Source organism: Halichoeres trimaculatus, unplaced genomic scaffold, assembly GCF_033239565.1.
Source record: "Halichoeres trimaculatus isolate MK-OKI-2021-1 unplaced genomic scaffold, fHalTri1.1 fHalTri1_scaffold_15, whole genome shotgun sequence".
NCBI lineage: Eukaryota > Metazoa > Chordata > Actinopteri > Labriformes > Labridae > Halichoeres > Halichoeres trimaculatus.
The window spans coordinates 2,995,534-3,103,191 of NW_027437193.1; the positions used below are offsets into that span (position 1 = coordinate 2,995,534).

Genomic DNA, 107,658 nt, shown 5'->3' on the forward strand with positions numbered 1-107,658 from the left:
CTCGTGTCTCAGGTCCTCAGTCCTCCAGAGTAGGAGTGTACCTGGATCATGGAGCAGGTATTCTGTCCTTCTACAGGGTCTCTGAAACCATGACTGTCCTCCACAGAGTCCAGACCACATTCACTCAGCCTCTACATGCTGGACTCAGGTTTGGTTATTCTGGAGCTTCAGCTGAGTTTATCAAAGTGAAATAGTCTGAAGTGGTTTCAGGGACAGTGGGTTAACTTCTGTGTTTGAATTCTTCAACTTTGATTTTATTCCTGTTTGTTGCTGAGAGCTGATTGTCAGCTGTCAATCAAACTTAGTGGATGGGATGCTCAGTATAAATGAAATGTTGTAAATAGTTTAGCTTGAATTTGACCTTATAAAACCAGCTCGTTGTGTTTAGTTAGTCTTGATTTGGGGTGTAATGAAATAATTAACTCACTGGCATCATTATCTTTAGAATTAAGAGTAATTAGGATTCATAATACAATCATTATATTACAGCAAAATAAATAGTGCGTAGTTGTCCTGGAAAATTGTTGTCCTAACCAAGTACAGTAGATGTAGCTCAAGCAAGAGTTGGCTGATGAGAAGAAGGATGATTGACAGTTCACACTTTCTCCAACAGTGATACAGAGACATCCTGTATAGGTAGGGAAAACTGATGAAACAGGTGATTTGACACTGCTTTTTTGTATTTGATCAACTCCATGAACGTTAAATAAAGTTTGTTACCTTGAGACAGTTGTATGTCTAAGTTATTCCCTCCAAACAAAAGTGGCCTCCTGTGTAACGATCCACACAGAAGAGAGCGTATGAGGAGAAGCGCTGATCCAGACTGATGCATCTTTGGCTGAAATGTTACTTCACATAACCTTGGAAAACCTGGCTGTGAGTTAAGACAGAACTATTGGATGAATGTATATCCAACATTGGTTTGTTACCTCCTTCATGATGGCGCCCTCTAGTGGAGCTCAGACTACAAACACAGCTGAAAGCTCATCGGTGATCTACTTCCTCTTGGTGATCTTTTCAACTGTCATTTTCACTTTCTTCTTTACCAAACCAGACATTAATTGTCTACAACATCTTGATGAGATTCACTAAAGATGAAAGAAATAAGCAGACAACAACTATGATCTCTCATCCATCTTTGGCTTCTTGTCTGCTGAGTTGCTGTGTTAGAAGAATATTTCCCTCTGATTGTCATGAATCTGTGTGTGGTGTGTGTGTGTGTGTGTGTGTGTGTGTGTGTGTGTGTGTGTGTGTGTGTGTGTGTGTGTGTGTGTGTGTGTGTGTGTGTGTGTGTTCCTCCTCCCTCTGTCAGTGTTTGAGGAGCAGCTGTAACCACAGTGACTCTGATCAATCCTTCTGATATGAAGCTGTGCTTTGAATACCACTTCCCTCCTCTTTGAAGAGCTCTCAGATATCTGTGTTCAGCTTTTTGTACAGCCTCTTGTTCACTTTGTATCACTGTGTGTCTAAAGCACAGTAGTAGAGAGCTGTGTCTGCCAGGGTTAGCTTTGTTATTCTCAATTCAGTTGATTTACTTGTTGTTTCAGATTCAAATCGTTTGTCTGGAATATATTCGCTATCACTCCATGATCTGGCTCCTTTCCAGAGTATAAACTGAGGAGCCTCAAGGTCAGATGGATGTTTGTACCAGTGGAGAGCAACATAGTCTTCTGTACTCTCATATTCACATTTGAGAGTCACAGTTCCTCCTTCTGTTCCTCTGACTTCATCTTCTACAGGAGAGATTGTGTTTCCATCTGTTTGTCCTGGAAAAGGAAGAGAAAATGAAGTCATTTCAGTTCCAGACAATTCAACTGTGAACTCCAGTTTGTAGAAATGTGAGTAAAATAATAAAGCATGTCCATTGTATCTGACCAAAGCAAAGAGCGCTCAGAATAATCCACGGCCAACGCCCCATCTCTAGCAGGTTTGAATCTCCAGGAGAAACAGGCTGATGTTGATCATTCAGAGTGAGAATTGTTGTCTTCACAGCAGCTTTTTGATTGTCAGGATGGTTGAACACAGGCCAGAGGAAGAGCAGCAGCTGCTGGATGATGGCTCCCTCTAGTGGATGTTGAGGAATATTGTGTTGTGTTTGCTCCAAAGGTTTTTGTAGAGAGTTTTGGTGTTTCCTGTCACTGTGGGCTCCAGAGCACAGTAGTACACAGCAGAGTCAGTCACCAAAGCAGAGGAGATCTCCAGGTGAAACTCTTTGGGGCCCTTCTCGTGTCTTGCAGTCATCCTCTCTGGCCCCTGTGAATATTCTCCTATCAGGAAATGTGGATATGAGCTGGACTTGTGCTGATACCAGAAGAGGTTTTGGGTAGATCCAGAATATCTGCAGGACAGAGTCAGACTGTCTCCCTCAGGAACCAGCTCTGTATCTTTGAGGGGTCGTATTAAATCCTCAGAGGATCCTAGAAATATCAAAGAAAGATTCATCTGACTGAAATGCTGAACAGGAAGTGAATTTCTTGGTTTGTGTTTGAAGAAGGTCTGAGAATCAAAAGAGGTCAAAGTGATCCAGGGTCCTTCTCAATCAGACTCCATCTTTCCAGAACTTACCAGGATGAAAGGAGACCATCATCATCATCCAAATGAGATGAAGCTACATTGTTGTCCCTTGTAGCTGATGAAGAGTAGAGACAGCAGGAGAGGAAAGACAGCTGCTCTTCACTTCAGTCCAACATGAAACTCTTCATCTTCTTTAGTGAAGCTCCTCCTCTGACTCTGTCGTCACAGGAAGTGAAGCACAAACCTCTACAGGAAACCTGACTGACTCTGGAGACAATCAGCTCTAAACATCATGTCCCAGGACAAGAAACAAGTTCCAACCTCAGCAGGAGCAGCTGGTTGATGGCTCCCTCTAGTGGATGTTGAGGAGTGTTGTGTTGTGTTTGCTCCAAAGGTTTTTGTAGAGAGTTTTGGTGTTTCCTGTCACTGTGGGCTGCAGAGCACAGTAGTACACAGCAGAGTCAGTCACCAAAGCAGAGGAGATCTGCAGAGCTACACGTTTCTTCTCTTTGTCAATGTCAGCTGAGAAACCAGAACCAGTTTGATAAATGGATCCGTCCTCTGTGATGTAGAGCAGGAACTCTGGTCTGGATGTCTGGTTTTGTCTGTACCACTGGATGTTGTAGATAGCACCTTCATATGTACAGGTCAGGTTGATGTTTGTTCCCTCTTCAACATTTTCTTCAGTTGTTTCTGGTTTGATGCTGATCATGGAGGCCAGGGCTGTAAAATGAGGATTCTTCATGTCAGTTTGAGAGTTACATCAAGAGATTTCAGAAAGACTTTCTTCCTTCATGTCTTCTCTTCCTTCACTGTGATTTTCTTTCAAATCAAAGTCTTTTCCTTAGCTCTCTTGAAAACGTCCCTCTGACAGAAATCTCTGCACTGACACGTTGTGGAGCAGATGTGTGTTTGAAACAGCAGCTGAAAGGACAGAAAGGTTCAGGAACACTCACCTATGAAGTGATAGAAAAGGATGGAGGAGTAAAGGAGCATGTCTTCAGAGTTGTTCCAGTCCAACAGATGATGATGATCTTCCACTGCTCGAGAAGGAACAAACCAACACACCTCCTGGCTGCTCAGGCCTTCCCCTCAACATGAAGCTGGTTGTGATGTCACATCCTCCATCATTTCTGCTCATGGACATCATCTTTTCTTCCTATCACTTTATTCTCCAGCTGCTGGTTTGTGCTAACCAATGATAACATTTTCATGCATGAATAACAGTTTATGAGAAAAAGCTGCTGAACTGAGACACCAATGCTTACTCCCTGCTGGGTTAAAAAAAAGATATTCTGATGTTCAAGGTTAAAAGAGGATTAGGTGATGGACAAAAGTTTAATTAATACATAAATGTGGAATCAGTTAAATTCATGAATCTCTTCTTTAGACATGACTCATTAAAGGAGAGAAGAGAATCTACTGTATTGTGAGTTACCATTGACATACAAAGAGTCTGTCTCCCTCTAGTGGATGTTGAGGAGTATTGTGTTGTGTTTGCTCCAAAGGTTTTTGTAGAGAGTTTTGGTGTTTCCTGTCACTGTGGGCTGCAGAGCACAGTAGTACACAGCAGAGTCAGTCAGCTCAAGATCCTGGATCTGCAGAGGAACTGATCCTGAATCAGAGGAGGGTTCAAGTGTGGAGGAAAACCTCTCCTCAAATTCTTCGCTTGTTTTTCCTGTTCCAACTTTAAAGCGGCTCAGGATGAACTTTGGGCTGTTGTTTCCATTCTGTTTGTACCAAAACAGATAAACATTTGACGACAGGCTGCTGGTATATTTACAGTTCAGTGTGACTGTGTCTCCTTCAGCAGCAGTCTGATCTCCTGTGGTCTGGGTCACTTTGTCTTCTCCTTTACACTCTGGAGAGGAAAAGAAGAAAAGAAAGAGTTCAGCTGAATGAGGAAACATGAGGAAGCGTTGAGTTTTTCTCCTTAAAGCCTGATTGTTGTGCTGATATTATTAGTTTGTAGCTTGGTCCAACATACCTGATAGAAAGTGAAGAGAAAGCAGAGCTTGGACACAAAGATGCAGCGTGTGCATGTTGAATCAGACAGTCTTTCTGTTTTTAGGATTGCTCTGTGCTGAATGTTGAAGTTCCTCTCTCAGCTGGAGTTCAGGAACAGTTTAGCTCCTCCTTGGATCAGTCTGTCTGCTCTTAGATCTGTGATTCTCTCTCCTTCAGTCACACTCACTTTCACAAAGATAGCTACACTGATGGAGAGTCAGCCTCCTCCCCTTTCTTTCACACACAACAAGGGCTGGAGCTGATCATCGAGAGGACTTGGGTCCTGCCCACTTGAACTCCTGGATTGGGCATGGAAGGCTTAACAATAGAAATTATCAAACTAAGGTCCATTTTAACCTTTTGAAACAGAATGAGGAGAATAGATAAGAAGTTGAGTTTCATCAGGACTCAACTGAAGGCCATGGTCTCTAATCCAGTTTCTTTTTAGACGAACAAAATCCAGCAGGATGGACCACTGACAGATGTCATTAGGTTTAAAAGACACGTAGAGCTGAGTGTCATCTGCTTAGAAGTGGACTCATACGACTTTAAAGCTCTTATAAGAAATCTTAGGTAGAGAAAATTAAAGGGAAACAACAAGGGGCCCAATACAGAACCTTGAGGATTACAACAGGACAGGTCATCAGCTGATGTAACATGATTATCAATATGACCACAGGAGTTCATCCAGAAAAACAAGAGGAAAACCCTTTAAAGACTGTTCCACCAATTGTCTGAGCCTCTGAGCCCAAACACTGGACTCCGCAGACTCCATAGACTCAAGTCACATAGTGGAGCCCAAAATCCAAAGCAGACATTTAACTTTGAATGTTTGGATTGTTTATTCAAATGATTGTTTGTTTTTATGTTTAGTATATTAAGGTGTCTGACAGAGTGTGTCTCCCTCTAGTGGATGTTGAGGAGTATTGTGTTGTGTTTGCTCCAAAGGTTTTTGTACAGAGTTTTGGTGTTTCCTGTCACTGTGGGCCTCAGAGCACAGTAGTACACAGCAGAGTCAGTCAGCTCAAGATCCTGGATCACCAGAGGAACTTGTTTTCCGTTAATTGAAGCTTTAAATCTTTTTTGGTAGATTACAGGAGTTCCTGGGAAACTCTTCAGCATGTACTCTGGAAAACCACCAACTTCTTGTTTGTACCAGAACAAACGGGGGAATACATCAGTGGTCTCAAACTTGCAGTCCAGTGTGATTGTTTCTCCTTCAGCAACAATGAGCTCTGGTGGTGTCTGGGTCACACTCTCTTCTCCTTTACACTCTGGGGAGACAAGAACATCAGCAGAAGAAGAGATGAAGGAGGAAATCTAGAAGCATTGATGGGGATCATTAACAATCAATGAGAGGCTGAAAGAAAAACACTTCAGACAGATGATTTGAAAGCTCAACATGTTCCTTTAGCTCAAACAGAAGCTGACACGTCATGTTTTGTATCTCACCAAAGCAAAGAGCAGCCAGAATGATCCACAGCCAACGCTCCATCTCTACAACAAGGATTAAAGCAACAGGAGGAAGTAGCTGAAGTCTGTCAGTCTGTCAGTGTGACAGGACTTCTTTTCCCAGCAGCTCTTCATATTGAGCCAACGCATCAAGTCACTGTTGATGTGGACTGTTACCTCCTTCATGATGGCGCCCTCTGCTGGAGCTCAAACTACAAACACAGCTCAAAGCTGTCAGCAGCATGTCAGCATGCAGACTGTGCCTGTTTTTGTAGAGAGTTTTGGTGTTTCCTGTCACTGTGGGCCTCACAGCACAGTAGTACACAGCAGAGTCAGTCACCAAAGCAGAGGAGATCTGCAGATCCACACCTTTCTTTCCTTCAGACAGCTTTGTAGAGAACTGAGAGTCTGATTTTAGAGATTCTGCAGGTCTTGAATCATTTAGTCCTGAGATAAAGTAAAGATACTCTGGAGCTTCTCCTGGATATTGTCTGTACCAGAAGAAATAATCCCCTGTGGACAGTTTGGGGTATGAGTAGGACAGAGTAACAGAGCTGCCGTCTAAACTGTTCACCTCTTTCTTGACTGGAGTCAGATCTTCACAGCTCACACCTGAACAAAAGAAGAATCAATCAGTGGTTCTGCTTCTTCAAACACTCATTAATGAGCAACAATGAGGTTACTCTGATATCAAAGTTTTTCCTGCAGCTTCAAATCAAATGTGTTATTAATCCTGGACAGAAAGCAGTTAGAGACAGAGCTCTGTTCTTCAAGGAGGTCTGATTAGAAAAGCATCACACACTGATCATTAGATACGTGCTCATGACAGCAGACAAAAGCAGAAGAGGAATGAGTTTGTCCTCCATGCCTCAACAGGAAGATCCTGAAAGTGAATGATGAGAAGAAAGTTTGATGACTTGAGTTGAGATGGTCTGAGCCCAAAGCAAAGCGTTCTCTGTCAGCAAGCTGCTCTGAAGTCAGGAGGAGGAGATTCAGACTGAACCAGACCACCAACACTTTAACAGAGAGAGACGCCCTCTAGTGGATGTTGAAGAGTACTGTGTTGGTACCCTGGTAAAAATCAGCAACCACCTCCTGATGGCAGCTGACTCCGGCCTGTGAACCATTGTCATCCTCCTTGACCTGAGTGAGGCCTTTGACTCTATTTCCTTCAACATCCTTCTTGGCAGACGGGCCTCCATCAGAGACACACCCTCAGATCTGTAATAATAATAATAATTTTAATCAGATTAACATAGCGCATTTGAGATATTTAAAGATGCTTCTCAGAAAAGGAAAAAAATAAAAGGTAAATATAGAAAAGAGAGATTATATCAATGGGGGACCGGTCTTGAATGCTGCCTTCAAGAGGTGGGTTTTGAGATGGGTTTCGAAGGAGGGGTGTGAGTCTGAGTTTCAATTGTTCAGAGGAAGGGAGTTCCAGAGGGTGGGGCAGCAGCTGGCTCTGTTGCCAACAGTGTGGTGCATGGTCTTGGAGATGGGAGTCAGGATGTTTGTGTCTGGTGATCTGAGATGGCGGCTGGGGGAGTGCAGTGTAGGAGATCTGCAAGGCATAAGGGAGCAAGGTTTTTGTTCCTGTTGCAATGGTCCAGTCTTGAGGTTATAAAAGCATGAATGAGTGTTTTGGCGGCGACGAAGGAGAGGGTAGGGCGGAGGCCTCCAATGTTGTGAAGGTGGAAGAAGGATGTTTTGGTCATGGTCCTGATGTGTGATTTGAAGGAGGGAGTGGTATCCAGAGTAACGCCAAGGTTGTGGACCGAGGAGGAGGGGTTGACTGTGTGACCATCAATGATGACAGAAAACTCCTGAGCAGAGGGGAGGCGGGATAATGGACCATTGATAATGAGTTTGGATTTATTGCAGTTGAGTTAAAGGAAATTGCTGTTCATCCATTTCTTTCTGCCTGTGATGCAGTTTTTGATGTTGGACAGACCGGGGGGAGTGATGGTTTTTGTGTGAATATAGATTTGAGTGTCATCTGCATAACAGTGGAATTGTAGTCAGTGGGAGCGAATGAATTGACCGAGGGGAAGCATGTAGAGGATAAACAGGAGACGGCCAAGCACTGAGCCCTGGGGGACACCATGTGTGACTGGGTTGGTATGGGATTTACAGTTGTTGATGAATATGAAGCGAAATCTGTCACAAAGGTAGGATTTAAACCAGGAGAGCGCTCATCCAGTGATACCAATGCATGATTGCAGGTGACTGAGGCTCTTTAAGCAGAGCAGTTTCTGTACTTTGGTGAGTTCAGAAACCAGATTGGAACATGTCATATAGTTGATTGGAGTGGAGGTGGAGCTTGAGTTGAGTAGCAGTGGAGTGTTCAAGTATTTTGGAGAGGAATGGGAGGTTTGAAATAGGTCTGAAATTGTTGGGGTTTAAATGATCCAGGCCGGGCTTCTTGAGGATGGGTGTGACGACAGCAAGCTTGAGGCAGGGGGGAACAGTGCCAGAGGTGAGGGAGGAGTTTATGACATTGGTAATCTTTGGAATGAGACAGGAGAGACAAGCTTTGACCAGGGAAGAGGGAATGGGATTCAAGGAGCAGGTGGGGAGTTTAGTGCTAGTGAACATTTTGGAGAGGTCAGATGCAGAAGAGAAGGAAGAAAAGCTCCAGTATCTCAGTATTGGAGAGGAGGGTAACGGGATGAGGCCAGTGGAGGGGAGAACAAGCTGATGGTGAATAATTTCTATCTTTTAGTGAAAGAATGAAAGGAAGTGGTTACATTTGTGGGTTGTAAAAGAAAGAGAGATCTGATCTAAAGGTTTGAAAAGCTTGTTTGTAATTGAAAAAAAAAAACCTGCGTGGATGATGCTGGAGTAGAATGTGGAGCTTTATCAGCTCAGAACCTCCAAACCCCAGTCCCTCCCAGTCCCTCCCAGTGTCCCCCAGGGTTCTGTATGAGGGTCCCTTTTATTCATCAGTGATCCACCTCCTCTTGGTGATCTTTAATATCTTTAACAACTTTCACTTTGATCCTCATTCACCAAACGAAACATTCATCAGCCACAACATCTTGATGGAGATTCACAAACAATAAAAGAAACATACAGACAACAACTTTGATTCCTCAACCATCTTCAGTTCTTCTCTGCTGAATTATTGTATTGGAGGAAATTTTTCTTCTGATTGCCATGAATATATGTGTGTGTGTGTGTGTGTGTGTGTGTGTGTGTGTGTGTGTGTGTGTGTGTGTGTGTGTGTGTGTGTGTGTGTGTGTGTCAGTGTGTGTTGCTCCTCCCTCTGTCAGTGTTTGAGGAGCAGCTGTAACCACAGTGACTCTGATCAATCCTTCTGATATGAAGCTGTGCTTTGAATACCACTTCCCTCCTCTTTGAAGAGCACTCAGATATCTGTGTTCAGCTTTTTGTACAGCCTCTTGTTCACTTTGTATCACTGTGTGTCTAAAGCACAGTAGTAGAGAGCTGTGTCTGCCAGGGTTAGCTCTGTTATTCTCAATTTAGTTGATTTACTTGTTGTTTCAGATTCATATCGTTTGTCTGGAATAAATTCTTTATCCCTCTGTGATCTGGCTCCTTTCCAGAGTATAAACTGAGGAGCCTGAAAGTCAGATTGATGTTTGTACCAGTTGAGGTAAACATCCTCATAGTCTGTCTCATAGTCACATCTGAGTGTCACAGTTCCTCCTTCTGTTCCTCTGACTTCATCTCCAACAGGAGAGATTGTGTTTCCATCTGTTTGTCCTGGAAAAGGAAGAAAAAATGAAGTCATTTCAGTTCCAGACAATTCAACTGTAAACTCCAGTTTTTAGAAATGTGAGTAAAATAATAAAGCATGTCCTTTGTATCTGACCAAAGCAAAGAGCGCTCAGAATAATCCACGGCCAACGCCCCATCTCTAGCAGGTTTGAATCTCCAGGAGAAACAGGCTGATGTTGATCATTCAGAGTGAGAATTGTTGTCTTCACAGCAGCTTTTTGATTGTCAGGATGGTTGAACACAGGCCAGAGGAAGTGCAGCAGCTGCTGGATGATGGCTCCCTCTAGTGGATGTTGAGGAGTATTGCATTGTGTTTGCTCCAAAGGTTTTTGTAGAGAGTTTTGGTGTTTCCTGTCACTGTGGGCTCCAGAGCACAGTAGTACACAGCAGAGTCAGTCAGCAAAGCAGAGGAGATCTCCAGGTGAAACTCTTTGGGGCCCTTCTCGTGTCTTGCAGTCATCCTCTCTGTCCCCTGTGAATATTCTCCTATCAGGAAATGTGGATATGAGCTGGACTTGTGCTGATACCAGAAGAGGTTTTGGGTAGATCCAGAATATCTGCAGGGCAGAGTCAGACTGTCTCCCTCAGAAACCAGCTCTGTATCTTTGAGGGGTCGTATTAAATCCTCAGAGGATCCTAGAAATATCAAAGAAAGATTCATCTGACTGAAATGCTGAACAGGAAGTGAATTTCTTGGTTTGTGTTTGAAGGAGGTCTGAGAATCAAAGTAGGTCAGAGTGATCCAGGGTCCTCCTCTATCAGACTCCATCTTTTCAGAACTTACCAGGATGAAAGGAGACCATCATCATCATCCAAATGAGATGAAGCTGCATTGTTGTCCCTTGTAGCTGATGAAGAGTAGAGACAGCAGGAGAGGAAAGACAGCTGCTCTTCTCTTAAGTCTAACATGAAACTCTTCATCTTCTTTAGTAAAGCTCCTCCTCTGACTCTGTCATCACAGGAAGTGAAGCACAAACCTCTACAGGAAACCTGACTGACTCTGGAGACAATCAGCTCTAAACATCATGTCCCAGGACAAGAAACAAGTTCCTGCCTCAGTGTGTGAGCAGCAGCTGGATGATGGCTCCCTCTAGTGGATGTTGAGGAGTATTGTGTTGTGTTTGCTCCAAAGGTTTTTGTAAAGAGTTTTGGTGTTTCCTGTCACTGTGGGCTGCAGAGCACAGTAGTACACAGCAGAGTCAGTCAGCTCCAGATCCTGGATCTGCAGAGGAACTGATCCTGAGTATGAGGAAGATTCCAGTGTGGAGGAAAATCTCTTCTTAAACTCATCTGGTGTGTTCCCTTCATCTCCTCTAACACGACTCAGGATGAACTCTGGGCTGTTGTTTCCATCCTGTTTGTACCAGAACAGAGTGTAACTTGTAGAGCTGCTGGTATATGTACAGTCCAGTGTGAGTGAGTCTCCTTCAGCAGCAGTCTGACCTCCTTGTGGCTGCAGCACGTTGTCTTTTTGTCCTCTGCATTCTGTCAAACAGCAACAAGTCATATTAGATCAGTGTTAAAGCTTGATGTCAGTGCTGGAATGATATCAAAGAAACAGAGTTGAGTTCATACCAAGACACACAGCAGCCAGCCAGACGGAGATAAACAGAGGCCTCATATCTGCAGTGTTACTAACTCTGAGCTACAGCAAGTAGAAAGAAGGCTGGGATCTCTCTGTTTAGTCCACATCAACACTCAGCTGGAGGATCAGAAGGAGGAGCCTGATCTCAGTGACAGCTCTCACTCACAGCCTTCACTCAGTCCATGTAGTCTGCACCAACACATTTTCCTGCTGGCCTTCTTTCCTCTCATATCCCCTCATCTTTCCATCTTCATCACAGGTTTGGAGCTCAGCTCCTTCTTTAGCTCTGAGACCAGCTCTGAGTGAGAGACCCACCCCACAACTACCTGTACCAGAGAGTCATGTACTACCAGATCCTCAAGTCCTAGGTCAAATAGCATCCAAAGCCTCAAGTTTTTGCTCAACTACAACTAAAGCCTCAAGTCCTGGGTCACCTATTACAAGAACCCTCAATTTCTTGGTCAACTACTTCCAGAGCCTCAAGCCTTGGTTCAACTACTGCCCACATCTGTGTGTATCTTTTAGTCAATTCCACTTTTAGGTGTCCTGGTCTGGTCCTTTTTTAAAACCTGACTCAACCTACATGTCTCTTCCCTATGGGTCCTGAGCTGCATCTCCTGGATTTCATTTCTTGCCTCTGGTTTATTTAGAACCAACCCACCAATGGCTGCATCTTTGTTCCAAGCTAGCATCATCTTTGTTCTGATCTCTGAGACCCGAAAAGTCCTAGTTAGCCCAGTTATTAGTAACTGAAGATTAGAGCTGAAACAATACGTCGAATAATTCGAGGTACTCGAGTACAAAAAATGCTTGAGGGATTTTCTCTGCCTCGAAGAATTGTTAATTTTTAAAAAAAGATCAAAGAGTGGTATTTCAAATAAAGCTGAAGCTATATTTAGAGAGTTTTCATACCCCTCAAGTTACCTCTTTTTCAAAGTAGTGACTGACAACAAATCTAGCTTCTTTTCTGGAGTTTGGAGACTGATATGAAAGCATATATTGATCTGCATCAGCTGCTTGTCAACGAGCTGCACGTGCTGAGCCCCCCCCCACCCAAAATCACTAACTCATCAAAGACGGACGTCTTGCTCACAGCAGTCTCTCATCACGGTCACACTGGCTATCTGAACTGTTTTCATACACTCTTCACAGTCCATTTTATTTGATCAGTGTGACTCACTTCTCTTTGGAACCTTAGGAGAGGTGGGCTTTAGCGCGGTACACTTCATACACGCTCACAAATGCGGACACTCCATGTGATCAATGACATACGATTGCTGCGACCGCTTCCCTCAACAGTCATTTTAAACAATAGCAGGGGTGTCAGAGGGCTGTGTCGCACCTAAACGACTTAATATGAGCCTAAAAGTCACTGAAGTTGTAGCAGTGTTCTCTTCGCCTTATTGTGCAGGCGGGTAGAGTATGGCACGACTTGGATGGCCAGTGTGACTGCGCAGGAGACTGCGTATAAATGAATAGTGCAGGAGGATCGATATTTTAACATCTCATAAAGAGTCGACCAAACAAAGTTTATTTGTAGCTCTAAACACATTAACAGGTTGCAGTGTTTCCCTTACTTTCCGCCTCCCTGAATGTTGAGTTAATTTTTTTTCTATACAGCGCCAGATCACAGCAGAAGTGATTAAGAGTTCCCTCTCTCATGAATCAGGTCCATACCTTGTTTTTTTATCTATCAGATAAAATAACCTTATTTTACTAATCTAATTTCGTGACAGCATGTCGTTTCTACATCCTTGGGTTCATATTTCTCCTCGCGGAACTTCACCGTGCGTGAAAGAGCGCGTGACATTTAGCGCACGGTGAAGTTCTGCTCCAACGGGTTCACAGACACACGAACACATGCGCGCATTTACACACAGACAAGCGCATTCCCTATAAAGGACAAATGAACCACACCACCACAAGAAACATCTCCAATGCTTTCTCTGTGAAGAAGCCACTCTCGTTCTCCTGTGCTCGCACCCCCCACCCCCCACCCCCTGCTGCCGTAAAGTGGCCGCCCTCCCAAACTGTTAACCCAGGGGAAACACTGTTGTGATATTATTCGCTTTCTGTCCATCACACGATGTTATTCCTCTCTCCTTCAGTTTCCACAACCGTTACATACAAATGACTTGTTATGCAAATTAGTTGATTACTGACTTAGTGTTGTAGATAATCTACAAAACACAGCACTGAAGAGTGGAGAAGATTAAAAAACAAAAACATAATAGAGCTAACTGGGCAGGTGTCAGGGGTAGAAGGGTACAAATATCAAGTAGTAATGGAGCCATATGTGCTCCAATACAGCAGGGATCATCATTTTAGTCTGAACACTGCAAAGACTCAAAATCTTTCAAAAATGTCTTATTCCTAGTTAAAATGTCACATATGTAGTCAGAATTTAAAATTAATCACCCAAAGTGACTTGATTTTACACTTGCTTGAAACAAATTTCCATTTGAAAAATAATTGCTATTTAAGTACGCGAAAAAATGCGTTTTTTCCGAGTACTCGATGTAATTTTCAGTAGAGTACTCGAATACTAAAATATTCGATAGTTGCAGCCCTACTGAAGATACTCTTTCCTATGGTGAAACACCACAAAGAAAAAGAGGAGCTCCGAACCATCTCCTCATGAGGGAACAAACCAACCTCTCTTTCCTTTTAACCTGCTGGATGATGGCTCCCTCTAGTGTATGTCGAGGAATATTGCATTGTGTTTGCTCCAAAGGTTTTTGTACAGAGTTTTGTTGTTTCCTGTCACTGTGGGCCTCAGAGCACAGTAGTACACAGCAGAGTCAGTCAGATCGAGATCCTGGATCTGCAGAGGAACTTGTTTCCCATTGATTGAAGCTTTAAATCTTTCTTTGTAGAGCCCAGGAGTTCCTGAGTAACTCTTCAGCATGTACTCTGGGAAACCACCAACTTTTTGTTTGTACCAGAACAGATAGGGGTATGTGTCAGTGGTCTCAAACTTGCAGTCCAGTTTGACTGTCTCTCCTTCAGCAACAATGAGCTCTGGTGGTGTCTGGGTCACACTCTCTTCTCCTTTACACTCTGGGGAGACAAGAACATCAGCAGAAGAAGAGATGAAGGAGAAAATCTTTAAGCATTGAAAAGAAGCATCAACAATCAAAGAGAGGCTGAACGAAAAACACTTCAGACAGATGATTTGAAAGCATTAACAATGTTCCTTTAGCTCAAACAGAAGCTGACACATGTCATGTTTTGTATCTCACCAAAGCAAAGAGCAGCCAGAATGATCCACAGCCAACGCTCCATCTCTACAACAAGGATTAAAGCAACAGGAGGAAGTAGCTGAAGTCTGTCAGTCTGTCAGTGTGACAGGACTTCTTTTCCCAGCAGCTCTTCATATTGAGCCAACGCATCAAGTCACTGTTGATGTGGACTGTTACCTCCTTCATGATGGCGCCCTCTGCTGGAGCTCAAACTACAAACACAGCTCAAAGCTGTCAGCAGCATGTCAGCATGCAGACTGTTCCTGTTTTTGTAGAGAGTTTTGGTGTTTCCTGTCACTGTGGGCCTCACAGCACAGTAGTACACAGCAGAGTCAGTCACCAAAGCAGAGGAGATCTGCAGATCCACACCTTTCTTTCCTTCAGACAGCTTAACCACAAATCTCTTGTCTGCTGTCAGGGAGTCAGCTGTTTTAATGAAGTTTAATCCTGAGATGAAAATTAGGAACTCTGGAGCTTCTCGTGGATGTGTTTGTCGATACCAGAAGAAATAATCATCTCCAGCTGCAGCTTTAGAGTATGAGTAAGACAGAGTAACAGAGCTGCCTTCTAATCTGTTCACCTCATTCTTGACTGGAGTCAGATCTTCACAGCTCACACCTGAACAAAAGAAGAATCAATCAGTGGTTCTGCTTCTTCAAACACTCATTAATGACTAACAATGAGGTTACTTTGATATCAAAGTTTTTCCTGCAGCTTCAAATCAAATGTGTTATTAATCCTGGACAGAAAGCAGTTAGAGACAGAGCTCTGTTCTTCAAGGAGGTCTGATTAGAAAAGCATCACACACTGATCATTAGATACGTACTCATGACAGCAGACAAAAGCAGAAGAGGAATGAGTTTGTCCTCCATGCCTCAACAGGAAGATCCTGAAAGTGAATGATGAGAAGAAAGTTTGATGACTTGAGTTGAGATGGTCTGAGCTCAAAGCAAAGCGTTCTCTGTCAGCAAGCTGCTCTGAAGTCAGGAGGAGGAGATTGAGACTGAACCAGACCACCAACACTTTAACAGAGAGAGACGCCCTCTAGTGGATGTTGAGGAGTACTGTGTTGGTACCCTGGTAAAAATCATCAACCACCTCCTCATGGCAGCTGACTCCAGCCTGTGAACCATCCTCATCCTCCTTGACCTGAGTGAGACCTTTGACTCTATTTCCTTCAACATCCTTCTTGACAGACGAGCCTCCATCAGAGACACACCCTTTAACTGCTCTCAGTCAGATCTCTCACTTCATCACCTCAAAACCTCCAAACCCCAGTCCCTCCCAGTCTCTACTGGTGTCCCCCAGGGTTCTGTTTTAGGGCCCCTTCTATTCACCAGTGATCTACTTCCTCTTGGAAGTATCTCTTCAAGTTGTACGTCAGTGTTCAACGTTACGTTGATGACACCCAGCTCTACCTCTATCAACAAACCATCCTCCACTCTTCCTCCACCTCCAGGAAATTAAACCATGGTTCTGCTCTGATTTTCTCAAACTCAGCAGTGATCAAAGTGAGGTTCTCCTCATTGTTACCAAATCCCCTCTCACAGAACCCAACAGTTTTTCCCTAACCCTTGGTAACTCCTCAGTTTCTTCCTCCCCTCAGGTTCACAGCCTGGGCCTCATCCTCCACAGCACCCTGTCCTTCAAAGCCCACATCAGTCTGTGTACTTCTTCTGTGTAACAGTGGTCCCTCACTTCCAGTCTGAATGGGATTATGTACACTCTCTCTGTTTGTGTTGGAGGTTTATTTCTTTCCGACTGTCATGAACTTCTGTTGTGTGTGTTCCTCCTCCCTCTGTCAGTGTTTGAGGAGCAGCTGTAACCACAGTGACTCTGATCAATCCTTCTGATATGAAGCTGTGCTTTGAATACCACTTCCCTCCTCTTTGAAGAGCACTCAGATATCTGTGTTCAGCTTTTTGTACAGCCTCTTGTTCACTTTGTATCACTGTGTGTCTAAAGCACAGTAGTAGAGAGCTGTGTCTGCCAGGGTTAGCTCTGTGATTCTCAATTCAGTTGATTTACTTGTTGTTTCACATTCATACCGTTTATCTGGAATATATTTCTCATTTTTATAAGATCTGGCTCCTTTCCAGAGTATAAACTGAGGAGCCTGAAGGTCAGAGTGATGTTTGTACCAGTGGAGATAAACGTATTGTGTTGTTGTCTCATAGTCACATCTGAGAGTCACAGATCCTCCTTCTGTTCCTCTGACTTCATCTCCTACAGGAGAAATTGTGTCTCCATCTGTTTGTCCTGGAAAAGGAAGAGAAAATGAAGTCATTTCAGTTCCAGACAATTCAACTGTGAACTCCAGTTTGTAGAAATGTGAGTAAAATAATAAAGCGTGTCCTTTGTATCTGACCAAAGCAAAGAGCGCTCAGAATAATCCACGGCCAATGCCCCATCTCTAGCAGGTTTGAATCTCCAGGAGAAACAGGCTGATGTTGATCATTCAGAGTGAGAATTGTTGTCTTCACAGCAGCTTTTTGATTGTCAGGATGGTTGAACACAGGCCAGAGGAAGATCAGCAGCTGCTGGATGATGTCTCTCTCTAGTGGATGTTGAGGAGTATTGAGTTGTGTTTGCTCCAAAGGTTTTTGTACAGAGTTTTGGTGTTTCCTGTCACTGTGGGCTGCAGAGCACAGTAGTACACAGCAGAGTCAGTCAGCTCAAGATCCTGGATCTCCAGAGGAACTTGTTTCCCATTGATGGATGCTTTAAACCTTTTTTCATACAACCCCTTTGTGTTTGAATAACACTGCAGCATGTACTCTGGGAAACCACCAGCTTTTTGTTTGTACCAGAACAAATATGGAGTTGTTCTGGTGGTTTCAAATGAACATTCCAGTTTGACTGTGTCTCCTTGGTGAGCAATGAGCTGTCTCGGTGTCTGGGTCACACTCTCTTCTCCTTTACACTCTAAAGAAAAAAAAAAGAGAAAAAAAAGTTCAGCTGAAAGTCATGAAAAAAAAAAGATGTTTGAAAGCATAGTCACAGCAACATGCAAAGGTTTTAAGCCCATTAGCTCAAACAGAAGCTGACACACGTCATGTTTTGTATCTCACCAAAGCAAAGAGCAGCCAGAATGATCCACAGCCAACGCTCCATCTCTACAACAAGGATTAAAGCAACAGGAGGAAGTAGCTGAAGTCTGTCAGTCTGTCAGTGTGACAGGACTTCTTTTCCCAGCAGCTCTTCATATTGAGCCAACGCATCAAGTCACTGTTGATGTGGACTGTTACCTCCTTCATGATGGCGCCCTCTGCTGGAGCTCAAACTACAAACACAGCTCAAAGCTGTCAGCAGCATGTCAGCATGCAGACTGTTCCTGTTTTTGTAGAGAGTTTTGGTGTTTCCTGTCACTGTGGGCCTCACAGCACAGTAGTACACAGCAGAGTCAGTCACCAAAGCAGAGGAGATCTGCAGATCCACACCTTTCTGATCCTCACTCTTTAAAAAAACAGTCTTGAATCTGAAGCTGAAAAGTCAAGTTTTCCTTCTGTGTGAGAGATGAGGAAATCTGGAGCCTTTACTGGATTTTGTCTGGACCAGTAGAAATAATTTGGTCATGTTTTTCCTTCTCTGTGCTACGCCCACTATCACAGCTGCTCTGATTAGCTTTCACTGTCATTTTACATTTAAGTCTGGAAAGTTCTCTGTAACTCCAAAACACTCTGAAGTTGTTACCAATACAAAACACAAGAGGGCGCTGACAAACCAAAGATGTGGAGTCTCTGCTTTCTCAGCCCATGTCTCTTATCTGTTCAGAAAAGCACATTTGTTATCAAAAGTACATACTAAATGTTAATGTAGTATTCAGTAGGCACTGCAGACTGCAACTTTCCACATTCTGACTACTACAGACTGAATTTCAGCCAGATCAGTGGGAACTGCTTGTTAGGAAAACAGCCTATGAGTGCATGACTGGTCTACTCCAGCTTTTTCCTCTGCTTCACATCAAATCTGTTCGTTTTTTCATCAAGGGGAATACTCATATCAATAGAAATCCACTCTGTGTTTTTCTGGTTTCTTACACACAGCTGCATTATCATGCAGGCATCCTGGAGCAGTGTGGGCTGATATGTGCAGTTTCCTTTTTTTTTTTTTAATTTTAATTTAACTCTTTTTTTTTTGATAAGTTTTTGGACGACATATAAACAGATGATCAACACTGTTTTGTTTTGTTTTTCTGATGTGGACACGTTGCCACCTTTCGGATCTTCACTGTCTTTAGGACCAAGTGAGATTAAATGAGAGCCTCTAAGACTTGTTTGAAAGAAAGAAGTGAGCCCTATTTGAAACAACAAACTCTCAGAGCGCTCCTCTTCCTGAATCAGAGCTTGATAACTCCTCCCTCCTCTTCCTGCTCTCAAACACAGCCAGCTCCACTCTGACCAGGTATTTCCTGGTTCCCTCCCCCTCAGATCTACAGTTTGAAGATGGGTGTAACCAATGAGAGCTGACAGTCAGCGCACAAACACATGACTTTTCGATCAGAGCTCAGACCAGTTTCATTTATGAGGAAGTAAAACTCAAACAGTTGTTACTGGGAGCAGAGATGGCGCAGAAAGAAGTTCATCTGGACCAAGAAACTTTCTCTTGTTCGATCTGTCTGGATCTCCTGAAGGATCCTGTGACTGTTCCCTGTGGACACAGCTACTGCATGAACTGTATTAAAACCCACTGGGACACAGAGGATGACAAGAGAGTCTACAGCTGTCCTCAGTGTAGGAAGAGCTTCACACCGAGGCCTGTCTTAGGAATACACACTGTGTTAGCAGCTTTAGTGGAGGAACTGAAGAAGACTGGACTCCAAGCTGCTCCTGCTGATCCCTGCTATGCTGGACCTGAAGATGTGGCCTGTGATTTCTGCACTGGGAGGAAACTGAAAGCCTGTAAGTCCTGTCTGCAGTGTTTGGCTTCTTACTGTGACAAACACCTTCAGCCTCATTATGAATCCTCAACCTTTAAGAAACACGCGCTGGTGGAGCCGTCCAAGACGCTCCAGGAGAACCTCTGCTCTCGTCATGATGAGGTGATGAAGATGTTCTGTCGTACTGATCAGCAGTCTATCTGTTATCTCTGCTCTGTGGACCAACACAAAGGCCACGACACAGTCTCAGCTGCAGCAGAAAGGACTGAGAGGCAGAGAGAGCTGGAGGGGAGTCGAGCAAACATCCAGCAGAGAATCCAGGACAGAGAGAAAGATGTGGAGCTGCTTCAACAGGAGCTGGAGGCTATCAATGGCTCTGCTGATAAAGCCGTGGAGCACAGTGAGAAGATGTTCACTGAGCTGATCCGTCTCATGGAGAAAAGACGCTCTGATGTGAAGCAGCAGCTCAGATCCCAGCAGCAAACTGAAGTGAGTGGAGTCAAAGAGCTTCAGGAGAAGCTGGAGCAGGAGATCACTGAGCTGAAGAGGAAAGACGCTGAGCTGCACAAGCTGTCACACACACAGGATCACGTACACTTCCTCCACCACTACCCCTCACTGTCAGCACTCAGTCCATCTACACACTCATCCAGCATCAAGACCCGTCCTCTCACATACTTTGAGGATGTGACCAAAGCTGTGTCACAAGTCAGAGAGAAACTACAGGACGTTCTGACAGAGGGATGGACAAACATCTCACACTCACTGACTGAAGTGGACGCTTTACTGTCACAATTAAGACCAGAACCAGAGACTAGAGCTGAGTTCTTGAAATATTCATGTGACATCACTCTGGATCCAAACACAGCACACACATGGGTGTCATTATCTGATGGGGATAGAAAAGCAATGTACAAACCAACATACACAGCAACATACACTCATCGACAAATGTCTAATCCTAGTCATTCAGACAGATTCACTAAATGTTATCAGGTCCTGAGTAGAGAGAGTCTGACTGGACGTTGTTACTGGGAGGTGGAGTGGAGAGGAGGATTGATTTCTGTTTCTGTCTCATACAAGGATATCAGCAGAGAAGGCGACTGGAATGAATGTGGATTTGGAAGCAATGACAAATCTTGGGCTTTAGATTGTCCCAACAACAGTTATAACTTTAGACACAACAAAGCCAGCACTCCTGTCTCAGGTCCTCAGTCCTCCAGAGTAGGAGTGTACCTGGATCATGGAGCAGGTATTCTGTCCTTCTACAGCGTCTCTGAAACCATGACTCTCCTCCACAGAGTCCAGACCACATTCACTCAGCCTCTACATGCTGGACTCTTGATTAATTATGGATCCTCTGCTGAGTTTATCAAAGTGAAATAGTCTGAAGTGGTTTCAGGGACAGTGGGTTAACTTCTGTGTTTGAATTCTTCAACTTTGATTTTTATTCCTGTTTGTTGCTGAGAGCTGATTGTTGTCAGCTGTCAATCAAACTTGGTGGGCGGGACTTTGTCATCTTAAATGTTTGAGTTTTTTGAAGTAACACTACTTCCTCTGTGAGTTTCTGTTTGATTCCCATCACCTGCGGCAGACTTTGAAGTGTTGTATGTTAGTTTGATTAGTGGTTGACATGACAATTACATACCAATGGATTATTATTAAAATTAGACAGCAGCGTCATTTAGTGGCTTTTAGCGACTTCTGGAACAGCCAATAGTGACTTTCCTTACTGAGGAGTTGGCATGTTCAAACTAGCAATGTTTCACCCAGCTTTAATGATGTTTGAAATGGGAAAAAGCCTCATTCTTTCAGGTTTTCATGACAATACATGACAGAATGGATTCAAAATAATCTGCTAATAGTGGATTATTGGGGTATATGGGAAAAATAAAGGTGTTAAATAAACAGCAATGTACACCAAACCGAACCAAAAACCTTGACTACAAAACCGTAATAGAAACAGGACTGTGGGCTTATAATTTTATATTGTTTCCGGTAAAATATATTAAAAAAAACTGTTAACACAAGTCCATTTTTGTTTTGTTTTTTTCTAAGAAAACACAAAGTGCTCAATAAGCTTCTTGTTTCTGTAAACAGACTGTGAACACAACCCTTCATTTTCTTCTTATTTATAACAAAGGTGCTTTTTCAAAAAAAAAAAAAAATGTAATTGAAACAAATGCATTAAAACAAGGCAATGATACAACAAGGAATAATCTTGAGTTATGGGATTGAACTTTACTTAGTAAACAAACATTGTACACATCAGCTGATTGCCCTAAGACCAAGAGGCAACCTCTGGTCTAAGAATATGAGACAATGCTGAAGTGCTAAAATCTGCTGTTTCTTGAGTGTTCGCTTGAGGCTGGCTCCGGAAGTACCAGAAGCCAAAGAAAGCTGTTTTCAAAGCAGAAATTAACCTATTTACAGCCTGGTTCAAAAAACATCTCCTGTCTGAGTCGCTAATTTTACTATCGGCACACACTGTACAGGGTGTGAAATTTTTTCTAACTTGGCAGTTCAGAGGATATTAAGATCGCGAGCTCCCTCAATCAGAGGCACAGCTCAGGGTCACGTGACTGACAGGCGCCCTATAGCTGTACATGAAGCCCTTGCCACTACCAGTATGGCAGCAATAGTTGCTGTGCTTCATTTTCTGTTTCAGAAACAGACGGGGGACACCGGGAAACTACATCCATGTTTTATACAGTCTATGGTTAGGACGAGTATTGTAATAGTAGAAGAAGCTCGTCCTTGTGAGGTACCATCTCTCTCCATTTGGGTTTCCCACCGCCCAGTGACATCACCACTGAAACACGTGATCCTCAGCCTCACTGTGTTCAGCTCAGTGAGGGCTTCTCGCTTGTCTGTGAGGAGAGTTTGTGTTTGCTGAAGCTCCTCCTCTCACCGTCAGCTGAGCTATCTGGGAGGTCAATGTAGGGCATGGCCACTTCAGCAACTCTTAGGAATCTTGCTCTTAGGGCTCTCCAGGAGTTAGCAAGCTCTGTGTGATCAGTGGTCAGGGGCTTCCTGGACACAGTGCTGATAGACGATCCACTGTCCACTGAACTCTGTTTATGGGTTTCCTGTGAGCATCTAAACTGAGACGCTTCAATCTGCTTTTCTGTTGCTGGAGCCTGTCTGGGATCAGACACCCTGACCAGCCTGTAGACCTCTCTGGCTGGATGTGTGTCCCAGTTCTGTAAGAAGTTTCTGGAAGCCAAATGGAAAGCATCATGGAGATTGTCCAGCAACTTCCTCTTCTCTCAAACCCTCATTTGTCTCAGTGGTTCATCCGTGTTTTACCAAAACCACTCACCAGGTAAGAGCCTAGATCCTCCATGACACTGGATGCAGTCACTGCTGTGGGACTGTGGGTTCCTTCCAGGATGATCAGAGCTGTCATCAGTTTGGAGCAGAACTCTGAGATGAATGTAAGCTTGAGAACAAGGAGCTGTACCTTCTCATCTGTTTCCACCTGGCTGAGGATGTCTGTGACAGCCATGACAGTGAACTCCTCTGCCAACAGGAACTCTCCGTACAGGTGAAGATGTTTCACATGATACTTGACAGCCTAAAACCATCTATTCCATCTGATGCACACTGCTTCAGGAGGAGCCTTGGTCTGCACAAACTCTTTGTTGATCACGGTTATCTCACGATGACCGCATTTCAGTCACATTATGTCTTTTTCTGTGATATTCTGTGATTGGCACTAGATTGTAGTTTTATTGTCCAATTCCATGATTCTGTCTGTGATTACGTTTACATGGAAATCATGGGGCCCTAATGAAGGGGAGCTCTGAAACAGATCAGAAACAACCAGAAGGTTCCTCACAGTTGCTTCTCTCACCAACTCCAGACTGAAGAAGTTTCTTGGTTTGAGTTGACTACCTAAAGATCTGATGTTTACATTTAAAAACAGGATTCAGAAATCTTCCATCAGATCAGAAACTCAGAGTGGATTGATGGTTAATCTTTGGGAGGTGGTTAGGGGATGATTGACCTCCATGAAGGGTTATGATATGGTGTGATTGTTTTATTGTATCTGTGGAGAAATATGGTTTTACGATACTTAAAGCTGGAATCATATTGTACGTGTAAAGTTGCACCTCAGGACAAGAGCTGAAATAAAAGTTCTCCAACAGCTTTGAGGATCTTTCCATGAAAAGATTACAAATCTGAATAATGAGTCTCAAAATGTGAAACACTGATTGTTTTTATTCTGACAATCGTAAAAATATGATTATATCAAACTGCTGAGAGCAAAGCATCATGGGTCAAAGTCCAACTTTTACTTTAAATGACTGATAACACACCCTGAATCTTACTGTTATCAAAGACGGAAGACTTCTGTCCTCGATACAGTGAACTGTGATCCACCACCATAACTCTCTGTTCATCATTCACTGCTGCAGGTCAACAGGAGCAAACAGCTGTCGACCATCAGAGCTCAGCGCTGTTTCTATCCAGAGACAGAGGAACTATTAGACCGTCGCTATCATTGAGCAGAGATGGCTCAAAAAGAAGTTCAGCTGGACCAAGAAACTTTCTCTTGTGCGTTGTGTCTGGATCCACTGAAGGATCCGGTGACTGTTCCCTGTGGACACAGCTACTGTATGAGCTGTATTAAAACCCACTGGGACACAGAGGATGACAAGAGAGTCTACAGCTGTCCTCAGTGTAGGAAGAGCTTCACACCGAGGCCTGAGCTGGAGAAAAACACCATGTTAGCAGATTTAGTGGAGGAACTGAAGAAAACTGGACTCCAAGCTGCTCCTGCTGATCCCTGCTATGCTGGACCTGAAGATGTGGCCTGTGATCTCTGCACTGGGAGGAAACTGAAAGCCTGTAAGTCCTGTCTGCAGTGTTCGATCACTTTCTGTGACAAACACCTTCAGCCTCATTATGAATTCTCAACGTATAAGAAACATGCGCTGGTGGAGCCGTCCAAGACGCTCCAGGAGAACGTTTGCTCGACGTCCCATCCTACTGATCAGCAATTAATGACTGAGAGGCAGAGAGAGCTGGAGGGGAGTCGAGCCAACATCCAGCAGAGAATCCAGGACAGAGAGAAAGATGTGGAGCTGCTCCAACAGGAGCTGGAGGCTATCAATGGCTCTGCTGATAAAGCCGTGGAGCACAGTGAGAAGATGTTCACTGAGCTGATCCGTCTCATGGAGAAAAGACGCTCTGATGTGAAGCAGCAGCTCAGATCCCAGCAGCAAACTGAAGTGAGTGGAGTCAAAGAGCTTCAGGAGAAGCTGGAGCAGGAGATCACTGAGCTGAAGAGGAAAGACGCTGAGCTGCACAAGCTGTCACACACACAGGATCACGTACACTTTCTACGGGACTACCCCTCACTGTCAGCACTCAGTCCATCTACACACTCATCCAGCATCAAGACCCGTCCTCTCACATACTTTGAGGATGTGACCAAAGCTGTGTCACAAGTCAGAGAGAAACTACAGGACGTTCTGACAGAGGGATGGACAAACATCTCACACACACTGACTGAAGTGGACGTTTTACTGTCACAACCAAGACCAGGACCAGAGCCCAAGACCAGAGCTGAGTTCTTAATGTATTCATGTGACATCACTCTGGATCCAAACACAGCACACAAAATGCTGCTATTATCTGATAGAGACAGAAGAGCGACTTTAACAGAACATCAGAGTCATTCTCGTCACCCAGACAGATTCACTAACTGGTTTCAGGTCCTTAGTAGAGAGTGTCTGACCAGACGTTGTTACTGGGAGGTGGAGTGGAGAGGAGGAGGAGTTTCTGTAGCTGTCGTGTACAGGAACATCAAACGAGCAGGGTCGTCAAAAAAATGTAGATTTGGATCCAACGACAAATCTTGGGTTTTGGACTGTGACATGAACAGTTACAACTTTTGGTTCAACAAAGTCAAAACTTTTATCTCAGAATTAGGGTCCTACAGAGTCGGGGTGTACCTGGATCCAAGAGCTGGTATTCTGTCCTTCTACAGCGTCTCTGAAACCATGACTCTCCTCCACAGAGTCCAGACCACATTCACTCAGCCCCTCCATGCTGGACTCATGTTCGCTCATCTCCAATCCTCAGCTGAGTTTGTTAAACTGAAATCGTCTGAAGTTGTAGGGACAGTGTGTTAACTTATGCGTTTGAATTCTTCAACTTTTGTTTTTGTTCCTGTCAATCAAACTTGGTGGGCGGGACTTTGCCATCTTCACAGTCATTAACACTCCTTCCAATGTCTGCTCTGTCAGGGTTTTACTGCTGACATTAACACGTTTATAGTTTTTTTTTTTTTTATAGTTGTGTTTTTTTTCTTGTGTGTTTGTTTGTGTGTAATGTATTTTGTAGTTGATATAAAAATGCTTAAATACGTAATAAAACAGAAACATTTTACTCCAGATTGTTCCAAAGTTTCATCTCTGACACTAAATTTATTCATGGGATGGGTTGTTTTGAAATGTGGTGATATAACAAAAAATTAGGTTCAACATTGAAGTCTAAAAACATTTTTGGAGCTCCAAAACACTCTGAAGTTGTTACCAATTCACAACACAAGGGAGGCGCTGAAACACTAGAGATGTGGATCAAAAACTCCTAAGGTGAGTCTGCTGTCCCAGCCCATGTCTCCCATCTGTTTACGAAGCTCTTATTGACATTGGGCCTTATCTTAAAGAGCTCACATTTGGAATGAATAAATAAATAATTAAATTATCTTAATTATTATTACTGTAATCAGAGGTTTTGGACCATTAGCAAGTGTTAATATTCCCAGAATGCATTGTTTATAGTATTATAGTACTGTACCAAAATACATTACTGGGATTCTGCTGTAAATTCACATCAAAGTCTTCCAGTGTTGTTTACCCTTGAATCTAGAGTGTGAGTCAAACTTTAAAACCTACTTTTTCATCTACTACTACTTTCATGCAAGTGATCGACTAGTATTTAAAAGCTGAGTGAGGCGTTGTTGTGATGCTACATTTAATCCAGAAGATGGCGCTCTAATCTAGCAGCACAGAAACTGCACATTATGGCTCTGGCTGAACGTAGTGAAATTATTACACAAGGAGCAAAAAATGCAAATTGTAATGAAATAAACTGCACAGTTGTTGTTTTTTTCACCCTAAATAATGATTTCCTCTGAGAGCTCCAAAAAACTGACTGCGTCTTATATACAAGATTTTACTGTTAACCTTCTGATCATTTATTAAGTGCTTTGACAAAACTATAGTCACACAGCTTGATTGAAAAAAAATAAATGTGCAAAAATATCAAATGAATTGCACAACTTTACATAAGGTAAGAATATCCCATGAGCTGAAAAAAAAAGAATCATGAACCGCTTAAACAGTTTGCTAAATTTTTCATGAGCTGGGAAAAGTGTAATTTGTTTTTTTTTTTTTTTTTTTTTTTACAAACTACTGAAACAGTTTTCAAAAGAAAAATATTTTATGATAACCATGAACATTGCAAAAAAAGCAAAAATTATTCTAAATAAACATTTATTATTATTATTTTTTTTATCAAAGCATCCAGCCCTTTCATTTATTTATTTATTTATTTATTTATAAAATAATTGTAAAATCTTGAGCTTTATCACTTTTTTGTATTATTATCAAAAAAAAAAAAAGGTATGTTTTATGGGGAGAAATATATGAACCCCCCTAAAAAATAAATAAATGAATAAATAAATAACAATATTTAATTTTTTAAAAATAACTTAAAGAAGAAATAAAAATGAAAATTTAAAAAAACAAAAGATAATAACAAATTATTTGACTTATAAATATATTTGACACGCACGGAAATTAAATAAAAATATTAAACCAAATGCAGAAAAAACATTTTCCTAAAATTGAAATATTCAAGGATTTTTTTTTTATTTTTCATAAAAATTGTACTGTAATAACTGTATGTTTGTGAGTATATCAGGCAATTGTTTGCTTATTTCGTTTCACGAGACTATCTCTTTTGCATGTCATGAAATATTCTTGTGTTTTGGAAAAGGTTTTTGTATTTTGAGACGTTTATTAGTGAAATGTTTGGGCCATTCGGGATATATTTTCTTATTACTGCTAAATGTTTTTGCAGTTACCCTTTAGGGCCACCATACAGCTCCAGTAACATGAAAATGTCTTGTATCATTTAAGTGAATTGATTTTCTCTTTGCTAACCCAGCTCAGTGTTTCTGCTCAGTTGCCTGAGAGGTGGAGAGAGGAAAGTAGTGAGACACCCAGCTCAGCATTGTGGTAATGAGATGAGTAGAGGTGGTGGTGGTGAGGGAGGAGAGGAGAGGAGAGGAAGGGGGGTCTACTGGTAAAGATAAACAGCCGAGGAGCCTCTGAGCCACTGGAACATGGCGGCTCCGGCCCTGGACGCCGCTGACCGACACATCCGGCACTGCACGCACCCAGGGCTCCTCAACTCTCAGGTAAGTTTCCTGTCATTCTCCTGACCCCCGCCCCCAAACACTCAAACCATCCCACCCTTCAGTTGGGCAAAATCGCTGATATTTAATGTGGGAGGTTGTGTGAAGTGTCAGCTCCAGTTAATAACGAGGTTATCGTACTTCATGTGCGCGACTCAGCCGTAATGACATTTGTACGGTGTTTCCCTTTCATACCTCCGTGCGTGACCCAACCGTTATTAACATTTACGTGGATTCGTCAACATTTATCATGATTTTCAGTGTTTGAAACGGAAGACAGGCGAGTGGACGAACCGGCGTTTTCTGTGCAGGTTGTTTCTCGGTGTCCCTGATCCCAGCCTCCTCAACAAACTGTGAGCCAGACTTTCTGGGTCGAACTGACAGCAACATACGCGTTTCAAGCGGAATTCTCGCCGTGAACGCGGCTCGAAAACGCCACTTTTCGCCGGTTATCTGTCAAACCCGCTGTTCAGACTCAAGTCTTTAAGGGGGGAAAGTAGATGGTGGTATCCTGGTGTTTGTTCAACGTGTTCAAACATTATGGGAAAGCTGCACAAATACCCCAAGCGGGACTTTGCTGTTTAACTTTAACAGTTAGCCGTTAAAAGCCCTTCCTGATCAACACAGGCAACCAACGGCAACCGTGAAACGCTGCGTTAGCAACGACACAGATTCGTGTTTTGTCGGTGCTAAAGTGGGATGTTGAGATCCTTAGATTAAAGCTTTGATTAATTATATCAGTGTTGGTGTCACTAATGTAGAAAAACAGGAGTTTCATGTTGAAATATTTGACTTATTCGCGGTTGATATCGCTCGGACTTCCTCAATCATCTGAAATCAAGCGGAAACAGTGCGCTCGCGCTACTTCCGGTTACATCTTTCAGAATAAAATCAAACACACTGTTAATTTGTGACATAAATCACACTGAATTGTTTAATAGTTTGAGTTTCCACAATGTAAAAAATAAAATGGTTGAAATTCTATGCACTTAAAAAATTTACAATTATTTTGTAGTTTCTGTGTTTTGATAATACATCTAGCATTTTTTTGTTAACAGCTGGGACAGTTTTTTGAGGCAGTGTTAGTTTTTTTCTTCTTCTTTAAGAATAAAACTAATTTAGATATTAATGCCAACAGTCAAATTAAATTGATTTAATTGTCTGATAGTGTCAATGTGCTAAATACAACTTTGCTAACTTCAATGCTTAGCAAATTATCTTGTATTAATTAATTATAACAATACTTTAAGGAGAAATTTAACAATTAAGTAATTGAAATTTCTGTTATAATTTCCTGTAATATCATAACTGCAGTAAGCACTATATTTTATGCTCATGGACGTATTTGGGGCACAGCCTTTTTTTAAAATAAATCAACAAACACAAGAAAACAAACATTTATCATTCCAAACCAAAATATTTAAGGTGTCATCAAAAGTTTCTTTTGAATTCAAATGTTTTAGCACGGTAAATGTAACATTAAGCAAACAATATTTCAAAGGTTCCTCCTGCTTTTATTTTGAAGAGATTTGTCTGCACTCTTTTTCCTGTTTATTTTCCACAGTTTGTCAATCAACATTTGGCAGGAATGGAAGGAGACGCACCTCTTCTATTATTGTACTATTTCTTGACAGAAGTTGATCATAGATTAGAGCACACACACGTTGTTTAAATTGATCCAAAAAGATGAAAATATTTTTGTATTTGTCCCTGAACTGAATGTTCTTGGCAACATTCCCAATGGGAATAAAACAGGTGTAAAATAACAGGTTTGAAAAAGATTCTCTGCAATGATAAGGCAGGGTAACAATTGACATTATTACATTTAGAGGTCTCCATGCTAAATACTTTTTTACATAAAAGTACATTCATTTGATTTAAAAGTGCACACACTAATATCTCTGTGTATGCTGCAAAAGTAAGGAAAGAGTGAACAACAGCAATCAGTATGCACCGTACAGTGTGCTCCTCCTTTTGTGTGCAGGATCAGCGTTGCACGGGAAGAGCTGCAGGGCTGTAACATAATGTTCCTCACAAGTTGAAAGTGAATAGACATGAAGTGTGGTTTAAACCCATTGTCTCACAGTCAGGTCGGCCTTTTTCTGGAGCAGGACAGGTTCTGGAATTTGTCCGTATTTGCTGTTGTGCTGGTTTGTCTGTGTTTGCTGTTGTGCTGGTATGTTACTGCAGAGAACCTGTAAGTTTGCCTACGTGACAGGTGCCATCTGACTCCGCGGGATGTGTTATCTTTGAGGGCTGGACTCATGATTTTTGGCTCTTTAAAGCTTATTTGCTCTTTCCCAGCACCCCAAAGTGAACTTTGAAAGTATTGCAACACCACGGTTGCCAGGTTCTGTGTTAACCCCCTTTTGAGAACTATATTCTGCTCTGTTTCTTATAAAGATTGAGGCAATTTTATTGTGTTTATTCCTAAAACTTAACTTCAGCGTGATCACCATCTTTTAATGCACCGGGCCGTTATTTAGCTGGTCAAATGTCCGCCCGGTGCCAAAACTTGTGTCCAGTGCTGCAGCAAGAGTGCAAGGAATGTATTTAAGACCAAGATCTTAACATGAGACTGGCAGTTTGCCCAGTGAGGGATTCTTAGTAGCTTGAATTCACTTGACCACGTGAGAGCTGGAATAATGCTCTAGCCAATGACAGCAGCCGCAGCAGGAGAAACAGAGGGAGGAGGAGGAGGAGGAGGAGGAGGAGGAGGAGGAGGAGGAGGGGAAAGGCTTGACTGTGCAGTTCCTCGGTGCAGGTTTCTACCAGGTATTATCCTCAGTAAGGAAAGAAAGGCAAAGTCCAACTGCAGGAAGCATGCACTTTCATTCCTCGACAGCCTTCATTAGTACTATTTACAAAAAAACAACCAACGAGTGTTTACATCTAATCAGTAATAATAACATGAAACAGTCAGAATGATCATTTCGTGTAGAGATAGACTGATATGGATTTTTGGGGCTGATACTGATTATTTGTAGTCAAGGAGGCCGATAACCGATATTTGGAGTGAATATCAATTTGCAGTCAAAGTGAAAATATTGGTGTGAAAAATGTGAACAATACAAACTCCAACACTTGACTGCAATCAATGCCTTCAAGCATATGTTTATTAAACAGCTCCCAGGCTCAGCAGCATGTTTATAAAGTTAAATAAAACTTAAAAAACAGATAGCTAAAGTTTTCTACAGTAAATAAAGTTTTCAAAATTTCAATGGACAGAATTGAGTTTGTGCTGCATTTTACAGACATGTAATGCAGTTGAATTAATTTTCTGTTTGGTTTTACATAACTGGTTTTTAAATGACCATCTTGGGCTTCCATAGAGTAGACAGGGAGAAACTCTGTGCAGAGAAGCATCAGAGCCAAAACAACACAGTTTTAAATGGGTTTCATAGCTAGGGATGGGAATTGATAAGATTTTTTTCATACCAATGCTGTTAACGATCCTGCTAGTCCATCGAATTCTTTAACGATTCCCTCATCGATTCCAGTAAATTTTGCATGTGGGCAAATGGTCTGATTTTCAGTGGCAACAATGCCAAGCATACAACCCAGTATAGATAACTGCTTCTGCAAGTTGCTGGTGTTTCCACTCACTGAAGGTTGTGCAGTAGGTGTAATTAAAGTTAAGCCTTTAGCCTTTGATGGAACTGCTGACGATTCTCAACTGGAATTGGTTTTCAATTCCCATCCTTATTCATAGGATTAAAAAGAAAAAGGCAGATGCCGATATGCCCCAAAATGCCAAATATTGGCCCTGATAATCAGCCCAGCCAAAAATTGGTCCATCCCTAGTTTTGTGTACACAGTAATGGTTTAAAAACAGCTAAAAACATTACATCAACACTAAATCTTCTGTAGCTCAATTGAAGAAATTACAGAATTTCATACTTTGATTTCAAACGAGGAAAAACTGAAATCTTATCAAGTGTTTTTGTCTTACTTTCAGTAGAAAATGTCTTTTAAGACTTAATATGAGCCACATTCACTGGACCAGTCCAGAAAAAATGTCTTATTTCAAGTTATTTAAAGAGAAAAATGAGACTGGAATTGCGTAACAATTAAAAAAATCTGCCAATGGAACAAGAGAAAAGTTCTTGTATTACAACGTTTTTCTAGTGTTCAGTAAATTTTCGGGAATTTTTTTCTTGTTTCATTGGCCTCATTTTGTCCTTGAATAACTTAAAACAAGACATTTTTCTGGACTGACCAGTTGAATCTTGCTCATAACAAGTATAATAATACAAAAAATACTTGATAAGGTTTCAGTTTTTTGCAGTGCATATGAATCACATCTTAATTTCTGTTTCGCTACTTTGCGCTCATTAGCAAGGCTAGCGCTCTTCATTTAACTACAATGTAACATGACTAATGATTGCTCTCTTTAGCTTACAGTAGTAATAGGCTGAAAATCTGATCACCAATTTTCCTTTTTCTTAACCCCTTCAGACCCTGCGTCCATTTGAATGGACATGACATATTTGTAGCTCTAAACCATTAAAAACACTGTGATTGAGTCATGTCAGTATTTCTGGTTGCTAATTGGATCCCAATTGTCCAATCAGAATCAAATTATGACTTTGAACATGCTCCAAAAAAGTAACAGACATCAGACAAGACAAGCATGGCTGAGCGGCTGAAGAGAGGGAAGAGTAGGTCCCCATTTTCAATTAAAAATACAAATTTATGTTCATGCAAGTGAAACAAAATTGCTCTGAGACTAATCTTAACTGTTAAAAGTGACAGTATTTCAAGTTATTTTGACTGCAACTCTTATAAATATTTAACAGGATTTTTTTAAAGTTTGATGTCCATTGCAATGGACAACAGGACTTAGTTGATGTTCGCTAACAGTTATGTTTAGGGTCAGTATGCAAAGAAACAATACACCTTTTAGCTTTTCAAAGGTAAAGTTTGTTATCACAGTGTTGTTAATCTTGTTTACAAAATGTTAAATGTATATATTTTTGTACATAATGCTCTTGCAGAGTATAAAGTCGAAGAATTCCTTGAACGTCTCTTAAATGGAGTTATCTGAACTCCACTCCTTGAATTCAGGAAATGAGGCAGATGAGACCAGTGAAATAGATGGTGAGTTTAGAAATGAAGTCTTTCTAATTCAAAGTATGAGTGGTAGACCCAGTATGTCTCCAGACCAACTCAACGACAGGTTCAGGATTTAATGCCTCTACCTGAAGTGTAGTACGATATGGTTGACCACATGCCAAATTATGATGACAAGAAAGAGGCCACCAGATGCAAGATGCCAGACTGCACAGGAAAAACACACGTCTTTTGTGACAAGTGCACCATCCACCTGTGCTTTGTACCACACCGAAACTGCTTCAAGGCTGCTCATCAAAAATAAGAATATATGAAAACATCCACAAGCTTGATGTCTTCTCCAGGGCACGTTCCAGTTCCATTTAAAGTAAATGTTTGATCAGTTCATGTAACCTACAAAAAAAAATGGTAATGTATTGGAAGTGATAGTTTACTGAAGGCAGAACTGATTTCTTAGATTATCTTATCTACAATCATACATCATTGAGTTCATGTTCAGATCGGGTTGTGGCATCTACCTCTCTTCCCGCAGGCCCTGGTTTTCCTGGTGGTTAGCTCACAGATGTTCACTACCAATGCTTAAAATACATCTCCCAAGATTATTTGCATGTTCAGAGATGCAGACAGTCTCAAAAATAACAATCAATCAATCTTTTATCATTTTCATAAGTATCAAAATGAAATTGTGTTCAGCGCTTTCATACACTGTATAGCAGGAGGTAGCTATAGCCTTTGAAAGTGCAAAAATGGTGCAGTAAAGTACAAAAATGGTGCAAGACCCTTCTCTAAAATCCTTAAGTAGTAGTATATAGGCAGACATCCAATTTGTAGGTAATACATGATTTATTTCTATGTACTAAGTTTTCATGTCATTATACGCTTATTTAGTCCTGGCGTCCATTGTAGTGGACATCAAAAAAACCCACTAAAAACACGAGTTGTCAAAAAATAAAAAAAATCACTTTGTTTCTATGTTAGAGAGGACTTAAAATCCGTTAGACAAATTTTTTTTTGCCCAGCAGAAAAAATGCGGGTCTGAAGGGGTTAAGTTGCTGTATTTCCAGATACTACCCATGCAAAATAAAATAGTGTTGTTTTAAAACAAGTGTTAAAAGGTATGTAAAAATATTTCTGAGACACTCAAATCCGAGCCTTAAATTGGCATTCTAAAAAACAATCATGACCACATTTTAGATATTTTGGGATGTGCCTCTGAGTGTCCTCTGACTTAACTCTGAAGTGTAAATCTTAAACTCTGCTGCTATAATGTAGCTTCAACAGCATGAAAATCAGGGGACAAAAAGGACAGTTAAGTAGCTTGATATGAGCTAAGAGTCTTTTTTAGTCTCTGACCAACAGAGAAATTATAAAGCAGTAAAATCTCATCATCCTCTCAGTTTACGCTGCTGAATACAAACAGGACGATTGAACAGACACAGGTGAACGTAGAGAAACTACATCTTTACCTTTATTGTTATTTACCAAGGTGTGTGCCTGTGTGTCCAAGTGTTTGTGCCAGTGCTTGTCAGCTGTGTTTGTTTGTGTCTGGATCTTCTCACTGCCACCAACTTATCAGACACACACATACACTTACACACACACTTACACACACGGCCACCTGGCTCTCTGTCACGTAGCAGAGACGGTCGTCTTCCAGGTCTGATCCTCCTGAGACCAAGTGCTCTAATTAACCCACACACATACATACACACTCACTGACACACACACACACACACACATGCACAGCCATGTCACGACTTCCCTGAAAGCCTCTTGTAAAGCCTGAATACCATAATTACTGTAATAGTCTCTCAGCAAAATGTATCCAGAAGAACATGATGCACAAAAATACATGACAGCAGCAGGCTCACTCTGAGCTGAGGTTAACGCGTCGCTGTGTTGTTGTTGTTGTGTTTTTTTCTATTTCTCTGAATGTAATTGACAAAGACCTCTCTCCCGTGTAAGTTTAGAGCATCTCTCAAGGTTTGTTTATTGTTTCCTTTCTTCCTTGGTTGGGACAAGATATTTCAGTTTAGCATAGAGCATTAACATGAGTCATTTATTGCTCTAAAAGTCATATCAATTGTCAAAAGTCGCTTTTATTTACATTTTAGTGAGCTTACACTTTACAACACAGTAGATGGTGGTGGAGCTTGGTGATATTTTAGAGTTCTGGTAACATTCCAGAATTCTTGTAACACCCCTGCATCTGGTATTTTACCAAATATTTAACCAGAAAAAATACTTTTATTTACTTATCAAAAAGCCTAGACTTTCACACATGGTACTTGATAGAATCACATATTGTTAAACCTTTTCGTAATTATTTTGGCCCTTGATGTTCCTTAATTCTTGATAGATTATGCGATTCTTTTGACATTCCAGAATTCTGGAAACATTCAAGAATTCTGGTAAGATGCTAGAATTTGGACCACTTTCCTGAGTTTTGGTGACATCCTAGAATTTTTGTTACATTCCAAAATTCTGATAACACTCTCCAAATCTGTTAAAGTCCCAGGATACTTGTAACATTCCACAATTTTGGAGACATTCCCGAATTCTTTAAATGTTCCGGAATTCAAGTTAGATTCAGTGACTTTTACAACTCAACATAATTCTTGCAAATCTGCAATTTTTATACTTCCAGAATTCTGGTACAATTCCAGAATTTTGATGACATTTTAGAATTCTTTTAACATTCCAGAATTTTGATTTCATTCAGGAACTTTTGTAACTTAACACAGCACTGGAAAATTTGCAGTTTTTAAGATCCCAGATCTCTGGTAACATCCTGGAGTTCTTGTTATATTTCATAGTTCTGGTAGCATTTCAGAGCTCTTGTCATATTTCTTTCCAGAATTCTTTAGATTTACTGAAATTCTGTGACATCCTGGAATTTTTTGTTACAGTCCAAAATCCTGGTAACATCCTCAAATTCTATTAACCTTCCAGAATACTTGTGAAATTCCAGAATTCTGGTGACATTCCAGAATTCTTTAAATATTCTAGAATTCAAAAAGGAACTTTTGTAACTTAACAGAATTCTAGCAAATCTGCAATTTCTAACATTTCAGAGTTCTGGTAACATTTTTCAATTCCATTATAATTCCCGAATACTTATAACATTACAGAATTTTGGTGACATTCTAGAATTCTTTTAATATTCCAGAATTCCAGTCTTACTCAGGAAATGTTGTAACTTCTTGTTACATTTCAGTTTTTCAATTTTGTTAACGTACCAGAGCTCTTGTCACATTTCTTTCCAGATTTCTTGTAACATTTAAGAATTCTGGTAAGATTCTAGAATTTGGGTAGCATTCCTGAAATTCTGTGACATCCTAGAATTTTTGTTACATTCCAAAATCCTGCTAACATTCTCAAATTCTATTAACCTTCCAGAGTACTTGTAAAATTCCAGAATTCTGATGACATTCAGGAACTTTTGTTACTTAACATAATTCCCGCAGATCTGCAGTTTTTAATATTTCAGAGGTCTGGTAACATCCTAGAACTCTTGTTAGATTCCCAAACTCTGGTAACATTCTCAAATTCCATTAAACTTCCAGAATACTTGTAACACTCTAGAATTCTTTTGATATTCTAGAATTTTAGTTTTATTCAGGAACTTTTGTGACTTAACAGAAGTCCAGCAGATCTGCATTTTTTAACATTCCAGAGTTCTGGTAACATCCCAGAATTCTTGCTACATTTCAGAATTCTGGAAACGTAGCCTAAGAACAAGATAACTTTAACTGAGCATCTAAAAAAAGCCATCTTGATCAGCAGCAAAAGTTTCTGTAAGTTAAGAACAAGACAAGACAGAAAAAAGAGTTTGAAAACATATCCAGTGTTTAGTCTCCTACATCCCTGTTGACAGTGATGTGTTCAGAGGAACCTTTACCTTATAGGACTAAGCTCCTCATTGATCTGGAGTCATAAACCAGAGCACAGGTGAGCACAGAGGTTTCATTTAATCTTTGCTTCTTCAAAGATCTCCCTCACTTCAAAAACAGCCTCATCAGCAGCTCTGCAGCTCTGATCACAAAGCAGGCGAGCTGATGCAGCTGAGGCGTCGCTACGACTTGAAAGAGATGTGACTCTCCTTACATATATCAGACACTCTTTGATGAAAGGGAGTTTTTCTTTCTTTCACTCAGGAAGGTTTCGACGATCAGAGATTCAAACTACAGATTAAAGATGAGTGGGAAAATGTGGGCAATTCAACGAGAAACTGAAGTGATGTGAACGTAGCTTTAGCAGCTGCTCTCTGCATTGTTATTGACAAAGTTGACTTCAGTTGATGGAAAAGAGACACTAGAAAGCACCACATTATTCAAAACTTCAACTATTGTAGCTTAGGATGCTAAGACAGCGGGAAACTGATGCCATCTCAGGTAGCGCTATCGGTGTGAAAGATGCTGTTAGTGGACACAGGCCCTAACACTGACAGGGTTTAGCCTCGTGCTGTAAATGCTGTAAATACTGGTCTGTTCAGTCAATCTTTAAATCGTGACATTAATTGAACTCTTGCGACCAAATGGACCTCTCCAATTCTTGAATTCAAAACTCTGAAACATTTTATTTAGCTTCCAAACTTTTTGTAGACTTTTTTTTGTTTAGATGTTTCTGCTTCTGTTGGCCGATCAGCTCAAAGTTCAACACTCCTTCTAGAAAGTTTGAGTTTCTTTTTCATTTTCAAACATGTAGAAAGCAGCATGCTATCAAAACCCTGCTGCGAACCACTTTATCACACAAGAAAAGGTTTTTTAAGGCAAGAAGATAGAAACGTACATCTTGTCAAGGTTGCTTTAAAGTCGAGCCATCCTATACGTTCAAGAAGTGTAATAAAATCCGTACAGGGTTGAAACAGCAGAGCAGGGAGCCAAGTCCAGCAGGTTGCATAACAAGTGCTAATTTGGTTAGCTGGAGTTGACAGTGGCTGTAATTCTCCAGCAGAGCTGAGTTAGGGAGTCCACAGGCCTCCAGCAGGATAATACAAGCTAATAGCATAACAAGCTTTTACCGAGCAAACGCAGGCTGCAGCCAGGGCTAATCGGACGCTTCAGCACCGCCTTTTGGACTCTGCGAGGAGACGCAGAAATCTGACTCGCCGTCAAATTTCATGACCTGATCAAAAACTTTCAAACTGAGCTGAATCACAGACTCTCTGTGTCGCTGTGAGCAGAAGAAGAAAGCATTTGCTCCTGCATGTGTGTGTGTGTGTGATTCACAAAACAGTTGGGTAAAGATCAGCTGTCCATCCCCTCCTACACACACACACACACACACACACTGTCACGCTCTGACACACACTCAAACAAAGACACATGCAGCTATCTGTCGACGGTGGCAGGTGCATTTTGAAGTGTTGCGTCGTTAAAGTCCACTGTGTCCAAATGACTGAGAGGGCGGCTGTTTCATCTGAACACACCCTCACACACACATAGATGATACACACACACACACACGCACACACACACACAGAAGCAGCAGGGGGAAGAGCCAGCAGATGTTTCAGATTTGTCCGCTGACTAGAAAACTCACTTCTCCTTTTAATACTTTTTATTTGGTGTCCTTGATTACAGTTACCCTTCTAAACCCACACACACACAGGAACACACACACACACACACACACACAATGCCGACTTTAGCAATCAAGATTGCAAGATTCAAGCTTTTCGGCCGTGTTGGCTTTAGAGGACGGAGTTTATGGTTCCTCATGACACAAATCTGTGAAATCCTGTCAACAAATGTATTTAAAGTTGAAACAGGACGCCATCCTGTTTCCATCCAGAGTCATGGTCGCTGTCCAACACGTCGCAGAATCCGGTTAAACATCTTAGTTAGACCATCAGTAGGAACCTGTAGAAACATGAGTAGACCCCACTTTTATGTAAATTGCACAAGGCCACTTTCATGTGAGTCAGAATAATGCAGAAGAAACGCAGCATCAGTGTACACACACTTAGGCCCAAATAGAGTAAAAAGTAGAGGTGGAAGTCGTGTAAAAAAAACTTACTCTGAGGGAGGAAGGCGTGATGATTCACTGAGGAGGACATGTGACATGTGATGTGTCCTTAAACGTCGTTTCACCAGATTGCATAAGACAAGGTGGGACGACGCAGAGTGACAGGAAGCCCTGAGCAGGTAGAGTCTGTTCAGCAGCTTTCAGGAAAATAGGACGTTTGTGAACCAAAGCCAGTGGGAACTCGCTGAACCCGGACCAGCACCACACTGGTCTGGGTCGGCCTCACGGTGTGAAAAAGCCTCTGACTGGTCCTCCCAGGCAGGGTCAGTGTCTGGGAAAAGCAGCAGGTTTTCTTGTTTTTGTGGGCCGGAGTGAGACTTCCAGCGATGTGATGAAACACTGTAAAAAAACTCAAGATTCATCAAACACACTCCCACAGCTTAAAGAGGCTGCAGTGATGCTTCCTACACACAGTCACACACAGTTTGCTCTTGTTTTGGGTCTGATGGTGGCGTTAAGCTGTTAGCATCTCCACTCTCTGAATGAAGTTTGTCAACACACAGATGCAAAGCTACAGATTTAACCGTGTATAAGAAGCCGTCATGACTAACAGCTGTGGCCTCATGTGACGGCCGTACAGTTTGTACAAAAATGTGACGTCTTCTTCCTGTTTTGTGTCTTACAGAAATGACTGAATGTGGTCACAAGGAAAGACTTTGTGGATATTTACCCAGAGTGCTTTGCTTATGAGGTGAGTAAGCACATTTTATTCTGAATATTAATCATTCAAAATGTATTTTTTAAGGTGTTTTCTAGACCAGTCTCAGCACCAGTTAGTTTCGAAACCATTATGTTATTACAAATAGAGGATGAAGTGTATAGAATGGTGTCATCTATATAGAAATTAAACTTAAAATATTTGACATTTTTACATAAACTATTGATAAAGTTATTGTGATCAACTTTTTATTTCAAGTTATACAAAAACAAAGCAGAAAATAAAAATTATATACCTGTGTACCAAAAAATAGCATGTGCAGAAGTCCACAGTTGGATCCATTGGAGACAGGATTGAATTGGAAGGCTCTTATTATCCATGACCCCTTGCTCATTAGTGTTCATGATGAAATATACATACATAGGAAGGAAAAAAAACAACTACTTCTTTGATACTTCAGTCATTTGAGCTCCAACTGCCAAGACGCTGCTTGTGTGGAGCACTGTTGCTGTTGGAGTTGCTGAAATTAAGAGATATGTTTATGAAATAAGTAACAAATCAAAAACAAGCTTCAGTAACTATCTGCATGAGTTCACTTGGAGTAATAATATGTGCATCAAGGAGATAATCTCACATAGGATTCAGGTAACGTTCCCTTAAAAAATGATCATTTAAATTAGATTACAAAGGCCAGGTGTCATTAAATTACACAGAACAATTGCAATAAAACAGTCATGGTGAGTTCAGAAAACTATGTACTGTAAAAAAATGAATAAAGAATAACATTTAATCTATAAAATATATCCATTATTATTTACAACCTGTCTAATCTGCTTTAACTGTTGAATAACTAATTCAAAATGTAGCTATTGACAAACTGCAATTATTATAGCATTAATTTTTTACATTAAATATTGTAACATAGTATCAGTATAAGATCGGTGTCGCCAATACCAGCCTGTATTTTACTCGGTATCGGATCAGGAAGGAAATTGGTGGTAACGAACATTAGGCCACAAAGAACAAACTTTGAGAAAATCTATTTGTTCAAGTGTTTTGGAGCTCGTTCATTACCTTAGTCCATGTCTCAACGACAGAGTCTTTCGCAGCATGAATACAGCAAATGGATTTCTCTAAATCAACTATTTCTGAATAAATAAGGAGCCAAGCCCAAACAGATAAACAATGAGGGAGTGTTCAGTGAGTAGCCACTAGTGCTGTGGACATTCAGTACCAGAGCTGCAGGTGAGCAAGGCAGCATCACACCAAGACTATTGATAAAGATGACAAATGAAAAAGGACCCAATATAAATCCTTGTGGCACACCATTTTTCAAGTTCAAAAAGGTAGAAGACAAGCCATCAGCCTTCATGCCAGCACTTCTCAAAAAACTGTTTTGACATCTGCACAGAAACTGCACAATGCTGAATGTCAACCTGTCAAAATCTAACTGAGTTTTGTATCGCAAATTAGGGCTGCAACTAACGATTATTTTACTCTGACGATTGTATTAACGATAAATCGATTAATCGGCAAAAAAAAAAAGGATGAGAATGCGTAATAGTAAAATTTGCAAATTGTTATTTTAGTTGATGATTATTGTTTGCTTAATGGTATATGCAAAGAAACAACATATTTGAACATAATTAAACTAACCAGATGCTACATTTAGCTACATTTATAAAGTATAAAAAGTGATATAAATGTATTGTCACTTAGAGAATCAACAGTTTGGGCAAAATAATAGAAAATGTTTTGTTATATCACCAGATTAAGAACTTAGTGGGCCAAAAATGTGTCCACAGTACACCCCCTCTGTCCTACCACTATCTGTAGCAGCTAACGCTAATGCTAACATTGGTTTCATGAACTCCTCATGGTTTTCGTCATCGATGAACCCAACAAGTTTGTGTTTTAAGAGCTGGATCATTGCAGTCGTACTACCACCACGCTGATCTGTTTACATGTGACGCATACAGCCCAGGTAGTCTACACCCCAGTCCAGTAGGTGGCGGTAATGCACCTTCACCTGGTTTGACAACCGCTAAATAAGACAAATAAACTAATTATATTAGAATGTTGTAGAAGAACGTTGTTGACGCTTTTACTTATCAATTTTTATCGACTTTACCGATTCGTTGTTGCAGCTCTATTGCTAATATTATAAAAACAGTGAATGAGGATATGGCGACCGCTCCCTCTCTGAAAACGCTGACTGATCCAATTAAACTCCCTCCGTTTCTGCATTTCTGCTCAGACAACAATGAGCACAGCTTCAGGATTACTGCTCTGTGAGAATTTCAGGTATTTGCTGGCCTCTTACTTTTCCCCTCTGCACTGTTGGCTCGGTGTAGAGTAACAGAGAAAACAATCACACGTTTGAACTGCACCCCCTCACAGCCAGGAAACAGCAAAGTTTGGGATGAACAGAGCTCATCACACCTCTGGAAACTGGCGCCGGATCACAAACCAACTCCAATGATTTGTCTGAAAGCGTAAAACTCGACAGGTGGGGCAGCGGTCAGGTTGAAACGCTGAGAAATCCTGCTCCAGTTCACACAGCGAACATTAAAAACTGGTTCTCTGTGACAGCAACAGGCCTGAAAAGCAAACAGGGCATGAAAGTGAAAGAAGAGGAAGAAGTTGTGGTGTGTGTGTGAGAGTGTGTGTGAGAAAGAGAGGTGTGTGTTTTGAAATGACACAGCTGACAAATCCTGTGTTTGTGTGTTCCCCTGTGAGTTTGTGCGTATGTGTTAGCTGAGTGTGTGTTAGCGTGAGTGTGTAACCTGTGAGCACAGCTGCTTCCACCAGCGCTCACGGCTTTTGTCATTTTAAAACTACCCCCCTCCCTCCCCGTGTGTGTGTGTGTGTGTGTGTGTGTGTGTGTGTGTGTGTGTGTTTCTCTCACACACTTTCACTTGTGTTTTCTGCTGTCTCACTTTGTGTGCCGGGCTTATTATGGAGACAGGGAGGAGGCTGATTATGTGAGTGCTGAATGCACAGAAACAGGCTTTAACACACTCTCTCTCAGTCTCTCTGTAAACTCTCTGCTCTGCAGCTTTTTGACACCTTCATGTGGTTTCATTTTGAAAGTTTTTACACTTTTTTACAGATTGAAGCCTGTGTGAGAAGTTTTTATCTTGTTATTAGACAGACAGATCAGTATTTTCTCCATTGTATGAGACAATAAAGTATCATCAGCATATAGACTGACTTTTTTTCGTTTCATGTATGTCCCCTGAAATATGCCACCTTCAAGCTCTTATGACGAGCTTTTAGCTGGTTATGAAACAGCCTAAAATTTTTGCTAATGTCTCTTTATGACTAATAAGACCAGGAGCATTCAGAATCCCCCTTTTTTGTTTGTATTGTACGTCGCTTTGGGCAAAAGAGTCTGCCAAATGAAATTGTAGAATTGTAGAATAACTAAAACTTAAAAAAATGACGTTACCAAGAGGTTCAGTCCGTCAGAAGGAAAGTTGCCTCCCCACTCTTTGAGAGGCTGCAAGGAGAAATAGTTTTATGATTTCAGAATAACGTTCCTCAGTATAAAACTGTAAAGAATTAGGAGATTTCAACATTTTCAACACACAACATCATTAAAAGAGAAATATCAGTACAAAAGGTTCAAGACCCAAAAAAACTGCATTAAAAAAAGACGCGACTCTGCAGTGGTAGTCAACACATGGGTGTTTATATTTATATTTTACTTAGGGCTGAACGATTTTTGGTAAATAATCTAATTGCGATTTTTGGGACCAATTTTGTGATTGTGATTTGGCGTGCGATTTTGTTTGGGAGGGACATCTCTTCGAGAAGCACTAAGTCATTCCATAGCACGACCAACATGTCAAAGGATACTGTCAACTTATAAACATGTCTTTCCTGCAATTTTTGATCGAAAAAGAAACACTGTGAAATTTGGCTGACCACCAGTTGTCAGTAAGAGTAACCGTGTATTAAGGAAGAAGATTAAGGCTACTAAGATAAAAAATAAAATAAAATAAAAATATATATTTAAAAAAAAATTAGAATTCTGAGTTTAATTTTGGAACACCAGCTTTTTTTAAAATAAAAAAATAGTGATAAAAGAAAAAAAAAAAGACTTTTTTTGTCAGTAGCCCTAATCCTCTTCCACAGAATTCTGACTGTAACCTTAAATTTCTTACTTTTTTTCTCGAAAAAATAGTAAGAAACAAAAAATTGGACTTTTTTTTTTTTTTTTTTTTAAAGTGCCCTTAATCCTCTTCTGTAGGGTATGGCTCTGCCAGCCACAGTCATTCTATTGGGAATCTCTGAACAAGTTACTGTATTGCCTTCAGGTCTGTGCACATGAAACTTTTTTTTTTAATTGCAGCCTTTGAAAATTGCATCACATCATATTGCGATGTCGGTTTCAAGTCGATTAATATATATAGATAGACAGATATATAAATATATATATATATATATATATATATATATATATATATATATATATACATATATATATATATATATATATATATATTTCAAAACAAACAGCTAAAATAACAGCTTAGTATTTGCTACATCACTTTGTTACAGTGACACTATTGGTTGAATGCCATAAAGCAGAGCAGGATATGTCAGGAGCTTAAAGCTGGTAGCCAGATATATCAGATCCGGACTCAGTATCGGCAAAAACTCAAAATCGGGCTCGGACTCGGGGGCAAAAACAGGGTCATCCCTACCTAACACTGTACCCTGCAAAGAGCAAAATGCAAAAGCATGCTACAAAAACTCTGGAGACTTCTCTGGACAGACTGAGGTGAAGAAGATTGTCCTGTGAAGGTTACACTAACGCTGAACAATATGAAATGTTTTTGAGCAACGTACGCAGCCATCCAACAATGATTTCTTCAGGGAAGACTTTACATAGATCAGCAAGATAACCACAAAACCACATTCGGCACATACACCAACAGCTTGGTTCAGTAGTAGGAGATTCCAGGTGCTAAACTAGCCTACACGCTAAAACATATTCTGAGAAAATACCCGTCTTACTTTGCAGAATCAGGCTCTGGGTCAAAATGTGCCAACAGAGGGAATTTCAAAGCAGCAGTTTGATCTCAAAAAGCTTAACGAACATGCTCTCTCTGTTTTCAAACACAGCACAGAGAAGTGAAACCAAACCAGGGACGAGGGATGACTCAGGCTGCTGGCGATGCGGTGATGTGCTGCGATCTTTTCAGGGCCTGTGTAGGCTGAGTAGGCAAGGTGTTATAGTAAACATGACCAGCAAAAAGTACAGGGATGCTTCAGTCAGTGGCGTGTGACTGCTTTCTCAGGGTAGACCCCCGTTTCCAGTAAAGAGAAACCTTCACTTACGCTCTTATGACATCACGGTGCTTCCAGCCTCACGCGTGACTCTGCAGATGTGCAGAAAGCAAGTCCCAGATGAACGGTTTTCTGTTAGCATGCTGGGACTGCACCTTTGGGATGGACTTGAAGGAGACGTAGAAGTATCTGCTGCTCGGTTCCAGTATGTTGTGGAAATTTCATAGAGTGCTAAAGGAGGTCATGACCCATCATTCTGAGAAACACTTGGTGAAGAATGCAAAGCGATAAAGAAGTCAGTTACAGGGTAGGGAACAACGTGGCTCGCTGAAGTTGTGGGATTTTAGTTTCTGAGCAATGAAAACAACAACTCCCATGATCCCTTACTTCTTGATCAAATAATGTATTTATCAAGAAGGAGTCAGAGAAATTACAAACTCTACCTATGAAAGCTTTAACAAATTGAAAGTGAACTTCAAATAGAAAAAAAATCCACCCCCCGTACAGTGGGAGCTGATAGTAAAGTTAGCGACTCAGACAGGAGACGTTTTTTGAACCAGGCTGTAAATAGGTTAATTTCTGCTTATGAAATAGTTTTTTTTGGCTTGGTGTGTTTGTGACTTCCTGTACTTCCAGAGCCAGCCTCAAGCGAACACTGGAGAAAAAGCAGATTTTAGTCTCATATTCTTAGACCGGGGGTTGCCGCTTGGTTGAAACATCATAAAATGTGTGCCTTACTGAGACAAACCAAACTAAACCACTTGGTGGAAACAGGGCTTAATCATGGACTGTAAGACTTGCTCGGCTTGAAGTAAGGTCACCACAAAAACTGCTCCCCCTGGTGGCTGGCTGCAGTATAGGTCAAAAAATCCATCTCCCCAGTCATTCCAGATGGGCTGTGGTCAAACTTTAAAAAATGAATACACCTGGTAGAAATGTTTCTCACGTCTGATTGTTGTGGTGATTTGAAGATATCATTTGGCTGTCTTGTATCCAGGTTCTCTTTTTTCTGAAAAGTTTTGTTTTCATTAGTTATACAAGGTTGAAAATGAGGCTTTACATCATGTTTAGCGATGGTTGACAGCTGACGTTCTCGTGTTTTTTTTTTCAGGGATTGTAAAATATGTCAGGAGAGTGGAGTCAAGAAGAGATTAGACTCTCGAAAGAAAAAAATATATATATTTTTGTCACCCAGCTCCACTCAGATTCTCCCAGACTATGGTCACTGGGGATGGCAACTTGAGGCTTAAATCTATCTTAAAACCTGCCTGTGTGTTAATTTTCAACAATCAAGGACTTCAACTCCCCAGATCCTTTGCTACTCCATCATTAAAACAAGTATCATAATATTCTGCAAAGACTTGTAGCAGTAAAAATAACGTACTGTGCCTTAAAGAGTTTAAAAAGTAGCAACAAGTTAGCAATCCCAACAGGATCTGAATGAAAATAGAATATACTATTTGATGAGAATAACCAATAAAAATCTACAGTTTGAGACTCAGACTTCTGCATTTCTAAACAACAAATCCCATGATCCCTTGCTCCAGCATTATTAAGGAGTTTTGAAACCTGTTCCTTGATTTGTTCACTTTTTCAAAGATCCACCTGAATCCTGAGGTCATGCTTGATTAAAAGAAACAAAAGTTAGAGTTTGTGTCAGAATAACTACAAAAAGAAAACTACAGCAGTCTGTGAGAGTCTGAAATTTAACTACAACCCGTCATGTAAATCATTCACAGGCCGACTGTGGCAGAGGGAGGGAGTGTTTCAACACACTGCCTAATGGGAGGGAGGAGTGTGAGTGTGTGTTGTGGGAGGAGACAGGGAGGAGTGTGTGTTGACGCGATGGGGGAGGGGACACAGAGAGGGAGAGGATTTGTGGCATGTAGTTAGTCAGCTGTCATTAGGCGCAGATGACACACACACACACACACACACACAGGGAGGTAATCTCACAGAGAGAAAAGAGAGGAAATACAAACCCAGCGCGCGCGTGTGTGTGAGTGTGTGTTTGTTGTGCTGTGTTGATTGTTTGCATGGTGTGAAAAACCTGCGTGTCAGCCCGGCCGGCATGGGATAGTCGGCCGGCGTTGGACTGGTTATGGACTGGTTTTACCAGAGCAGAGGTAAGTCACCACCAGGTTACTCCTCTGTTCTCACATTTAAAGGGCTGATACGCTGCGTTTGAGGGGCTTTAAAGACAACTTCCACTAAAATGTGACGTGTTGAAATGACTTCTCCTGGTATTTTAATCCTCCTCTCTCAGTGACAACAGGAAACACAACCTTTAACTGCTTTAATCGCTTGTTTGATTGTGTTGAAGTACCTGTTAGTCAATATGGGAGTGGTGTAAAGGCATGTGTTTTAAATAGAAGAGCTGCTGTTTTGTTTACTTTCTGTTGAAGATCACAGCCTGACTGTCACATCAAGAGGAAGATGTTGGTTTAGTTTCAGCTACAGTCTTTATCTCTTCGCTGTTTTGTAAAACATCAGTCTCCCAGGAGCAGCATATGTTGAGTTAGACGTCAGAGTTTGTGTCCTGGTGACCACAGACTGATTGATTTGATGCTCACAGTTGCATGACCGTCTTACTCAGACCTGGACTTTGAGCTGTCATGCATTATTGTGGTTTTGACGGTGTTTGTGTGTGTGTGTGTGTGAGTGTGTGTGTTGGGGGGGAGTGGTTATGAATGACTGGTCTCCCTCCCTCCCACACACACACTAACAGAGTGCACAGTCAGCAGGCCTGTAGCTGTTCTGTCACCTGAGGTCCAACCTGCCAACTGTTTACCCAGTTTGCTTTGCAGCAATAACAACTGTTGTTCAGGCTCATTCAGAAGGAAGCAGGTTCTCAACATGGACAGCCCAGGCTGGTGATGATGAGTCTGCTGTTTGAAGACATTCAAATGTTTAATACACTGAAGAAACAACTCTGTTTCCCTCATCAGCATCAGACCTGCTGGGTCCAGACTTCTACCAGAAGCGTGCTCCTCTGTGAAGCTCAGCTGAAACGTGAACAGTGTGATTTTTTACTAGTCACATCCACAGTTATCGTCATCAGTTTATTTGTACCAAGCAGAAACCTCCAGCTATGAGAAGAAATAAACACTGCAGTTCAGCTAGTGTCCACTTGAGGCTGTAGGGCTACGATTCAAATCTCTCATGATTTTTGGGGTATCGATTCAATTGAAATTGCGACTCTTCAATAATAAATTAACAGACTATATCAGGAGCCAGATTTTCCCAGAAAATGCACATCACATGTGTGTTAGTTTTTTGAGATATATTCAGGGGATCTGATCAGTTTCATCTCATCTCATTTTTTTCCAATTCAGCTCATGTTTATGTTACCATCAACCTGCCAGGGGGTCTGCAGATGGAAATTAGACCAAGGCTATAATCTGACATATTTACATTTGTAAAAATGTGCATTAATACGCACTGTCCCCTTTTTAAAATCAATAAATTACATAAAATAAAATATAAAGATTAATAAATAGATAAGTAAATGAAAAATAAAAAAATAAAAATAATTGAATAAATAAATAAATGAATAAATAAAGAATAAATAAAGAATAAAATTAAGGAGTTAAAAATAGAAATAAAAAAAAAAAAAAATTTGAACAAAAAAAAATCATTTAAAATTATTAAACAAAAAATTGAAGATACAAAAATACATCTATTCTTTCTTCCACCCCTTAAGGCTGGCCCCAGAAGTGTTGAAAACCCAAATACACACCAATTCAAAAAAAAGATAATCTGTTAAGTTAAAATAAACGTGCTGTAGCAAGATTCAAAAAGTGTTTACAGGGTTTTTTAAAAAAAATGTAAATCTGTAGTTTTTAAGATCCTGAGGTTATGAGTTTTTGGTAATTGGGACACACTGTAGCTGTTAGCCTCAATTATGGAAAACTCAGAATCAGACTTGGTGTTGGTGCAACATTTAACAAGAAAATAATACAGAATTACTATCTGTTCACTCTGTAAAATAGAATATAGGGAAAGTTAGGATATAGAATATAAAAATATACAAGTATAAAGAATATTTATAGAAAAATGAAATAATAATAATAAGAAGAAACAGAGGATACAAGGCAGGCGAAGTCAGCATTTCAGATATGGCAACTGTTGACGATAGGCTGAAAACTCTGTATCAGAAACAAATGGGTGATGTCACTGGGACTGTGTTCGTATGTTGTACAGTTTACGGTTTGTGCATGGGAAAGATGACGCAATAGGGGACCTGATGGTGCGTTTCATTTGTACTTGTAAGTCAAAATTTCTTTCTGGGAAGTCGTGGGATCAACACCCCCTCAGGTTTACAATCAAAGATGGCTGCCCCAGGTGTAAACAGTAATTAAGCTCCAGTTATATTCTGCTTTTTTAGAGTTTCTGACAAGTGTTGGTCACAACAAATCAGCCATTAACATAGCATCATTCAATGTTGATACACAGAAATTTTGCTTTTATGGAAAGATTTTTGGACTTGGCAACTAGATGACGGTTTTAGTTGAACTCCTGGCTTCTCCACATTTCCATACCTGCAAACTTGAGAGTCTCTTTGCTTTCTAGGTTTGTTAATCAGCTGTCTCCGTAAAACTCCGCTTGGTGTTGCCGTACTTGTGCGTCACACATCTCTATTATTGAACTTTGAGCAAATGCAAAGGAAGCATCGCTCAGCTCATGTAATTCATGTTGTGGTGGCCGAGTAGGATGACAATTTTTGGCCTGAGCCGCCACGGCCATTTAGAGACCGCTGAGGTTTCTGAAATGATGAACGAGTTGCATCTATTTGAATGTTTGCTCTGCTCAGACTTCACTGAGCATTGAAGAATTCACCGTCCAAAAATGTGAGTTGAAAACAAAAGGAGGCGGATCAGAAAAGATGGCAAGAGAAAACAAAGTGAAAGAATTAAAGAAAAACTATTAAAATAAGTTGGAAAACAGTGCAAATTTGGTTTACAGTCAACCCAAAAATGCATCAATATGCAGATGATGTGACGTTTTATGTACGGGATGATGTATTTCAGGAAAACACTGCTCTGAAAAGTTCATGTTTAATTTCCAAAACAAGGATCATATTAATTAGACATCACCTGGTTCCTTCTTATGGATTAAATAATATCCTACTCACTTCTTTTATGAATGTACTTTGCACAAAGTTTCCTGAAGCTGCTCAGCTCTGACTGTATGTAAATTCCTCTGACGCTCACCGCAATGAAAGCAGATAAGTCAATCAGCCAAGTCGAGGCTGGAGTTTGACCTCCAGGCCAGTAGAGCAACGTGAAACTCCAGCAGTATCTCAAAGTGCTCTTACTTTCATTTTGTGTTGTTTTATAACTGTCCCATAAAACTTGTTTATCTGCTGTCAGTGGAGACCTTAGATCAGAAATGACGTCCAGTTTGGAGGATGGTGAGGCGAACTCCCAAACCAACAAGCCAACCTTCATTATTTTTATTTTAAATCATGATATTATTGTTTTTCTGTCATTTTTTGGACACATTTTGAGCATTAATATATTATCTTTTCAATATGAGCTGAACTTCTAAGTGGGTCATGTGACTCGTCATCTATTTGCTGGTTCAGAGTTCTTAATATAGAGTCTGAAAGAATATTCAAGAAGCGCTTGACCAACACTGCGTGACCCACTTCCAGAGTTCCTGTTTTTTACAGCACTACACCCGGAGCAGGGACTTTTTAGGGGGTTAAACATCCAACAATTTCATCTACGTCCCAAGCCCCTGAAGTGCTTTAGGATTTTGGGGTCAACACAAATGTCCTGTCACATGATCAAAACTTTCCCAGAAACTTTTCTCTGCTTACATCGTAAAAAAAAAAAAAAAGATTGATGCTAATCAGGAGAAAATTCAGTCTTGTGCATTAGCTTTTGGTCCGGTTTGTCCTCCTTTCTGTGTGTTTGTTTTGGCTCCAAGGCAACACGTCCTGGGAGGGTGTTAGTGGAAGTCCGAATGAGCGCTGCTCTGGTAAATTCAGATGGATGGACACGGTGTGATGGGGGCGGGGGTTGGGTTAGCATCTGGGCTGGCATGTTCAATGCTATTGATTTGTGTCTATTATTGATCAGCTGTCATGTATTACATGAAGCTGGACATGCAGAGCAGCTGCTGGGGGAGCAACCCGCTAACCAGCCGTGCAGAGCGGCGAGGTGGTCGTTTTCCAGTCAAACAGCTGATTACTTTGGGTTTTGTGACACTGACTTTGCTGCACCAACAGTCCTCACATGGTGCTTCATGGTGAAAACATGAACTCATACTGTCTTTAAACACCAGTCACTCTGTATCTGTAGGGACAAAGACAGCCGAGGTCGGGGGTGGCTGGTCAAAGTGGGTCAATGTGTACAGCTTGGGTTTTACAGCGACTCACTGCTCAGCACACAGAGGGACGTTTGCTTTCGATTCCAGCATGGTGGTGTCAGAAGTCTTTGGAAACTTCGACAACAATTCAGGAAAAAAGGAGCCAGGGCCTCAGGAGGCAGGGAAGAGTCTGTTTAATGAGTTAATTAATCTGGTATAGAGTAGGGACGGGCATTTTATTCTTTTGCTACGTAATTTTGTCAACATTTTCTTCTCTGTTGTATAATGTGATTGGTAAACGTCTTTAAGACTCGATACGGACACCATCTGGCAGGAATACCTTATTACAACAAGGTTCTGGTACAAACAAACTTTTTATTTTACATTTAGTTAAAAGGGCTGTGAGGAGTTTGAAAGTGATCTTGAAAAAGTCTCTCTTCTAGAAATTTGCCTGATCATAATCCACACTTTAAAATGAGATTATCAGCACCAATATAACTGGTAATTTCAAAATCCGGTCCAGCAAGACTGACTTGATTTACAGAACCAAGTCTCTATGACAACATCACGTCAGCTGATGAAGTTTAGCAGTAAGAACAGAGATCTGTGTTTTTCTCTGCTGAAAACAATTTCTGTGATTAATGTTGTAATGATGGTGGACACTGGAGCCTAACTGTCAGACAGAAAAAGGACAGAAGAGCAGAAGAAAGAGGAACAGGAGAGAGATAGAGCATGAGCTAAAGGCTAAAAGGGCTAAACTGTTAGTGCAGTTGTCTGTTCAAACTTGAGAGTCTATCAATAAAATGAAGAGTGAGGCTACGTTAGCTCTGATTGGTAGATGACTGGCAGGACATAACCAGGATTCACAAACGTTACACATCACAGACATGTCTCACAGCACCAAGCTGCCGATAGCGCTACATATGGACGACCACTACTCTACTGTACAAACTGACAGATAGCTTGTTGTCACGTTAGCCTATGGATACGTCGCAGCACCGGGCTGTTAGTAGAGTTACATATAGCCGGCTACTGACGTACGGTACAAACTCTCAACGTTTGCTTCTTGTCACGCTTCAAACAACAGCACGACATAACTGTACTGATAAATACCAGTGAACAGCGTGGCTCCACCTTTAACCATTGTACGGTTTTGAAGCCAAAATGTCCCCGTCACAGGCGCCGCCATTGGCAGCTGCAGTAGAGACTGTGAGGGATTCTGGGAGAATCTGAGTGGAGCCAAGTGACAAAAATAATATATTTTATTTCTTTGAAGAGTCTAATCTCTTCTTGACTCTACCTCCTGACATATTTTACAATCCCCGAAAAAAATACACAAGAACATCAGCTGTCAATCATCATTAAATATGACATAAAACCTCGTTTTTAACCTCTTATAACTAATGAAAATGAAACTTTTGATAAAAAAGAGGACTCCATCATAAGGCAGCCAAATGATATCTTCAAATCACCACAACAATCAGATGTGGGAAACATTTCTAAGAGGTGTATTCATTTTTTAAAGTTTAACCACAGCCCATCTGGAATGACTGGGGAGATGGATTTTTTGACTTAAACAGCAGCCAGCCACCAGGGGGAGCAGATTTCCTGGCGACCTCACTTTGAGCTAAGCAAGATGACATCCATTTTTATTTTATTTTTTACAGTCTATGGTTGTATCTGGTAAAAATTTGACTCGAACAAAGAAAAATTTGTTCTAAAACAAACACGTGCTTCGTTAAAAGTCACATCTTCATGACAGTGTGCAAAGACTCTGAGGTGTTGCTGCAGTCCAGTTTATTGATCAGTGCATATGCAAAGTTTCATGGCACTTCCCAGGTCTCGAGTCTGATTATTGGGAACATTATTGATCAAACTTTCTTTGCTGTATTTTCTATCAGGCAGAGAATAGCATGGGGTTTCAGATTTTATTCAGCTCTCAGGGTGGGGATATCAAAAGCATCTTTAAATTCAAACCCTTCCTTTCTGTTTTTTTGGGGTTTCAATACTCAAAACTTAACATTTAGGACATCGAGGCTTCACCCCATCCTTTGGACACTGATGAAGAGGTAGAAAGTCAGTGCTGTGAGATTTCTCAGACAGCTCAATTAGAGTTAGTGACTAGCGGCTCGACTGTGTGGGCATGTAGGTAGAAAACTGTCCCTTATGAGTCTGAATTACCGTTTTGTTCACTTTTCATTGCAGAAAATCCAGTCTAGCTCAGAGTTGCCACAGGGCGTAAGTCTTTAGCCCTCGATCTTTGGACATTATACCATGAACCATGGACTTTGACTGTGACTGAAGCTCTTTCTCCATTTCCAGTGTATTAATGTCAATCATATTAAGACAGACTTTCAGTTAAGCTCTAAATAAGAGCTTTGTATAAGCAGGAAACCAAACTGCTAATCTTAAATAATCTAGTTTTGGTTGAAACATTTCTTCTGGCTTAGCGCTGTCATTCAATTCAGGTCCTACACTCACACGAGTAGATTTACATAAGTCATCTGTCGTAAAGTTTAAGAGTTAGAGAGAAAGAATTTGCATGTTTAGCGTCATAGCTGGGTTGGTGACAGGTGAAGAAGCTGTTTAGTCGGCATGAATTCAGTTTTTAGGATCTTTTCTTCAAGCAGAAAATGTAGAAATTGTTATTGTGTTCCTGCAGGAAGGGAAGTCTCATAAACCATCTCATTTCTCCAGCTAAAGCTCTCTCCAGTCTCAGGTTGTGGGAAAAAAAGCAGCCGTACAAGTTTCCTGTCTTTTCATATATTTGTTTTGTCGCAGATCTTTTAGTAAAATGAAAAGCTGAGGGTTATTTACTCAACGCAGAGCAGATTGTTGGCTTTAGCGCAGCACCAGAGCCGACTGGATCAACCCGACGCACGACGTCCCCGGCAACAGGCGACCACAAAGCCACCGGCTCAGAGCGACACCAAACAGCAGAGATGTACATAAAGAGATTGGACATATTGACGTGGGTGCACCGAGATGCACTCACTCACACACACACACACACACACAGAAACACATCCAGTGTGGACGTGATGCAGGCTCTTTGGTGTGGGAGAAGTCAGCGTTCTTAATCCAGCCTCAGCAGGGTATTAAATCTACTTTATGCTGGTGTGCGGCGGGACGGTCCGCTGGCTTAGACAGAAGCTTAGAAAGCAGAGAGCGGAGGATCCAGCCTCTCCATCAGGCCGTCAGAGCCGTCATGTTTACATCCTCCAGGTGCTGAACACCAGCCTCCTTTTATCGATCCGGTCCGTTTCTTCGTAACACTCCTCTTCATGAACACATCCAAAGCTTAACGTGTTATCACTTCAGGCTTCACAATTGATTTCCAACATCATCAGGTCATTTCTCCCCATCAGAGTGTTTTATATCACTTACTGAAGCTCACAGTAGATCCAATTTGGCTCCTTTGGTGGTGTTAACCCTTGGCTGAACCTCAGGCTTGGATCAACCATTGTTTACCAACAGGAAACGGTGAAATGCAGCAAGACGTGCAGTGAGTTGGTGCAGATTTAGGAAAATGTAAATAGGCTTCAAATAGAAGAGAATATAACTTTATCGTCATTGTAACAAGTACAACGAAATTGAAGTCACAGCAGCAATCGAGAAAACAAAAGTAAGAAAGTGTAGAGAAAGTGCAAAAAGCTCCATAAGAAAATAGATGCTGACAGCTTGTCCATCATTGTCCAGTCAGCCAGCCTCCACCTCCACAGGGTCCAGGACTGAGCTTCTTCAGCAGTCTGTTCAGTCTCTGTCTCCTGGATCCTGTCTGCTCACAGCAGGTGAAGCTCTTCCAATGTGGTGTTGGTGTTAGCACGGCTAGCTCGTCCATCTTAGTGGAGATAGATCTTACGTTCCCAATAATGATTGATGGAAGTACAGGTCCATGTCGTCACTTCTTAGCTCACACCTGAGAACCAGCACGTCGTCCTCACCTCCTTCTCCTCACCTTGTGGGAAACATCCGGCCTTGCACCAGTTGGCATTGACATGCTACAGGCTGCTAACAGCTGATTTCACATGTAAACAATGCAGCCATGGTTACATGTAGGATCTCCAGACAAACACAGGAGCAAAAATTGTAAAAAAATATCACTGAAGACAAAACCAGTTTGGTGTCCATGACCAACAAATGAGCCATACAAAGTAATGATCCACTCCAAATACAAAGATGACAAAAAAGAGACGAAAAAATCACAAAAAACGGACAAAGAAGAGAGAGCTGCTGCAAAAGGCAGCCATAGCCAACAGGGCGGCGCCTAGCAATTAAAAAAAAAAAAGAAAACGTTTTAAAGTGCCTTTAAAAAGTGCATTCTACATGTTGACATATTTCAGTGGTTGAGCCAGAGATTAGGTCTTATTCACATTTCTACACTTTATTTAATGTGGGATTCATAGAGGAGAGCATAATGATAATTTTACTACATATCTACAAGGTTTGAAGTTTAATCAATCAGTCAATATTCAGCTGTGATTGTAATAGTTACACAAAGATATGTTTTTCATATCAATTCATCTCGTTACATCTTAACATGTAGACCTGGTCTACAAGAAATAATTGTTTTTTTTATGTTGACAGTATCCTTTGTCGTATTGATCGTACTATAGAGTGATTTATTGCTTGTGTTAAGTGAATAATGCAGAAGAAAAATGTGCCCCCCCAAAAATCTCAATATTGGTCCAAACAAATCACAATTAGTTTTTTTTTTCCAAAATCGTTCAGCCCTTGTAAACCTGAGACCGAAACACAACAAAACCTTTGTATTTCACCCTAAAACTGTTAAAGTGTAAACAGCCACTAAGTAAGGATAAAATAATGGTTCAGTTTACTTAGCAATATGTGAACCTGAGTAGTCTAAATTCATCCATTCCTGCAGTTGTGGGTCATTACTTTCTGGGATCCATTTTTGGGTATAGAGGTTGGAAAGTTTGGGAACCTCTTGTCTACGTGACTAACTTTGGCAAATCATTAGACTCTATATAAGTTGGAAAAAGTACAATTACAATTTTCAAATGTTGAGAAATTGTATTTTTCAAAATAAATACACTTATTTTAACTGTAATGCTAGCAATTTTTAATTTAAAAAATGGCTAAAAATGTGTGTTATACTCATAGAAAAAACCTGGAGGAACATCTACAAAGAAATTTGGTTAATAGGTTAGTAATGTGACAAATAAAAAAAACGATACTCCAGAGAGGTTGAGTCTTCAATGTGCAAAGTTGTGAGGGACTGCATGAGCTAATAGTTTAACAGTTTCAATTTAAAAACTGCAAATAATTTATGGATTTTATCATTTATAGCAAAAAATATAAAATTTCTCTGCAACAGGAACAAGACTGAACTCAAAATGTAATTAAAAAAACAATAAATAAAACCCAAAATATACATTTTGGATCAGTTATTACATTTGTTTTTTTTTTATTTTTCTAATTTTTTAAAAATATTTTTTACATTTTTTTTTAATATATATTTTTTTTATTTTTTAGCAATATTTTGGGCTTTGCACTTACCCTTCCTGACATTTTTGGGTCAGTAGTTACATTTCAGGTCATTGTTACATTTCAGACTCTATTACGGCTTCAAGAGGCACTGCATTCAGAATAGACTCTGTAGTGGAAGTCACCGCATGGGCTTGAAATCACCTCTGAAAACTATCGCCTCTGAGTGCAGATACTCCTGATCTCCTGGTCTGATTTCAAAGAGGTTGATACTTTATGTTTCTGCACTAATCCTTAATTCACTAAATCATGCCAACTAGCATCACTATAGCTAATTTTAACCTTTCGTGTACTGCTGGGTGGATCAACCCGTCCAAACAGGCTTTATTTTGAAGGTTCGTTGTAACCAAACCAGCCGAGGTGAGTGTAGTGGAGTAGGATTACAAAGCAGCAAGCGGAAACACTCACAAAGAAAAAGCAGGTGTCTCTACAGTGTACATTGTCCCAGGTCCAGCACAGCAGTAATTACACTGACTTAACCCCTTTAAACACAACGAACATGACAGAATATTCTAGAAATAACAGCTCTGACATTTAACATTTCATTCTGTAAACATAATAAAAAGGTGTTATTGCACAGGACGTGGCTGTTTTCCTCCATCCCTGTAAAAACACATTAGCTTTAATTGTGTGCTGTCAGTCATTACATAAGACTGCGTGGTCAGTGTCTTTTTTTTAAAACAGCCCAAACCTTAATTATTCTGCAAGCTAAACCCTAAAGCATGACTCATCGCTTTAATAACAGCCCATAGTGTGCTTTACTACCATGACAACTATCATTTTGTCGAGGTAGTGCTCTCATGCAAATGGTGATTGTCATATCTTCCCAACCGTTTAATCAGCCTTACCTGAGTGCTCACTGTTTCTGTTCAGTTCCTCTGCTTTTCAGTCATTGTTCCAACAGCTAATCATCATCAGAGAGAGGGAGCTCTACGTGTTCACCACGCATACCCAAACTGACCTCCATCTGCCTGTAATCTGACACCTACCCTACCTGGTCCCAGTCACCTGTGACATGCCAGGAAGTAGATTTCAAGGGATGTTACTTAAGAGCAGAACAGGCCAGGAAGACAGTCACAGGTTGGATAGATGATAACATGCATGAGCGAGCACAGCAGGTGTAACTCAAGAAGTCAGAATATCAGGAAGAACTTTATTTTTATTTTAATTACAGCCCATGAGAAAAGACTGAAAATATATAAATGTTCAACTTGTGAAATCATTCTCTCAATTCTTGATCGAGGGTTCGTGTGACTTGGAGGTTTGCTGAGGTGTTACTGAAGCCCCAGTTACTATAAAGGGCTTACGCCACTTCCCCTCTGTGATACGCCCCCTTTCAGTCGAACTGAGTGGCAAAACAAACCTCACTCTACATTGCGGAGTGTGGCAGTAAACACAGCTACCCAGGAAATAAATATGACGTAAAATTAAGGAAAGTTGGAGTTGACGATCTGTAAAAACTACCAAAGAACCAGGGGTCCACAAACATCAATGTGTGGCCAGAAATCATATCTTGACATTGATTCGTACAAGATTTCAACGCCGGGAAAACACAATGTTGAGTACAAGGTTCATAATAAGGGATGGGTACCTTTCACATTTGCAATGATACAGAACCAATGTCTGGTACCTGGGAATTGGTATCAAACCAGGTTTCGGTTCCAACTTTTGGAAAATCACAGTTTTTAAAAAATTTTTGAGGGTTACTTTAAGGGGAAAATAGGCCTGTTTTTATCCTTCCACCAAATGGGCCGTAACTCCACAAAACCCAAGGGCTCCAAAAACTTCTAGGGTGCGTCCTTTCTGTCCCTTGGAGAATCCCTAGTGGATAGTCTCAAAAATGGGTTTCGGGTCTAACTTTTGGAAAATCACAGTTTTTTGAGGGCTACTTTTGAGGGCTAATTAGGCCTGATTTTAGCCTTTCACCATATGTGCTGTAACTCCACAAAACATTTCCCGAGGGCTCCAAAACTTCTAAAGTGTGTCCGTGTGGTCCCTAGGAGTGTCCCTAGTGGGTTTACTCAAAAAAAAAAACAGGTTTCAAGTCCAACTTTAAGAAAGTCACAGTTTTTTGAGGGTTAATTTTTAAGGGCTATGTTGACCTGATTTTAGCCTTCTACCAAATGGGCCGTAACTCCACAAAATGTAGGGCTCTGAAACTCTGGTGCTCATCGGTACTACTTTTCACAACATTTGTGTGTGTTTATGTGGTGATTAATATGAACTTGTTTCATACTTACAACTTAAAGTTTTTCAATTTAACTTTTTTATTTCTCAGTATTTAAACTTGAAATGTTGTGTTCATGTCCAGTATGGAAAATCCCCTATCCTTCCTCTCCTTCACAGGACCCGTTTAGGTACTGAAACATGGCACCATTTGTTTTAACATGAATCAGTACAAGGTATCCAGAGATGGCAAAAGTACCTGGATTCCTTACTTGCGTAGAAGTAAAATAACTATGTTAAACAAAGGGCTTAAGTGAAAGCAAAAAGTACAGGCTTTGAAATAGACTCAAAAGTACTTTGAAAGTAAAAAGTATTCATATTGCATGATTCACTGACTGTGAACATTCACAGTCAGTTCATTGATATGGAAGCTACTAAAGCAATGAAATTGTTTGAAAAAGCACTTCCTGCCTAGTGTCCTCATGTACTTGATGGACTGTTCCTGAACGCCACTTCCTGGAGTTTTGGTTTGCACAAGATGTAACGCAAGCTGCCACAAACCTGAAATCCATCAAGAAAATTGATTCATCAACCAACCTCAGATTCGTAGCAAAAATTTCGACCAACTTTCTAACCTTCATGCTAGCCTTCAGTACTGCTAGCATCACAACAAATGAGATGCTAGCAAGCTAACAAATATTTATACTTTGTTACTTGCCACTGCTGATGGTATACCTGTTCATAATCACACAAATGAAGACAAGAACATTAGTTATGAAAAAGCTGAATTGAATATGCTAAATTTAGAGTTTATGTAATTAAAGGTATGATTTTACCCAAAATATAGCACAAATTAACGTTAACTGTAAATTGCAGCGATCCATCAGTTTTTCTTCTTTGTCTTTTAACAGCCTGTCCAAAGATCGCTCTGATTGGTTTCCAAACCTGTTCAATCAATCACGCAACAACTTTTACTCATTTTTTGGTTTGATTTTAAAGTTAAGACTGTATTTAAGCCAACGCTGCCACTTATCACCCTCTTTGTGCCACTCAGTGGGTCTCATCTCCCTCTCAGAAATGTGCCACATATTCCCTCTGGGTTCAGGTCAACAAACTATTTGGTGGTGGTTTTGATGCTGTGGGCAGGTTCCATGTCCTGATCAATGGCTGTGTTGACTGGATTTTGTTTTTCTTTATCAACATGAGATCATCTTTTTCCTCTAATGTTGGCTTCTAAACCAGTCATAATTAAGTCCCACAGTGACACAGGTAGAACAGGTGAGCAGAATAAAACACCTGTGCTGGTCTAACCCATTCTGCCGTGCCCCCTTTTTTCCAAGTCCTCTCAGATGAGCAGAGAAGCGCTGGTTTCCATAGGAGACAGGGTCCACTTCAGCAGGCAGTGATCGATCCCCAGCTTTAATTCCTTAATGGCCGCTCTGACCCTCAGGCCTCGTCTCGTCTCTGCAGCTCAAATTGTTTTTAAATGGCTTCACTTTGTGAAGCTCTCGGCTCCTCTGATTGCATTAGTGTCGGCCCAACCGGCACAGGGGCTTTTGTCCCGGGCCACATTAGTGTTAATTCATTGTGTGTGATTGTGTGTGTATGCATGGCTATATGTGTGTCTTCCTCTGTAAGTGTCTGACGTGTATCTGTATTTAGTATTGACTAAATCTGTGACTTCTGCAGCATCTTCGTTTAAACCTGTTGGAAGGTTTACGTGATCAGAAAAGGAAAAATGGCCCATTCATAACAAAATGACTCATTTTAATCAGGAAAAAACTCATTGGAGTTTTAGTCACAGTAAAATGGTGATGTAATCCTTTTGTTTCCCAATCAAACAGCTGTGTGTTCACTCATTCTGATTAGTTTCTGTGTACACTCGTGCACACTTGGTGGCAGGAAACAGGTGGAAAGAAATAAGACTCCTTTTGAATATTGATTGAAAATTAGCTTTGTAGAAACAAACAAAATGAAGCCACATTCTTTTCAACCACACGTTGGTAAAAATGCAACACTCTCAGATGAAAAATGCTATGAATCCACTCAACAGACACTCCTATGAGGTCAGATGGCAGACTATACTGTGAATCTTTCGCTCAAGCATGTAAACACTAAATTGGACTGAAGCCCTTTTAGTTTTTGGGACCAATGTGTATTTTTCCAAAGTTTTGCTTGTGACAAGTTCACGTTCAACCAATCAAAACGCTTGTTGTTGACACGCCACATACCAAAATATTCAACATTGCAGACAGTTTGGTTGTGTTCGTGTCCCAGCAACTGGTTCTTTATGACAAAAAACTACAAAGACAATGATTATAAAAACAATGTTTGGAGGAAAACAGCTGCACAGATTGAATTAGATTAAGATTAAATTCAATTATGCAACATGTCATAAAAATAAAAAAAAAATGTTATTCATTTTTTTTTGCCTTCTTTTTTCTTTTTTTTCTTTTTCTTTTTTCTTTTCTTTTTTTCTTCTTTTTCTTTTCTTCTTTTTTCCTTTTCTTCTTTTTTATCATTTTATTATTTCTATTTTATTATCATTTTATTATTAAATAACAAAAAAGAAAAAATGTTATTTATGATACTGTGATCATTAAATGTAAATTGTTGAATCTTTGTCATAAAAAAATGTAAAAAAAAAAATCTATTGAAATCAGTCCGGACACATTGCAGTAATGAGAATTTCAACCTAAATTGTATTAAAATACAGTTAATTTAATTGCTTAAGGTAAAAGTACAAAGACCACTCTTTAAGCCTTGGTTCATATATTTTACTTTTTTTTATCACTAAGGGGAAAAAAATAATGAAATAGATCACAGCCACAGTAAACCATTGGTTTCATGAGAATGGCCTAAAACTTATCATTCATCATAAACAGACTGTGTGTTTTCTTTGAGGTCTGATGCTCAGAGTAGATCCTAACAAGCGATGAGACGGTGGCACCGTGCCTGCTCTGGGAACAAACTCTTCATTGATGCTGGCAGCCTTGTTGTTGTTGTTGTTGTTGTTTTCTTTGTGTCTCTGTGGAAAATAAACAAAACAGGAAGGCTTGAGCTACAGGAGCCCAGGCTGAAAAATACCAATAAAATCAGCCTTAGATTCACAGCAACAATTTGACCAACTTTCTCCCCTCCATGTTAGCCTTCAATGCTACTAGCATCACAACAGATGAGCTGCTAGCAAGCTAACAAGCTTTCTGCTGATAGTGGACACGTAATGATACAAGCTGTTTGATTTTGTGAGACAGGTTTGTTAGACCCAACCTGTTATTGGGTATCCGCCTCCTCTCTCTCCTCCTCTCTCCTCCTCTCTCCTCCTCTCTCCTCCTCTCTCCTCCTCTCGTTGTGAAAATGAGGCCATCTTCTCCTCCGTCCTCAGGCCTGATTATTCAGAGCAGCAGACGCCCTTCATCCCATTTCCTGCCTTCTGTTATCCCCATCCTTGCTAACGTCTTATTTTACATTTCCTCTCCTCTTCCTGATCTCTGTGAGAAAAATTAAATTTTTCAGAATGCTTTTGTTTTCCATCCTCGTCCACTTTCCCTCCTTTTTTCCTCTCAAACACTCTTCCTCATCCCTCTTTCCCCTTGTCCTCCCCTCCCTCTTGTTTTTCTCTCCATACCCCATTTTCCTCACTTCATCTGCTCAGTGTGAGCTCCTCTGACCGGCTCTTATGTAACAGTCAGGTGATGTGTTGGCCCGTCAAAGGGCCTTAAAGGCCTACCACCCTCACAGACGCTGCTTCACCAGGCCACACTAATCTCAGAGTGTGTGAATTCGCCCCATAAGTTGAAATTTCTCGCATTCGAAAGCACCAAAATCTGGTTTCAGTTTGTAATCCTGTTAGAAGATAATCTGCAAGTTTGCCCTCATAACTTTCTAGACCTTTATTCAGTAACTAGATTAGTTGAGAAATCATCATGTTTGAGCTATTTCAGAAGCGTGAGATTACTCAGAGTCATTTTAGACCAGGAGTTGTGTCAGAGGAATGAGATTCAGCTGTTAAATGTGAAACTAACTTCAGTTCAAACTCCCCAAACTCATTCTGTGAATCTGAATGTGGTATTTGCATGACCCACAAAAGTTGTGTCTGTTTTTTTGAGCAACATCTCTCAAAAGATGTCCAGAAGCTGAAGTTTTAGTGTTTGAATCAATCACAGGCAGAAAACATGCAGCTCAGCTCACCTCGCAGCCCCCAAAGTCCTACATAAAGCTGTTAAATAGACACTTCATACCATTTTTAACTGCGAGGTCCATTTCTTCTAAAAAAATAAGGTAAATAACTGTTAAATTTATCTAAATAAACAATTTCTGTCAGTTATCAAAGACGTCAGAAGCTGTAGCTTGTAGCAGCTCAGCTGGCAGTCCCCAAAGCCAACCACTAGAAACTGTTCGATAGACATTCTTTTTGCTTTAGTCCTTCAGTTAGCATCCTGAAGCTAACACAGAGACAGGGGGGACACTGAGGAAAAGCTCTTCCATCTGCTCCACAGCACACAGCATTTAAAATACTCACATTTCCAGGGTCCCAGGTTTGTTGGAGGATGGTTGGTAATGCGCCTGGATTCAGGACCAGTCTATTGGCTAGCCCTCTGTTGGACTGTCCAAAGTTGGAAAAGCAGTCGGCCGTGAAGTGACTAGCACACACATGCTCAGTTTTACTGAGTGTAGCTGGAACATTTCCTGATAAATGAACTCTAGACACTTAGTCTGTCTTCTTCTGAGATGGGAAGCTTGTGCATGGAACTATGTGGCTGTTTACAGCCAAAAACAGAGCAGTGATGGCTGCTGGAGCAGGGGTATCTGTTTTGGTGCACCAATCAGGTCAGACTTGCTCCTGATTGGTCAAAAAAGGGAATCGCTGATGTCAGCAAATCCCAAAAATCCAAACAGCTCGTTTTAGGTCAGGATTTTACTTTCACAAGCTCTACCAAGAACAGGTTTGGTCATTAAATATCACATTTTGTGGGCTGGGTGGAAAGACAAAGACCCCCAAATTTCACTAAGAGACTTAATAAAGTGATTTTTGCATAAAATGGGACCTTTAATGACCAAAGACACACCAGGGTAAAGGCTGGAGCAGCTCAGCACACAGCCCCCTCAAAGCCCCTTGCAAAGCTGATGGTCCCTAATACAGCTTTTTTTTTTTCTTTTTACGAGCTTTAACTAGTTGGTCCATTTGTTTTAAAAAAAAAGGAGCAAAATTCTGTCACATTTAACCAAATAAGCTGAGCTGAAGTTTTTAGCAGCTCAGCTTGCAGCCTGTAAAACCCAACTTGGCGAAACTCAGATTTCTCCATTTCCCATCCTTGTCCTCTGAAATCAAGTGAAGGGACTCAGTGTATTAAAAACTAACATGTTCATTTGTATTTAGTATATTTCCCATGTTGACTCAACTAGCACCAGATGCATCGTATGAAATGTCATCAAACCTGTTAAGAGCAGAGGAAAACAGCGTTACATGAAGAATCATCCGTGTTTGCTGCTGATCACTGTTGGGAAAATTAAGTGGAGTGTTGTTATTGTGCAGAAAAAGTGCGGCAGCATAAGGCGACCATATGGTGAAACTGCCCCAGCACTTCACTTTCCACCTTTCTCTCCTCTCCTTTTTTTATTCTAACACCAAACTCTGAGGAAAACAAGACTCTGCTCTCTGCGTCAGGTCTTCATGTTGGAACAGTGTGAATGCCTACATGAATTTCTAACTGAAGTAATTATTGACACTTACTGTATTCCCACAGGGCCTCCCACATATTGCCTGCAGGCACACGACAATGGTGCATTGTTTTCATGAGTCATGAGCACATTCTCTGTTTGATTATGCACCATTCAGACAGATTGTGTACGTCTTCAGCACATTATTCCTCGTCTGTCGGGATCCTGCGTTTGTTAAAGCTGTGAAGCTGGTTCAGCGCAGAGAGGAGCGCTTTCCATCTATTTCCATACAGCTCCTGCTCCATGGAGCCACAGCGTGCAGCACAGCACAGGTGCTGCTGTTTTGCACATCAAGAGAAGCGTATAGGTTTACACACGTCATCATTACAACAACAAAGGAGCGGGCGCAGAAGCTGTAAATTGCGAGTGAAGGTGGAGGTGTTAAAAGCGGAGGATCTTGTTTTGTTCTGGACATGATTAAATATTGTGACAGGCAGCTCCGCTAACTGATCTACATTTGCATTGTTCAAACAGATCAATCAACAGTTGCTCCTCATTCTCACCTCTGAGTCCTCTGTCTCAACCTGCCAATGAGACGCAGGTTGTTCACTCTGGTTAAAGACAGAATCAGGAGCTGGATATCTTTAAAGGCTGTGTGTTTGGTTTTAATGACAAAAATGTGATCTTTAATTTGTCTTCTCTCTCCAGGTGCTGATATTTGCTGAAGATGAGCAGTGGGGGCGGAAATACCCCAGAGACCCCCAGAGGGGGGGAGTCTCTGAAGAGGAAGGACTGTCAGTCAGACCTCCTGGGACCAAGGTGAGACCATAGACTGTAGATAGAGTGGGCAGCATGGCTACCATTACCATAAGCATTGTACGGTTTTCAAGCTAATCACTTCTTGACTCTACCTCCCGACATATTTTACAACCCCCGAAAAAAATACACAAGAACATCAGCTGTCAATCATCTTTAAAAGTGACGTAAAATCTCATTTTTACCTCTAATAACTAACAAAAAGGAAACTTTTCAGAAAAAGAGGACTTGAATACAAGACAGTCAAATGATATCTTCAAATCACCACAACAATCAGACGTGAGAAACATTTCTACCAGGTGTATTAATTTTTAAAGTTTGACCACAGCCCATCTGGAATGACTGGGGAGATGGAGTTTTTGACCTATACTGCAGCCAGCCACCAGGGGGAGCAGTTTTTGTAGCAACCTCACTTAGAGCCGAGCAAGATGACGTCCATTTTTTTTTTTTTTTTACAGTCTATGTCAAACTGAGACTTCCTGGAGCTACAGCTGATGATTTCTTTTAGTACCTTTATTATAAATGTACAAAACGAACTCTGGGTAGATCGTGACATTTTCGTTGTTTTGTTAATCATATCACAGCAGAAACATCATATGTGATTTTTAATCTTACACCAAAAGTTATTTTGTTTGTTTTAAAAAATATAGATGGGATTGACTTATTATTTCTCCAGCTACTGGAAAAACCACTATGATATAATCCACATATGGTTCAAAAAAGGTTATTATTAGATTATATTAATGGATTTGTAGAAGTAAACACCTCTTTAACAATAAGAAGTGACAAGATTTACTCGCGTTTCTTTCTCATCACGTCACTTCTATCTCACAGACCATCTAACATTAGTGTTGTTGTATTGTAGTTGAAATGCCGACTCATTCCAGTAGATGCCAGTAATTCACCAAACCTGCAACCAGCATAGACAAACAACGTTAGCGCCATGCATTGTGGGAAACTGGTCTGTTGCATACTGAGAAATTTTCCTGGATCAGTAGGACATCCAGGGATGTTTGGCACACTGCAGATTTTGCAAGTTTTTGCACACTGACGACTACAGGCTGAATTTTATCTGAACCAGTAGGCACTACCAGCATAGTATGTGGTTTGTAAAACAGCCTCTGTGCTAATTGATGTTTTAAAATCCAGCATATCTGACCCCAAGGAAGTATAAGCACATCCATCGGCGGACCAGACATGGATCTGGTGGAAATTAGCCTAATTTGAAATTAGCTGATTCAATTATTTTGCGATTTTGGGGGATTTAGATTGCAATTCTTTAATGATTTCAATTTTCACAATTTTTACTTTGCTTTTTTAACACCAAACAATGTGAAAAAGTTGAATGATGATGTCTACAGACTGCATCAGGAGCCATGTTTTCTTAAACAAATGCACGCCACATGTGAGTCAGTTTTTAGATTTAATCAGCAGATCTGACATTTCTCTCTTTCATTCTTCCAACCCAGCTTATAAACAGAGACTGAAATGAAACATTTCAATTTGAAAAAGAAAAAAACAATCACATTACTTATATAATTCTATTTTTTTTTACCACCTATTGTGTTTGCACATGCACTGTTTTACAAAATTTTTAGCGTGAGTCGTGTGTGAATGCAAACAGACCCTGAATTTACCCAAACTACTTCCTGTCATCGTACATTAAAGCAGCAGACACTCAGAAAAAAAAAGAAGCATCATTTTTATAAGAAATGATATAATTTGGATAGTTTACTTAGCTTCACAGGGTTTGATTTCAGTCGGATTGTTCAAACTTTTCTGCACTTTAAGATTCCTCTTTTGGGGCACGTAAACAACAAATATCCTTAACTTCCAACTCCTGTTTGTATTTTTTGTACAAATGGGAAAGATTTCACTTCCTCACTTGTGAAAAAGTGAATGAAAATGCTCTTTTCTTCGGTGTCAGAGAGGAAAAACAGTCCAGAGAGAGAAAAGCAGGAGGAGGGGTTTGTTTGTAATGAGCCGAGGCCCTCACAGGTCGATGGAGAAAAATGCTGTCGCAGCGTTTTTACAGCCGACAGTTTACACGGGGGCTTACAAGTCGTTGTTCTTTCCCTGTCCAGGAGGATATATGGAGGTTGGAGCGACGGTGAACTGAGTTGCGGTGCGCTCAGGTTGAAATGAGGACAGGGACGGGGCTGCGGCTCAGGTTGTGAACTCGCCGTTGGAGGGAGGATGTCTGTGTTTCATAAAAAAGTGAAAAATCACCAACAAGAAAATCACACAGAGTGAAAAAGTCAGGCTTAGAAAATGAAGCATTTTTAGCAATTTGACATGAGTCATGAAACTCTTAATTAAAGCATGACTAACGGCCTGATCCCAGCACATGTCGAGGTCAACCTCGGCTCTGAAAACTTTCCTCCTGATGAAAGACTAAAAATGGTCGTAATAAGACAAAAGACGTTGAATCTTTTTTAAATTTATTTAATGTAATCTTGAACCATCCTCCTTTTGTCCTCCAGCCCAAAGAGGAGCACAGAGAGGAGGAACCGGGAGCAGGAGAACAAGTACATCGAGGAGCTGGCCGAGCTGATCTTCGCCAACATCAATGACATGGACGACCTCAACGTCAAGCCGGACAAATGCGCCATCCTCAAAGAGACGGTGAAGCAGATCAGACAGATCAAGGAGCAAGGTGAGGCCCCCTGTCCCCTCTGTGTCTCCTCTTCTCCTTTTCTCCTCCTTCTCTCTTATTTTCCTTCCTGAGGTCAGCCAGTCGGCGTCCGTGGTGTGTTTTATAAAGCGCTGTTTGTGTCCGAAAACAACAGCTGAATAAGCACGCGCAGATGATACGCGGTCACACAGCTGCTGTCCGGCCTCGGTGTTTAACTCATGACACGTAACGTTTGGAAAGAAAGGCTGCACAAAAGTCACTGTACGAGAGGATGAGTCCATAAAACACACACTCAGTGCAGGAAGTGTGTGTGAGTGTGTGTGTATGGTCGTAGTCTTTAGGATTTCTTGTGCATGCAGCGAAATATGAGCTGTATCCCACAAATCATATTACTCTCTTACTCAAGATCTCTGGAAATCAAACCAAGAGGATTTACAAAGTGAATTTATACATAAGAGTCCTTTAAGATTGTAACACCTTCACACAAGGTTACATTGAAACATTTTTAGTACAGAAATTGTTCAAATAATCAATAGATAGCTGTTTTTTTCACAACTCAAATGTGTGTCCGTCACTTGATTTAAATACTTTTTTTCAGGCATTCATTTTATCATATCAATTCGAAGAAAACGAAAGTAACATAACACGTTACGGTTCGAAACTTGAGTTTTGTTTTTCAGTTTTAATATTTTCACTCTGAGCAGTTTTATAACATAAAAAATAAACAAAAAATTCCTGAGCAAAAAAACAGTTGCAAGGTAGGCTTATACCGAGTACACGTTGAATGTGTTTGAGTGATTTTATAATTAGGGGTACATTACAAAAAAGTGAAAAAAATCTGTGCTTTTTTGTTTCTTATTCTATTTTATTGCAAAGTATTTACCGACTGTGTTATGGACAAAAGTTGTGGCTTTTTTTTCACCATAAATCCATATTATACTGAATTTAAAGTTATTCAGCATTTTTCTGTCGGACTATGCTCCCTGGAAATGTCCCTCATCATTTATATCATGATGATGTTTTTGTTTTTTGTCTTTGATAATTTTGATATTTAAAAAAAAGTAACTTAAATATTATGAATTTGGGAAATTGATAAAATTTTAAAAAGGTACCAAAAAATTTTAAATTTGCAAAGAAATTCAAAAATTTTAATTAAAAAAAAAAAGAAAAAAAAGATTCAAAAGATATTTAAAAAATGTGATTTTAATATTTTGCCAGAAATGGCGCACTTTTTGAAATTTCCCCCAAAAAATTAAAAAGTGCATAATCTTCAAAAAATTTTGATTTTCTTTTCGAAGTTTGAAAAAAATTTCAAATTCATAAAATAAAAAAAAAAGGAAAGCTTTATTGCAAAATGTGATTTATATTTAGTTCAACAAAATGTCAACGCATTATTTAAAAAAAAAAAACTAAATTCTTAAATTCAATAATACTTTTTTTAAAGCTACACGGTGCCACTCTGAAGGAGTCAAAGAGCCGCAGGTTGAAGACCCTTGGTACTTAGGTTCCTGAATTAGTAACAGATGGTTGTTCTTGCACATTTTTTATGTTCACCTTTGAAAAAGTACACACGTAAGTTTGCAATGGAAACATTAGATTGTAGCTGAGCTCTTTCGTATTCTATTTGTTTGCAAAGTATATACCTAGAATGTGCTAAACTCATTAATTAGCAAGCCTCTAATGCGTTCTTAAATATTCAAATTATCAAAAAAAAGGTGCATTATTTTGTCAACTTTGTTATGGACAGAAGTTGTGACTATTTTTTCAACATAAATTGGTATTATACTGAATTTAGAGTTATTCAACATTTCTCTGTCAGACTACACTCCCTAAAAATGTCCCTCATCATTTATATCGCAGTTAAGACAAAATTTAAAAGAACTAGAGAAGCAGTCGGAGAGCGCAGACCTCCTCTAAGCAAACTGTGATTGTCACCAACACTTAAGTCCTACTTTAATGTTATACTCCCTTTCAGCAGACTGTCTGCTACAATTTGGTGTTAGTTGCAGGTTTGTCCGATAATTTGTTTCCTGACTGTGTTGAAAATTATGATGACCCAGTTCATATTTCATATTCCAGATCTTAGTATCCAGAATGTTGCCAGGATCTGGATCGTACTTTTACATCTGTCAGAAATTATGGTGACCTTGTCTTGTAGTGTTTTTCAAAGCAATCCGACCATTTATTGTGGAGTTATATACACATATGGTGAAAACGTCCCTATCTCACAATGATAAAGAATCCTTTTTAAAAAATCCTGGATCCAGACAGTGATCCAGATCACCTCCAAAATTTAATCATTTCTTCCTTATCCCATTTTGAACATTTCCTGAAGATTTCATCAAGATGGTTGATAGTTGAATTTCCTGCTAACAGCTAAAGCTAAAGCACAGGTCTGACCCTGGTTCCTCTCGTACACACAGGGATCGTTTTGCTGGACTTTTACTTGTTGTGTGTGTCGGCTCTCATCAGCTTGATCGATGCACATTGTGGTGCCTCTGCTGGTCACCCTACTGATAAAACATCCAGAAAAATCAGCGCTGAATCCTCTCAGTATCCAGTTGGAGCTCTCTCCAAACAGACAGCACTTATTGATTTCAGGAGCAGGCAAACTGTAGCTCCAACAGCCTCTAACCTACATGTCAGCAGCTCCAGAGTCCACTCAGCGTCGGGGTTTAAGGCCTGATGACTCTGTTCAGCTCTGGTCCCGTAGCAGGAATGTCAGCTATGTGGCCTAATGGGGCCATGGGAGGCTTAACAGTCAGTGGTACGGCCTGGGAGGAGGCTGAGACCTGGCCTCTAATGTGACCATAAATTTGTGTAATGTAGCGCACATCAGCGCAGCGGGACGTGCTCTCTGTGAGAGTCCAGGCGCTGAAATCTGCGCGACAAAGACTGGGACCGGAGCAGAAGGAGCGGCAGAGGGTGAGCAAAGGATAAGCCAATGAATGTAATCAGCGAAAGGTCTGCAAGTACACTAAAGCACCAAGCGTGTGTGAGTGTTTGCTCGAGGGCGACATCATCTCAAAAACAACACTGTCAGGGTTTTCTGGGAAAAGACAATAACGGCTAAGAGGCAGAGTGAAAAGATAACAGCTTCATTCTGCCAAAATGTTTCTCCATGAAAACAGACACACGCTGGAGTCCATTCATTACTTTACTGCTTCTTCTTTTAGTCTTAGTCTGAGATTTTCAAACCGCTGCGTAAAGCGGTTTGAAAATCTAAACAAGGTCTTGATGTCATGAAATTATCTGATGAGAATCCTTTTCCTGGTTTATGACATGTTGGAGGGGCCTCAAACACCAAGGTCCACCCCTGACAGGTCTCCTAAGAGCTGGCCAATCAGAGGGAAGCATGAGGAGTCTTAAAGTGACAGCAGCTGAAACGAGAGGCTGGATTAAGAGTTTCTGAAACACCGGTTTGAAAAAGTTGGGATTTTTTTTTTTCCAGGTTGGGAATCTTGTAAAGCTAAGGAGCTATCAGAAATAAGTGTGGAGGGTATTCCTGTTAGCAGGTGTTTCCCTCCTTGTGAGTGAGGATGATAAATATCTTAAAAACAGCATTAGAGGATTTAGGAATCCTACCTTGGATTGATAAAGCTGTAGACCGAGCAACTGCCTCAAATTTTTTGTTTTTTTTTTGTCGTGGTTCAGGCTCTGAGTCTGAACTGTCGTCCTCTGTTCTTCAGTCAAAATCTCTGCCTCTGGTCCGTCAGTATCTCTGTGTTTTTCTGTTTGTTGTTGGGAAAAAAACATGATAGCAGCAGAAAAATCACGTCTGTGAAATGTGACTCCTCATGCCACAGCCGTCTGTACTCCAGCAGCGGTGTTTGGAGGAAGTGCTCAATTAGAAAAGCTTACAGGCTTCAGACAAAATACAGAAAATACATTTAGGAAAACTCACAGGACGACAAGCTACTAACATTAATTAAAACTAATTTATCGGCATCTAAAATGTTAGTAGTTAATCTCTCACCCTTTTTAAATAAAATGCAAAAATGTCATTTTTTGTCTGTAAATATTCTTTATTCCTCAGACCCAGTTTGCTCAACAGTACAGTGGTTTCTTTTGGTTCTTTTTTCTTTTGTTGATGTACTTTTGCTCTTACATTGCATTTTTAATTTTAGGATTAAAGTTGCTTTGCTTATCATTCTGTATAAAAAACAAAAAACAAACAAGAAAAACATAAAAAAAATAAAGGAATATATATATATATATATATATATATATATATATATATATATATATATATATATATATATATATATATATATATATATATATATATATATATATTAGTAAAAAATAAATAAAAAATAACTAAATAAATAAAAACATAAAGTAAAATAATAATTATTACTTTTTTTGTTTTTGTATTGAACTTCTCTTTCTTATGTTATCAAGAATGAAATAAACACAAACTAAAATAAACTTTGAGCTTGAAATGGAATAAGCTCCTCTTCCAAAAGCACATTGTGGGCAAAAGCCTTTTTCTAACTCAGTATTAGACATTTAATGAGTACACTTAAAACACAGAACAGAGTCAGAATCATGTTTTGAAAAGACTTCCCTTATTTCATGTTGGAAAACTGTGATTTGATATTGTTATCGCAATCTGAAAGAAAAATACCCTGATATAAATTTTAGGTTGTGTCGCCCACCCCTTATCAGAAAGGCAGAATTAAGGCAAGTTTGATAATATGGGACATTTCAGCAAGGCAAGTCAAAGAAAACAATTAAAATTCTATTAAAAAGCAGATTGAAAATAATAAGGTACAATCAAACAAAATAAAATTAAATTTAAAAATTTAAAATTAAAACAGATTTTAAAACAGATTTTAAAACAGATTTTTAAGTTGCAGTGCAGATTTTAAAAAAGTAATTAAAATGAATTGTTCAAATGCTCTAGTAAAAGGTGAGTCTTCAACCTGGATTTGATAAAGACTAAAGAGGCACAACGTGAAACTATCTGTCTTGGTTTAAAGAAGTTGTACCCACTGCCAATAAAAACTTTTCAGACTGTACAGACTAAGACGGCTCCTCTCATGTCTCCTTCACAGAAAAAGCTCCAGTGGCAGACGCTGAGGAGGTGCAGAAAGCCGACGTCTCCTCCACAGGACCGGGGGTCATTGATAAAGACGCCCTGGGGCCCATGATGCTGGAGGTGGGTCTGGTCATGTTTCAGTTCTTTCTGTGTTATCTAACTGTGGAGAGTCTAAGGGTCGTAGTGATAGCGCAGAGAGCTTCCTCTGTTTACCTGGGACTGACCGAGTGTGCAGAGTACACAGCTCAGGCTGAAAATGTGTCAGGATACCAGGGTTTTCAACCAAAGGGACTAAATTTAGTTCTGGGGGGAGGTGATGTACCTAAAAAAAAAAAAAATCTTTTTTTTAGTGTTTCTTCATAAACTGGATTGGAAAAAATGTTCCACTTTTCTCCAGCAGGGGGCAAAATGTTTCACTCTGACTCACGTTATGAGTTAGGGAAAAATATGGCTCCTGATACAGTCTGTAGACATCATCATCATCATTTAACTTTTTCACATGGTCTGGTGTTAAAAAAAGCCAGCTAAAAATCGCAAAAATTGTAAATATCGAAGAATCACAATTTAAATCACATTGGCACCCCAAAAATTGTAATCCAATCGCGAGAATAGTGATTTGATGAATCCATTTGCAGGGCGGAAATGTCAGTTAGAAACAGGTCTTTTGACTTCTATGGCCTCATCTATGTCTTACTGCCCCCTAGTGGTGTGGTGGTGAAGTGCAACTACTTTTATTTCATCTTTGTACGCCACTGGCCTGATTTGCATCTTTTCTAGACTACAAATTCTCCAATTCAGGTATAATTCCCAAAATTTCAAAAATTTTTGAAAACACATTTTATTCTATTTTTTTTTATTTCACAGTTAAAATAAAATGTTTTTAAGATTTAACATTTTTTTGAGATTTTTGCTAATTTATTTTTTTTGTGTAAATTTTTTAATTTTCAACACTTTTGTTATTCTTTGGCAAATTGTACACCACTAGCCTGATTCACGTGATCTTATTTCGACTTCAAATAAACGAATTCAAGTATAATTCCCAAAAATTTCATACATTTTTGAAAGCATATTTTATTTTATAGTTTTCGCATTTTTTTTTTAAATATCACAGTTAAAATAAAATATTTTTAAGATTTCACATTTTTTTGAGATTTTTGCAAGTTTTATTTTTCTGTAAATGTAATAAAATTAAATATCAATATTTTTGAATTTTTTGCAAATTGTACGCCACTGGCCTGATTCGCGTAATCTTCTCAAGACCTCAGGACACAGTCAGAACTCATTTGGCAACAGGAACCATTTCGAGTTTTTTGAAATGGTTCCTGGAACTAAAAAAATCCTGGTACTTCTGGTGAAAAGCCCCTTGGATTGCTGTTTCACCCACAAACGTGTGCCTTTCCTTTATCTATTACCACAAAAAGTCTCATATTCAACATGCTGATGTTTCACCACTTTGTGTCCATTTGCCAAGCCCGCTGTCTTCACTTTATTCGACTACAGCTGTTTCTCACTTCCTTTCTCTGCAGTTTGGGCTGAATTATTATTTAAGATGTCTTTTTTCACAAGATTTGTTTTTTTCTGTAGCATCAAAGGTGAAAAAAAAAATCAAAGCATGCAGTGTTGGAAAATATCTAATATCCAACTTTTGTCAGAACATGATTGTTTTATGTGATTTGAGAATAACTGTAGGACGTGTTTGCTCAGGTTTTTGCACCAAAGTAGTTCAGTCATGGAAGAATGAAAGCTCAGGAAAGGTGTGTAGTGTGTAGCTGTAGTGTGTGGTTGTGTGAAACTCAGGCAGAGCTGGTGGATTGTCTCTGACTTTAAATGGACTCTGCAGCGACACAGAGCGAGATAAGAGTTCCTCTGGTCAGCGACAACGCCGTCATCAAGCCAACCTGTGTGTGTGTGTGTGTCTGTCTGTGTCTGTGTGTGTTTGCACGTGTTTGGTGACGTATACCATGGAGCCCAATGAGGTATAAATACCTTTACTTAAAAGCCAGATTAGCCAGGACGGGGAGGAGCTTGAGCACAGACACACACACACACACACACACACACACACACACACACACACACACACACACACACACACACACACACACACACACACACACACAGGATATATATATTTACCTCCCCCAGCAGGGGTGAATGTGAAGAGCTGAGGTGTAACTTCTACATGTTTCTCCTCTGTCCTGTTGTTTTCTGTCCTTCCTGTGTTCGACCAATGAGCCTCCTCGTTACAGCTGGAGGAGGAGGCTCGTGTAGACGTGTGGACGGCTGTAAATTCAGTTTTTGGTTGAATTTACACTGTTGGTAGTGATTCTACATTCTGCTTCTAGAGCAAGGGTCTTCAACCTGTGGCTCTGGAGCCTCATGCAGCTCCTTAAATCCTCTGCAGTGGCTCTTTGTAGCTTTAAAAAATATTATTGAAATAAAGATATTTTATTTTTCTTACAGAGGGTATTGATGATTAAAGACCCTGACACTTAATAAAATCCTGCTGTCAATAAAGCCTGCCACCGCTCTACTTCACCTCCTACAACATCAACAGCCCACCAACTTTCCATGCACCTGTGGCTAACCTCAAATTTTACAGCCCTGGGAAGATAACTACATCTACAAAAAGACTAATCTGGAAGAAAATACTGATTTTAATTCTGTGTGGATAGATTCATTTAACTGACAACGTACCAGCTTAATACACATGCTTAACATGTTAGCAAACTACAAAATATGACACATTGAGTGATATAATCAATATATGTTATACAATTCAAGTTTCTTTCAAAACAAAATTGTTGTTTTTTGAAAAGTTTATCAAATTATATTTTTATTTTTTTTTGCAAATTTTTGAAATATCAAAAAATGGCATGTTTTTTAGATTTTTTTTTTAGATTTTTGCTAGTTTTATTTTTTATTTTTTGCAAATTTATTACATTACAATATATTTTTTTATATTTTTGCAAATTTTAAATATTAATATTTTTGATTTTTTTCATTTACGAATTAAAAAATTGGGAAAATTTTGAAATAAAAAATATATATATATATAAATATATTTTTTAATAAAATCAATTTTGTAAAGGTTTTTTTTTTTTGCAACTTTTGAAATTTTTCCAATTTTCTTTATTATTTTTATTATTAGTATTATTTTTTACCACTGTCCTTTTCTTTTTCAAGTGATGGACGTATTTTGAAAACAAAAAAACGAGGACACATTTACAATTTTATAATTAAAAAAATAATAATTTAGTGAATTATTCACTGGATGTCTAGTTTGTTTGGGATTTTATCCATTTTTTTGTCTTTACTGTGAAGATAAAGTAGATTTTGTGGCTCCTGAATGACTTTAATCCAGGTGAGCTGAGGAAAAATGGCTCGTTTGAAAGTGAAGGTTGCAGACCCCCTGCTCTGGTGAATGTGGCTCATGTGATATTTATTCACACTTGATGAGTTTTTAGCTGAGTACTTATAGGAAAGGCTGTAGTTAGGATGAGTAAAACCTCATTTTTGCTTCCACGTCCGTTAATTAAAGTTAATCAGCTTTAGGTGGAAAGTTTAAATGAACTTTAATTAACTTTCTCTTTATCCTTTTTACCTTTTGACTTTTTTCTTTCCCTCCTGTGGGTTTGAAACTTTTGCATCTCCGTCTGATCTCGCTCAGCTCTTTGTCGAATTTCTCTGCCTCCAGTTTTCAGGATACCCCTTCCTCTCCTCCTCCGCCCTCTAACTGTCTCCTCCTGCTCCTCCCTCAGGCCCTGGACGGCTTCTTCTTCGTGGTCAACATGGAGGGCAACATCGTGTTTGTGTCGGAGAACGTCAGCCAGTATTTGCGCTACCAGCAGGAGGAGCTGATGAACACCAGTGTCTACAGCGTGCTGCACGTTGGCGATCACGCCGAATTCGTGAAGAACCTGCTGCCCAAGAGCCTGGGTAAGAAACGCCGCCCATCACCACCAGGACAACGTGTTTCATCTTCAGTTTAACAACCTTTCCTTCTGCTCTTCACCTTTCAGTGAATCACCGCAGCAGCGATTCGTCTCACAGGAACAGCCACACCTTTAACTGCCGTATGCTGGTCAACCCGCACGCCGACGGGGAAGTCCGGCCGCCGTCTGACCAGCTGGACACAGCGCACCAGAAATACGAAACCATGCAGTGTTTCGCTGTTTCTGAACCCAAATCTATCAAAGAAGAGGGCGAAGGTGCGGCGTCTTTAGTGTTTCCTTCTCTCACTTTGTCTCAGTCCAGGTCCCTCTTTTCTGTCTCCCACATGTTCCACTTCTCCCTCCGCCCGTCCATCCCTAACTTGACTTCCTGTCATCCTCCCGTCACTCCTCCATCCCTACTTTCCCCAGTCTCTCGTGCCTTGTCCTCCTTTCATCACCGCTCCTCTCTATTTTTCCTCCCATCCACCGTGAGGGACTAATTAATGCGTGACACTTTGTCATCCTCCCATCTTATCTCATCACACGCACACACAGGGGAAAAGTCTGTCTGGCACTCTAATTTTAGACGTCTGACAGCCAGAAATTGTGCCAATCTCTCGCCAGAGTGAGGACGGTGTCTGGTTGACAGATGGAGGGTGGCTGGTTGGGACTGAGGCGTATGCTGACGATTAAACTCCAGATGTGACTGAGTGGTTGGAGTCAGGTGTCTCTCAACCAGATGTCTCCAGGTCTAATTGACTCAAAAGTTGTCCTCAACCCGTCTCACGCTGTAGTTTTCGGTGAAGTTAAAGTTATCTTGATGATTGTTGAGTTACATGAGGAAACAAAGAAGGGACTCGGCGTTTCCTCACAGCAAACGCTGGATGTTGAAATGCTGAGCCCTAACCCTGGAGGATTCTTTCCGTGCTCTGCGTTCCTTCTGTCCGTATTTTTGCACATTTCTGACCCTAAAGCCCTTTGCACACGATGCGTATTTTTCGCATGAATATTTTGCACGTTATTTTTATTTTTTTCGACCTACTGTTTTTCAAGGTTTCACATCAGTAGCTTTTGCTAAGCGAAACTGCGGCCTTTATTTTTTCAAACCAAAGTTGAATTTTCTAAAGTTTTGCTTGGGACAAGTACACATTCGACCAATCAGAACGCTTGTTGTTGACAGGTCACATACCAAAACATTTAACATTGATTGTGTTTCTGTCCCAGCCCCTGGTTTTTTACGGAAAAAGACATAAAAACTACAAAAACAGCGATAACAAAGACATCGTTTGGAGGAGAATAGCTGCGCAGATTGAATTTGACGCCTCCAAATTTTTCGCAATTTTGTGCCGTTTATTCGCGTCCCCGTTGGTGTACAAAGGCTTTTGCCCTAAAGCTTACGGATACGGGCCAAATGCACATTAGCTTTACCAGCTCCACAGTCGCCATGTTTGTTTTTGAGTTTGTTGTTGTCATAAACTTTTACTCTGGGCGGCTCCCCCTGGTGGATGTATTGGTCAACAGCAACGCCAACGTAAAAGACGCGTGGAAGTGTAAGGCAGTGACAGGAACATGGATTGAGAAGGACAAAGAGAGGGAGGAGAAATGGGCCTTAACCCTAGTCTGTGGTTTCCATGGTAACAGATCGTCTCCATTCATTTCAATGGGCCAAAAATCTTGATAAAATGCTGAATATTTAAAAAAGTACAAAAGTTAGAAATGCGAAACGTACACAAACCCTTCTCCTGAATGTACCAGACATATCTAAACGTCAACGGTGAAAATCTGTGATTATTTGTTGGAGGAGTAGCGAGCCAAAAAAACATAAGGAAGCTGAGTATTACAACATAATGGAGCAGATCTATCACCTTGGGTATCACCTCGAGGTTTTAATGAGGGATGCTGTGAAGTCGTAACAGGTGGGAACACCAAAACCGCGACCTCCCAGGAGGAGGGGAGTGAGCTCACACTTACCTGCAAACACACACACACTCATTCAGACACACACACAGCTGAAAATGAATAAATATGGGCTGCCCTTCTTCTTTTAAGCTCATATGTTTTATTTTGGTTGTATTAAAGGATCATTCTGACCTCTCTTTTTCTCTTTAGACTTCCAGTCCTGTCTGATCTGTGTGGCGAGGAGAGTGCCGGTCAAAGAGCGACCTGTGATGCCAGCTTACGAGAGCTTCACCACCCGTCAGGACCTTCAAGGTACGACTGCAATGAAAAAGAAAAAAGGTTTAACAAACCTGATTCTTTACAAGCAGCTCTGTGTCTTTCTTTTGTCTTTAATATCTCATAACGTTACCACCCAGCCTAGGGGGTTCAAGGGGTACCACATCCTTTCTTGTAGTAACACCAATCAGACGAATTGAGTTGATTTAAGACTCAAACTCTTGCTTAGATTTCAGACTTTGCTGTGTAGCTGCTTCAATCACTTGTACAAATCTTAAAAACTCGTCATTTATCTGCTGTCATTTATCTGCTGTCATTTCTCTTCCAGGAAAGATCACGTCCCTGGATACCAGCCTGCTCCGAGCATCCATGAAGCCGGGCTGGGAGGACCTGGTCAGGAAGTGCATCCAGAGGTTTCACCTGCAGAACGACGGCGAGATGTCGTTTGCCAAGAAACACCAGCAAGAAGGTGATTAAGACAGCTCAGAGCTGATCATAAACAGACAACTAATAAATGTTTTATTTTTCATGCTTAAATCTCATCATCCTCTCTGGTTGTATCGTTTCCGTCGAGTCTTGTTCTTTCTTTTAGGTTAAATGTGGATTTGTTGATGTTTTTGTTGGCGTAGTTTCTTTGAGGAAGCAGCGCAGAGGATAATCTACTTAATCCATGCTGGAAGTGTTTAGGATATTAAGCACCATTGTAGCTCACCAGGAAGTTAAGTTAAGATTATTTCTAGGTGGAAGTTTTGGTAACTTTCTGTTTTCTCTTCGCAGTGCTGAGGAACGGCCACGCGCTCAGCCCTCTGTACAGATTCAGCCTCACAGACGGCACCATGGTGTCAGCTCACACCAAGAGCAAGCTGGTCCGGTCTGCAGCCACCAACGAGCCGCAGCTCTACATGTCCCTGCACATCCTGCAGAGGTACGGACTGCTCCTTTATTATTTCACTCAAAAAGAAGAGCAGACGTCTGAAAAAGTGAATATTTAGAGTAATTAACCCTCAGGTAGTCGTGTTAGTCAACATGGAGTAATTTTTTGTGAGACCTTTTTTCCATGAAAAACCTTAATATTCAAATTTCCTTTTTTTTCTAAGGTCATCAATAAACTGGGGATCATTTATGACCCTTTGAGGACACAAGATGACAAAAACTTTTATAATTATTTTTATAATTTTAACCCTTTAAATGCCCATTTAATTACATGATGTCTCTGATTTTATGAAAAAAAAACATAGTTTTGTTTCACATTATAAATGTTGAAGGCCTGGGGATTTCTTAAAAAATACCAGGCTTTAGTTATACACAAGATTAGTTAGAAAATTAATTTTTTTGAAGAGTCAGATTCTTAATTTCCTTCTCTTTCGGTAATAAGAGGACAAAAAATGTCCCAATAGGTCCCAGCATAACCACACGTTTTGATTGCACCGTCACTTTACACTTTACAATATCATTATTCATTTTCTAATTTCAGGGTTTTATTTTTACTGTTTACAATGAGATTGAAAAGTTTCACTCACATTAATAAATGGTAAAAGCAACTTAAAAAACAAAAGGCGCATCTTAAGAGGCAAGATAATGAAATTAATTCAATTTTTGCAGTGTTTTTTTATTTTTTGCATCCCAGACTTTTCATATGATTTTTGGCTTTGAACTTAAGGCATACACATGAATGTATAGATGAAATAATAAAGACATCCCGAAAAAATATAAACAAATAAATAAATAAATAATAAATTGGTAAAAACTAACAAAATAAAATGGAGAAAAACATAATTATAATAATAATAATAATAATAATAATAATAATAATAATAAAAAAATAAATATTATTATTATTATTATTATTATTAATAATAATAATAATAATAATAATAATAATAATAATAATAATAATAATATTTTTCATATTACTATTATTAATAACAATAGCAATAATAATTATAATGATAACAATAATAATAATAACAAACATAATAATAAAATTGATATAAAAATAAAGATAAAGATATATAAATACAGTTTTTTTTCTTTTTTTTAATTGGGCTAAGGCTGAGTGAAAGATTGAGAAAAATGAGTAAAAATATTTATCTGTAATAATGTAATAATGTTTTTATAGTAGTTTTTGTTGGAGGTCATTTTGGTCCTCTTATGTCCTTAAAGGGTCATAAATTACAGGGACAGATGAGGGTTAAATGACCAGAAAACAACTTCTTTAAAAGCTGTGACTCAAAGAAAAAAGAATCAGGTGAATGTTTTTCCTGATGGTGTTATGTGAAGTGTGGGTCTCCTTTTCATCACGTTTGCTGCCAGCGTTTGTGGTTTCCTCTCGATTGGGACAAAGAGGAGGGAAACAGCAGTTTGCATTAAGAACAAAGAGCTTTTTATAACCCCGCCGCTGTATGTTTGGACCACAACTGACACGAGCGCTACCAGTCAGTCCAGTACACAAAACCTCCGTCCCCTCCCCCCTCCCCTCTCCCATCACTGGGAGCGACCGCTCCACGGCCAGCGGCCAGCCTTTGGTACGAGCATTCAGAGTTAGCAGTTGGACGGCCATCAGGAAACAATGCCAGGACTGTTACCCCGAGTATTCAGGGATCAATGGCAACAACTTGGTTGTTTTACTTCCACTAGTTTCACATTGAAAATTATCGCTCCAGCACTCAGCCAGCACAATCAGAGCTTTGTTTGTTTGGTATGGGGCTGAAGCCGCTCTGTGTTTAAAGCTCTTTTTGTGTTTCCCCAACTGTACACACCGTAACAGAAACGATCGCTGCTTATGATTGAAGAAATCTGCAGAGTGAACTTTCTGCCACATCTTAAAACATGAACAGGGCTCTAAATATTCAACTCTGACTCATCTTTATTTATAAACATAAACATAAATTTGCAAAGAGTGAGTTAATTCAACATGTGAGGAACATTATGTCATCAAATATTTAGAGAATCTGATGAAAACTCTGAATAAAAGGAACAAAGACTAAAAGTTAAGCTTTCATGTGGCACTACATTAAAAATACAGACATAGCTCTGTAGTGGAAGTCACCGTATGGGCTGATAATCACTTCTAAAAACCACTGACCAGCATGACTTGGATTGTTGTTGCCTCCACAAATTCAGGGTAAAACTTTTCAATGTGGCCAAAAGGTCTGGTGATACTGGGTTCAGCAACCAGAATCAGGCATTCTTTTTGGAAACCTTGGATTCTGTGTCCCATAGTTTAGCATCTTAAATGCCGTTTGCTTCCTGGAGGGGTAGAAAACCTTTTTCTGCATTTTATCAAAAGAAGAAAAATGTATAAAAAGTGTGTTTTTATACACCGAACATTACGGTAAATTTAGTTTCTGTTTTCTTTCTTCAGGGAGAACATGGGGGGTCTCAGCGCAGACACACCCAGCAGCCAAGGCATGACCCCGACCAGCATGAGCGGACCCTCCCCTTCCCCTGATGCCAGCGTCACCAGCAACACCCACCACTCCACCATGGCCTCAGGAGCGCAGGGACGAGCCTACGGGTCCAGCCGGTCGTCCACCCCTCAGGGAAACAGTCACTCACTCAAACTGGGCAGCCCCTCGGCCCAGGGGAGCCCCAGCGTCTCCTCGGGGGCCCAGGGTGCCATGCTGTCTCCTCGCCATCGCCAGAGCCCCAGCATGGCGACGAGCAGCAGCTGTAGCAGCCCCCACCTCCCCCAGTATCCAACTGGTTCCTTCTCCCCGGCAGCTGGCCTCCCCTCGCCAGCATCCGTGTGCAGCAGCACAGGAAACAGCCAAGGGTTCAGCTCCCTCAGTGCTCTGCAGGCCCTCAGCCAGGGCCACAGGGTTTCCCAGGGGCCCGGTGAGGGGCAGCATCCAGATTCACCTGACGGAAAGCAGGTAGGCCTTCAGAGCCCTCTTCAAAGCAGCAGCACTGGGAGCCAGCTGACCAAGAGCAACCCAGGCCTGGATGCTGACCTGTTTGGAGATTTTGGGGAGCAGCAGGACTTGTTGTCCCCCCAGAATCAGGAGGGGGAGCAGGGCGAGGGGAAAGATGGGGACCCTGACAGCTTCGAAGGTAACGGAGGCCTGGAGGAGCTGGGCGACGCCTCCAACCGCCTCCTGAACACGAAAGGCCACACTAAACTACTCCAGCTCCTCACCACTAAACTCGAACCCTCTGATCCCAGCTCGCCACCTCCTCTCGGGGACGACCAGAACTGTAAGGACCAGCTGGCTGGACTGGGGGGCATGGGTGGTGCTGGGCACAACAACCACTCCACTTCGCTGAAAGAGAAACACAAGATCCTCCACAGGTTACTGCAGAACAGCACCTCGCCCGTGGAGCTGGCAAAGCTGACAGCCGAGGCAACTGGGAAAGACCCGATTGGTCCAGAGTCTGCTTCGGGGGACAGCATGGCCGCCCTGGGGGAGCTGTGCACCAAGCAGGAGCCGGGGAGCCCCAAGAAGAAGGACAACGCGCTGCTTCGTTACCTGTTGGACAGGGACGATAACGGCATCCTGGATAAAGCCATAAAGATGGAGCCCAGCGATGGACCCAAGCTGTCCAACGTGAAGACGGAGAAACAGGACGCGGGGTTCAACATGGCGGACCAGGTCAGTGACGCTTGTGGTCATGTTTACCACTTGGTTTTGTTGTTTCCTCTTTCCTGAATGGCTTCTCTGCCAGCTTTGTTTGGTCTTAGCTGTAAATTGGGTCAGGTGGAGGTTCAGAGTCACGTTTTCCAACATGGGGTTAAAATGTGAGACAATGGTGTAACCAGTTCAAAGTGTCGTACGTTTTATTGAAAGAGCAGGTGCTCTGACAAAACCGTTAGCTTCAGGAAGGAGCTCTGACCGGTCCGCGGGGGGAAACCATTCAGAGGTTTTTATCCTGGATGGTTTGGAGTTCATGGGGAGACGCTTCTTTAAGAAAGGGGTGAAAGTGTTTGTTCGGCTGAGGATGAAGTTTCTAAGATAATGCTCCAGGTTACAAGAGCAGGAAGAAAAAAGAAAGGAAACAACAAAACAGGCAATTTAAAAAAGAAGAGTTAAAGCCATGAATCAACATTTTAAACCCAGAGTGAACGTTCAGGGTTTTTTTTTAGCTTCATGTTTTATAGTAGTTATGACTGTTGTACAGAAAGGGTGCTCAGTCTGACCCCCTGAGAATGTGGGACCCTGTACGTCACGTTTGACTGCAAAAACCTTCAGACTTCAGAAGAACTAAAAGTCCTAAATTTAAAAAAAAAAAGCTCCAAACATGTTTGGTTTCCTATTCCAGTAAGAACAAGAAGTGTCAAAAATATCTCATTTTGGATTCTGCTCACTCGCAACTTTCAAGCTTTCTACCTCAAAATAATTTGTTGATCTCCTTCGCCGTTGTTTCTTTGCTTTACTCAAAGCTCCTTTGATTCTTCGTGCTCACCACTTAACAGTTCACTGCAAAAACTGAAATCTTATCGAGTACTTTTATCATACTTCAAGTAAAATATGTCTTATTAAACTCACTATGAGCCAAATTCAACTGATGAGGCCAGAAAATTGTCTCGTTTCAAGTTGTTTCAAGACAAAAATGAGCTGAATAAATTTGCTAGAAGATTTGCTTGAAACTAAAATAATGTCTTAAAACAAGTTACCTTTCTCTTCTTCTCTTAAAACAACTTGAAATAAGACATTTTTCTGAACTGGTCAGGTGAATGTGGCTCATATTAAGTCTAAAAAGACATTTTCACTGATAATAAGACAAAAACACTTGATATTTCAATATTTTGCAATGTTCAGAAACAAGGGCTGGAAAATAAGTTACATGTAAAAGAAAAAAAAAATCAGACTTAAACTCTTATTTTAACAAATGACTCTGAGACATGCTGTTGGAAATGAAACTACAGCATTTCAACAGCTGCCTCCTCCTTTTGGATCAGAATCTGGACCATCTAAGTTGTCTACTAACACTAGCTTTACTCGTTCTTCAGATTTATGTTGGTGTTTTTCCACCTCTGCATTTATTTGTCAAAGCACTTAGGCTCTTTATTTACAATCTGACCAACATATAGATTGTTAAAGCCCAACAGATACCAATAGATGTATAAATTAAAGCTGCAAGCAGTGTTGGTTGGGTCCTCGCACAGGTTTTATTCCCTTTCACAGTTGAGCTGATGTATTATTTCCCCTGATCAGTCACATGACCAGCTGCACGGAACTCTCAGAGTGTGACATCATCACCAACTGCTGCTGTCTCAGGAGTGAAATTGACTGAAGATTTAGAAACATCTCCTCATACTTGCCAAAATTTTGACCAAATCTCTGTAGAAAAAAAAAGATATTTTTGTTGTAAATTTTGTCAGGGACCCAGCCGCGTAACTCTTAAAGCTGTACCACTTTAACTTTTCTGTCTAGAGGCCCAAATGCAGCACCTTGTGTGGAGCTGGATCCTCCTCTCCCATTCATTCTAATGGTGGGAGCTGAAAGGGCTTCTTTGGGGCTCACCAACTTTGTGGGCTTGTCATTTGAAAACTGTTTGAGATACAACAAATTCATACACAGTTTTTGTAAAGCAGGGTCCACTCTGTCTCCTGAGGAAATTTCAAGCCGATACCATTTATGGCCAAAGAGAAGATAATTTTTGAAAAAGGCCCAAAAAGTTTGTTCTGTATGACGAATTGCCAGCTTCCTGTTTGAGATAGGTCCATGGTGTCTTGTATTTTATTTATGTGTTACAATGTGAAAAACATTTTGGTGTTGGTTTGATCTCTCTATGACATTCCCACTGCCCATTAGAGCCACTTTAGAGTGCCTAGGTGGCGCTAGAGAGCAAGTTTTAGTGTTTAGGGAGTCAGTTTCGGTAACATGATGTTTAAGGGTTAAATTAGGGCTCAAAGACCGGACAGAGTAAGAAGAAGAAAAAGAAAGGGAGCAAAAACAATAGTGTCCTTTCCATTTGTGCAAGGATCCCGAAAAGTGACGACAAAGCAATCGAAAAACAACAGAAGCCAAACCATAGCCCCGTCTTTGCTGCTTCATCTTCCAACAGTTCCTGGGTAGTTACGGAGAAATACCTTCACATATCTGTCTGCGAACACGCTCCTGATGTCGCATACTGTGTTCATTTTATGTGTGTGTGTGTGTGTGTATTTGTGTGTGTGCATATACACTGTGGCCAAACAGAGCTGTGACTGTGTCTTACTGTACATCACACATGACCTCATTAGTGCCGGCAGTTTATTTTTAGCTCCTCCTCTATTCATCAGCCAAACGGCCGGAGGAAACCAATGCTGTCAGCGGGTGGGTGTGTCACTTTGTGTGTGTGTGTGTGTGTGTGTGTTGTGGTTTGTATAACACTGAATGCTGGGGAGGGGCTCTGTTTTTACAGTCTTCATTAGAAGTAAATATCAGATGTCTGTTTTTTGTTACGTAGAAGAGTCTTTTTACACTTTTAGCTCGTTTTTCTACATTTTCTAATCCCAGGGGACTTTTTTTAATCCCTATACAATCTGTTAGTGCAGGTCTGTTTTGTAACACCTTAGCTTGTCTTTACTTCTGAACAGTGTCCATTCTTTACAACAGCTGTCTTTAGAGATTACCTGAAATCCTCCCCTCATAAACTCCTCTGAACACAAGTTGAAACGAGGTTATTCCAGGAGGAAAATAGAAACATTTTCTGCAATCATGTGGGTTGTGCTCTGAAGGTCTCATATAAGGAGAAACATGTTGTTCCTGTCTGTACATATATAGTTTACTCATCCTCCAGAGAAGCTCAGAGAGTTTTTCTGAAGCCACCTACAGGTGAACATGGTGATTTGCTCATGTGGGTATAACCTGGTGATCTATCACCTTATGATGCTGTCCTGTAGCTTTAACATTTCAACAGTTGCCTCCTCATTTTTATATCAGACTCTGGACCATTTGTTGGTACACCTTTGCTTGATCTTGTGGAGGGCTCACCAGATTTGTTTTGGTGTTTTTCCACCTCTACATTTGTCAGCAAAGTGCCTCATTTTAAGGCATCACTAACTTCTCAGATCACTGCATAACAGTGAGGTTGGAAAATCAGAGGCTGCAGAAGCTGAATTTGTGATGTTTTCTGCAACTAAATCAGGGATAGACCAATGATATTGGCATTTGCCTTTTTTCTAAAAATCCCCCCGGCTGATAAGAAACGATTCAGAACTGGGTTATGTTGACTCTGGTGGTGCCTCTCAGGCCCCGTTTACATGACAACACTTTGCAGTAAAAAAAAAATCAGTGTTTACACGGGAACTTTGAGGGATGAAAATGCTGTAGTAAGCATTCCAGGCCTGTAGGTGGCGCTATAACTGTCTTGTCCAGAAGCAGCTTTTGGTAGATCTGCTCTGAAGTAGAGTTGGGTCGATCATCTGGTGTATTGGTGAATGCTAAGAGCAGAAGTGGAGCAACAGATGCTCATTTTGTTAAAGACAGTCACAGATTGAGCAGCACAAGCTCAACACGGTAGATCACGACGATCATAATAACGGTGCTGTTGTCCTGTTGTATGCACTTACGCAAAGTGGAGCGTGATGTCAGCGTTTCCACTGAAAACACTGGCTTACTGTTTACACGGCCCCGTGTTTACACGCCTGTTTCCGTGTAAACGCGAGGCCGAAAAGCAACAAAACTTTTGCGTTTCAGCCTAAAACCATTGTCATTTTTTACATTCTGTTGCTTTTCGGCCTCACGTTTACACGGAGACGGCGTTTCAGCCGACCTTTAACGCAAACTCCAGAGTGGGATTTTCCTGAAATGCTGCTGACACCGTTGCCGTGTGAACAGTGTAAGCGGCTTCTTGACAAGACAGTTATAGCACCACCTACAGGCCTGGCATGCTTACTACAGCGTTTTCAGTCCCTCAGCGTTTCCATGTTATCGCAGATTTTTTTCACTGAGTTTTAGCGTCCAAAGATGAAACGTTGTTGTGTAAACGGGCCCTCAGTCTTCAGTCACTACTCTGTCTCCAGCATCGTCCCACCCACAGTACCTCCTGATTGGTTACTCACAGAAAGCTGTGCATGCACTGTGCTCTCACACAGCAGAGAGGAAAAAAGGGAGAAATAGTTGTTTTAAGAGGCAAGTTTAGGCAGCAGGCTCTCCTGAAATCCACTTTTTAAAGTTTTATTTAACTTTATAAGACATGCTGCTGAACCTGGGAGCTGTTTAATGGATACATGCTTCATGGCTTTAACAGGAAGTTAAGTGATGGAGTCTGTTTAATTCAAAACTTTGACAGAACCGGAAATCAGAAATACTTTATTTATTCCAGTGTGAAAATTTGGTATCATCTTTACTCTTCACATTTTACAGCATTTGGAAAATATGATGTAAAGGGTCATGACATAAAACAAGCACTAAGGTATCCATAACTGATAATTACTAAACCAGATGAAAACAGATATTACAGTGAGTGAACAGTACAAAACAGGATATAAAGTTATATAAAACAGATGTTGCATTTAAAAGAACTGTATTTAATAGAGTATGGCAGTTAGGTGTACTGAGATTAAACAGATTTCGACACCAATGTTTTCACTTTTATTCCAAATGAAGAAACGCTCCAAACATCTGTTTTCAGTCCCCTTGTTGACAATAATCAGTATCTGTATCAGCTCTGTAAAACTATCTCTAAACTGAATTCAAAAGACCTCCAGGGCACATTGTAAACAGCTATGAAATAATAAAAATCACCTCAAAGTCAAAGAGGGATTGAAAGATGGCTTCACATTTTGATGGATAAAAACACAGAGGATCAAACTTTTTAACTAATAGAGATACTGATTTTTTGGATATGTCTAAACCTGGTCTATTACACTCCACTTCCGTCTGTCTGATCCGTCCTCTTTCTGATCTCAGACCAGTGAGCTGGAGGACCTCCTGGAGGACCTGCAGAGCGGCGGCCAGCAGCAGCAGCAGCAGCAGATGTTTGGGGCTCAGCCACCGGTCAGAAGACCAGCCACCTCCTCCTCCTCCTCCTCTGTGCCACCTGGTTCCTCTGCAGACAAACAGACCATCATCGGGAACATCCTGCAGATGGGAGACGCCATCGCCACCAGCAGCAGCAGCAGTCCTCCCAACCAGCACCGAGCGTTCCCCCCTCTGGGCCCTGCAGGTAAACCAGTCGGTCTCAGTTCCCTGTGTGATAAATGTGGAAACCTTTGTCATAAGTCTGTCTCAGGATGTGCTCTAAAGACTCTTCCTCCCCTCTCACAGGCTATAACGGCGCCAGGCAGATCCAGCCGGGTCGAGTCGCTCCTCCAGTCAGGAGCGGCTCTCTGGACGGCAGCATGGGCCCCAACCCCAACGCAGGCAGACCTTTCCCTCCTCAGCACAGAAACAACGCCCCCTACTCCTTACTGCAGCAGCAGCAGCAAGGCATGATGGGAACCCATGCAGGCATGGCAAACCAAGCGGGGATGGCAAACCCAGGTCAGACCGGACTGAGTGAACCTCCGTCACCTCTTTGTTTTCAGGAAACATCATGACGCCGTCCGTCAGGAAACTCTAACCGTCTCTAAATCTTTCTCATCCAGGCATGCTGAGCAACGGGGCGATGAGGGGCCCAATGCAGCAAGGCTGGGGCCCCCAGGGGCACCTGGGAGCTGGTGCAGGGCAGATGATGGGCCAAGGTGTTGGACCTGGTCGCATGGTTCCCAATATGAACACTGCCATGGCCAGCAGGGGCCCCCATGGATCCAGAGCCATGGTCAACATGCAGATGATGGGAAACGGTGAGGAGGAGATGAAGATGAAGATGATGAACATGATGATGATGAATTCTTCCTTGATAAAACTTGACTGACATTTCATTTTTCTGCCCCTCAGAGATGGAGATGGCAAACCCCGCCTACACTCAGCAACAGGCTCCACCCAATCAGACGGCACCGTGGCCCGACCGGATGATGTCGATGGATCACTATGGAAACCAAAGCAGGTACGGCCTCACCCCGTTCCACATCAGAAAACTCAAACATGGAGCCAGTATGATGACACCTGTGTCCTTCCAGACCACCGTACGGCGTTCCTCAAGGAGACGGGATGGGATGCTGCAGCACGGGACCTGAGGGGCAGCCCGACGAAGGAGCGCTCCTGAACCAGCTCTGCTCGGTGCTGAAGGACTTTGAGGGTCTGGAGGAGATCGATAAGATGCTGGGGATCCCAACGCTTGCTGGACAGGTGAGAGAAAGAAGAGGGTCAGGGCCACTGAAAAGAAAACTGTGGAGGGAGGTGGAGCCAAAAATATTTTTTTACTTTATATGGAGGATTTCTGCTTTTCTTCATCAGAATTTTATCTTTTTCCTTGAACCAGGATTGGGAAAACGGCCATAATTTGGACTTCAATTCCAAAATTCTGCTCATTCAATAATCTCAGAATTATGACTTATTTCATAAATCAGAAAAGAGAATTCTAATTAAAGAAGTAATAATTTTAATTATAACTACTGATTTTTTTAATTTTTTATTTTGTTTTATTTTATTTTATTTGTTTATTTATTTTTTTATTTGTCTATTTTTTTATGTATTCATTTTTTATTTATTTTTTATATTTTTATTTATTTATTAAATTTATTTAGTGGAGGTGGGGGGCTTTTAATGCCTTTAATGATAGAGGAGAAGTAGAGTAGGAAAGTGGTGAGAGTGTGGAGCAATACAGGCCACAAGCTGGACTTGAACCCAGGCCACCTCAACCGCTATGCCATCTGTGCCCCTATTTTGTTTTATTTTATTTATTTTACTTTATTTTATTTTGTTTTTTTAAAATTTTATTTTATTTTATCTTATTTTATCTCATTTATTTTATTTTATGGTTTTATTTGATTTTATTTGATTTATTTTAGTTTATTCATTTTATTTTATTTCAATTAATTCATTTTATTTTATCTTATTTTAATTTTGTTATTTTATTTTATTTTATTTTATTTTATTTTTTGGAGTCTAAAAATTGGGATTCTAAGATTAAGGTTAGATTTGTGGAAAGTTAGAAAGTTTAGTTCGAAACAGTCACAACCCGGAGAGGAAACACTGACTTCTGGCTTTAGTCTCAAAACTCAAAGGAATAAAAAAAACTTTGGATTAAGGATTAACTTAATTCTGGGGGAAAAAAAACTCAGAAGTCAATCAGTAATCTTAGAAGTTAAATTTTTTTAACCAAATCCAGAGAAAAGAGAACTTTAAGGGAAAAGAAAGAATTCTCAGAAAATAAAATTCTGGGACTGAAGTCAAACTCTGAGAAAAGTTAAAATCTGGCTTTCATCTCAGAATTCTGAGAGGAAAAACCAATGAGAACGAAGTACAGCTCGGTGAAAAAGTTTTGTTGCAGCTTTTAAAGGTTATTGAAAACCTCAACAGATTGCTTTGGCTAAAAAGTTTTGTCAAAGTTGAACAAAATCTCAACAAGGAAGTGTGCTGGATTGAATATCTTCCTTTAAAACTTTTTTTTTCTTTTGCTCCTGACTCAGACTGTTATTCTCATGGAGGTAGACGACAGCTGTACAAAGATGATCCTCACACAGATCGAGCGTTAATTAATGGAGGAAACTGCTTTTTTGAAACCCTTAAAGCTGCTAGACTCTATTGAAAAGGGAATAAAAACATTTCACCTTGCTTTATGTGAGATTTGGGAGCTGACTGAAAGGGTTAAATGTGTTATTTGGAGTTTAAGTCTCGAGTAAACACTGAAAAACTGTCAGAAAAAACACAAACAGAAGCAGAAGCAGAGTGTGTCTTCATGTAGGAGGAGAAATTACTGACGTGTGTGATCTTAAAGGGACTCAGCGCCTTTGTTATTATTGAATCCACTTAGTTTGATCCCTGTGTCCCCCTGCAGGGCCCCATGTCAGACCAGGACCAGTACCTGGGCTCCTCGGACCCCTCAGCCTCCATGAAGCCTCTCCTCTACGGTCAGCAGCACTACGGCGGGCAGCAGTACAGCAACATGCCGCCTGACGCCGGTTTCCACGGCGCCTCGATGGGCACCCACATGGGGCCTCAGAGGATGCCCCCTGCTGGTTACCCTCCTATGATGAGGATGCCTGGAGGTGTGGGGCCCAGACCGGCTGGGATGAGACCAGGGGGGCCTAATCCAGGAGTGCCCCCCCAGCCCAACAACCTGAGGCTCCAGCTGCAGCACAGACTCCAGGCCCAGCTGGTAGGTACTGCAGATATCCACCCTCCATCCTCCTGACGTGTTGTGAGGTTTACACTCCGCAGGAAGATTAATAACCCTCAGTGCTCGAGTGCAAACTCAGTCCTGAAAACCAAGACTCCAGTCCAACAACACACATGCTTTCAGGGTTCACTGAGTCCAAACCGCTGCAGCCTCCGAGGAGGAAAATATGTTCAGCTTTCTGCCTCCATCAGCAATTACCCCCCGCAGAGACACTTAGTAATAACACACACATTATGTTCCTGTACGTTTAATAAGCCGGACTCCCTCATGAGGAGGAAACACAAACAAACAACCAGTCTGCTCCTTTTCTCCTCCGCCGTGGTCATCTGAAGGATTGCATGCTCCAACCCATATGTTTCACTTCATCCCTCCTGAGGTTCTTTAAATCAAACTACATATTTATGTGAGATTCGCTGCTTGTTGCTTAATAACAAGTGGAAGTCTAAGACTGCCACCTGGTGGAGGTTGGAGGAAACAGCAGCTCTGTTCAGGCACAGCTGGTTGAGATGTGAGACACGACTTTTACACCTTCATCTCCAGGTTTCTGTCAGTGTGAGTGAGGAAAGAGCGAAGTGAGAGTTTGGAGAAACTCAAATTAAAATCTTTTCCTCTTCACGTTGAAGCTGCTGACACATCTTTCATGCAGTTCTTGATAGTTTTTTATCTTTGTCAGGATTTAGGAAGGAGTCTTTGTTTACTGATGGAAACCAGTCATTTAAAGTATTATCACCATGAAATCAGCAGAAACATGGAAGTCCTAGTTTTGAGCAATCACTCACAGACTTTTATGCTTTTCTCCTGATTTGATTCGTTTAAGATCTTTGGGGATTTGATCTAAGCTGCGATTCTCTGATATTTCTGATTTTAGAGATTTTTATTTGTATTCTTTAACACCAGACCATGTGAAAAAGCTGAATGATGATGATGCTTACAGACTATATCAAGAACCATGCTTTCCCAAAAATTGCACGTCACATGTGAGTCAGTTTGTGGGATTAATTCAGGGGATCTGACTTCATGTTACTAGATCAGGGCTGCCCAAACTCTTTTCAGCAAAGGGCCAAAAATGAATCAGGGTGGAGGGTTGCGGGCTAAAACTAGACATTCATGTTGCAGCGCACCATATTAAATATTCCTGTAGCATAATTGTGCAAAATAAATAAATAAACTCATACAAGTAATTTTAAAAATGAAGACACAAAAACTAGGCCTTTGTTTTCAAAGACATTCAGCACAATATGACCAGAACAACATGGGACACAGCACGCTCTTAAGAAACTAATAATACATTTTCCATCCTTTTAAAATGAGGAATAGTTTTAAAACTGTTGACTTCTGTATTTCTATTAATTTATGAAGATTACATTCATTTAAAACAGCGACTTTCAGGCAAACTGCTGTGGGATCAGTTTCTGTAAAAAGCGCTCCCAACTGTTTTTAAACTTTCTCGTGTCAGAGCACCACTGTCTCATACGCCCCTTCCCAGCTGTGACCCTGCATCTTCTCACTCTCAGGTCCTGGACTTCCAGATCTGAGCCGACAAGACTAGCGCCACCTTACTCTCAATGTAACACAGAGTTAATTTGTGGCCAGGAGAGGAAGTGCAACAATAAATAGATAATGAATGAGAAATTCAGGCTGCTTGCTGAAGGAGATTAATAACGATAATTAAAACTACATATATATAAAAAAAATCAAACATGGGCAGTGGGCCTAAAAAATTTTTTGGCTGGCCAACTTTGGCCTGAGGGCCCAAATTAGACAGCCTGTACTAGAAAGTTGAAGAGAAACATTTCGCCCTCTCTTGTTGAGAAACAGTAACTTTTTCTAACTTGGCTAAAAAACAAAGGCTGCTTTTCTGGGTCTGTTTTGGAATGTACTGCTCTGATTTTCAGTTTCAGAAAGCAGAGCAACAGCTGATGTATTTTTTTCTTGCTTTTATTATAAAAGTACCAAACAAACTATGGGTAGATTTTGACATTTAGTTGATAATATGTAACGAGATTACCAGGTACAGTATTAAACCTAAACAATTAACAAAAAACAGTGCTGAAGAAGCAGGAACAGATAAATTAAATTAAAAGTTAATAAAAAAAGTTAATAAAATTGAATAAAGAAAGAATTACATTATTGCTTACTTGTTATTATTACATTTGAGAAAGGATTTTTTAAGTGATTGTATAATTTTATATTTTTCATCCTTTTTTATTATTTCCAGGTACATTTTACATTTATTTAGGACAAAAAAAAACAGGTAAAAGCTTTAGGGTCCTGTTTCTATGAATTTCATTGCAGAATCATCATATTTGATTAATCTTTCACCAAAAGTTATATTATTTGTTTAAAAAAATCTGGAAGGGACTGACTTTTTATTTACAGCTGTTGGAAAAAACACTTCCATATAATCCACAAATGGTTTAAATGAAGTGAATTAGCGGCTTTAAGTCAACACTTCTTTTGAAACTAGAAGTGAAAAGATTTAACAGTTTCTTTCCCATCACTTCACTTCTACCTCACGGCCTGTCTAACGTTAGTGTTGTTGTATTGTAGTTAAAATGCTGACTCATTCCAGTGGATGTTGGTGATTCACCAAACAGTGTTAGCACCGTGCATTGTGGGAAACAGTTTGCCAGGTAGACTGGTCCGTTGCAGACTGGGAAATTTTCCTGGATCAGAAGGACATGTGGGGATTTTTGACAAACAGCAGATTTTGCAACTTTTCTCATACTTCCCTTCTACAGACTGAATTTCAGACGGATCAGTTGGCACTGCTAGCGTAGTATGAAGTTTGGGACTAAAATGACCAATTTAAATTAAAAAAAAAAAAGGATTTTTGAACAAAAAGTCAAGATTTAAAAATCCTGATACTCATATAAACTGATTTTTTCTCCCTCCCTGCTCATTTGTCTCCACAGAACCGTCAGCCAATGGTGAACCAGATGAGTGGCGTGTCGAACATGAATCTACCTCTCAGGTCAAATGTACCAAACCAGGTCGGTCTAAGCAGAAATAAGAAGGGCAAAGACTGATGAAGTCATTGAAGCATCAGAATGAGCGTAACCACAGCTGACCTTTCCGTTTCCTCCTCCAGGGAACCCTCAATGCCCAGATGCTAGCCCAGCGTCAGCGCGAGTACCTCAGCAACCACCTACGCCAACGCCAACAGCAGCAACAACACGTGCACCAGCAGCGTGCCATGATGATGCGGACCCAGGGCATCAACATGCCCAGCGGGGGCGCCGCTCCCACGCCGATGCCCATGGGCGGCACCAACCCACGGCTCCCTCAAGGAAACCCACAGCAGTTCCCCTACCCGGCTTCCAGCTACGGTACCGGCCTGCCCTCTCCTCCTCCTCACCCCAGCTCCACCAGCCCCTTCTCCTCCCCTCTCTCCCCCAGCCACCACCTGGCTAGCCAAGGCATGATGGGAAATGTGGGCGGGCAGTACAGCGGGGTTATGAGTCCACCATCACAGCACAGTGCCTACCAGTTCAGCAGTGCAGGTATTTGATTAGAGCTGAGTGACGGCATCGCAGCAGTCTGTGTGCGCTTCATGGCCCGCTGTGTTTCTGCTTTTTCCTCCTGTGGTAAACAAACAAACAAACAAACAAATAAACAAATGAAATCTTCTCTTTTCCATTCTGGGCCTTTGGATTGGGGGTTGCATGATGCTTCTTTTTGTTTGCATTAGCTCTTCCTCTGCCACATGTAGCTGAGCGCTGTCTTTGATTTTAACCTTGCCGTTAACCAATCAGGAAGCTGTGTGTGCTCTGGTAGTATTTAAGATTTGTGTTTTTCAGATTAAAATTTGAGTGGACAATCATCTTTTGGCTGATTTCTACAACAGTTTGTGTCTTTGATGTGTTCAGTAAATTTTTTAATCATAATTTAATTGACTTGATTCTGCAGGAATGAGCCAACAACAGCAGCACCAGGACCCAGTATCAGGCTATCCATGTGGGGCTGCGACCCCTCAGAGCCCGATGCTGTCCCCCAGGATGGGACAGGGTCAGAGCCCCATGCTGCAGCACACCCAAGGCCAGCCCCAGTCCCAGGGCCCAAACCAGGCAGGAGCACCAAGCTACCAGCAAGCCACTGACCACAACGGGTGGCCCCAACCTGCCAACATGTCCACCAGCAACAGGTGACTTTAGGTTTCACCTGTCACTACACACCGCATGAACATGTTTGTGTAAATGTGTGTATAAACATCATGCTCGTTGTCTCTTCCTGTAGTGTGTACCCTCAGCAGTCCCAGTCCCAGTACTCCCAACAACCCAATGGAGGAATGTACGGCGGCAACAACAACATGAACCTGGGAGTCATGGGCAGTAGCGGCGGCATGAACCAGATGTCAGCGCAGATGAGCTCCATGAACGCCGAGCACGTGAGCACGATTTCACACAGCACCACCCGCTCCTAATACCAGAGTTTCAGTCTTTGGGATGCGCGAGTGTCTGATGTTGATCCTCCATCACATCTGCATCTTTGTTTCCTCCAGGTGTGTGACAGCATCCTGGGGCAGCTCGCTGAAATCGACATGTTGACACAAGATGGTGAAGCCAATTCTGTGAGTAGAAGATTTCTGAATTTGTGGCTCTTTGACTCCTTTGCAGTGGCTCCTTGTAGCTTTCAAAAAAATATTAAAATAAAGAATTTTTATTTTTCTTCCAGAGGGTATTGATGATTAAAGACACTGACACTAAATAAAATCCTGCGTTAACATTTAGTTGAACTAAATCTTCATCCAATCTGTCAATAAAGCCTGCCACCGCTCTACTTCACCTCCTACAACATCAACAGCCCACCAACTTTCTAAACATGCTTGATATGAGCCAAAACACAAGCAAACATCCAAATAATTATGAGCATGCAAATGTTATCAATATGTTATCGAATTAAACTATTATTTCAAATGTTGCGAAAATTTTATGTATTATAAATTTGTTAATAAAATGAAAGAAATGTTATAATATATTCAGAAATTTATTTTATTTTAGGAAATTTTTGGTATTTCAAAAATGTTTAAAATTTCTGCATTTTTTAACATTTCAACTTTTCCAAACTGTTTTTGCAAATTCATTATACATTTTTCAAATTCAAAATTAGGAATTTTATTAATTTATAATATTTTGGTTTTAGGCAAATTTTTGAAATTCTATCAAATTTTGCAATTTTAAAATCACAATGTTTTGATTCATTGTAACTTTTAGAAATTTTTGCAAATATTTATATTTTTTTCACATTTTTTAAATTTGAATTTTATAATTTTTTTAAATTGATACATTTTAGTTTTTTGCTAATTTTAATATTCATTGCAATTTTATTAAATTTAAATTTTGGAATTTTGTTAATTTATAAGATTTTGTTTTTTTGGCAAATTTTTGAAATCACATTGTGTTTATTAATTGTAACATTTTAAAACTTCTGCAAATGTTCTCAACTTATTGCAGTTTTTAAAATTTAAATTATGTTATTTTGTTAATTCATTACATTTTGGGTTTTTGCACATTTTTTGAATTCTTACATTTTTGCAAATTTTTGAAATCACATTTTTTTTATAATCGTAACTTTTTAAAAAAATGTGCAAATGTTCACAATATTTTTACAAAATTTTGAAATTGAAATGTTATTTTTTTCAGTTATTATATTTTATTTTTTGCATTTTTTTTATTGTAACAATTTTTGTAAGAGAGGAAATTTGGGAGGACAAACTCTTTATTATGTTGAATGCAAGGATTCATTGGTAAACAATGCACTTCAGTCAATCTGAGAAGCTGTTGTCTTATTTATGAAGCTAATTTTTGTCAGTTAAACATATTTTTGAAATTTATTTGGTTTAAAAAGCCCTGAAACAAATTTTAATTCACAAAGAGGTCGGTCAGTTATGATCATAATGAATTTGGTGTCCCACAGGGCTCAGTTTTAGGTCCTCATTAATTCTCAGTGTATGTAATACAACCTGCCTCTTAACACAGCTCCTGCTCATTATTGTATCTTCATATATGTCATTTCTTAAAGCCCCTGTGTCGAATATTTGACTGAGAACAAGGAAAACATCCAGTAAAAAGCCCATCAACTTTTTATGACGTTGTTTCAGTGATGCACCTACCTCTTTCTGCATTTCTGTTTTCTGTCAGCTGCACATTTGGCTCCTTTTTCACGGCTCTGTTTCTCTTTTTTCACAGAATTTCTGCTGACCTCAGACGCCACAGAGACCAGGTAACGCAGGAGCTCACGCAAAAACACTCAAACCTTCTCTGCTCAGCTATCGGAAAAGCCTCGAGTAGCGAAGGACGGGTGACGGCTCTGCTCTCCGTCACACCAGCCAGCTCTGAGGCTCTGCAGGAGAGGACGACTTTATAAACAACAGATTAAATCAAACTTTTCAGGTTTGTGAGTGAAACTGAAGCAATGATGTCAAAGTTTGAAGCTAGAATGAGTGTCGAGCATGAATGAAACCTCTGGATTTTATCTTGAATGGTTCGATTTTAGAGCCGGACTGAAAACTTTAATGAATGAAAAGGTTTATAAAAACAAAAAACAAAAAAACATTTTACAATTATTTATAGTTTTGAAGAAGTTTTAGAGATTCTTTGTACGACACAGAAAATCAAGGATTTGTCTCCTGGTAAATCTCCCAAAATGGTACATTTTGATGTCGATTTAAGAATTAATATATTTGAACTGCTGTAGTCACAGGAGAGCTGTGTCCTTGTGTCAGGACTTTTTGAATGAAGGTGAATGTTTATAGTGTACATACAAAGATTTATTATTCCCTCTTTTGCCCTCAGTGACACTTGCAAAGCAGCAGTTTTTGGCGTTTTAGTCCAGCAGACATTTCTCAGAGGGAACATGTCTAATTGGTTGAACTTCACACCAGTGGGCGGAGCTTAAAATTCAGTAAAGTCTCTTCTATTCTTAATCCAGCGGGAATTCGGCCAGTCAAAATGATTACAAAAATGAGCAAAAGATTTAATATTAAAGACTTAAATTGACTATATAAGTTTATTTTTGCTGCTGTGAGTGTTTGAGAATATTCTGATGAGCAGATTGGTGTCCAGAAGAAAAAAAGATGCAGTTCCCCTAGTGTCCACTGGAGGGCACTGAACCAGCTCTGCCTGTTGTAGATTACTCACTCTGCTCACTGTGTTTCAGCCAATGAGATATTTTCCTCTCTGCGCCATCTTTGCTTACAAAATAACGACATGGGTACAACGATGAAAGTTTGTGTTACTGCTTTCAAACTTACGCGTCATAGCTGCACCGGCCTGCAGGAGGCGCCCCGGCTAAGCTCTCTGCCGTGCTGAATTCACAGTGTGTTATTTTCATGTGTTGAGTGAAGCTGTGATTTTCGGATGATGAAACAGTCTCTGCCCGCTAAACGTACTGTGTATGAATGAATGAATGAGCGGAGGCAGCCTCACAGAAGTTTTGCACCAGGGACGAAGACGAGCAGGCGATCCAGAACCTCTACAATCCAAAGTTACAGGAACTTCACAGACTGGACCTCAGATGTTTTGGGAATAGTTTCATCAAAAACTTTTAAAGGTGCTCTTTGTATTCATTAGGTGCTGTCTCATAAGCTTCACTGTAACTGTCAAACGGTATCTTGATCAGACGGTTTATAAATCTGTAAAGCACACACTGGAATAAAGATGGAGGGTAACGTTTCCCTCAAAGTATCAGGGCCATGTTGAAGAAAAAACTGAGATAAAGAGAAAAAAGTCACAACAGAATAAAGTTGTTATATTAAAAGAATGAAGTAACTCTTTGGATAATGTCCCTTCAAAATGATTCCCACCAACCTACCCTAAAAAAAATGTTTTTCCCTCTATAATTATGAGTATTCTATGTTGCATTTTTTTTAATGAGAAAATTTGACGATAATTTCTCATGATACAACTTCGGTCTTGCAAAACAGCAACTTCTTGCTAATTATATTATATTATGACTATCTCATGAGATTTGAACTCCATCCTTGTTTTATTTCAAACTTATTCTTATCAGTTTGCATATTTTCCCCAAAAGTGTTATAATCATATTTCTCACAACATTTAAACTTTGGTTTTGAATTATTCCTACTTTTATCATCAAAATATTAAAACTCAATACTTCTATTCGTAAAAGAAAACTATTCTTTTTTCTCATGATCTGAAATCGCATATTATCATTCTCATAAAATTACAACTTAATTTTTATATCAAAACCAATTCCATAATAAAAAGCCAACATTTTAATTACGTACAACTTAATTCCCGTAATATTCTCATTCTCATTCACATGATACTACAACTATTTGTTTTTTACAACTATGACTTAATGTTAGTGGTATCAGTTATCTGATAATAACCAACTTGGTTATCAAGATAAAGTGACTAAATACTAATGATCTAGGACTTTTTCTCCTTATATCATTCTCATGATGTTAAAACTTTATTTTCATGAACAATGAACTTTCAAAGATCATGACATTTTAATTGTATTAGACTTAATTCTCGTGATATTTCAACCTCATACTGATTATGTTCAACTTTATTGTCATGGTTTTACAGTCTCATTCGTGATACTGAAGTAATGTTTTTCATTAAAAGGACTTTGTTTTAGTGACATCAAAACTATTCACATAATACACAACCAACTTTCTTATTATAGACGACTTAATTGTCATGACATGATCATTCTCATTTCCATCATACCACAACTTTTTTTTTTCTTTTTACAAACTTTGACTTAATTTTAGATGTATTACATCTATTCTCACAATATTATGATTTAATTCTGATAACGGACTTGATTCTCAAGAAAAAGTGACTACATACTAATGATCTAGGACTTTTTCTCATATTATCATTTTCATGATATTCCAACTTTATTTTCATAAATGGTTAATTTTCAAATATCATGACATTTTAACTGTAAACGACTTCATTCTCATGGTATTATGACCTCATACTGATTATGTGCAGCTTTATTCTCATGGTTTAACATTCTCATTTTCATGATAATACAACTATGATTTACATATGAGGATTTAACTATAGTAATTACAACTATTCACATAATACACAGCCAACATCCTAATCATGTACAACTTGATTCCCATGATATTATCATTCTCATTCCTAGGTTACTACTTTTGTTTCTCTTTTTCAATCTTGGAATTTATTTCAGAGATAGTACATTTATTCTCATAATATTATGACTTAACTCTAATAATAACCAACTCTGTTCTTAAGATAAAGTAACTAAATACAGGTGGTCTATGACTTTTTTCTCATATTATCATTCTCATGATATTTCAAATGTATTTTAATCAACAATTAATTTTCAAATATCATGACATTTTAACTGTAAACGACTAAATTCTCATGGTACTATGGCCTCATTCTGATTATGTGCAACTTTATTCTCATGATTTAACATTCTCATTCCCATGATATTACAACTATGTTTCTTGTTAGGACTTTGTTTCAGTGATATCACAACTATTCTCATTATATCATGACTTAACTCTCATGAAAACCAACTTAATTCTCATGATAAAATGACTAAATTCTGATGATTTATGACTTAATTCACAAGTTATCATTCTCATATTACAACCTCATCCTTATTAAGTGCAATTTTATTCTCATGATTTAACACTCTCATTCCCATGATACCGCAACTCTGTTATATTAGGCCTGTAGTCTAATGAATTCTTCCTCAATTCTCAACATAAAACAACTTTCTTGTAATTTTATGACTGTAGTTTGGTTAAAGAACTTTTGTGACTTTTTTGAGTAATTTCTTCTCGGAACGCTCAGATTTTTTTCTTTAATGCGGGCCTGAACAGGAGAAGAATGTAAAACAAAGCAAAAAGAAACACTGAAAGAAAACGTTGGTGTTTCTCTTTATCTAAAAACTTTGATCCCATTGGCACGGTAATGTTTACTCCAGTGTGCTCCCATTTTATAAAAATCCCAAAGATTTCAGGAGGAAACCTCTGAGAGAAAATGTAAGCCATGAAAAATGTTCCTGAATGTCAAACTGTCTGCAAAGTTTCAAACAATCGTAAACTCGTGTACATAACTCCTGATGTTCTAGATGAAGTCAAATATTTTCTCTTGATTTTGAGCGAATATAAATATATATATTGAAGAGTTTCTTGATTCATAGATGGATATTTTATCTATTGCGAAATACTGTAATTCATGTAAGTACCTTAAGATGCTAAAGACGAAGCATAATGCCTTAGATCTGTGATTCTGTCTGGTGTTTAACTGTCTGGTTTACAGCTGTATTATATAACTGTCCCGTACTGCTGAGTGAGTTTTTCACACTTCATACTGTAGCTGTAGGAGTTAGACAACCTGGATTTTTTATTCTAGTATCTTCTTTCAAGAAGTGACACTGAACAGCGCGTGCATCGTCTCAAGGAAAGTAGAAGAACAGCGTGTTAGCGTTTTTAATCAAAGTGCATAACCGTGCGGTTGATTTTGACCTAGTTGTTTTGTATTGTTGCACCTTGAAGAGCACAATGCATCAGGGAGATTCTCCCAAACTAACACAGTGTTTTTGTTTTTTAAAGGGGCATTTCGTGATCTTTGACTTTTTTTGATCTCATCGACCAATAAGCTCGGCAGCAGCAGCATCTCTACATCGCATCTGTGCGCCTAGTTTGCCTGTAGATTACAAAAATAACAAGAAGCCAGATATGGAAGCAGTGATGTAGCTCTAACGCTCAAACATACATCTCACACATCTCCGGGTTTTCAATCACGACACTTCTTATTTGATGAAATTTCACTGAATGAAGTCACTCTGGGAAAGTTTAGTTTCGAAAACAGCTGAGATTCACTTCAAAAGTCATTGTTTTATCCTTAATTGTATCTTCTGATACAGGAAGTTTTAGGTACTGTCCCTTTAAGACTCCTCCCACTCCCTATGAGCCCACTTCCTTCTGACTGGCCAGCTCTCATAGGAGGAGTTCCATGGCTTTGTGATGTCAAAAAATCACTTAAACACACTGAAGAAAGTGTTACAAACTACCGATTCCTTACTTTTCCCAGATTTGGTCAGAATAGTTACCATTTCACCAACACATGAAACAGCGTGATACCCCCTCTTTAACACAAGTAAAACATTAAAACCTTAACCTGAAAGTAGCCTCGGTTAAAACTGTAGGTGTCGAAAACATCCTCCTTTTGATCGCTCTCATCATCCCGTCAGTCCCAAAGTTCAGTTTCACATTCTCATCAAACATCTCAGCGACAACAGTCAGCGCAGTTCATACGGAGTGTGTTGTTATGCAAAAGTCCAGACGTTCACACCACTTTATGCAAGCTGTCGACTCTAATGTTGCTTTTGCCAATGCTGCTTGTTAATTTATGATTCATGCCACTGTAAATAAATTATTTTTATGGAACTGGACTGACTCTGTTTTTTTTATTTTCAACACAAGAAATCACACTGCATCATCACAGACTGATGACATCAAAGCTCACCTGTTCCTCAGGTGTGATCAGCAAACTCTGCTTTTAACATGTTCTCCATTAGGGGGCGATGTGGGGAAATTGTGTCAGGATCCGGATTTTACTTCTCAGACTATTTTACCCTGCGAGCAACATTTTTAGCCCCAGATATTTTTGATCCTGCGATCTGAGCTTTTTTTTTTTCACATCATGATAAAAACATTAAAGACGTCAGCTGGAAGAGTTGGTTGACTTTGGTTTGGTTTGTGACCTTGGTAGAAAATGTAAATCTTAATATCATAAAAAACATAAATATGTTTGGCCCAAGGCCTGACTTTGGACATGCCTGCACAACATTTAGGGAAATCACTGTAGATTTAGGAGACTGTGAAACTTCAGAAGAGGATAAGGGCCACCGGGGAAAAAAAAAAATTATATGTATTATTCTTTTTTTTTTTGTGAGGAAAAAAGCCAGAATTCTGTTTTTTTTTCTCAGGGAAAAAAAAGCAATAAAAATTAGATATATTTACTTTTATAAAAAATGCTGACTTTAATCTCAGAACTCAGAGAAAAAAAAGTCTGAATTTTAGGAGTCTGAATTTTTTCTCAAAAAATAAATAAAAAAATAAATTGATTTGATTTTTTGTGAGAAAAAAGTCAGAATTCTGTTTTTTTTTTCCTCAGGAAACAAATGGTAACAAAAATTCGCCATATTTACTTAAAAAAAAAATCTGACTTTATTCTCAGAACTCTGATAAAAACAAAATTCTGAATCTTAGGAGTCTAAATTTTTTCTCAAAAAAAAAAAAAAAACAAATAAAAATAAAAATAAAAATAAATGAATAAAAATAAAAATAGATTCAATTGTTTTTTTGTGGGAAAAAAGTCAGAATTCTGTTTTTTTTCCCCAGGAAAAAAATAGTAATAAAAATTGGACATATTTACTTTAAAAAAAACTGACTTTTTATCTCAGAACTCTGAGAAAAATAGTCTGACTCTTAGGACTCTGAATTTTTTCTCAAAAAATAAAATAAAATAAAATAAAGAATATATTTTTTTTTTTGAGAAAGAAATCAGAATTCTGTCTTTTTTCTCAGAAAAAAAAGTAGTAACAAAAAATTTGACATTTATATATTTGTTTTTTCTGACTTAAATCTCCGAACTCTGAGAAAAAAAAAGTCAGAAACTTAGGAGTCTGAGTTTTTTTTCTCAAAATAAAAAAGAGAAGAAAATTTTGACTGTTTCTTTGTTTTAGTGGCCCTACTTCTCTTCTGTAATGAAACTCTGTCAGACCATGAAATTAAGTTTTAAACATTTCACTTTAATCTTTTAAAAATACCTTTCACTGTCCAAGCAGCCTGCAGTGTATGCAGTGCTCTGTGTTGGCCAGCAGGAGGCGACAAACAACAATAATTTGAGATGACACGGTGTACTTTTGGTTCATTATTTGCATACTATACTATATTTCTCTCAGTTTTCTTATCATATAAAGTCAGTGACACTGTATAACTTTAGTTTTTATTCCCCTTTTATCCCAGATGCCCCATGAGTGGCACTGGCTTCATAATCTGTGAGTAAAGTGTGAATACTGGGATGGGCGTGATGAAGTTGGCACTTTCACTTCCTCCTTGTGTAAATAAGAAAATATCTGGTATTTGTGCTTTTCTGAAACTTCTCCACAGACCTTTTTTAAGAGACATCATTTTCAGATATTTATTAAAAGAAAAAGTCTATAAGGATAAAACCTGCTGTGCTCTTCAGAGGAAATCCTGATTGGTTAGAGTTTAATGAAACAAAAGATCTGTCTTTCTCAACCAACCCCTGTGTTTTATGAGCGTAAGAGAATGAAGTTTTCAGATTTAGACTAATTTAATGATACATATACAGCTGGAAAAGGGAGGGCAAACAAGCTCCATCTGTTAGAAGCTACGTTTTAGATATTAAATGATTTATGTTTTGTTTTAATCACTGAAAAACTGCTGGTTCCTCTTTGAAACTGTAGAGAAAAAGATGTTGGGTCTGATGTAACTGACGTTGGTGACACATTAAAACCATGCGGCCCTGAAAAAGCAGTTCCTTATTTCTTCCATCTGTGGACGTGACGAGCAGCCACACATCTTTACCCAGTGACAGTATCAGAGCAGCTCTGTAACCTACACACTGCTCAACACGGCCAACATTCCTCCATGAGGCACTTGAAACCGGTCCAGGACCTGATGTCCTTTACATGGCCCTCCAAATCTAATCATACGGCGAGGCCACGGTCTGCCCCTCTCAGTGTGCTCAGATAAACCTTTTGTGGTGGTGACAGTCTTATGAAATCACTCTACTTTTGTAAGGCTGAGCAAATCTCAACATACTGTGTTTTTACAGATACAGTCACTGAGATAAACTTGAAGTGTACCCAAGAGTTTCTCAAGGTCATGAACTTTATAAAAGGCTCTTAAATCTGTCAAACTCTAAGCATGTAGAGATTAATCAGTCCTGTTGTAACTTTTAAACACATACAAACACAAACACTGAAGAATATGAGATAGAAAACTTTTATTTTAGGACTAAAGACAAGTGAGATGCTGTTCTGTGTTATCTTAGATTAAACCTACTTTATTGAGTAATGATTTCATTGCATCATTCACTTTATAATCTAATCTTTCTTTTTTCTCCGTTATATCAGATTTTCATGCTGTTGCAACACTCACTCTCTTTTGTTAAACTCGAGAAAAATTTGTGAATAGTCTCTTCAGCTCTATCATTTCCCCCGTTTACAAACCATGGGCTCAGTTTCTATTGGTCAGGCTCTAGTTCCACAGTACGTGATCAGGGCTCTCATTGGTGGATTCAGCTGTCAGTCAGAGGAGCCAGACTCGTGAGTGCCAAAGATCGAGAGAAAATGGAGAGCTCTCACTCGCAGGCAACTTTGAAAACCTTTAAAAAGTTTTCAGTTTAGAAGAAATGTAAGCATAGTTGTTGAAGCCCATTTTGTAAGTTATAATTAGCGAGAACAAAGTTGAAATAAAGTAGTTGTAAATGAGAAAAGGATAGAATAGTAAGTATAGGGAGAAAATTTTGAAAAAGCAGAATTTATTTATTTTTTCTATGATAAAAAAGTAATTTAGATAAGATAATAGTTATAATCACGAATGTCTAATCTGTATGAATAAAAAAAATACAACCTCCTCACTTTGAGAACAATTAAAACTGTAAATTGTAAGCAAGGACTTTTCTTTTATTCTCTTTCATTATGACTTCATTTTTTTTCTTTTTTTTCCCTTTTGTCACCGTTGTTTCCTTCTTCTTCATTTTTTCCTCTTAAATTTATTTTTCTTTTTTTTTTTATTATTATTTTTTAAGCGTGGCCATAATCATACATTGCATCAATAATCATTTGTTAATGATGTCATTTCTGAAGTTGTTTTTTATTTTATTTTTGTCAGATATGTGGAAAAAACAATACGACAGAAATTTGAGTTAGCATTTCTGTGAATTTACAATGAAAGATTTGAAAGAAAAAACCTTTTAGTTCTATCATGACTGAGCTTAAAATACCGATACTGTTGTCAGGGATTCGTTTTATTTATTTATCTATTTATTCATTCAATTTTTTTTTTCCATTTAAAGATGGTAATAATAATAATAATGATAATAATAATAATAATTATTATTATTATTATCATTATTATTATAATTATAATTATATTATTATTATTATTATCATTATTATTATTATTATTATCACAACCATCATCATCATTATTATTATTATCATTATTATCATTATTTTATTTTAGTTTTTTTTTTCATTATTTTCATCAATAATAATAATGATAATAATAATAATAATAATAATAATAATAATAATAATAATTATAATAATAATAA

The 107,658-nt window shown here is 39.9% G+C and overlaps 4 protein-coding genes across 7 annotated transcripts in view; all 4 read left to right on the forward strand.

Moving 5' to 3' along the window:
* LOC141803904 (tripartite motif-containing protein 16-like) overlaps positions 1-1,820 on the forward strand; it is a 3,327-nt gene extending 1,507 nt beyond the window's left edge. Inside the window, exons 1-2 of one of the 2 annotated variants that reach the window (XM_074687976.1) lie at positions 1-164; positions 1,806-1,820. The exon at positions 1-164 is cut by the window's left edge and continues 1,492 nt beyond it. In XM_074687976.1, the coding sequence (XP_074544077.1) occupies positions 1-164; positions 1,806-1,820 (179 nt within the window). Of the gene's footprint in view, positions 195-1,805 lie in introns of those variants that run through there. The other variant, XM_074687977.1, reaches the window with a different exon arrangement.
* A 17,288-nt stretch (positions 1,821-19,108) lies between these two features.
* On the forward strand, positions 19,109-22,147 carry LOC141804170 (tripartite motif-containing protein 16-like). Its single transcript, XM_074688486.1, has 2 exons — positions 19,109-20,760; positions 22,129-22,147. The coding sequence occupies exons 1-2, from the start codon at positions 19,109-19,111 to the stop codon at positions 22,145-22,147; spliced, it is 1,671 nt and encodes a 556-aa protein (XP_074544587.1).
* A 1,793-nt stretch (positions 22,148-23,940) lies between these two features.
* LOC141804225 (tripartite motif-containing protein 16-like) lies at positions 23,941-25,566 on the forward strand. The gene is made up of 2 exons (XM_074688549.1): positions 23,941-25,303; positions 25,364-25,566. The coding sequence occupies exons 1-2, from the start codon at positions 23,941-23,943 to the stop codon at positions 25,564-25,566; spliced, it is 1,566 nt and encodes a 521-aa protein (XP_074544650.1).
* A 2,166-nt stretch (positions 25,567-27,732) lies between these two features.
* Positions 27,733-100,340, forward strand: LOC141804586 (nuclear receptor coactivator 2-like). Of its 3 annotated transcripts, none has more exons than XM_074689091.1 (23): positions 27,733-27,860; positions 39,586-39,651; positions 65,275-65,385; positions 67,866-68,038; positions 73,078-73,181; positions 76,823-77,000; positions 77,084-77,272; positions 79,106-79,207; positions 79,500-79,640; positions 79,949-80,096; positions 82,536-83,763; positions 89,011-89,266; positions 89,368-89,583; positions 89,688-89,885; positions 89,980-90,088; positions 90,162-90,330; positions 91,982-92,302; positions 95,239-95,316; positions 95,415-95,826; positions 96,233-96,467; positions 96,560-96,710; positions 96,825-96,893; positions 98,512-100,339. In XM_074689091.1, the coding sequence occupies exons 3-23, from the start codon at positions 65,294-65,296 to the stop codon at positions 98,521-98,523; spliced, it is 4,581 nt and encodes a 1,526-aa protein (XP_074545192.1). In that variant the 5' UTR covers positions 27,733-27,860; positions 39,586-39,651; positions 65,275-65,293; the 3' UTR covers positions 98,524-100,339. The 3 variants fall into 3 exon arrangements, with proteins under 3 accessions (XP_074545192.1, XP_074545194.1, XP_074545193.1); XM_074689093.1 differs by having other exon boundaries at positions 95,415-95,652; XM_074689092.1 differs by lacking the exons at positions 27,733-27,860; positions 39,586-39,651 and adding an exon at positions 46,840-47,042 and having other exon boundaries at positions 98,512-100,340.
* The last annotated feature ends 7,318 nt before the right edge of the window (positions 100,341-107,658 follow it).

Coding starts and splice junctions, on each gene's coding strand:
- LOC141804170 (XM_074688486.1), top strand. CDS start 19,109: ATGGCGCAGAAAGAAGTTCATCTGGACCAAGAAACTTTCTCTTGTTCG.
- LOC141804225 (XM_074688549.1), top strand. CDS start 23,941: ATGGCTCAAAAAGAAGTTCAGCTGGACCAAGAAACTTTCTCTTGTGCG. Junction 25,304..25,363: donor CAAATCTTGGGTTTTGGACT/GTGACATGAACA, acceptor TCTCAGAATTAG/GGTCCTACAGAGTCGGGGTG.
- LOC141804586 (XM_074689091.1), top strand. CDS start 65,294: ATGAGCAGTGGGGGCGGAAATACCCCAGAGACCCCCAGAGGGGGGGAG. Junction 68,039..73,077: donor CAGACAGATCAAGGAGCAAG/GTGAGGCCCCCT, acceptor TCTCCTTCACAG/AAAAAGCTCCAGTGGCAGAC. Junction 77,273..79,105: donor TATCAAAGAAGAGGGCGAAG/GTGCGGCGTCTT, acceptor TTTTCTCTTTAG/ACTTCCAGTCCTGTCTGATC.